Source organism: Scyliorhinus torazame, chromosome 1 (genome assembly GCF_047496885.1).
Source record: "Scyliorhinus torazame isolate Kashiwa2021f chromosome 1, sScyTor2.1, whole genome shotgun sequence".
NCBI lineage: Eukaryota > Metazoa > Chordata > Chondrichthyes > Carcharhiniformes > Scyliorhinidae > Scyliorhinus > Scyliorhinus torazame.
The window spans coordinates 403,780,171-403,924,349 of NC_092707.1; the positions used below are offsets into that span (position 1 = coordinate 403,780,171).

General features: G+C 48.3%; 1 protein-coding gene and 1 long non-coding RNA gene across 2 annotated transcripts; both read left to right on the top strand.

Moving 5' to 3' along the window:
* The first annotated feature begins 3,363 nt into the window (after positions 1–3,363).
* Positions 3,364–44,427, top strand: LOC140428062 (myc target protein 1 homolog). The gene is made up of 2 exons (XM_072514078.1): positions 3,364–3,557; positions 36,450–44,427. Exons 1-2 carry the CDS (start codon positions 3,494–3,496, stop codon positions 36,977–36,979), a joined length of 594 nt encoding a protein of 197 aa, XP_072370179.1. The 5' UTR covers positions 3,364–3,493; the 3' UTR covers positions 36,980–44,427.
* Positions 44,428–73,771: 29,344 nt separating this feature from the next.
* Positions 73,772–80,950, top strand: LOC140410442 (uncharacterized). The gene is made up of 3 exons (XR_011940653.1): positions 73,772–73,944; positions 79,670–79,805; positions 80,849–80,950. It is a non-coding gene; the product is annotated as an uncharacterized lncRNA (long non-coding RNA).
* The last annotated feature ends 63,229 nt before the right edge of the window (positions 80,951–144,179 follow it).

Sequence of the window (144,179 nt, forward strand, 5' to 3'; positions counted from 1 at the left end):
CATGTTGCATCGGGTCCGGCGCAGTGAAGGAAGCTTCCGCTCATGCGCGGGTTCGCGCCGCTCGCAGCGCAGACCCGCGGTGCCCGTTTGACACCAGTATCGGCAGCTGGAGCGGCATGGGTCGCTCCAGTGCCGTGCTGGCCCCCTGTGCGGCAGGGAATCGCTATACTTCGCGGTCCGATGACGTCTTCGTAAAACTCTCCGGTTTCTACGACGGCGTCAACACTCTGCCGTCAGAAGGGAGAATCCCGCCCATGATGTTTAATGTCTCACCTGAAAGGTGGCACCTCAGACAATGGTGTAGACTCTGGTTGTTTAAGTATGTCTAAGCTCTAAGTGACTTCATTGTCTTCAGTGCGTCCTCTCATGACTGAAGATGTGGGGTTGGTGCGAATGTCCACGGAACTGGCAGTTCGAGATTTCGACTATCTTTTGCTTCCTGATAACACTCCCAGCTTTAGAAACATAGAAAATAGGAGCAAGAGGAGGCCATGCCGCCCAGTTGCTCAGCCATTTCTTTGTCCCCCATTATAAATTCTTCTGTTTCTGACTGTAAGGGACCTACATTTGCCTTCATCAATCTTTTTCTCTTCACTTACCTACAGAACCTTTTACAGTCAGTTTTAATGTTCCCTGCAAGCTTACTCTCGTCCGCTATTTTCCCCTTCTTAATCAATCCCTTGGTCTTTCTTTGCTGAATTCTAAACTGCTCCAATCCTCAGACCTGTTGTTTTTCTTGGCCAATTTGTAATCTTCGTCCTTGGATTGAATACTATCCCTAATTTTTTAAAAAAAATCTTTATTGTCACATGTAGACTGACACTAACACTGCAATGAAGTTACTGTGAAAAGCCCCTAGTCGCCACATTCTGGCACCTGTTCGGGTACTCAGAGGGAGAATTCAGAATGTCCAAATTACCTAACAGCATGGGCGGGATTCCCCGACCCCCCCGCCGGGCGCAGACAGTGACCCAAGCCGGGAATCGAACCTGGGACCCTGGTGCAGTGAAGCCACAGTGCAACCACGATGCTACCGTGCCGCCTATATTTCCCTTGTAAGCCATTGAATGGCCACCTTTCCCATTTTACTTTTGTGTCAGACAGGAATGAACAATTGTTACAGTTCCTCCATACGCTCCTTGAATGTTTGCCATTGCCAACCAACATCATCCCTTTAAGTAACATTCCTCAATCGATCATAGCCAATTCACGCTTCATATGATTCTTTATTGGTTTCCTTTATAAAGATTGAGGACCCTAGACTCAGAGTCAACTATGTCACTCTCCCTCTTTATGAAGAATTCTATCATATTATGGTCGCTCATCCCCACGAGATCTCGTACAGTCAGATTGCCAATGATTCTGTTCTCATTACACTGTACCCTAGTCTAGGATGGCCTGTTCTCTAGTTGGTTCCTCAACATAGTGGTCCAGAAAACTTTCCCACATACACTCCAGGAATTCCTCCTCTCTGGTATTCATTTCATTTCATTTCATTGTGACTAATTTTATTTGACCAATCTATATGCAGATTAAAATCACCCATAATGACAGATGTTTCTTTATTGCACGCGTCTCAAATTTCCTGTTTAATGCCAATCCCAACATCAGTTTGCGGGGTCTATATACAACGCCCACTAACGCTTTTTGTCCCTTGGTGTTTCTCAGTTCGACCCACACAGATTCCACATCGTCGGAGCTAATACCCTTCCCCATTAATTTCCTCTTTAATCAGCATTCAACTCCACCCCCTTTTTCTTTTTGTCTGTCCTTAAATACTGAATACTCCTGGATGTTCAATTCCTATCTGTGGTCACCCTGCAGCTATGTCTCCATAATCCTGATTATATCATACCCGTTTACATCTTTTTACGCGATTAGTTCATCCACTTATTGCGAATATTCCATGCATTAAGATGCAAAGCTGTTAGGCTGGTCTTTTTAACAATACTAGTCCCATTCCCAACATTTTTCTCTGTGACCCTGTTTGAATCTGGCCCTTGGTTTCTCTCCCTGTCACTTTTCTTATTTCCCTTTCTGTCTTATGTTTTTGTCCTTGATTCCCTCTCCTCCAACTCCTTGCATAGGTTCCCATCCAGCTGTCATTTTAGTTCAAACCCTCCCCAGCCACTCGAAAATAATCCCCCTGGGACATAATAATAATAATCACTTATTGTCACAAGTAGGCTTCAATGAAGTTACTGTGAAAAGCCCCTCGTCGCCACATTCCGGCGCCTGTTCGGGGAGGCCGGTACGGGAATTGAACAGACGCTGCTGGCATTGTTCTGCATTGCAAGCCAGCTGTTTAGCCCACTATGCTAAACCAGCCCCTATCAATCCCGCTCCTGCCCAGATTTAACCCATCTAGTTTGTACAGGTCCCACCACCCTCTGAACCGGTCCCAATGCCCCAGGAATCTGAAACCCTCCCCCTCACAGCCACATATTCATCCAATATATCTTGCTATTTTTACTCTGACTAGCACATGGCACTGGTAGTAACCCTGAGATCACTACCTTTGAGGTCCAACTTCTCAACTTTCTTCCTAACTCCCTTTAATTTTAAGAGGCCCTCACCAGAGGAAATAGACTCTCTGTAGCTAATCTATCAAAACCTTCGATCATTTTAAGCACCTATCATCCATCAACGTACAAAACGCAAGGGTACACACAAAAAAGTATCCAAATTTTCACAGAATCCCGCAAGAAGCTAGCCCTTCGGCCCATCGCACCCATGCCAGCCCTTTAACCGAGCTATCCAATTAGTATTATCCTCCAGTTTATTCCCGTTAACCATGCAGCCTTGGCATCATCCCGGTGATCGAGAAATAATCTGCCCGCTGGATTCAAAATATTCCAAAGCTCAAACGCAGAGGGTTTCAATTATTCATTTAAAAAGAGCAGCAATTTAAATTTTTTACTTATTCCAGTTCTGCTATTCTGTGCCGAAAATGCTGCTCCTGTCCCCAAAGCTGCCCTGTGCCATAGGTAAAGGTCATTTTCCAGTACCTCACCCAAGTGGTGACCTGGCTGTTAATCGTCTCAGTCTAAAGCAGAATAATCATGGACATTTACTGTAGCCACACAAAGAAAGTAGGTGCCCCAAAGTTTATTTTCTCAACAGTGAGCAGAGAAAGAAACTCAACTGAAGTCTCTTTACCAGCACCCCCCCCCCCCCCCCCCCCCCACCACCCCGTTTCCCTTGTTTCGACAAGTTCGTTCATTTCTATTCGAGGAAATGATAGTGAGGAAATGGCCACATTCTCCCAGGGCGTTGGCTCATACTGATAAGGGGGGCAGTTACTAATTTGAGTACAAAAGGAGGAAGGCCAGCCACGGCAGAGTTTCCACCCCAACAAACAGCTCCAGTTTTCTCTTTGAGAAAAAGGAAAATTTATTCCTCCTCGCTGCGAGGGGGCTTCTCACCATCTCCTCTTCCTTTGAACTGGGTGAGCTGAGAGCTCAGACTGTCCAGAGCCATCCCTTCTGCTGGAATGATCATGGGCAGCAACACAGCAAATGCTACAGTGACTCACACGTTACCTGACAATTTCTTTGGTAAGTTACACACAAACCCGGGTTGAAATAAGATGTAAAAAAATTGCGCTTTCTTTTGAAAGGTTTTGATTGAAGTATTTGAGCTGAATTCAAGGCCTCTCAGCTAATTCTTACTCCCCCCCACCCCCCCTTATTCACACTTTCCCCCATCGCTCATTCAGTTGCAGTATCTCCTCCCAGTCTACGTCTTACTTTCCTCCACTTTCGTATTTTCTCTCATTCTTTCATTCATTCCCTCTCTTTCTCTCTGTTTCTCGCACACTCTTTTACAACTTTCTCTGCCATTTAATTGCGTTCCATTGTATTCTCTAGGGCACTCTGACCCTCTCATTTTTCATTCAATCTCCTGTGTTTGCTTGGTATAGAGTGGCACGGTGGCACAGTGGTTAGCACTGCTGCCTCACACCACCAGGGACCCGGGTTTAATTCCGGCCTTGGGTCACAGTCTGTGTGGAGTTTGCACTTTCTCCCCGTGTGTGCGTGGGTTTCCTCCGGGTGCTCTGGATTCCTGCCACAGACCAAAGATGTGCAGGTTAGGTGGATTGGCCGCGTTGTGCTTTCGGAAGGTTGGTGAAGACTCGATGAGCCGAATGACCTCTTTCTGCACTGTAGGAATTCTATGTGATTCACTTCCATTATCGCAATTTCATTCTTGGTCACCTTGCCTCTTTCTCTTCCCCTGTCTCTCACACTCATTTATTCATTCACTCTACATCTTCCTTTCTTTCTTTCTGCTTCTACTCATTGTTGTTTGCCTGTCTCTCACTCGCATTCTCTGCTGCAGACAGAAAATTGAGAGATGGCATTTCAGGTGTTGTGGGCTGTAACCATCCGAAAGATCTGAAATGATCTCTTCCAGTTCTGAATATTCTGATGTTATAATAGTCCCTGACATGTTTCTATGCCATGATATCTTTCAGTCACCCCTTTTCCATTAGTTTGGCTCTTTCACACACTCTCTCTCTCTCTCTCTCACACACACACTCTCACACACACTCTCTCAATCACACTCTCTCACGCATTCTCTCTCTCTCACACTCTCTCTCTCACACACTCTCATCCATACACACAATCACACACTCTCTCTCACACATTCTCTCTCACGCTCTCTCTCACTCTCCTTCATACACACTCACTCTCTCTCACTCTCTCTTTCACACTCTCCTTCATACACACTCTCTCTCACACTCTCTCATGCACTCTCATTCTCTCACACTCTTTCTCTCTCACACTTTCTCGCACACTCTCTCACACACACTCTCTCTCACACACACTCTCACATTCTCTCTCACATGCACTCTCTCACACACACATACTCTCACACACACACTCTCTCTCACACACTCTCACACACACTCTCACATTCTTCTTCATACACACTCTCTCACAAACTCTCACACACACTCTCTCTCTCACTCTCTCACACACTCGCTCTCACATTCTCTCTCACATTCTCCTTCATACACACTCTCTCTCACACACACACATAAACTCTCTCTCTCTCACTCTCTCACACGCTCACACTCTCTCTCACATTCTCTCTCTCACACACTCTCTCTCACGCTCTTACACTCTCTCACTCTGTTTCACACACTCTCTCACACACATTCTCTCTCACACTCTCTCTCTCACACTCTCACTCACTTTCACACACTCTCTTACACTCTCTCACTCTCTGTTTCACACACTCTCTCACATATTCTCTCTCTCACACACACACACACTCACACACTCTCTCTCACACACACACTCTCTCTCTCACTTCTCTCTCATACACACACACTCTCGCACACACACTCTCTCATGCACACACTCTCACATTCTCCTTCATACACACCCACTCACACACTCTCTTTCACACACTCTCTCTCCCTCACTCTCTCACACACTCTCTCTCACACTCTCTCTCACATTCTCTCTCACACTCTCTCTCACACTCTCTCTCTCTCTCACACCCTCACACTCTCTTTCACACTCTCTCACATTCTCTCTCTCACATTCTCCTTCACACACACTCACTCTCACACTCTCTCTCATTCTCTCACACTCTCACATGCTCTTTCACACTCTCTCTCACAATCTCTCTCTCACACACTCTCTCTCTCACTCTCTCTCACTCACTCTCACAAACTCTCTTCCACTCTCTCACTCTCTGTTTCACACACTCTCACTCACACATTCTCTCTCTCACACACCTTCCTTCACACTCGCTCTCACTCACTGTCACACACTCTCTCGCTCACACACACCCTGTCTCACACACACCCTCTCACACACCGTCTCTCACACACACACTCTCTCACACACACCATCTCTCACACACACCCTCTCTCATACACACCCTCTCTCACACACACCCTCTCTCACACACCCCCTCTCTCACACACACCCTCTCTCACACACCGTCTCTCTTACACACCCTCTCTCACACACACCCTCTCTCACACACCTTCTCTCACACACACTCTCTCTCACACACCCTCTCTCACACACACCCTCTCTCACACACACCCTCTCTCACACACACCACCTCTCACACACACCATCTCTCTTACACACCCTCTCTCACACACACCATGTCTCACGCACACCCTCTTTCACACACACCCTCTCTCACACACTCACCCTCTCTCACACACCTCCTCTCTCACACACCATCTCTCACACACACCACCTCTCTTACACACCCTCTCCCACACACCATGTCTCACACACACACACTTACACACACCCTCTCACACACACCATCTCTCACACACACCATCTCACACACACCATCTCTCACACACACCAAGTCTCACACACACCCTCTTTCACACACACCCTCTCTGACACACACACCCTCTCTCTCACACACCCTCTCTCACACACACCCTCTCTCACACACACCATCTCACACACACCATCTCTCACACACACCCTCTCACACACACCATCTCTCACACACACCATGTCTCACACACACCCTCTTTCACACACACCCTCTCTCACACACACACCCTCTCTCGCACACACCCTCTCTCACACACACCCTCTCTCACACACACCATCTCTCTTACGCACCGTCTCTCACACACACCATGTCTCACACACACCCTCTTTCACACACATCCTCTCTCACACACACCCTCTATCTCACACACCCTCTCTCACACACCCTCTCTCACACGCACCCTCTCTCACACACGCCCTCTCTCACACACACCCTCTCTCACACACACCCTGTCTCACACACACCCTCTCTCACACACACGCTCTCTCACACACACCCTCTCTCACACACCCTCTCTCACACACCCTCTCTCACACACACCCTCTCTCACACACACCCTCTCTCACACACACCCTGTCTCACACACACCCTCTCTCACACACACCCTCTCTCACACACACCCTCTCTCACACACACCCTCTCTCACACACACCCTGTCTCACACACACCCTCTCTCACACACACCCTCTCTCACACACACCCTCTCTCACACACCCTCTCTCACACACCCTCTCTCACACACACCCTCTCTCACACACACCCTCTCTCACACACACCCTCTCTCACACACACGCTCTCTCACACACACCCTCTCTCACACACACCCTCTCTCACACACACCCTATCTCACACACACCCTGTCTCACACACACCCTCTCTCACACACACGCTCTCTCACACACACCCTCTCTCACACACACCCTCTCTCACACACACCCTCTCTCACACACCCTCTTTCACACACCCTCTGTCACACACACCATCTCTCTTACACACCCTGTCTTACACACACCCTCTCTGACAACCACCCTCTCTCTCATGTACCACCTCTCTCATGCACACTCTCTCATGCACCTTCTCTCTCACACCTTCTCTCTCACACTCTCTCTTACACACACCCTCTCTCTCACACCATCTCACACATACCATTTCTCTCACACACACCCTCTCTTACCCACTCTCACACACACCCTCTCTCACTCACACACACCCTCTTTCTTACATGCTCTCTCTCACACCCTCTCTCACACACACCCTCTCTCACTCACACACACCCTCTTTCTTACATGCTCTCTCTCACACCCTCTCTCTCACACACACCCTCTTACACACCCTCTCTCTCATGCACCCTGTCTCTCTCACACGCCCTCTCTCACACTCACACTCTCTCTCTTACACACACTCTCTTACATCCTCTCTCTCACACACACCCTCTCTCTCTCACACACACACCCTCTCTCTCTCTCACACACACCCTTTCTCACACACACACACACTTTCTCATGATATACAGACACACACATAATGATAGACAGACAAGCAGCTAATGGACACAGAGAACAGGCCATGCCCAATAAGCAGGCAGGACACTCAGGGGTGGGACCTGACTATAAAAGACATGAGGCCTCTTTCCACTGCTGAACATCTAGAGAGTCAATCAAGGGTGTTGTTACAATCTCACACTACATCTCTCTTACACACACTCTCTCTCTCACACACACACCGTCTCTCACACACACACCTTATCTCTCTCATGCACACCTTCTCTCTCTCATGCACACCCTCTCGCTCTCACACACACTCCCTCTCTCTCACACACACCGGGCGGGATACTCCGAAATGGAGGCAGTGTGTTCGCGCGATCGTGAACACCACCGAGGTTCACGACGGCGTGAAACGGCCCCTATCCCGACCGATTCAGGGCCCGATAATGGGCTAGGAGTGGCGCCGCATCATTTACGCGTGCCAGGCCTTGGCACAGCGTAAAGGCGGCGTCGCATACATGACGGGGCGAGCGCCGCATAATTGACGTCACCCGCGCATGCGTGGTTGCCGTCCTCTCCGAGTCCACCCCGCAAGAAGATGTCAGACGGATCTTGCGGGGCTGCGGAAGAAAGGAGGTCCCCCTTCAGAGAGGACGGCCCAACAATCGGTGGGCACCGATCGCGGGCCACACCCCATTTCAGGCCTCCCCTGGTGCAGGATCCCGCCCCCCCACCCCCCCCACAGGCCGCCCCCCCAGCGTTCCCACGCTGTTCCCGCCGGCAGCGACCAGGTGTGGACGGCGCCGGGGGAACCCGCCGTTTTGGGTTGGCCGCTCGGCCCATCCGGGTCTGAGAACAGCAGGGGTGCCGGAGAATCGTCGTTTTGGGTGTCTCGGGCGATTCTCTGGCCTGCGCCGCGTGGAACTCAACGGGGCCGTTCTCGCCGCTTGGGAGCATCGTGGGAGGGCGTCGGACCCAGGCGATTCGCCCAACCTGCGCGGGAGCGGAGAATCGCGCCCACCGTCTCTCACACACACACCTTCTCTCTCTCATGCACACCCTCTATCTCTCACACACACTCTCTCTCTCTAACACACACCCTCTCTCTCACATACCCTCTCTCTCTCACACACACACTCTCTCACACACACGCACCCTCTCTCACACACATCCTCTCCCTCTCACACACTCTCACCCTTACACACATACTCTCTCTCGCTCACACTCTGAGTGGTTTGACTACTGATCATTACCATCTTGTGTGATATAGTGCCAACATCCACATGTCGTTGTGCAGAACAAGTCTTTGCAAGAACATTTTATGTTTATTGCTGTTGTATCCAAATTAGGTTTGGAATCAAAACATAACTGCCTTTTAAAATCAAAAACTTATGATGCAGTTTTGACACTTCATTGAATGTCCACTTACAGATTCAGACTTGTTTGACTGTTGGTTTTGATCTGACGTCTAACCCGACTCGACAGCTGGGATTCCGATTTGAAACAATGGCCAGAATTTTACCAGGTGGCAGAGGCCCAGGAACCCCAGCTGCAGAAGTCTGGGGCCACCACAGGGCCCAAAACCCTCAGCTGATTTAACAGTTGTCAGGCTGCTCATAGGCTCGGCTTGAGTTTCCTGCCCCCATCTGAGAGGAACTCCCACCGGCAAGATATGCCAGACAATTAGGTGGCTCATAGCTCTCCAGACAGACCTAGCACTGCCACCAGGATCTGTGGCTGCTGCCGGAACTGCAGACAATCCACCATGAGGCGCAGTACTTGAAGGCAGGTACTGAGGTGAGTGGAGGGAGTTTCACCAGGGTCAGACAGGTAGGCCCCAGCAAGAGGGGTGAGGGACCGCCTTCCGGGGGCTGGGGGGTGCAAACAAATTGACCGAGTGCATTCCTCTCCACCACTCACACTGTCGCCCATTCCCAACTCCGACCAAAGAAGACAGTGACTTTTTCAGGCGGCTATCAAAGTGCAAGCAGGAGACAGTTGCGCATTTCATGGGCGGTTTGTGGCAATTTGATTTCCTGGAGGTATATGTAATAATTTAATTTTGAAATCCAAATCACAGAGATCTTAAAAGGCTTTGTTCATTTCTCCATAATTCCATAAAGGTCCACAAAAGTGGACCGGCAGGCATGAAGGTGATTTGAAGTGTGTCTACTTCAATGCGAGGAGCATCAGGAATTATGGATGGGATTCTCCCCTACCTGACGGGGCTGGGGGTCCCGGCGGGAAGGAGTGGCGTGAACCACTCCGCCGTCGGAACGACCCAAAGGTGCAGATTTCACCGCACCTTTAGGGGCCAAGCCCTCACCTTGAACATAGAACATAGAACATTACAGCGCAGTACAGGCCCTTCGGCCCTCAATGTTGAGCCGACCTATGAAACCACTCTAAAGCCCATCTACACTATTCCCTTATCGTCCATATGTCTATCCAATGACCATTTGAATGCCCTTAGTGTTGGCGAGTCCACTACTGTTGCAGGCAGGGCATTCCACGCTCTTACTACTCTCTGAGTAAAGAACCTACCTCTGACATCTGTCCTATATCTATCTCCCCTCAATTTAAAGCCATGTCCCCTCGTGCTGGACATCACCATCTGAGGGAAAAGGCTCTCACTATCCACCCGATCCAATCCTCTGATCATCTTGTATGCCTCAATTAAGTCACCTCTTAACCTTCTTCTCTCTAATGAAAACAGTCTCAAGTCCCTCAGCCTTTCCTCATAAGATCTTCCCTCCATACCAGGCAACATTCTGGTAAATCTCCTCTGCACCCTTTCCAATGCTTCCACATCCTTCCTATAATGCGGTGACCAGAATTGGATGCAATACTCCAAATGCGGCCGCACCAGAGTTTTGTACAGCTGCAACATGACCTCATGGCTCTGAAACTCAATCCCTCTACCAATAAAAGCTAACACACCGTACGCCTTCTTAACAACCCTCTCAACCTGGGTGGCAACTTTCAGGGATCTATGTACATGGACACCGAGATCTCTCTGCTCATTCATACTACCAAGAATCTTACCATTAGCCCAGTACGCTGTGTTTCTGTTACTCCTTCCAAAATGAATCACCTCACACTTTTCTGCATTAAGCTCCATTTGCCACCTCTCAGCCCAGCGCTGCAGCTTATCTATGTCCCTCTGTAACTTGTAACATCCTTCCGCACTGTCCACAACTCCACCGACTTCAGTGTCATCTGCAAATTTACTCACCCATCCTTCTACGCCCTCCTCTAGGTCATTTATAAAAATAACAAACAGCAGTGGCTCCAAAACAGGTCCTTGTGGTACACCACTAGTGACTGGACTCCAGTCTGAACATTTCCCATCAACCACCACCCTTTGTCTTCTTCCAGCTCGCCAATTTCTGATCCAAACTGCGAAATCACCCTGAATCCCATGCCTCCATATTTTCTGCAGTAGCCTACTGTGGGGAACCTTATCAAACGCTTTACTGAAATCCATATACACCACATCAACTGCTTTACCCACATCCACCTGGTTGGTCACCTTCTCAAAGAACTCAATAAGGTTTGTGAGGCACGACCTACCCTTCACAAAACCGTGTTGACTATCTCTAATCAAATTATTCCTTTCCAGATGATTATACATCCTATCTCTTATAAACATTTCCAAGATTTTGCCCACAACAGAAGTAAGGCTCACTGGTCTATAGTTACCGGGGTTGTCTCTACTCCTCTTCTTGAACAAGGGGACAACATTTGCTATCCTCCAGTCTTCTTGCACTATTCCAGTAGACAAAGATGACTTAATGATCAAAGCCAAAGGCTCAGCAATCTCCTCCCTAGCTTCCCAGAGAATCCTAGGATAAATCCCATCCGGCCCAGGGGACTATCTCTAATCAAATTATTCCTTTCCAGATGATTATACATCCTATCTCTTATAAACATTTCCAAGATTTTGCCCACAACAGAAGTAAGGCTCACTGGTCTATAGTTACCGGGGTTGTCTCTACTCCTCTTCTTGAACAAGGGGACAACATTTGCTATCCTCCAGTCTTCTTGCACTATTCCAGTAGACAAAGATGACTTAATGATCAAAGCCAAAGGCTCAGCAATCTCCTCCCTAGCTTCCCAGAGAATCCTAGGATAAATCCCATCCGGCCCAGGGGACTTATCTATTTTCACACTTTCCAGAATGGCTAACATCTCCTCCTTATGAACCTCAAGCCCTACTAGTCTAGTAGCCTGAATCTCAATATTCTCCTCAACAACATTGTCTTTTTCCTGTGTGAATACTGACAAAAAATATTAATTTAGCACCTCTCCTATCTCCTCGGACTCCACGCACAACTTCCCACTACTGTCCTTGACTGGCCCTACTCTTACCCTAGTCATTCGTTTATTCCTGACATATCTATAGAAAGCCTTAGGGTTATCATTGATCCTACCTGCCAAAGACTTCTCATGTCCCCTCCTGGCTCTTCTTAGCTCTCTATTTCGGTCCTTCCTAGCTAACTTGTAACTCTCGAGCGCCCTAACTGAACCTTCATGTCTTATCTTTACATAAGCCTCCTTCTTCCACTTGACAAGTGCCCCCTGCCGGAGTGGTTGGCACGCCGCCGACCGGCGGGAAAGGCCTTTGGCGCCACGCCAGCCGGTGCCGAAAGGACTTCGCCGGTCGGCGGAAGTCCGCGCATGTACGGGAGCGTCAGCGGCTACTGACAACATCCCCGTGCATGCGCAGGGGGGGGGGGTCTCATATGCGTCGGCCATGGTGAAGACTGTGGCCGAGGTGGAGGGAAAAGAGTGCCCCCATGGCTCAGGCCCGCCGGCGGATCGGTGGGCCCCGATCGTGGGCCATGCCACCGGGGGGGGGCACCCCCCGGGGCCAGATCACCCCACGCCCCCTCCCAGGACCCTGGAGCCCGCCCGCGCCGCCTGGTCCCGCCGGGAAGAGACGTGGATTAATTCTCGCCGACGGGCCAGGCATTCCAGCAGCGGGACTTCGGCCCATTGCGGGCTGGAGAATCGCCGGGGGGGGGGGGGCCTGGCGACCGGCGCGGCGTGATTCCTGCCCCCGCCGAATATCCGGTGCTAGAGAATTCGGCAACCAGCGGGGGCGGGATTCACGCCAGCCCCCGGTGATTCTCTGTCCCGGCGGGGGGGTCGGAGAATCCCGCCCCAGGTTGGTGAGCTTGAAGCATGGATTGGTACCTGGGACTACGATGTTGTGGCCATTACGGAGACATGGATAGAACAGGGGCAGGAATGGTTGTTGGAGGTTCCGGGGTTTAGATGTTTCAGTAAGATTAGGGAAGGTGGTAAAAGAGGTGGAGGAGTAGCATTGTTAATCAAGGATAGTATTATGACTGCAGAAAGGCAGTTTGAGAAGGATCTGTCCACTGAGGTAGTGTGCGTTGAAGTTAGAAATAGGAAAGGAGCGGTCACTTTGTTAGGAGTTTTCTATAGGCCCCCAAACAGTAATAGAGATGTGGAGGAAAAGATTGCAATGCAGATTTTGGATAGGTGCGGTAGTCACAGGGTAGTTGTCATAGGTGACTTTAACATTCCAAATATTGATTGGAACCACTATAATTCGAATTGTTTGGATGGGGCTGTTTTTATCCAGTATGTGCAAGAGGCTTTCCTCACACAATATGTAGATAGACCGACAAGAGGCGGGGCCACATTGGATTTGGTACTGGGTAATGAACCGGGCCAAGTGTTAGATTTGGTTGTGGAAGAGCACTTTGGAGATAGTGACCACAATTCGGTGACTTTCACTATAGCAATGGAGAGGGGTAGGAACATACGGCATGGCAAGGTTTATAACTGGGGGAAAGGTAGTTACAATGCGATTGGGCAAGAAGTGGGGAGCATAAGATGGAAAGAGGAACTGTCAGGGATAGGCACAATTGAGATGTGGAGCTTGTTCAAGGAGCAAATACTGCATGTCCTTGATATGTATGTCCCTGTCAGGCAGGGAGGAAGTGGTCGAGTGAGGAAACCATGGTTTACAAAAGAGGTTGAATATCTTGTCAAGAGGAAGAAGGGGACTTATGTAAGGATGAGAAAACAAGGTCCCAGCCAAGTTCCGCACACATGAGTGCTGCCTCAACCGGGACCTGGGATTCATGTCGCATCACATTCATCCCCCACCATCTGGCCTGCGAAATCCTGCCAACTGTCCTGGCTTGACACAATTCACACCTCTTTAACCTGGGGTTACCCCTATTTCTGGATCTGTAAACACTTAATTAACTGCAAATGCTCGCATTCTAAGCATTGTCTTGCATCTTTGAGTTTGTCTATATATATGTTTCTGGAATCTACGTCTTCATTCACCTGAGGAAGGAACAGCGCTCCAAAAGCTAGTGTTTGAAACAAACCTGTTGGACTTTAACCTGGTGTTGTAAGACTTCTTACTGTTAGAGATTAGTACTGAGGGAGTTCTGCCTCACATAGAATGGAATCATAGAATCCATACACTGCAGAAGGAGGCCATTCAGCCCATCCAGTCTGCACAACCCTCCGAAAGAGCACCCTACCTAGACCCACTCCCCTGGCCTATCCCACAACTGTGCCTAACCTGTACATCCCTGGAGATTAAGGGACAATTTTATCATGGCCAATTCACCTAACCTGCACATCTTTGGACTTCTGAAATGAGGTATTCGTCCTGGGTACCTGCTGTCGGTTCAAGTGGATGAAAAAGACCTTCTCAAAAATCAATTTCGGGGATATCTGCTGTGTATCTTGACCAATGCTTCTCTTTGAGCAAACAAAAGTGATCCAGCTCTTTATCTGTCCAGTTGTGGCCCAGTATTTATCCAGCAGCCAATGTCATCAAAACAAATAGTCTCTCCATTGTCACTTTGCTGTTGGTGGGATCTTACTGTGTACAAGCTGTCTGCCAATTTTCCTGCATTACTATAGTGACAAGCATTGGAGAAATGCTGAATTGTGAAGCATGTGTTTGTTTTCCTTTTGCAATGAGGGTCAGTATAGATGCTGAATGGGATTGCCAGTGTTCTGAACAGAGGTAATGTGTCTGTCTTGCCATTGCAGAAACATCTTATGGTTCAAAGTAGGCAACACGCCCATATATATATAAAATGTGAATGCAGCAATATCAGCCAAGCTGTAAAGTGTAGCAGTGTCACAGGGAGCAAGTTGGAGGGTTCAAGGCTTGGTGGAGAGGCTGCACAAGAGCTTTGTATCAACAGGAAACAGGGTGTATACAGCAATTTGTTCATCAGTTGCAGAGAAAATTGTTCCATTCTCCGCACTCTCTCGAGCATTATATTACACGCGGGGTTGGTGGGTCACACAGCCCTGTGTTGGAAATTAGCTCAGGAAATAGGTTTACTGGCTCTGTCACACAAGCTTGCTAAATGCTGGCTTCCTTGTCAACTACCTGGCTCAGTAGATAGCGTACTTGCATTCACGTCTGAAGGATGTGGATTTACTTACTGTTAATCCAATTGTGACAGGAATCCAGGTCCACCCTCTGCTCATGGAATGCATCACTCCCGGAGGTGCCATTCTATAGGTCAGAGGTTAAATTGAGGCCCTCTCTTTTTAATCAAGTATTTGTTAACAGTCCCACGGTTTGAAAAAGATCAGGAAGATTGCCCGCAGTGTGTCCTGGCCAACAAGTATTCCTCCCTTAAGCAACATTGGCAGAAGCCAGTCGACCTCAGAGCATTGTTGTTTATCAGGTCTTGCTGCTGACAAAATGGCCACCGGGTTTCTCTCCATAACAATAGTAATTAATTCCACATGAAACTTTTTGACCCGGATTAATTTTAAAAAAACTTGGCAGCCAAAACTAATACCACCCAAGAAGTTACAAAAAAGAATGAAATAGGATACAATACAGTGCCTCTCAATTTCAGTCTGCAGGGCACAGCGCAGGCTGAACATGGGAGAACGAAGGCAAGAGGCCCCAAACTGGCCCAGGAAACGCTCACTGAGCCTGAATGCATAGAGCCAAGACGATGCGACCATCAATTCACGCGAAACAGAGAGTAGATGGAAACTGTGGCTTTAATCGACTAGAACAGTGCCTGCCTGCGACTGCTCTGCGAGTGAGAGCCGCCATCAGGGCTGCTGCTCTTTATACCTCCCCTCAAGGGGCGGAGCCAGGGGCGTAGCCCACAAGGGCACCAACATGATACATTCCATGTAATATCGTACAATGGTCCATAGGTGGAGCCCACATGGGCAACAGCATGATACACTGAAATACATGGTGAATGGTTAATACAATACGTTCACCACATTCACCCCCTGTTGAAGTCCGGCGGGGGTGAAGGTTTCAGGTTCAGCCTGTCCGGCGCCCTGATCGTGCGCTGTGATCGCCGAAGCTCTGGTATCGCAGCTGGCCCAGGTGTCGAACTCATCCGTGCGGGCATGGGTAGTGAAGTCGTTCGTGTGGGTACAGACATGGACTCTGGGAGCGTGTCTTCTGGAGCTTCGTTCCTGTGGGTCGGTGAAAGGGGAGGGGGGGCAGAAGGGGGTGCGGGTGCCATGTAGTGGCGGGGGCGCTGGTCGGCGTAGGTTGGGTGGGGTAAGTTGGGGTAGCGGTGGTAGTGGAACCTGCGGGTGCCAGGTCCCGGAGGGAAACCGTATCCTGTCGGCCGCCGGGGTGTTCGATGTATGCGTACTGGGGGTTGGTGTGAAAGAGCTGGACTCTCTCGTCCAGGGGGTCGGACTTATGGCTCCTGACTTGTTTGCGGAGGAGGACGGGCCCCGGTGTCTTCAGCCAGGATGGAAGCGAGACCCCGGAGGTGGATTTCCTGGGGAAAACAAACAGGCGGTCATGAGGGGTCTCTTTGTGGCCATGCAAAGGTGGGACCTAATGGAGTGGAACGCGTCAGGGAGGACTCCTGCCAGAAGGAAACTGGGAGATTCCTAGACCGTAGTTCGGGTCCTAGAACTCCATTTTCCATGACGTAGCCGAGGATGGTTGGTCTGGTTGTGCGGATAACACATTTCTCCTTGTTATAAGTGAGGTTGAGGGTTTGGGCGGTTTGGAGAAATCTCTGGAGGTTGGCGTCGTGGTCCTGCTGGTCGTGGCCGCAGATGGTGATGTTATCCAAGTACGGAAATGTGGCCCGCAGCCCGTACTGGTCCACCATTCGGTCCATCATTCTTTGGAAGACCGAGACCCCGTTTGTGACGCCGAAGGGGACCTGGAGAAAGTGGAAGAGGCGGCCGTCTGCCTCAAAGGCCGTGTAGTGGTGGCCCTCTGGGCGGATTGGGAGCTGGTGGTATGCGGACTTCAGATCCACCATGGGGAACACCCGGCAGTGTGCGATCTGGTTAACCATGTCTGCGGTCCGGGGAAGGGGGTATGCATCGAGGTGCATGTACCGGTTTATGGTCTGGCTGTAGTCTACAACCATCCGGTTCTTTTTCCCGGTCCTGACGACCACGACCTGAGCTCTCCAGGGGCTATTGCTGGCCTCGATGATGCCCTCCCGCAAGAGTCGCTGGACCTTGGACCTGATAAAAGTCCTGTCCTGGATGCTGTACCGCCTGCTTCTGGTGGCGACTGGTTACAGTCGGCGGTGAGATTTGCGAAGAGCGGGGGTGGGTCGACCTTCAGGGTCGCGAGGCTACATACGGTGAGTGGGGGTAGGGGCCCACCGAACTTCAGGGTTAGGCTCCTAAGGTTGCACTGGGAAGTCCAGTCCCAACAGGAGAGGAGTGCAGAGGTCGGGGAGTACATATAGTTTAAAATCGGCATACTCAGCGCCCTGTATTGCAAGGGTTGCGGCAGTGTACCCCCGGATCTGCACTGAGTGCGATCCAGAAGCGAGGGTGATGGTTTGACGTGCAGGGAAGATTGGGAGCAAGCAGCACCTTACCATGTCTGGGTGAATGAAGCTCTCCGTGTTCCCGGAGTCAACCAGGCAAGGCGTTTCGTATCCATTGACCCAGACGGTCATCATGGAGCTCCGGAGGTGTTTTGGTCGCGGCTGGTCGAGGGTGACCGTGCCGAGTTGCAGTTAGCCAGCGTGGTCGGAGGTGCTGGAGTGATCCCAAGATGGCTGCCCCCATCGGTCGCACGTGTCGGGCGGCGTTGCAGATGGCGGCCAAGATGGCGGCCGCCGTCGGTCGCACATGTTGGACGGCAAGGAAGATGGCATCCAAGATGAGTCGCACGTGGCGGGCCGTGTGGGAGACGATGGCCAAGATGGCGGCCCCCGTGAGTCGCACATGTTGTGCGGGATGGAAGATGGCTGGCCCCACGGACAACACGTGGCAGGTGACGCGTCCGGGGGGGGCGGAGCCGGCAGGCACGCAGCCCCACTGCGGGGTCTGCGGGCCTGTGAGTCTGAGAGTCGGGCCTGTGAATTTGAGGATTTGGACATGGCCAGGCAAACTTTAGCGAAGTGTCCCTTTTTGCCGTAGTCGCTGCAGTTCGTGTTCCGGGCTGGGCATCGCTGCCTGGGGTGCTAATGCTGACCGCAGAATTAGCAGGGTAGCCCCCGTGTTGGGCGGGCAGCCGCGCGGCACAGGCCTGGGGTACTCTCTGGTCGGGAGTCCACGAGATGGTCACGTGATCAGACGGGAACGCGTTGAGGCTTTGGAACGCTACTTCTAGGGAGGAGGCTCGCTTTACCGTCTCTTCCAGGTCGAGGGCAACTTTCTCGAGTAGGCGCTGTCTCACGCAGTTGGACCTGACTCCAGCCACATAGGCGTCCCGGACGGCGAGGTCTATATGTTGAAAGGCCGTAACGGCCTGGTCGTTGCAACTTTGTGCGAGAACTTTGAGGTCGCATAGGTACTCCTCCAGCGATTCCCCGGAGCGTTGGCGGCGAGTGGTGAGGAGATGCCGCGCGTACAACTCGTTCACTGGCCTTACGTACAGGCGCTTCTGCATCGCGAGGGCGTCTGCATAAGTGGAGGCTTCCTCCAGTTGTACAGAGATTCGATGGCTCACCCGGGCGTGGAGGAGGCTCAGCTTCTGATCGTCGGAGACGGAAGGCGAGGAGGAGGCGGCGAGGTAGGCCTCGAAACATCGTAGCCAGTGCAAAAAAATCCGTTTGGCCTGTGGGTCGAGTTCCAGTCGGTCAGGTTTGAGGGCCGATTCCATTGTGGTGGTCGATTAAATTGATGCGACCGTCAACTCACGTGAGACAGAGAGTTGAAGTGAACAGTGGCTTTAATCGACTAGAACAGTGCCGGCCTGCGACTGCTCTGTTGGTGAGAGCCGCCTACAGGGCTGCTGCTCTTTGTACCTCCCCTCAAGGGGCGGAGCCAGGGGCGGAGCCCACATGGGCAACAGCGTGATACAGTGAAATACATGGTGAATGGTTAATACAATACATTCACCACACAAGACAAACCTGATATTGGGCCACACTTGGTGGAAATGGTGAGGTTCAGGTGACTGCAGAGGCATCCCAAAATTTGAGGTCTGGCGACTTCTGACCACCAACCTTTGGGTTCATTGTGCACCCTAGTCCTTTCCCTCACTTTCTCACTGCCCCTCCCACCCCCCCACCTTGTCGCTCCCCATTCTCTCCCCTCACTCCCTATCCTCCCAATGCCTCCCAATCATTACCCCATTTTTCCCAATCGCTCTCCCAGAACCTACCTGCTCTCAAAGCCAAGTCTGTAAAGATGGGGAGGGAAGCAACAGGACTGTAACTAATCCTGACATTATTATCATAGGGATGCCTGGCAACTTCAAATCAATGCTTCACTTGGACAGAAATTTCAAATCATTCAAAATAAAAGTGAAAATAGTGGAAAAGAGAGTTTGGAATGGTGATTGTGGCATTAATACAAAAACCTGTAGCAATTACCTCCATCTTTCCTCAGTGAAAAATGAAGCCAGTGTCAAGCTGTTCTTGTTGGTCTGTCTCTCCCATAGTCATTGTGAAGATAGCTGCCTCCAACTAAAGGAAGACCTTACATTCATATAACGCCTTTCACATCCTCAAGAAATCCCAAAGTGCTTTGCAACCACTGAATTACCTTAAAAGATAGTCACTGTGACTTTATTTATTTACTTTTTATTCATTTATGGGATGTGGCCATTTCTGGCTAGGCCAGCATCTATTGACCATCCCGATTTGCCCTTGAGAAGGTGGTGGTGAGCTGCCCTCTTGAACCACTGCAGTCCATGTGGTGTAGGCACACCCACTGTGCTGTTAGGGAGGGAGTGCCAGGATTTGGCCCCAGCGACAGTGAAGAAACGGTGATATATTTTCACGTCAGGGTGGTGAGTGACTTGGAGGGGAACCTCCAGGTGGTGGGGTTCCCAGGAATCTGCTGCTCTTGTCCTTCTAGATGGTGGTGGTCGTGGGTTTGGAAGGTGCTGCTTATGGAACCTCGGTGAGTTACTGCAATGCATCTTGTAGATGGTACACACGGCTGACATTGTTTGTCGGTGGTGGAGGGTTTGAATGTTTGTGGAAGTTGTGCCAATCAAGCGGGCAGCTTTGTCCTGGATGGTGTTGAGGGGCAGCATGGTAGCACAGTAGTTAGCACAGTTGTTTGACAGCTCCAGGTTCCAGGTTCGATTCCCAGCTTGGATCACTGTCTGTGCGGAGTCTGCACGTCCTCCCCGTGTCTGTGTGGGTTTCCTCCGGCTGCTCCGGTTTCCTCCCACAGTCCAAAGATGTGCAGGTTAGGTGGATTGGCCATGCTCAATTGTCCTTAGTGTCCAAAAAGGTGGGGTTACTGGGTTACGGGGATAGAGTGGAGGCGGGGGCTTAAATAGAGTGCTCTTTGCAAGGGCCGGTGCAGACTCGATGGGCCGAATGGCCCCCTTCTGCACTGTAAATTCTATGATTCTATGAGCTCCTTGAGTGATGTTGGAGCTGCACTCAGCCAGGCAAGTGGAGAGTGTTCCATTACACTCCTGACTAGTGCCTTGTAGATGGTGCACAGGCTTTGTGGGGGGGGGGGGGGGGGGGGGGGTCAGGAGGTGAGTCACTTGTCGCAGGATTCAGGCTGCAAAATAACTCAATACATATTGACCTCTCCTGAAAGGTTAGAATCTTGGAGATCACTCCCTAACAGCTTTCCCCTCTGCACACAACCCCGTTACAAAGGTCAGTTTCCGTTTTGGCCTTTGCCTCCCTGGTGGGCAGGAGATGAATTTTGCTGGGATGGAGGGACTCGAAGCCTCCAAAGTCAGGAGTGTGAGTCAGTGACATGGCAGGGTTTCTCAGGCTAGAGAAGATTAAGTTCACCTTAAGGGGTTCAATTCAGGATTCGTTTGGAGGTGGCAGTCGTTCATCGACTTCTTCAAGGAAAACTGACCGTCAGCAGAAGAGTGGGAGGGGTGGGGGGGGCAGTGTAGCACAATCAATCACTCACGAGGTGAGATGAGATGAAGTCAATCGATGGCTTTCTTACGCAGACTTGTTCCCCAGCAGCTCGGTTACAGAATGCGGCTGCTGGGAGAACCCGGGTTCTTATACTCCGCCTTACTGGGTGGAGCCAGTAGGCGGCAGATCCACTCAGGACCCAGTATCTGTCCACCAATAGCCTCTTGGCATCACTGGGTACCGTACTACCCCTAATACATACCACCACATGGGGGAGGCATGGCAGTGAAGAATACGGGTAGGGAATCTAATATATGGGTAGTCAGGAGGTAGTGCGGGGAGAAGTTGGGTATGTCACTGTGAGGTTGTTGAGTTTGTCGGTCCGCTCGGTTGGTTAGAGTGTTAAACTGTTAAAATTACAAATGCTTCAATAAAATGTTTTCTAAAGAAAACCAAAGGTCAGTTTCAAACCAATCGACTTAAAAAAGAGGCCACCCCACACCGATAGCATGTTCTCAGCAGGCTAAACAAGCTGAGAGTGGGAGTCAAGATTGGATGGGGAGGTGGTGGTTTAGCCATTCATCATATTTTACCAAAAACATACTGTTCTGGGGGCCCTATTGCATGTATTTGTGAGTGTATCTGTGCAGGTGAACGTGTGTAAGTCACTATGTGTGTATGTGAACCCAATAGTCTCCTCAATGTTTTGTCCAGGAAGTTAAGGGAAGTAAACTCTCACTGCAAGTTTCCAAAACTGATCTTAAAGCAATCGTCCTGATCTGTTATAAAAAAAAAATACTGGACATCCAAATTAGAAATAAAAAATACCGGAAAACCTCAGCTGGTCTGGCCTAATTTGTGGTCAGCGAAACAGAGTAAACGTATTGAGTCTATACGTCCGGTGTTCCTTCACTCAGTCTGCAAGCATGACCCTGGACTTCCTGTCGCTTACCATTTCATTTCACCATCTTGCTCTCTTGCCCACATTTCAGTCCCTGGCCTGCTGCAATGTTCCAGTGAAGCCCAATGTAAACTGGGAGAACATCTTCTGTTGAGGCACTTTACAGCCATCTGGACTTAATATGAGTTCAACAACTTCAGACCATGAACTCTGACCTCCATTTTGATACTTTTCTTTCTCGGAGGGCCACTGTAACTGGTTGTTGTGTTTTGCTTTCATAGAGTGCTGATCCTTAGTCTGCTATTAAACATTCTGCTATTTAACTTTTATGCCACTATTAGCACTTCCTTTGGTCTTTAACACCATCATTTACACTCCCTTTGTCTTGTGCCCATGGCACTTTTGTCAAATCTCTCCTTGCTCCCACCTATCACTGACCTTCTACTTTGCTCCATCCCCTGCTAAATTTAAACCCGATCATGGGCGTCATTCTCCGACCCCCCGCCGGGTCGGAGAATGGCCGTTGGCCGCCGTGAATCCCGCCCCCGCCCCCGCCGAAGTCTCCGCTCCCGGAGATTGGGCGGGGGCGGGAATCCGGCCGCGCCGGTTGGCGGGACCCCCCCGCTGGATTCTCCGGCCCGGATGGGCCGAAGTCCCGCCCAGGAATTGCCTGTCCCGCCGGCGTAAATCAAACCTGGTATTTACCGGCGGGACCAGGCGGCGTGGGCGGGCTCCGAGGTCCTGGGGGGGGGGGCGCGGGGCGATCTGACCCCGGGGGGTGCCCCCACGGTGGCCTGGCCCGCGATCGGGGCCCACCGATCCGCGGGCGGGCCTGTGCCGTGGGGGCACTCTTTCCCTTCCGCCTCTGCCACGGCCTCCACCATGGCGGAGGCGGAAGTGACTCTCCCCACTGCGCATGCGCGGGAAACTGACAGCAGCCGCTGACGCTCCCGCGCATGCGCTGGGAAACTGACAGCGGCCGCTGACGCTCCCGCGCATGCGCCGCATTTCCGCGCCAGCTGGCGGGGCAACAAACGCCATTTCCGCCAGCTGGCGGGGCGGAAATCCCTCCGGCGTCGGCCTAGCCCCTCAATGTTGGGGCTAGGCCGCCAAAGATGCGGAGACTTCCGCACCTTTTTGCCGGCGCGATGCCCGTCTGATTTGCGCCAGCTTTGGCGCCAGTCGGCGGGCATCCCGCCGTTGGGGGAGAATTTCGCCCTATATCTCTACCCCTCTTCAGCTCTGAAGAGGAATCATATGGCCTCGAAACATTAACTCTGTTTCTCTCTCCACAGATGCTGCCAGACCTGCTGAGTTTATCCAGCATTTCCTATTTTCAGTTCTTATACATTTAGTTAGTGCTTCACTCAGAGTCAGTTCAGGGTCAAGAGCTTGGTGTTTCTGGATTACTTTTTTCTCAACCTTTTTGAGTGTCTTCATTCTCAACGTCCCGAATGTTGTGTTCTGCTTCTTCATGTAGCATAAGCTGCTTCTTGATGTATACTCTGACAAAGAAAGGTTCAGACTTGGAGATAGGTTTAACACATTTATTGAACAGTTCACAATTCTCCTACTTGGGTTCGACTCTCCTGCTGATCTTGCTACACTAACTCAGTCTAACTAACCAGTCTGCTCCAATCCATGCGGTGGGTGTGATGCTTCCTGATCTGCCCCTGTCTCTCTGAGTGTCACCTATGGAAAGAGGAAGAACATGTGTGCCCTGTCCTTTTATATGGGTAGCCCCCTTGTGGTAGTGTCACCTCTGGTTGTATCTTGACTGCCCATTGGTCGTGTCATATCTAACTGACCTATTGGTTGAATGTCTGTGTGTCATGATGTCTCTGGTGCTCCCTCTAGTGTTTATTTAGTCTTAGTGTATTTGCATTAACCCCTTGTGTATTTACAGTGATACATTTCACCATAGCGAAGGAAAGCAACAACATTATAATCAGCTTTAACCTTTTCAAACAGAGATCCAGACCCAACTCAAAACAGTTTCAAGGAGATTGGAATTCATCTTGTAGTTGGGGTGAGGGTGGTGATTATTAAGATTTCACTTTGAGCTGATGGGATTTCAGAATCAGGGTCCACAGACATAAACCCATGTTGCAACCTTGTTCCTGTCAAAGACAAATCTGATCGTTGCCCTTCAGAGCCTTAGCCCCAACCCAGAAAAGTGGCCTAATGTTCCTGTGTTGATACTTCCCTTTCCAGATAGAAACCCTTCTGAGTGGGATGGCTAATTTAGTGTCAGCAACTGCAAAGGCCTCAATCCCAAGTTCGAGACTTGCTGGACCCAAACATACTTCAGAAAGAACCAGTGTAGAGGACTGGATCGAATTAAGAATATGACAACACAACGAACAGGAGCAGGAGTGGGCCATTCAGCCCCTTCGTGTCTTCTCCACCATTCAATAAGATCATGAATGACCTTCCACCTCAACTTAATTTCCGCCCCCCCCTATCCTCATGACCCTCAAATGATTCCTGAACATTGACCAAGCAACAAAATAGGAAGGACCATTCAGGTCAGGATGGTGTGTGACTTGAAGATGGTGGTATGCCCACAGTACTCTGGTGTGGGAGGTGTCCCAGCAGGCGGTGCAATGGTACTGACCTCGGTAGAGTTGTTGCTGTGCATCTTGTTGATTCTGTAGCCATAGTGCACTGGCGGTGTACATAAGAGGCATGGGGCTGGATATCACAGCCCCCCCCCCCCCCGCCGCTGTCAGGATTTTCCAGTCCCACCGAAGTTAATGGACGTTTGATCTGCTCTCTGTATTTTACAGCCCAGTCCCCACCACGATGGAGGTCATAAAATTCCACCCGTTCAATCCAGTGAGAGGTCGACAAACAAACACAGGCCATGAATGGCATTGAGTTTATTACGTGTTATCGTAGCTGCTCCCATCCAAATGAGTGGTGAGCGTTCCGTCAGTCACTGCTTTAAAGGAAATTGGATAAGTACCAGAAAGGGAAAAATGTTTACAATGCTACAGAGAAAGTTCGGGGAGGGTGAGGTTAGCTAAACTGCTCTTCCAGAAAGCAGCATGAGATCGATGGACCGAACGGCTTTCTCTGCCAGAACCATGATCACACTGCTGACTTGAATCAGGTGGATCATGGAGAGGCTTTGAGACATCAGGATGTTGAACCATGACAGCTGAAGACGATACCTCTCAGCCCCTGAAGCCTAAATTACAGACATTGATGACTTCAGCCTTTTCCTGTGTTAGTCACGTTGATTTGTGTTGATAGTGAATTTATCAACAAGTCCTTGGCTGTCTCAGGAATTTCCTGACATCTGGTGCATGTACATGGCTGCAGGAAGATGAAATAATGAAACAATGCCACAGTCCAAACATACCAACCATGCTTGCCAGATTGAAGAAACAATTACTGAACAGAACTTTGTTGCTCACTAATTTAATATTAAAAAAAATGTTTTTCAATGTCCTGGTTTGCAGAAGGCACGGTGAAGAAAATCCACCGTGTAAGACACCGCCAAAATGGTAAGAGTCCAGGCGAGCAGATTGTGTTAATTGTGGCTCAGTGAGAACTGCTGTCTCACAGTCATCACCCCAGCCCAACTCCGGCATCATCACAGTCATCGTGTGTCTGAGCCCCAGTCCAAATACTTCAACACAAAATCTAGGCTCACAGGCCAGTGGAGTGCTCCATTATTGGAGATTTGTTTTTAGTTAAACTGAGACTCCATCTGCCGCCTCAGGAAAATGTAAAAGATTTCAGACCACTCATCAATTTGTGATTGATAAGTGTTCTCCAAGTGTGTAATTAGGAATCTAGATGTGGCCAATTGCATTTCCCTTTTTTTAAAGGAATCATCGAATCCCTACCGTGCAGAGGAAGGGCATTCGGCCCACCAATCTGCACTGACCCTCTGAAATAGCACTCCACTCAACTTTCCCGACCCTATTTCTGTAGCCCCGTAACCCCTATACCTAACTTATGCATCCCTGGGCACTAAGGGGCAATTTTAGCATGGCCAATCCACCGCTTGCACATCTTTTGACTGCGGGAGGAAGACGGAGCACCCGGAGAAAACCCACGCAGACACGATGAGAGCGTGCAGACTCCGCACAGACAGTGACCCAAGCCGGGAATTGAACGGGACCTTGGCGCAGTGAGGCAGCAATGCTAAACACTGTGCCACCGTGCTGCCCATTTCTGATTATTTAATTAGCAATAGACACTGCTCTAAGTTCTTCACATGGTTGTGAACCTTTAACATTTGTGTTTATTTGTGATGAAATTGTTAATGAACTGTGAATGTGAGTGTTTTTTGATCAATGTGTCTGCTTCACTTCCATTGACCAGTGAGCAAAAATACACAGGCAAAGTACCTTTCCTTTGCTGCAGAGAGTTGCACAGGCTGGGTCATTAAGTATGTTCAAGGCTGAAATAGACAGATTTTTAATCAGTAAGGGAATCAAGGGTTATGGGGATAAGGCGTGAAAGTGGACCTAAGGATTATTACATCAGATTAGTCATGATCTCATTGAATGGCGGAACAGACTCGATGGGCCAAATGGCGCTAGTTCTGCTCCCACGTCCTCTGGTCATATTTACCCACATTGTGTACGTGAGGTGTTCTCTACGAAAACCAAATCAGCATAGTTGTACCTCTGGCTAGTCCAAAATCTTTCACCAGTGATGAAAATGCAGCCATTCTCACTCTTAATCTATTCTCCCTTCTCCACCTGTCTCTGTGGGCTGGATTCTCCGATCCCTGACGCCGAAATCGTGCTCGGCGACGGGATGGAGAATTTGTTTTGATGCCAAAATCAGGGGAGGCGCTGTTTTTCAGATACTCCACCCCCTGAAAAGCGGCGTACGAGTACGCCGCATGCCGTATCCACAGCCTCAGGCCATTGCCTGAGGCCCGACCCGCGATGCTCCGTCCCTGAGCAACCGAGTTCTCAACGTGGGACATGTGTGCTCACACTGTTCGGCGACCCCGCGTGGCGGCTGCAGACCCAGTCCAGCGCTGCCACAGTCGGAGAAGGGCCGATCCATGGGAGCACTGTGGGGGGCGGTCTGGGGCGGGGCACGCGAGCCAGCCGAAGGGGGGGGCACCATTTTAGCGGTCCGGGGCCGGGGGCTGCATCCGCCATGAAGCACAGCATGGCCGCTGCAGTCCGCTGGCGTACGCATGCACAGCCACGGACCCGGCAATGCTCTGGGCCGTATCGGCAGCGGCAGCTGGGAGCTCTATTCTGCCTGGCTGCTCATCCCCCCCCCTCCCTCCCCAGAGCAGGGAATCGGTGGTCATTTTGCACCAGTTTTCCTGGCGTAAAACACCACCGTTTTCACGCCGGCGTGGGGACTTAGTCTCCCAAACGGAGAATCCAGCCCTGTGTATCTGACAATGGCTGTCTTTATTCTGAGGTTTATCATCCAGCAGTCCCACTGATCCACCAGTAGAGGCAGTGCCACCTGGTTTATAAGATGCATCAAATTAGATCAAAAGAAAATAAAGGATAAAAGCAAAGAGAATTTGAATGTATCATAGCCAAGCTTCCCCGAATGGAGGAACCTGATTTTTTTTCAAGCTTGGTTTCACGGTCAGGGAAAAAGTGACACTGGGTTTCTCTCTCATACGTTTGAAACTCTGACCATTCTCAGGGATTCGTTAAGTTCAGGAGGGCCATAGAAATGATAGAGGATGAATGGTCAATGGAACATGATTTACAAATATTTTTTCCATGGCAAGTGGTCACCACGGGCAAGATCAGGATGATGTGTGCCTTGAAAGGAAACTTGGAGATAATAGTGTTTAGATTTGTCATTATTGTTGCTCTAGGACAGAGATCACAGGAGTCTGAATATTATTGCTCTCTCCCAAAGTTGATCTACAGTAACACTCCAGGATAATGACCATCTAAAGAAAGGTCATCCACCTGAAAGTTTCATCCTTTTTCTTTCTCCACAGACCTGACTTGCGGTAGCTAAGGATGATAGGAAAGATGTTAGCACGATGATACTGTCACTGGACCAGTAATTCAGAGGCCTTGCTAACATTCTTGGGGCAGGATCAAAGTCACGGCAGCTGTTGGAACTTAGGTCTAATTAATAAATCTGGAATTAAAACCTCAGTGATGACGACGATGAAACTATCTTCGATAGAAAAACCCACCGGCTCACTGATGTCCTTTAGGGAAGGAAATTTGCCGTCCTTCCCCGGTCTGACCTATATGTGACTCCAGACCCACAGCAAAGTGGTTGACTCTTAATGGCCTAGCAAGCCACTCAGTTCAATGAAGGGTAACTGGGATGGGTCATGAATTAAGGATGACCAATTTCCACTTAGAATTTTTATGCTGGCTTCGCCAGGAATTTTGCCAAGAATTTTTTAAAAAGATATAGTCGAGGGGCATTGAGTTGAGCTGCAACAATGATCTAAAGCAATGAGAGGACAGGTTGGAGGGGCTGAACGGCCTACTCCTAACTTGAGTGTTTGCAGCATTTTGTTTATCTTTCGGAGTTCCAGCAGCCATGGTGGAACTCACCTCAGGTAGGATGCCTACTTTCCCTCTCATAGGCTGGGATGTCCCAGTCCCGTCAATGGTAGGCATCGTCAGGCAGGCTGGATGGGAAAATTTGGAGAGTCCATTGAAACGTCAGTGGCTGCTCTCCAAATTTCTCATGGAATCCATAGAAAATCGCCACAGTGCAGAAGAAGACTATTCAGCCCATCATGTCTGCTAACCCTCCGAAAGAGCACTCTATTTCGGCTCACTCACCTACCCTACAGAAACATAGGAACAGGAGTAGACCATTCAGCGCTTCGAGCCTACTCCGCAATTCAACAAGATCTGTGGCCCAGCTCCATATACCTGCCTTTGACCCATAACCCTTAATATCTTTGCTTAACAAAAATCTATCGATATCAGATTTAAAATTAATAACTGACCTAGCTTCAACTGCTGCTTGTGGGGGAGTCCCAAACCTCTTCTATCCTTTGAATGAAGAAGTTATTCCTAACATCTCTCCTGAATGGTATAGTTCTATTATTTAGACTGTGCCCCCAGTTCAAGACTCTCCAACCAGCGAAAACAGTTTGGGCGGGATTCTCCGCCCCCCCCCCCCCCCCCCCCCCCCCCCGCGCCGGGGCGGAGTATCCCCGGGGGGCGGCGCTAATCCCACCCTGCCATCCCGACTCCGGCTGCCATATTCTCCGGCGGCGTTTTTCGGGCGCGGGCGTGATTCCCGCCACGCCGGTCAGGGGCCATTGGCAGCAGCCCCCCGGCAATTCTCCGGGCCCCGATGGGCCGAGCGGCCATCCGTTTTTAGCCCGTCCCGCTGACGAGAATCACTCAATTCATGTACCGGTGGGACCTGGCAGGTAAGTCGGTGGGGGCGGGCCTCGGGGGGGGCCCCCACGGTGGCCTGGTCCATGATCAGGGCGTACCAATCAGCAGGCGGGCCTGTTCCATGGGGGCACTTCTTCCTTCCGCGCTGGCCCCTGTAGGGCTCCACCATGGCCGGCGCAGAGAGTGCATGCGGCAAAATACGCCGGCCGGTCTGCACATGCGCGGAACCACACCGGCGGTTCCGCGCATGCGCAAGATCATACCGGCCCTTTGGCGCAGGCGCGAACTCACACGGTCCCTTTACCGCCGGCTGGAGGGGCGCCAACCCTCCAGAGTCCACCGAGCCCCCGAAAGTGCGGAGAATTCTGCACTTTCGGGGGCTGTTGATGCCGGAATGGTTGGCGCTGGTTCTCCCGTCTGTCATGATATTCAAACACACACATCATGATGGACACACTAACAGGCAAATCAGAGTACACAACACCACAACCAATCACAGACAAGAACACCAACCACATAAAAAGCACGAGCACGACACCTGGAGGTCAGTAGGTCTGGGGAGAAGGAAACAAGAAAGAGCTGTTGAAACACCACAAGCAGGGAGCCCCCCACGTGCAGAGTGCAAAGACCAAGTTGTAAATAGTGAGTTTAAATAAAGAAGCGTTGTACCATATGCAACTGTGTTGGCTCTTCTGTGTGTCAGAACACCCAACACCACATGGTACAGGAGTGGATCGATACCTGCCTACCAACCTGCCATTCTGGACATGGACCACACCGGCAAACCGCGGCCGATGCAAGTCACGGGGAACCTAGGCACCAACTGGAAGCTCTACAGGCAGCGATTTGACCTGTACATCCGTGCCACCGAAAAACAGAATGTCTCGGATGATTCGAAGATTGCAATGCTCCTCTTCTACGCAGGCCCCCACCCAAACGATGTCTTTAATTCACTGGTGTTCGAGGAAGGCGAAAACCAGGCCAAATATGACACGGTCATCCTCAAAATGGACCAGCACTTTCAAACTGAAGTAAACGAAACTTTCGAAAGATACATCTTTCAGCAACGCCTGCAAGGTAAGGAGGAGCTTTTTCAACCCTTTTTGACGCACCTCCGGATTCTAGCGCAGTCCTGCAGTTACGGCACCACCACAGAGTCCATGATCAGGGACCAGATTGTTTTTGGCGTTGCCTCTAGTGGCCTACGCCAGCAGCTTCTTAAAATAAAGAGCCTCACCTTAGCGTCTGCTGTGGAAGCCTGTGTCCTCCATGAAAATGCTGCCTGCCGTTTTGCCCGATTTCAGGCGTCCGAGTTGGCACGGAGGGGGTCCCCAGCCGTCGAATCGGCAAGCCAGGCCGCCCACGACGTTGAACGCATCCAGGCCGTCGATTTCTTCCCGCCCCACGGCCCGGACGACAGCGGCCGCTTCCCGCGCTTTTCGCGGTCTCCCGCGCAGGTGCGCGCCAAGAATAACGGCCACAACGAGGGACGCACTGCGCAGGCGCGCCCACCGCAAGATCGCACTGCGCATGCGCAGTGGCGCAACGAACGTCGTGACGTCATGACGTGCAGCAAGTGTGGAGGTCTACACTTAAAAGGGCAATGTCCTGCAAAATACCGACAGTGCAACAGATGTGCCATGATAGGCCACTACGCAGCCCGCTGTCGTGCGGCTCAACCCATGGATCCGGCGCATCCTCGACAACTTCGCACACGAGTCAGGACCGTCCAGCCCACGCATCACGACTTCCAGTTAAGTGATGCAGATGACCAGGATGACTTCCGAGTTGCCGTCATTGATGTCAACAAGGTCAATGCCATCAATCCAGACGATGAGTGGTGTGCCACCCTGACGGTCAACCGATCGCGCGTTGCCTTCCGTCTGGACACCGGCGCATCCGCCAACCTGATTGCTTACTCTGCAGTCCAGGCCATGAAGGTCAAACCACCCATCACACCATCCCGGCTTAAGATGGTTGACTATAACGGGAACGTTATCCCGTCCGTAGGATCTTGCCAGCTACAGGTGACTCACAAGAGGTACACGGCCACACTCCCCTTCGAAGTTGTGGGCTCATCAAAGGACTCGTTACTGGGCGCACAAGCGTGTAAGGTCCTTCACCTGGTACAGCGCATCATGTCTCTCTCTCCAGATGAGATATCCGACTTCCCGGATGCTGAGTTCCACGCGAATCTCCATTCCCTCCTCGCTCACAACCAGGAGGTTTTTGAAGGCATGGGGACATTGCCACACACGTACAAGATTCGACTCAGACCGGACGCCATCCCTGTCGTTCACGCACCTCGCAGGGTTCCTGCGCCTCTCAAAGACCGCCTCAAGGCACAACTGCAGATTCTTCAGGACCAAGGGGTCCTATCCAAGGTCACGGAGCCCACGCCATGGGTCAGCTCCATGGTCTGTGTAAAGAAGCCCTCTGGCGAGCTCCGTATATGTATAGATCCAAAAGATCTGAACAACAACATCATGCGGGAACACTATCCCATCCCGAAACGAGAAGACCTCACCAGCGAGATGGCGCGAGCCAACATATTCACTAAATTGGATGCGTCCAAAGGATTCTGGCAGATCAAACTGGACCCGGCCAGCCGAAGACTATGCACATTCAACACCCCTTTTGGCAGATTCTGCTACAACCGGATGCCATTCGGCATCATTTCGGCATCTGAAGTATTCCACCGCATTATGGAGCAGATGATGGAAGGCATCGAAGGGGTACGTGTATATGTGGACGATATCATCATTTGGTCCACCACTCCGCAGGAACACATGCATCGTCTTCGACGTGTCTTCACCCGCATACGGCAAAATGGCCTGCGTCTCAACCGTGCGAAGTGTGCTTTCGGCCAGACGGAGCTGAAATTCCTCGGGGACCACATCTCAAGGTCCGGGGTCCGTCCCGATGCAGACAAGGTTAGCGCCATCACAGCCATGCCACGACCGGCTGACAAGAAGGCTGTCTTAAGATTCCTGGGCATGGTCAACTTCCTTGGGAAGTTCATTCCCAACCTGGCTTCTCATACAACAAACATGCGCCATCTCGTAAAAAAATCGACGGAATTCAACTGGCACCAGTCGCATCAGCGGGAATGGGAGGAGCTCAAGCACAAACTGGTCACGGCACCAGTGCTGGCCTTCTTTGACACGACTCGCCCTACAAAGATCTCAACAGACGCCAGCCAATCTGGTATTGGAGCGGTACTCCTGCAAAAAGACAGCACGTCATCATGGGCCCCGGTTGCGTATGCCTCACGAGCCATGACCCCTACCGAACAGCGCTACGCGCAAATCGAAAAAGAATGCCTGGGCTTGTTAACTGGACTGGACAAGTTCCACGACTACGTGTATGGCCTGCCACGATTCACGGTCGAAACTGACCACCGCCCCCTGGTCAACATCATTAACAAAGACCTGAACGACATGACTCCTCGCCTCCAGCGCATCTTACTTAAACTCAGGAGGTACGATTTTGAACTGATCTACACTCCGGGGAAGGAACTCATAGTGGCGGACACTCTTTCCCGAGCAGTGAGCACACCACCAGATGCGGAGGGGTTCGTGCGTCAAATTGAGGCACACGTGACTCTGACAGCAGCAAATATGCCAGCTGATGATCCTTGTCTGGCCCACATACGCGCAGAGATGGCGACTTACCCTCTGCTGCAGCGAGTGATGCGCCACATGACGGAAGGGTGGCTAAAAGGGCAGTGCCCCCAGTTTTATAATGTGCGAGATGATCTCACCAATATAGACGGGGTCCTTATGAAATCGCATAGGATCGTCATTCCACACAGTGTGCGCCAGATGATTCTTCGTCAACTACACGAAGGCCACTTGGGCGTCGAAAAATGCAGACGAAGGGCCCGGGAGGCGGTATATTGGCCGGGTATTAATGAAGACATAGCCAACATGGTGCTCAACTGCACAACCTGTCAGAGGTTTCAGCCAGCGCAACCTCCGGAAACACTTCTACCACACGAGATGGTGACGTCCCCCTGGGCGAAGGTGGGTGTTGACCTATTTCACGCGCTCGGCAGAGATTACATTGTTATTATAGACTACTTCTCAAACTACCCGGAAGTCATGCCTCTCCATGATCTGACGTCGTCCGCAGTCATTGGGGCCTGCAAGGAAACGTTTGCTCGCCACGGCATTCCAAGGACTGTCATGTCAGACAATGGACCTTGTTTTGCCAGCCGTGAATGGTCGTCCTTTGCCGCGGCATATGGTTTCACTCATGTGACATCCAGCCCTCTGCATCCACAATCGAACGGGAAGGCTGAAAAGGGTGTCCACATCGCAAAGCGGCTCCTGTGCAAGGCGGCTGATGACGGATCGGACTTTAACCTTGCCTTGCTGGCCTATCGATCGGCCCCGTTATCCACGGGCCTCTCGCCAGCGCAGCTACTAATGGGTCGCTCCCTCAGGACGACGGTACCTTCCGTCCTGGCACCGACAACAGACCATGAGGCGGTTCTTCGGAACATGCAACTGCAGCGTGATCGCCAGAAAGGTCGGTACGACACACGAGCGACGGACCTGCCCCCCCTGTCCTCCGGAGACAAAGTACGCGTCCATCAACCGTATGGTGGCTGGTCAGCACCGGCCGAAGTCCTCCGACAAGTGGCTCCCCGCTCGTTCCTGGTTCGCATGCCGGATGGTTCCGTGCGTCGCCGCAATCGGCGCGCCCTTCGCCGACTTCCACGCTCACAGCCACACAACACGCCAGATCCTCAACAGGCTTCCGAGGATGACTTTGTGGAGCTGCCGCACATCACGCCCTTTCCATCGCCACCCATGGCCATGCCTGCACAGCAGCCGGTGGTTCTTGATCCACCCTTAAGGCGGTCAACCCGAATTCGTCGCAAACCCATTAGAATGGACTTATAATACAGTTCATATGTTTAATAAGTTGGACAATTTTACAAGATAACCTGTTGTTGCTTATCGTTCCAGATGTCGTCTGACTGGACAACTGTTCAAATTTTTTTTCTTCTTCTCTCGTTCGCATTTCTGTTATGTTATGGTACAACTGGATTCATGTGACGCACTCGACATCGCCCCATGTACATAGTTCCGTCATAGACACATGCTGCACACGACACACACACACTCTTAGATGCACTCACGTCACGATCATATTTATTACCACGTAGGCACATATCTTTGTAAAAAGGGGGGATGTCATGATATTCAAACACACATCATGATGGACACACTAACAGGCAAATCAGAGTACACAACACCACAACCAATCACAGACAAGAACACCAACCACATAAAAAGCACGAGCACGACACCTGGAGGTCAGTAGGTCTGGGGAGAAGGAAACAAGAAAGAGCTGTTGAAACACCACAAGCAGGGAGCCCCCCACGTGCAGAGTGCAAAGACCAAGTTGTAAATAGTGAGTTTAAATAAAGAAGCGTTGTACCATATGCAACTGTGTTGGCTCTTCTGTGTGTCAGAACACCCAACACCACACCGTCGGCATGGGGACTTAGTCCCTTTATCTTTATCTACCCTGCCATTTCCTGTTACTTTCTTGAAGACTTCGATCAGATCACCCCTTCACCTTTTAAATTCTAGAGAAATCAGGCCTAATGTGTATAATTTCTCCTCGTAACTTAACCCCTGAAGACTCCAACAATTTCCCCACCACTGTTGGGCTAACTGGCCTACTGTTCCAATCCTGTGACGACTCCTGAGTCTAGAGTTTGTGCATCTATAATGTGCTCCTCTACTTACTTTCACACCCTTGGACAGAAATCATCTGATCCTTTGGGTTTGTCACTCTTTAGTTCCAGTAATTTCCTAATTATTGATATTTTACTTACATTAATTTTATTTCGTCCCTATCCCCGGTCTACTATTAATGTCCTCAGGACTTCTGTGGTAGCTATCCTCCTTTTCTACTGTTCTGGTAACCCCACCTAACCTGCTCATCTTCGGACACTAATGGGCAATTTAGGGGCTGTTTAGCACAGGGCTAAATCGCTGGCTTTGAAAGCAGACCCAGGCAGGCCAGCAGCACGGTTCAATTCCCGTACCAGCCTCCCCGAACAGGTGCTGGAATGTGGCGACTAGGGGCTTTTCACAGTAACTTCATTTGAAGCCTACTTGTGACAATAAGCGATTTTCATTTCATTTCATTTCATTTTCACCTTCAATCACTTGAAGTCCAGTGACTCACATTTAGTGGGTAACAGTGACTCCTCTGAGTCAGAAATCGGTTCAGATTTCACCCCAGAGGCTTGAGCACCAAATCCAGGCTGACACGGTCAGTGCTGGAGGAGTGCTGCACAGGCAGAGGTGCCAGTTTTGGGGTGAGACATTGAATTGCATCCCTGGTAAATTGGTTGCTGCATTTTCGACACTACAACAGTGGAATTTAATGCCCCACCGGAGTGGAGCCCGGAGGCAGGGGAAATGTGTGCTCAGGCGAGAGGGTAATGGGCTGGTGATCCCATTGCCTTCCTGCCTCCCCCTGATTAAATCCAGGGTGGCAAGGCTTGCATGCGACCTCCCTGCCTGTCAGGTTTTTCTGTGACCTTCTGAGATGAGGAGGTTGGTCCTTTGTTCTGTATCCAATTGAGGAAGAGGTGAGCCGCAAAAAGCCACCTCTTCCCTTGCTGGTGAATCCCCTCCTCCCCCCCCAGGCGGAATACCCCCCCCCCCCCCCCTTGGGAGTCCCATCCGGCCCCACTTACCTCAAACAGAGCCGTTCTTCTGGGAAGGCCCCAGTTGCAGTACCAGCAGTGGCCACCACTCCTGCTGATGCTGTTGTTCAACAAAGTTGTCAGTCTCCGATTGGCTGGCGGTTCTCGGGGGGGGGGGGGGGGTAGGATTTCCACCCTACTGGGGCTTTATAGAGTGAGAGGCCTGATACTGTCTGGATAAGCACCTTGGAACAGTGTCAGCCCTCCTGTTCAAACCCACCCTGGACTCCCACCGGTTCTCCCCATCAAGACCCACATCGGTTCTACTGAATTCCGCCCTATACCTCACAACTACTTCAGTGTCTGTGGGATGTCAAGAGTTCATGAACGTTGCTGTGGGATTGTCTTTCTTACTCATGGTGTTTTCTTTTTTTTCTGGTTTAGCAGGTGTTATCCTGTCCTTCTCCTTGTCTGTTGGGGTTGGCATCCTAATCGGTGCATTCATCTGGATCCTCTTCACCTGCCTGGCCCGCAGGAAGCAGGCCAGTGCTTCCATATCACCGGCCACCAACCACCGCAACCGATCCTCGTCACACAACATCATGCTCACCCGCACCGGTTTCTACCGCAGCAACAGCTATGACAGACACGGCGACAGCAACCTTGCCTTGGCCAGCACATTGGCCTTCCAGCGGCAGGCCTCCCAGGACCAAGCTGACACCTATGGGAGGAAATCTACTTTCAGAGCCTCCACCTTCCATCCTTTCGCAGAAGCACCCTTGGTAGATGGGCTGGACGGGATGCAATCATCGTCCGGCCTGCTTGGCACTGACACCTCGTCCACACTCAACTGCAGCCTGGGCTACCAGGAGCAACACTGGTCAGAGAGCCGGCACTATGACTGTCACTCATCTCAGACCCCGCCTCCTGCTTACGAGTTTGTGATGGAACCCAGCAAAGAGGCGCTCGCATGATGCCCTGCTGGCCCAAATGCTTAGGAGCAGCACCAGAATCAATGGGTTCACAGTACTTGTAACTTAATACTTAAACTTTGGATAGGATGGGTGGAACTTTCACTGGCTGTGGAAAAACACACAAAACACGATAGAGGTGTTCACATGGAGTGTCTGGACAAGAGTAGCCATGATGTGGTGATATCGGCATTGGATTGGGGTGGGCACAGTAAGAAGTCTTACAAGGCCAGGTTAAAGTCCAACAGGTTTGTTTTGAATCACTAGCTTTCGGAGCGCAGTTCTTTCATCAGTTGGACTTTAGCCTGGTGTAAGACTTCTTACTGTGTACAAGAGGAGATGGAGAGAAAATGTGTCCATTGGCGGAATAGTCAAGATAAAAGGACCTAGATTTAAGGTGATTAACAAAAACAGCCTCATGAGGAAAACCTTTCATTTAAATAAAAAGAGCGATTAGGATCTGGAATTTACAGCCGGAAAGGATGGCTGAGGCTTTCAAAATTTCAGCTATTAAAAAGGAATTGGATAGGCATTTGCAGACAAAATTTCCCAGAGCTTTGAGGAAAGAGCGAAGAATTGGGACAAATGGAGTTGCTGTAACTGAGAGCCCGCATGGACTCAATGGGCTGAATGGCCTCATTCTGTACTGTGAACATTCTCTGATTCTATAACAAGTGTCTTCAAATCAGGTGATTCTAATCTTTGCAGTTACAAGAAAGACTTGCAGCACCTGAGTCTGTCCCGAAGCACGTTGCACCTGAGATGACAGACAGAGAGACAGCTCCTCTGACGGTGCAGCACTCCCTCAGCACCAATGTTTTCTCCAATCTCTCTTTCTTGCCTGCAGCTTCTTTGTTGCTCTGTGAGGAACATTTCTGATTGCTGCACCCAGGTGGCTGAGAACAAGCATTACTCAGCAATGCACTGGACACCATTATACATACAGGACATCCGAAAGAAATCTATTGACTCTCAGTGGATGATGCAAAGATTAAATACACTTGAAACCGGGTCGAAATCCAGCTGAAATTTACTGAAGAAGGTCGCCCTCTGCTGGTAGTTAGATTCAAACTGAGACAGGCCTTTCTGGCATTCTATGTATGAGCATTCAGCCCACACTGCTTATACTTCAGCTCTATGGACAGGATGACTAGTGTAGAAACATGTTTGGCTGCTGTAGTGATGGGCATCCTTCTAAGCTGCAGTTAAAGCAGTTGTTGGGTGGTGTAGAGAAGGCGCACTCTCCATAATTAGATGGTGGTCGCCGGGTTTCCTCTGGGTGCTCCAGTTTCCTCCCACAGTCCAAAGATGTGCAGGTTAGGTGGATTGTCCATGCTAAATTGCCCTTTAGTGTCCAAAACGTTAGGTGGGGTTACTGGGTTGCGGGGATATGGTGGAGGCGTGGGCTTAGTATCATGCTCCTTCCAAGGACCAGTGCAGACTTGATGGGCCAAATGGCCTCCTTCTGCACTGTAAATTCTATGATTCTATAATTCAAGATCAATTTGGATGGCTCTACCAAGGAGCTAGCATAGGCACAATGTACCGAACAGCCTCCTTCTGTGCCTTCATCACTCAATAATCTACCTGACCTGGCCATATTCAATAGAAGGAGCATTTGAATAGCATCTAATCCATGATACCCCCTCCCTGTGTTTGTTCAGCAGTGAAGTTAGGAGGAAGCTTTACCCTGCATATAATCCATGTTGTAACCCTAACCTCAGCCTCATTAGTAATGCCTTGCAAAGAAACAATAAGGTATTGACGATGGAGTTTCACTCTGTATCCAATCCATACGGACTGTGAATGGATAATGCTCATTGCTGACACTTTGTGGAAAAAGTTTCTGCTCTCAGCGTGAACACTCAAAAACCACCCAAAATCTGGAGATAACCAGAGAATATTAGACGTCTGTCAAGCCAGTGATAATAATCATCAAGTTTTGAAGCTCATGAGGAATGTCCCTGACACTCAGGAAACAGGATGTATTATTTCTGTTCATTAACTGCCATTGACGCGACCACTTAAAGTCTGAGAATGTGTCACTGTCCATTAGATTGGCTAATTTCTGCCTTTCTGACTAATCAAAACTGCTAAAATGAATGGAGGGGGTACAGAGGCGCGGAGTGATGCAAAAATCATCACATTGTACAAAAACACAGGTGAGCGACCAGATGTGGGCACTTCACTCCTTAGTGTCATGGCAAAGGCCTTTGCCAGGCTCGTACTTAAAAAACGTCATCTACTTGCAGACTGACTGTCCCCAGAAGTACAGTAAAGTTTCCATGTTGGCAGATCCATTGTGGACACGGTATTCTCCAGCTTTGAAAGAAGTGTAGGAAACAGGCTATACCTCTTTACCATGCTTTCATAGATCTCACTAAGGCATTCAACGCAGTCAGAAGATCTGGTCCCTACAGGATGTTGGATGCAGTTACCACCTTTGGCTTGTTCACATAAAGAGTACAACGAACATCAAGCTGACCCTTAGGACCAAGTTGATGGTTTAAAAGGCCTGTAACCTTGTTGTTAGGCTGTGAAACATGGGCAATTTACTTTTGAGAAAAGGAGCTCAACAATTTCCATTTTTGCTGAGGGTAGTTCATTTTGAACCCTAATCCTAATGTATCCAGGTGGGAGAAACATCAGGGGTAGAGCCCTCGTGATCTTTGGCACTAATCCAACACAGGGGGCAAATGGCTTCAGCTCCTGTGGGCTGCTGTGCACTACCACGATGATTTGTGGCTACAGCGGCTTGCCAACAGATGCCAATGCCGACAACACAACCCACAATGAGATTTGATAGCTTCACATGTGGCATTTGTGATAAAACCTGCCTCTCAAGTATTGGCCTCTTTGACCATCAGCAAAGGTGTAGCATATAACAGTACCCCAACTGAAATTGATTTTTTGCAGCTTTTCCATCATCTTTGGTGGATGGAAGGATACTAGAATGGATAGAGGATTATTATAATGCTGTCCTCTAAATCAGTAACTTATCAGGTAAACACTTTATCCCTTCACAGGATCCTGTCTTAAAGAAAAACAAAATAACCCTGTAGGGTTTTTCACCATCTCAGATCCTTCCAAAGTGCTTTCACTGACAATGAATTACTTCTGAATTCATTACTTTTTAATTTGCATTATCATTTTTTATTACTTTTTGAATCACGTTTTTGTGCACAAACCTTTTCAAAATCATCAATTTCCCACAAACAGCAATGTGATAACTAGCAGACCACCGCTTTGTGTGTGTGTGTGTGCAATGTTGCTTGTAAGAGAAATGATGGTCCAGGAACCTTGAAATAGTGAACAAAGAACAAAGAAAATTACAGCACCGGAACAGGCCCTTTGGCCCTCCGAGCCTGCACCGACCATGCTACCCGTCTGAACTCAAACCCCTTACCCTTCCGGGGACCATATCCCTCAATTCCCATCCTATTCATGTATTTGTCAAGACGCCCCTATTAATCACTATCATATCTGCTTCCATACCTTCCCCGGCAGTAAATTCCAGTCTCCCGCCACGCTCTGTGTAAAAAAAACCTGCCTCGTACATCTCCTTTAAACCTTGTCCAGCGCACCTTAAACCTATGCTCCCTGGTAATTGACTCTTCCACCCTGGGAAAAAGCTTTTACTATCCACTCTGCCCATGCCCCTCATAATCTTGTAGACTTTTAATAGGCCACCCCTCAACCTCCGTTGTTCCAGTGTGAATAAACCAAGTTTTTCCAACCTCTCCTCATAGCTACTGTCCTCTGTACCAGGCAACACCCTGGTAAATCTTTTCTGTATCTTTCCAAAACCTCCACATCCTTCTGATAGTGTGGCAATCAAAATTGAACACGATGGGCGGGATTCTCCGACCCCCCGCCGGGTCAGAGAATCCCCGGGGGGGGGGGGGCGGCGTGAATCCCGCCCCGCCCCTCCGACGCCGGCGCCGTATTCTCCGGTGTCGGTTTACGGGCTGGGATCACGCCGCGCCTGTCGGGGGCCGTTGGCAGCGTCACCCCTGGCAATTCTCCGGGCCCCAATGGGCCGAGTGGCCGTCAGTTTCTGGCCAGTCCCGCCGGCATGAAATGGACATGGTCCATCCCAGCGGGACCTGGCTGGTAGGCCAGCTGGTGCGGTCCTCGGGAGGGCGCGGAGAGATCAGGCCCCGGGGGGGGGGGGGGGCACAGTGGTCTGGCCCACAATCGGGGCCCACCGATCTGCGGGTGGGCCTGTGCCGTGGGGGCACTCCTTCCTTCCGCGCCAGCCTCCGCCATGGCCGGCGCGGAGAAGACACCCCCCCCGTGCATATGCTAGAATACGCCGGCCAATCTGCACATGCGCGGAACCACACCGGCGGTTCTGCACATGCGCTAACTGCCGCCGGCCCTTCAGCGCCCGTTGGCACGGCGCCAACCCCTCCGGCACCGGCCTAGCCCCCAGAAGCGAGGGCGATTCGCAACTTCCGGTCGGCCCGACGCCGGAGTGGTTCGCGCCGCTTTTTACGCCGGCGTCGGGCTATCGTGGGGATTCGGGAGAATCCCACTCTGTATTCCAAGTGCAGCCTAACTAAGGTTCTATAAAGCTGCAACATGACTTGGCAATTTTTAAACTCAATGCCCAGTCCAATGAAGGCAAGCATGCTGTATGCCCTCTTGACTATCTTCTCCACATGCGTCACCACTTTCAGTGACCTGTATACCTGCACACCCAGATCCCTCTGCCTATCAATACTCTTAAAGGTTCTGCCATTTACTGTATATTTCCCATCTCTATTCGACCTTCCAAAATGCATTACCTCACAGTTGTCTGGATTAACCTCTATCTACCATTTCTCTGCCCAAGTCTCCAACCGAGCTATATCCTGTTGTATCCTTGGACGGTGCTCATCGCTATTCGCAATTCCACCAAACTTTGCGTCGTCCGCAAACTTACCAATCAAACTAGTTACCTTTTCGTCCAAATCATTTATATATATTACAAGCAGAAAAGGTCCCAGAACTGAACCCTGAGGAACACCACTAGTCACAGCCCTCCATTCAGAAACGCACCACCCACTGCTACACTCTGTCTTTTATGACTGAGCCAGTTCTGTATTAATCTTGCCAGCTCGCCTCTGATCCCGTGCGACATCACCTTCTGTACCAGTCTGCTCTGAAGGACCTTGTCAAAGGCCTTACAGAAGTCCATGTAGACAACATTCACTGCCCTACCTGCATCAATCACCTTCGTCACTTCCTCAAAAACTTGATCAAGTTAGTGAGACAGAACCTCCCCTTTCTTTGTTTCAAGACTCCAAATACCTCCTCCTTTTTGATTTCAACATGACCTAAACTATCTACACACCCTTCCCCAGACTCATCGTGCATTAAGTCCCTGGGCCGGATTCAACGTTTCTGAGACTAAGTGCGGAGGAACAGTGGCGTTTTACGACAAAAACATCAGCAATGACCCCTCACTGATCCTGCGACCGGTGAGGGGCTAGCAGCCACGCCGAATTAAGCTCCCACGATGAAAACGGCTGGCGAATGGCTGGGTCCGTGGCCACGCATGCGCACGGCAACGACCTGCAGCGGTCGCGCTGTAAAACATGGCGCAAGCCCTCTTGGACCCCCCCCCCTCCTCCTCTGCCCATGCCAGCAGCATGGCTCCCGCCCGCCTGGTGGCACTGGATGCAGTCCGCAGCCACCACGCTGGGCTCCCGCCCGCCTGGCAGCACTGGATGCAGTCCGCAGCCACCACGCTGGGCTCCCGCCCGCCTGGCAACACTGGATGCAGTCCGCAGCCACAACGCTGGGCTCCCGCCCGCCTGGCAACACTGGATGCAGTCCGCAGCCACCACACTGGGCTCCCGCCCGCCTGGCAGCACTGGATGCAGTCCGCAGCCACCACACTGGGCTCCCGCATGGCTGGTGGCACTGGATGCAGTCCGCAGCCGCCACGCTGGGCTCCCACATGGCTGGTGGCACTGGATGCAGTCCGCAGCCACCACACTGGGCTCCCGCATGGCTGGTGGCACTGGATGCAGTCCGCAGCCGCCACGCTGGGCTCCCGCATGGCTGGTGGCACTGGATGCAGTCCGCAGCCGCCACGCTGGGCTCCCGCATGGCTGACGGCACTGGATGCAGTCCGCAGCTGCCACGCTGGGCTCCCGCCCGCCTGGCAGCACTGGATGCAGTCCGCAGCCGCCACGCTGGGCTCCCGCATTGCTGGTGGCACTGGATGCAGTCCGCAGCCGCCACGCTGGGCTCCCGCCCGCCTGGCAGCACTGGATGCAGTCCGCAGCCGCCACGCTGGGCTCCCGCATGGCTGGTGGCACTGGATGCAGTCCGCAGCCGCCACGCTGGGCTCCCGCATGGCTGACGGCACTGGATGCAGTCCGCAGCCGCCACGCTGGGCTCCCGCATGGCTGGTGGCACTGGATGCAGTCCGCAGCCGCCACGCTGGGCTCCCGCATGGCTGACGGCACTGGATGCAGTCCACAGCCGCCACGCTGGGCTCCCGCCCGCCTGGCAGCACTGGATGCAGCCCGCAGCGGCCACGCTGGGCTCCCGCATGGCTGGCGGCACTGGATGCAGTCCGCAGTCGCCACGCTGGGCTCCCGCCCGCCTGGTGGCACTGGATGCAGTCCGCAGCCGCCACGCTGGGTTCCCGCACGGCTGGCGGCACTGGATGCAGTCCGCAGTCGCCATGCTGAGTTCCCGCATTGCTGGCGGCACTGGATGCAGTCCGCAGTCGCCACGCTGGGCTCCCGCATGGCTGAGACCACACGTCAACAGTGGGGAACTCGGCCCATCAGGGACTGAGCATCAGGGGAGGGCCTTCATGCGATGTGCTAACTCCGTTCCAACAGCTTGCGGCGCGATGCGATGATGCCATTTCGAGGGGACGGAGGACACAAAACCTGCGTCAAATAAGCGCCGCCCTGATTTCACCGTCAGAAGAGATTCTCCGCCCGATCGCCGATTATGAAATCGAGTCTTGGGTCAGTAAATCCCGCTCCTTGGGCGAAATTCTCCGGTATCGGCGCAATGTCCGCCGACCGGCGCCAAAAACGGCACATATCAGTCGGGCATCGGGCTGCTCCAAAGGTGCGGAATCCTCCGCATCTTGGGGGGCCTAGCCCTAACCTTGAGGGACTAGGCCCGCGCCGGACTGATTTCCGCCCTGCCAGTTGGCGGAAGTGCCCCACCAGCTGGCGCAGAAATGATATTGCCGGGCGGTGTATGCGCGGGAGCGTTGGCGGCCACTCACGGCATCCCCGCGCATGCGCTGTGGAGGGAGTCTCTTCCGCCTCCGCCATGGTGGAGACCATGGTGAAGGCGGAAGGAAAAGAGTGCCCCCACGGCACAGGCCCGCCGCGAATCGGTGGACCCCGATCGCGGGCCAGGCCACCGTGGGGGCACCCCCCCGGGGCCAGATCGCCCCGTGCCCCCCCCCAGGACCCCGGAGCCTGCCCGCGCCGCCTTGTCCCGCCGGTAAGGTAGGTGGTTTAATCCACGCCGGCGGGACAGGCATTCTAGCAGCGGGACTTCGGCCCATCCGGGCCGGAGAATCGCGGGGGGGGGGGGGGGCCCGCCAACCGACCTGGCGGGGGGTCGGAGAATCTCACCCCTTGTCTTTGGTGAATACTGACGCAAAGTACTCATTTAATACCTCGCCCATTTTCTCTGGCTCCACGCATAGCTTCCCTCACCTGTCCTTGAGTGGACCATATATATATGTATAAAAAGCCTTGGGATTTTCCTTGATCTTGCTGACCAATGACTTTTCGTGACCACTTTTGGCCTTCCTGACTCCTTGCTTAGGTTTCTTTCTACTTTCCTTGTATTCCACACTTACCACTTTGTGTGTTCCCATCCCCCCAACTTGTCAAATGCTTCCTTTTTCTTTTTGACTAAGCTCACAATATCTTTTGTTATCCAAGGTTCCAGAAATTTGCCATACTTATCCTTAAGCCCTACAGGAACGTGCCGGTCCTGAATTCCTATCAACTTGCACTTGAAAGCCTCCCACATACCAGATGTTGATTTGCCCTCAAACATCTGCCCCAATTTACATTCTTCAGTTCCTGCCTAATATTGTTGTAATTAGCCTTCCCCAATTTAGTACCTTCACCTGAGGGCTACACTTATCTTTATCCATCAGTACCTTAAATCTTAATTAATTGTGGTCACTGTTCCCGAAATGCTCCCATCCTGAAATGTCAACCACCTGGCCAAGCTCATTCCCCAATACCAGGACCAGTCTGCCCTTCCCCAGTTTGGACTAACTACATACTGTTTCAAGAAGCCTACCTGAATGCTCCTTACAAACTCTGCCCCATCCACGCCCCGAGCACTAAGTGAGTCTCAGTCAATGTGGGGGAAGTTAAAATCACCCACCACAACAACAAAGGGTTACTTTCACACCTCATGAAAATCTGCCTACATATCTGTTCCTCTATCTCCCGCTGGCTGTTGGGAGGCCTGTAGTAAACCCCCAACATTGTGACTACACCCTTTCTATTCCTGAGCTCTACCCATATTGCCTCTTTTATGAGTCCTCTGAGGTGTCCTCTTGTAGTACAGCTGTGATATTCTCCTTATCCAGTAGTGCAACTCCCCCACCCCTTTTACATCCCTCTCTATCCCGCCTGAAACATCTGTATCCTGGAACGTGAAGCTGCCAATCCTGTCCTTCCTCAACTACACCTCTGTAATGGCAACAACATCCTAGTTCCAAGTACTAATCGAAGCTCTAAGTTCATCTGTATTTCTCACATTGAAACAAATGCACTTCAGTAGACCAGACCCTCTTTGATCAGCAACCATACCCTGCCTGCTCTTCCTCTGAGTCTTACTGGCCCTACTCTCTAGTTCCCCTTCAATTAATTCACCTTTGTTTTGGTTCCCACCCCCCTGCCAAACTAGTTTAAATGGGCGGCACGGTAGAACAATGGTTAGCACTGTGGCTTCACAGCGCCAGGGTCCCAGGTTCGATTCCCGTCTTGGGTCACAGTCTGTGCGGAGTCTGCACGTTCTCTCCATGTCTGCGTGGGTTTCCTCCAGGTGCTCCGGTTTCCTCCCACAAGTCCTGATAGACGCGCTGTTAGGTGAATTGGACATTCTGAATTCTCCCTCCCTGTACTCGAACAGGCGACTAGGGGCTTTTCATAGTAACTTCATTGCAGTGTTAATGTAAGCCAACTTGTGGCAATGAAGATGATTATTATTATAAAGATTATTATTATAAATCCACCCGCGTGACACTAGCAAACCTCTCAGCCAGAATATTTATGCATCTCCAGTTTAGATACAGTTCGTCTTTCTTGTACAGGTCCCATCTGCCCCGGAAGAGATTCCAATGGTCCAGGTATCTGAAATCCCTTCTCCTACACCAGCTGTTTAGTCACAAGTTGAGCTATACTATCTTCCTATTTCTAGCCTCACTTGCACGTGGCACAGGGAGCAATCCTGAGATTACAACCCCAGAGGTTCTGCTTTTTAACTTTGTACCTAACTTCCTAAACTGCTGCTGCAGGACCTCATCACTCTTCCTGCCTATGTCGTTAGTATCAATATGTCCCACGACCTCTGGCTGTTCACTCTCTCCCTTCAGAATGCTTCCTGCCCGTTCAGAGACATCCTGGACCCTGGCAACAGGGAGGCAGCATACCATCCTGGAGTCTCTTTCACGTCCACAAACGCATTGATCTGTGCCTCTTACTGTAGAGTCCCATATAACTATTGATCTTGTGCTCTTTGTTCCTTCCTGCTTAACAGCAGAGGCAGCCGTGATGCCACTGTTCTGGCTGCTGCTATTGTTATCCTCTGATAGGCCATCCTCCCAACAGTATCCAAAACGGTCTTCTTGTTAGAGAGGGGGATGACCACAGGGGATTCCTGCACTGACTGCCTGCCCCTTCTCGCGGTCACCCATATATCTGCCTGCACCTTTGGTGTCCCAACATCATTAAAACTCCTGTCTATGACGCTTTCCGCCACCTTCATTGTCCGAAGTGCATCCAACTGCTGTTCCAACCTATCCATGCAGTCTGTGAGGAGTTGCAATTGGGTGTACTTCCTACAGATGTTGTCATCCGAGACGCAGGAAGCGTCATGGATCTCCCACATCTCACAAGTGCAGGACTTAACCCCACTGACCGACATTTCTATCACCAATTAAATTATTTAAGAAACTTAATGAAACTCTTACCTTCACTTACCGCTGCAGATACACGAGGTAGGTCTTTATATCACTTAGCTTCCCAGGATGCTCTCTGGATCTCGCCCCGCAGATTAACAGTTACAAAGCAAACAAAAAGAAAGAAAACAAAACAAACAGAAAAAGCACCTCCTCCCACTCAGCTCTGAATTACCACACTGCTCCAAATTACCAACTTTCAATCCCCACTCTGGCTGCCTCACTCAGGCTGTGTTCCACTTCATGTGCGCTAGTGGCAATGGGATCTTTTACCCCCACCCAACATGGCAGCTGGGGCTGCGGGTTAATGCCTCATCCAAAAAAAAGCATCACCGACAGAGCAGAACTCCTCTAGTAATGCACCAAGACTGATTACAGAGAAGTCATTCTGGTAAAATCTCCCTGGTCCCATTTCCTTGAGGAAGTCCTGTAGTAAGTTTCACCTCAGATCTTATGCTTTCCAGAAAGAATTCACCACTGTTTTGCAAGAGATTGTGGTTGAGGACATCTTGGAATTATGATTCGCGTGAGAACAAAGACAGATATTACTGTAAATACTTCAATTTTAGGTGAAAGTCCAGTGAATCCTCACTCAGAAATCACTATATGCAACATTTTCATTTGTATCAAACTCTTGTTTATTATTGTCAAACAAGCATTAGCGTGCTTATTTTAACAGGTTTAAATAAACAATCAATTTTGGTAAAATAGCAGATAAATGGAAAGCCATACAAAATGTATTCAGTATTTGTGTGATAATATTGTGCACTATAATATCAACCAGGTGCAAGTATATTCTGCTGTGTATTCACTGAATCCTCACAATGAAAGATAGGAGATAACTGTATCCTTGTTCCTCTTACTTGTTACCATGTTTTGTTTTGAATACCCTGGGAAGAATTGAATGATGTCATCATGAGAATACCGTTATCACTGTAATATTAGCCATAAACTGCAAAATACAAATATTTAATGCATCCTTGCTTGAAAGTAGTTCTCCTTAAACATATTTTGGTTCAACGGAATTGCACTTTGAAGCATTGCATTTTCCTTTGCCAGCGTTTGAAGCAACACTTCTTTATGTTCCATTTGTTTTCATCATTAAAATGGAAACAAACTTTCCTGCTATTGTTAATCCTCCTTCAATTGACTTTATATTTGTATTTTCTGCACAGAAACATTGCTCTCCTTTCCAGGATTTAAGTAGTCTCTGGATTGGGCAGCTAGGTTGTTCATCTTCTGCCATTTCCAAATTTAGAGGCTTCCAACCAATTGTTTTTATTTATTCAAAAATATACTTTGTTCATAAAACCTCTGAAGCAAAAACATTACAAATACATTTAAAATTGTCATAATGGTAAAGTACGATAACAAATACCTTTCCTCCAGAGATCCAGATTCACTCTTGAGGTGCTTTGATTCAATAATGAGGACATGATATTAATTTTAATATTTTCATTCCAATTATTTTCAAACTATTTACATTGGTCATGTTGCACCCTGTGGTACTTCAATACAGTTATTTACATTTAGTGTTAATCACCCAGACGGAATTGCTGGCAGATGCACAAAGGGAGGGGTTCTGTTTGCCCTACATGCACTGTGCATTCCCCTCTTGTGCAGGGCATAACACATTTAACTAAACACAGAGAACTTGGACAAAAACTGATGAGAAACAAACCAGATTGGGAGGTAACCTCGGTGTGGGTTCAGATGCCTGCAGAGAATAGGAAAGGAATATAAATCATCGTGTGAATCACAGACTTCATCGGCCCGTCGAGTCTGCACCGACGCATGATAGAACCTGACCTGCCTAACTCATCCCATTGCCCAGCACTTGGCCCATAGCCTTGAATGTTATGACGTGCCAATTGAGGGCGGCACGTGGCACAGCGGTTAGCACTGCTGCCTATGGCGCTGAGGACCCGGGTTCGTATCCTGGCCCTAGGTCACTGTCTGTGTGGAAATGGCACCTTCTCCCTGTGTCTGCTTGGGTTTCACCCCCACAACCCAAAGATGTGCAGGTTAGGTGGATTGGCCGTGCTAAATTGCCCCTTAATTAGTAAAAAAAAAATTGGGTACTCAAAATTTTTTTTAAAATTATGATGTGCTAAGTGATCATCCAGGTACTTTTTAAAGGATGTAAGGAAACCTGCCTTCATCATCCTCCCTCCTCCCCCCAACCCCCCGCACGACGTGCATTCCAGACCGTCACCACTCTCTGGGTAAAAAAGGTTTTCCTCAAATCCCTCCTTAATCTCCCATGCCTCACTTTGAACTTGTGTCCCATCGTATTTGACCTTTCAACTAAGGGGAACAGCTGCTCCCTCTCCACCCTGTCCATGCCCCTCATAATCTTGCACACCTTGATCAAGTCGCCCCTCAGTCTTATCTGCTCCGGCGAAAACAATCCAAGCTTATCCAACCTCTCTTCATGACTTAGATTTTCCATCCCATCCTGGTGAACATCCTTTGCATCCCCTCCAGTGCAATCACATCCTCACTATAATGTGGCGACCAGAATTTCACCCAGTACTCTAGCTGTGGCCTCATCAAAGTTCTACCCAACTCCGACATGGCATCCCTGCTTTCGTAATCTATGCCTCGATTGATAAAGGCAAGTGTCCCATATGCCTTTTTCACCACCCAAGTAACCGGGCCTTCTGCCTTCAGAGATCTATGGACAAACACTCCAAGGTCCCTTTGTTCCTCGGAACTTCCCAGTGTCAGGCCATTCATTGAATACTTCCTTGTCAAATTACTACTTCCACAGTGTAAAATGCACACTTTCAGGGTTAAATTCCCTCTTCCACTTTTCTGCCCATTTGATCATCCTGTCGATATCTTCCTACAACTCAAGACACTCAACCTCATTGTTTACCACCCGGCCAATCTCTGTGTCATCCACAAACTTACTGATCCTACCCCCCACATAGTCATCGATGTCATTTATATAAATAACAAACAATAGGGGACCCAGCACAGATTCCTGTAGTACGCCACTGGTCACTGGCTTCCAGACACCAAAGCAGCCGTCTGTCATCACCTTCTGTGCTACAGCTAAGCCATTTTGAATCCACCTCATCAAGTTACCCTGTATCCCATGTGCATTTGCCTTCTTTATAAGCCTCCCATGTGGGATATTGTCAAAGGCTTTGCTGAAATCCATGTAAACTACATCAACTGCACTACCCTCATCGACACACCTAGTCACATGCTTGAAAAAAAATCAATCAAAGTTTTTAGGCATGATCTCCCTCTGACAAAGTCATGCTGACTATTCCTGATCAAACCTTGCCTCTCTAAGTGGAGATAGATTCTCTCCTTCAGAATTTTTCCCCATAGTTTCCCTACTGCTGACATGGGACTCACTGATCTGTAATTCCCTGGCTTACCTCTACAACCTTTCTTAAATAGTGGGACCACATTAGCTGTTCTCCAGTACTCTGGCACCTCTCCAGTGATCAGAGAGAAATAAAAAATTTGGGTCAGAGCCCCTGCAATCTCCGTTCTTGTCCCTGTACCTTCCTGGGACACAATTCATCCAGACCTGGAGACTTGCCCACTTTAAGCCTGCGAACGCCTCCAATACCTTAACACTTCCAATGGCAATATGCTCAAGAACCTCATAATCTCTGCCCCTGAGTTCCATATCTACCTTCTCATTCCCTTGGGTGAAGACAAATGTGCAGTATTTGTCCAACTCCCTGCCAATGTCCTCTGCCTCTATCCGTGGCGAATTTCCCCTTTGGTCCCCGATGGGCCTACACTTTCCCTGGTTATCCTCTTCCCATTGATTTACATGTAGAAAATCTTGAGATTTTCCCTATTTTTACCAACCAGAACTTTCTGATATCCACTCTTTGCTCTCCTCCTCACATTCCGATATCCACTCTGTACTTTCTGTAATCCCTTCATGCCTCCATTGATTTGCTCCCCTTTGTTCTTGCTCGGAGCCTCTCTTTTCCTTCTCATCATATCCAGGATGTCTCTGGTCATCCATGGTTCTCTTTTTTACTCCTTCCTATTACCCTAGAGGGAACATGTTGGGGCTGCACCCACCCCACTTCCTGTTTGAACACCCCCCCACTGCTCTCCTGTAGATTTCCCCACAAGACTGAACCAAGGGGAAGAAAAGCAAAGGAAAAAACGGTAGGGAGTGAAATGCAGGGGACCACACTCACCAGGGAAAACACTGTAAGGAAAGAATAAAGGAAAAGGAAGGGAAACTGTGATGTAGCTATGTAAATTGTCAAACCCAATGTTGTGCAAAAAGTTCTCGTTTCACTTCTTATATATTCTCTTGTTTAACTCCCACTGTTTGTTCATATTTACATTTGTTTTGTATACCAAAACTCAATAAAAAAACACTTAAAAAGAGATTTCCCCACAACTTACTCTTTCCAGTCTAGTTGGCCAGACCCTACCTTATTTTACGAAAACCAACTCTGCCCCAACCCAAAACCTTTTTTTTGCAACTTGTCTATTTCATTGTCCTGAACAATAATAATCACTTATTGTCACAAATAGGCTTCAATGAAGTTACTGTGAAAAGCCCCTAGTCGCCACAGTCCAGCACCTGTTTGGGGAGGCCGGCACGGGAATTGAACCCGCGCTGCTGGTATTGTTCTGCATCACAAGCCAGCTGTTTAGCCCACTGTGCTAAACTAGCCCTGAAGTTAACACATTTAAATTGTAACATGTTGTGATTGCTATCACCAAAATGCTCCTCCACCAACACATAAATGCTCCCCCACCAACACATCAACCACCTGTCTGGCTTCATTCCCCAGAATTAGGTCCAGCCTCTTGTTGGACCCTCTACATATTGAGCAAACAGATTCTCCTGTATACATTTTCAGAACTCCTCTCCATCTAAGCCCTTAACATGATGACTATCCCATTTAATGTTGGAAAAGTTGAAAACACCCAAAATAATTATACTATTATTATTTTTACACGCCTCTGCGAATTGCGCACATATTTGCTCTTCAATTTCCCGCTGACTATCTGGGGGTCTATAATAAACACCTCATAATGTGGCTGTCCCTTTTTTACTCCTAAGCTCTTCCCACAAAGCTTCATTTTATGCCCCTTCCAAGATATCATCCCTCCTTACGCAGTAACTGACTCCTTAACTAATAATGCAATGCCTCCTCCTCTTTTACTCCCTGCACTGTCTTGCCTGAAGATTCTATATCCAGGGATGTTGAGCTGACAATCCTGCCCCTCCCTCAACCATGTCTCCATCGTGGCTACTCTATCACAATTCCATCTGTCAATCTTTGCCCTTAACTCATCTGTTTTACCCGTAATACCTCTGATAGGGTTAAGGAAAATCCCAAGGCTTTTTACACTTACATAAAAAGCAAGAGGGTAGCCAGGGAAAGGGTTGGCCCACTGAAGGATAGGCAAGGGAATCTATGTGTGGAGCCAGAGGAAATGGGCGAGGTACTAAATGAATACTTTGCATCAGTATTCACCAAAGAGAAGGAATTGGTAGATGTTGAGTCTGGAGAAGGGGGTGTAGATAGCCTGGGTCACATTGTGATCCAAAAAGACGAGGTGTTGGGTGTCTTAAAAAATATTAAGGTAGATAAGTCCCCAGGGCCGGATGGGATCTACCCCAGAATACTGAAGGAGGCTGGAGAGGAAATTGCTGAGGCCTTGACAGAAATCTTTGGATCCTCGCTGTCTTCAGGGGATGTCCCGGAGGACTGGAGAATAGCCAATGTTGTTCCTCTGTTTAAGAAGGGTGGCAGGGATAATCCCGGGAACTACAGGCCGGTGAGCCTTACTTCAGTGGTAGGGAAATTACTGGAGAGAATTCTTCGAGACAGGATCTACTCCCATTTGGAAGCAAATGGACGTATTAGTGAGAGGCAGCACGGTTTTGTGAAGGGGAGGTCGTGTCTCACTAACTTGATAGAGTTTTTCGAGGAGGTCACTAAGATGATTGATGCAGGTAGGGCAGTAGATGTTGTCTATATGGACTTCAGTAAGGCCTTTGACAAGGTCCCTCATGGTAGACTAGTACAAAAGGTGAAGTCACACGGGATCAGGGGTGAACTGGCAAGGTGGATACAGAACTGGCTAGGCCATAGAAGGCAGAGGGTAGCAATGGAGGGATGCTTTTCTAATTGGAGGGCTGTGACCAGTGGTGTTCCACAGGGATCAGTGCTGGGACCTTTGCTCTTTGTAGTATATATAAATGATTTGGAGGAAAATGTAACTGGTCTGATTAGTAAGTTTGCAGACGACACAAAGGTTGGTGGAATTGCGGATAGCGATGAGGACTGTCTGAAGATACAGCAGGATTTAGATTGTCTGGAGACTTGGGCGGAGAGATGGCAGATGGAGTTTAACCTGGACAAATGTGAGGTAATGCATTTTGGAAGGGCTAATGCAGGTAGGGAATATACAGTGAATGGTAGAACCCTCAAGAGTATTGAAAGTCAAAGAGATCTAGGAGTACAGGTCCACAGATCACTGAAAGGGGCTGCACAGGTGGAGAAGGTAGTCAAGAAGGCATACGGCATGCTTGCCTTCATTGGCCGGGGCATTGAGTATAAGAATTGGCAAGTCATGTTGCAGCTGTATAGAACCTTAGTTAGGCCACACTTGGAGTATAGTGTTCAATTCTGGTCGCCACACTACCAGAAGGATGTGGAGGCTTTAGAGAGGGTGCAGAAGAGATTTACCAGAATGTTGCCTGGTATGGAGGGCATAAGCTATGAGGAGCGATTGAATAAACTCGGTTTGTTCTCACTGGAACGAAGGAGGTTGAGGGGCGACCTGATAGAGGTATACAAAATTATGAGGGGCATAGACAGAGTGGATAGTCAGAGGCTTTTCCCCAGGGTAGAGGGGTCAATTACTAGGGGGCATAGGTTTAAGGTGAGAGGGGCAAAGTTTAGAGTAGATGTACGAGGCAAGTTTTTTACGCAGAGGGTAGTGGGTGCCTGGAACTCACTACCGGAGGAGGTAGTGGAGGCAGGGACGATAGGGACATTTAAGGGGCATCTTGACAAATATATGAATAGAATGGGAATAGAAGGATACGGACCCAGGAAGTGTAGAAGATTGTAGTTTAGTCGGGCAGTCTGGTCGGCACGGGCTTGGAGGGCGGAAGGGCCTGTTCCTGTGCTGTACATTTCTTTGTTCTTTGTTGTTCTTTGATATTAAAGTAGAGGCCATCCAGCTTTGTCTGACTCCCTTGAAATGAAAAATGAAATGAAAATCACTTATTGTCACACGTAGGCTTCAAATGACCTTACTGTGAAAAGCCCCTAGTCGCCACTGCCACTGCAACTTACTACCACTGTATTCCCTCTGACTTGATTGCTTTTCTGTGCTATGCTGTGCCCCTATTGTGCTAACAGTCTGCGTCCCCTCCCCCTGCCAAATTATTTTAAACTCCTCCCAACAGCACTAGAAAACCTACCAGCAAGGATGATAGTCCCGCTCTGGTTCAGTTGTAGACCATCCCACTTGGACAGATCCCACCTTTCCCAGAAATGGTCCCAGTGGTCCAGAAATCTAAAACTCTCCCTCCTGCACCAACTCTGAAGCCACGCTTTCATCTGTGCGATTCTCCTATTCCTGTACTCACTAGCACGTGGCACTGGGAGTAACACAGAGATTACAACTCTAGAGGTCCTGCTTTAGTATACTGCCTAACTACCTGAATTCCTGATGCAAGACCTCATCCCTCTTTCTACCTATGTCATTAGTACCAGCATGAACCATGACCTCGGCCTTATCACCCTCCCCCTTCAGGATGCCCTGCAGCAATTCAGTGACATGAGTAAATATTCTGGATGATCCTTTTACAGTGCAGCATGTTGGCTGAACCAATAGGAAGTTTGGTTGAACTCTGTAGACAATTCCATAATTCCACATTCCAGTCGGGAAGCTGCATTGGCAGACTATGTGGATCAGAAAATCGTATTTAGATTTATTGTCACATGCACCGAGGTACAGTCAAAAGTTTTGTTCTCCGTGCAGTCCAGGCAAGTCATTCCATACATGAAAAACATAGAACATGCAATAAATACACAATGTAAATACATACACACAGACACCGGGTGAAGCATACGGAGTGTTGTACTATTGAGCGGAAAAGATACGTAGAGAATATCCTTGTGTCCAACCGGGCAGCACGATAGCACAGTAGTTAGCACTGTTGCTTCACAGGTCCAGGATCCCAGGTTCAATTCCCGGCTTGGGTCATTTTCTGTGTGGAGTTTGCACGTTCTCCCCGTGTCTGCGAAGGTTTCCTCGGGTGCTCGGGTTTCCTCACACAAGTCCTGCAAGGCATGCTGTTAGGTAAGTTAGAAATTCTGAATTCTCCCTCCGTGCACCCAAACAGGTGACTGGGGGCTTTTCACAGCAACTTCATTGCAGTGTCAATGCAAGCCTACTTGTGACAATAAAGATTTTAAAAAACCTAAAAATAAAAATTATAGGGCCCACCCGCAATGCTCCGCCTCTGATGGGCTGAGTTCCAGGTGGTGCGGGCCACGTGTGGTCTCAGCTGCCGTGAGTCTGGTGTGGCGGCTGCGGAGGGAGAGAGAGGGCTTGCGGACAGTGTCCAGCACCGCCATAATCCGCCGAGGGCCGTGCCACTGACTGGGGGGCTTCTGCCAGGGCTGGGGGGAGTAGTGGGGGTGGCCAGGAGGTGAATTGTGGGGCCGGGGTGGATGGGTACACGGTCCAGCGCAACCAGCACGGTCAGCGAAGAAATTGCTATATGCGTGTCAGAATTGATACAAGAAATAATAAAAGGCTTCTCAAGCATTATAACAGCTCGGGTCAAGGTAGAAACCAGCAGGCAAGGGGTTAAAATGTTTAACCTTAAAGAAAGCCACATACACTCAGGATAATTCAATCATCCTAAAGGCCATTAGAATAAGGATGGGGACCCACCTAACAGAAAGCATGGCTCCAGCCTGTCTGTACGGGATTCATTGTCCAGCCCAGTGCAAGGGATTGAAACACATTAACACCCCATCCAGAAATTCATGGGTATAGGAACAGAATCCAGGAGATTGTAAAGAAGCATTGTATTAGCTCATCGTTTTCCCATTAAAGAGACCAGGAAATATGTATGCTGATCAGCTTGTATTGTTCCGACCGAATTGACATCAATTGCCAATTTGTAAATCTGAAAGAACCTTAAATATATATGCATGTAATTCTGACTATGAGCAGAACAGATTCTTGTGAGCTGGAAACAGCAGCAGCTCCTGTTTCTCCTGTGTGCACACAGCAATTCCGAATAAACACAACTTTTACAACTCCACGCGGTCAAGAACAGACTCTGAGCTTTACTTCCCTCCAATACTTGGCGTACTCGAGGCAGGATATCAGCACAGGACTACCGGCGACTATGTGGCTCCAAATCGGGTGAGTGTCTTTTATCTACCACCCATAGTTAGGGAGCGATTTCACGTTAGTCATTGGCTGGCCTTAAGTTGCGATTCCAAACAACGAAACGGGGGAAGAGTCTGACCGCGTGAGGTGGAGTAAAAATCGTTGGGGGAAACCGGGGTGTGGGATCGGGTAGTTAAGTTAAGGAAAACTTGTTAAGAAACTTGCTTTGGAGATTGAACTGCCCGGAAATAAGTAAAAACCCGTAGGACGAAATACCACAGGACAAAGAGTTAGAAGGATCTCACCTTGTGTGAGAAAGGAGTAGCCGTAGGAGTAACCGCGAGAGGGCAGAGCTGCGGAGGATGAACCCCTCAGGAGTGGTGTGTGTGTGTGTGAGAGTGAACGGCAGAGAATGCCGGATCCGCTAAAACAGGCAGCAAGAGCAAGATAGATGGTGACCCGAGGGATCGATCGTATAGATGATTGTAACCCACAATAGTAAGTTAATTGCAAAGATGAGGGAGAAAGGATAAAACCCAGATGCACCCACGGCTGAGCAGAAGGCCTGGTGGGCAGGCCAAACCAAGAATAAATATGAGAAGGGGGTAATAATTGCGACTGGGATTTTAAGGAACCTAGGGAGTCAAGAATTGCAGGAGGCAAGAGTAGCAGCTGTAAGACGTGCTCAGGAAGGGGACAGGAAGAAAACACAGGGCAGGTTTGTGGGGCCTGTGACCCCCACCGCACCACGTGTCATGGAGGAGAGTGACTACGGGGATGATTGGGACAGTTTTGAGGAGGGAATGTACGAGGTTTATGCATTCTCCCCTCCTTATGAGGAAAAGGATGAACCATTGCCTGTAGCCCCATTGCGTGTAGTGAGGAAAACAGTGGATGGGCAAATCACTGAGCAGCATATCCAAACACCTTTCACAGATGGGGAAAAGCAAATGATCCTGAATGAACTGCCCTCTCTAAAACGACAAGACGATAACGGTCCTTTTTGGGATAAACTGGACGAATTACGGGAGGTTCATGGGTTAACCAACAATGATATCCATTTTTTGTTAAGGGCAAAGATTCCCGCACCAGTATGGGCAAGCATGGGCAGCACGGTAGCATAGTGGTTAGCACAATGGCTTCACAGCTCCAGGGTCCCAGGTTCGATCCCCGGCTTGGGTCACTGTCTGTGCGGAGTCTGCACGTTCTCCCCGTGTCTACGTGGGTTTCCTCCGGGTGCTCCGGTTTCCTCCCACAGTCCAAAGATGTGCAGGGGTAGGTGGATTGGCCGTGCTAAATTGCCCTTAGTGTCTGAAGAAATAAGGCAAGGTGGGGTTACGGGGATAGGAGGAAGTGTGGGGATAGGGTGGGGGTGTGGGCTTAGGTGGGGTGCTCTTTCCAAAGGCTGGTGCAGACTCGATGGGCCGAATGGCCTCCTTCTGCACTGTAAATTCTGTGAAACCATATAGGGATAGCACATGGGTCACGCAGAGGGGTGGGGGAAACAAGGACGCCCGCTTTGCAACCTTTAGAACGGCAGTGCGAACTGCCCGAGGGAACGGGAGCCCAAATTGGACGTTGTTCACATTACTTAAACAGGGACCAAAGGAAAGGGTTGAGGATTATGCAGAGAAGAAATTTGAGGCGTTTTAGCATCATTCAGGGACAGTAGCCCCCAGCAGAGATGATGAAATCTTTTTTTAAATGTTAACGGATGGAATGGGTCCCCACCTGACTAGGATCGTAGATATGGGACTTCCGATAGGGAACGACTTTAATCAGGTTTTAGCATGGGCTATGAAGGCAGAGGCTAATTTAGAAAAGGGCTCCAGGCTGAGCTCTATCGGAACATTAGAAGGAGGAAGGCAGTGCTACACATGCGAAAAGGAAGGGCATTTCGCAAGGGAGTGTAGAAGCAAGAAAGAACCTAAGCAGGGACTCCTGAGGTGTGTGAATTGCAGGAGAACAGGAACAGGAAAATTGCTGGGCAAAGGGAGGGGACAAGGAAGGTCAGGGACCCAAAGCCATAAAGGACAGTGGAGGGTCGAGTGCCCCAGGATCGGTAATACAGGTTTCAGCCGAGGATCTGACAAAAATGTGCAGCGCCCTAAAACAATTAAAAAAGATAATGGAGGGATAGATTGGGAGATATGTCTTTTGAGTTTAAAAAAAAAGAGCTAAATTAACATTTCAGAAATGGTTTGAATTATCGTCTGACTGCTAATGTAAAAGAAATTGTGAAATTATTGGTTTTAAGGAATATAAGGTTAAGGAGCAGGATAAGCTGTAAAGCAATTGTTCGAGTGGGAGTGTGGTGATTCGGGGGTAATGGAATTAGCCCCTGTGGCTTCAGAAGGGTTTAAACTTACTTAATATTTTTGTGAGAGAATTGACCTTTGCTTCGAGTTTTACTCACAGTTTTGAAGAAGAATGGAGACCACTGTCCGTTACATTAAGTTTTCTTTGCAAATTCAAATTTTTATTGTTCAGTTTGTTGAGATGAATGAAAGTATAATGCTTTGAATTCCTTTCGTTTGAGTGGAGATCTCGGGGGATGAATGAGTGTGTGTGTGTTTAATAAGAATTTGTGAATTTCCTTTGGTGTTTCTAGTTTTTTAAATGTTGTATTTTGCAAAATGAAGTTTCACATCAGTTGGGAGTTATAAATGAGATTTAAGTTGTGATTTAAAAGGGGGATTAAGTCAGATTTAATAAAATTTTAAAGTTCTTTAGAAAACCAATAATAATGATCAACATTGTGGAAGTTTCTTGGAACACAATTCTCGGGAAGTAAATCAAAATCAAAATCAAACTGTACAAATTGGAATTTGTAAATGATTCGATTGAACTCGGCATAGTCTTGGGTGCTTTTAGCTCAAAATAAAGAACAAAGGAATCTAAATTGAAATGCAAAGACTAGGTATTTGAAACGACTACACGATGACATCAATAAGTTCCATCCCCCCATCAGACTCACCATGGTCTACTCTCCAAAATCGGTTGCATCCTTGGACACACTCATCTCCATCAAGGACGGTCAGCTCAGCACTTCGCTTTACCGCAAACCCACGGATAACCTCATGATGCTCCACTTCTCCAACTTCCACCCTAAACACATTAAAGGAGCCGTCCACTATGGACAAGCCCTCCGTCTACACAGGATCTGCTCAGACAAGGAGGAGTGTAACAGACATCTACAGACGGTGAAAGATGCACTCGTATGAACGGGATATGGCGCTCGACTCATCGATCGACAGTTCCAACGCGCCACAGCAAAAAACCGCACCGACCTCCTCAGAAGGCAAACATGGGACACAACCGACAGAGTACCCATCGTCGTCCAGTACTTCCCTGGACCGGAGAAACCACAACATCTTCTTTGCAGCCTTCAACATGTCATCAATGAAGACGAACATCTTTCCAAGGTCATCCCCACACCCCCACTACTTGCCTTCAAACAACCGCGCAAACTCAAAAAAAACATTGATTGCAGCAAACTGCCTAGCCTTCAGAACAGCGACCATGGCACCACACAACCCTGTCATGGCAATCTCTGCAAGACGTGCCAGATCATCGACATGGGTACCACCATTACATGTGAGAACACCACCCTCCAGGTATGCGGTACATACTCGTGCGACTCGGCCAATGTTATCAACCTCATACGCTGTAGGAAAGGATGTCCTGAAGCGTGGTACATTGGCGAGACCATGCAGACCCGTTGTTCAGCACTCCTTGGTGCAGCTCTGGGAATGTCCATCTGGATTCTGTGCTCCAGTCTCAGAGAGAGCCACTTGAACCCAGAACCTTCCCACTTTGTTTCAAAAGCTGTTTTTAAGGCAAGTGAGGCCAAAACCCACTTGCACATGATTGGCTGAAATACAAACTCATGGATTGGGGAGGTGTGGGGTAAAATCTTTAGCTGGGCCCGTCCATCAGGAAATGATGGATAGTGTTTGATGCCCTGCTCAATTTTATTCTATATTGTATTCACGGACTTGCAAATCCAGCTGTGTTTTAAATGGGAAACCCATTTCATTGCATCAGTTGGTCTCAAGGCAAGACTAAAATAACCCTCCCTTAAAATAGAAATGAAAAATGACCCCCCCTCAAACAGAAATGCATTGCAATGAAAAATGAAATGAAAATCGCTTATTGTCACAAGTAGGTTTCAAATGAAGTTACTGTGAAAAGCCCCTAGTCGCCACATTGCGGCGCCTGTTCAGGGAGGCTGGTACAGGAATTGAACCCGCGCTGCTGGCCTGCCTTGGTCTGCTTTAAAAGCCAGCTATTTAGCCCTGTGCTAAACCAGCAATGAAACACTCAGAAATCTGACTCATGTACAAGTATCTAAACGAAAAAAGGGGAAATAAAACCATTAATTTTACTTCTTGATAACTTGGTTTCACTCCAAGTGACTTTGATAGATTTGATTGGGAGCAGATAATGGAGTAATGATAATCTCACTGGACCAGTAATCCAAAGGCCCAGTTAATACTAAGTGGACATGTGTTCAACTCCTACTGGTTGAATTGAAGTTGTATTACTAATTCTGGGACTGAAAGATAATCTCATCGTCAGCACGGCTGAGACCATCATCGATTGTTGTAAAAACCCATGTTTTTCCGAGCTCCTTTCAGGAAGGAAATCTGCCGTCTCCACCTGGTCTGGCCAACATGTGGCTCCATCCCCACAGCAATAAGGTTGACTCTGAACTGCCCTCTGAAATGGCCAAGCAAGCCCCTCAGTTCAAGGGCAATTAGGGAATGGTCAACAAATGCTGGCCTTGTCAGAGATACTTACATCTGAAAAATAAGTCCAACTGATGATCTCCACCTCTGTTATTGCACATAATAAATCAACAGAGAGCAGGGAAGAGAATCCTTAGCATCCGTTTTAATGGGAATATATTTGTAAATATTTATTTATGGGATGTGGGAGTCGCTGGTTAGGTCAAATTTATTGCACATTCCTAGTTACCCTTCAGAAGGTGGTGGTGAGCTTCCTCTTGAACCGTTGCAGTCATAGAATTAAAGAATCTACACTGCAGAAGGAGGCCAATTGGCCCATCGAGTCTGCACTAGCCCTTGGAAAGAGCACCCTACTTAAGCCCATGCCTCTTTCGTATCCCTGAAACCCAGTAACCCCACCTAACCTTTTGGACACTAAGGGCAATTTAGCATGGCCAATCCACATAACCTGCACATCTTTGGACTATGAGAGGAAACCGGAGCACCCGGAGGAAACCCACACAGACACTGGGAGAATGTGCAGACTCCACACAGACAGTAACCCGAGGCTGGAATTGAACCTGGATCCCTGGAGCTGTGAGGCAGCATTGCTAACCACTGTGCCACCATGCCGTCCTCAAAGTGTGGGTACACGCACTGTGTTGTTAAGGAGGGAGTTCCAGGATGTTGCCCCAGTGACAGTGGAGGAACGGTGTTATATTTCCAACTCAGGGGGGTGAGCGACGTGGAGGGAATTCTCCAGGTGGTGGGGTTCCCAGGTATCTGCTTCTCTTGTCCTTCTAGATGATAATGGTCATGGGTTTGGAACGTTCTGGCTAAGGAACCTTGGTGATTTCCTGCAGTGCATCTGAGGGTACACAAGACTGCCACTGTTCTTCGGTGGGGGTGGGTTTGAATGTTTCTGGAAGAGGAGCAATCAAATGGGCTGCATTGTCCTGGATGATGTTGAGCTTTATGAGTGTTGTCAGAGCAGCACTCATCCAAGCAAGTGAAGAGTGTTCCATTATACTCCTGACTTGTGCCTTGTAGATGGTGGACAGCCTTTGGAGGGTCATGAGGTGAATCCGCAGGATTCCTAGCCTTTGCTCTGCCCTGGTAGCCACAGTATAAATGTGGCTAATCCAGTTCAGTTTCTGATCAATGGTAAACCTCAGGATGCTGCTTGTGGGGGAATCAGCGATGGTAATGCCAGTGAATGTCAAGGGGCGGTGGTTAGATTCACTCTTGTAGGAGATGGCCATTGCCTGCCACTTGTGTGGCACAGATGTAACTTGCCACTTGTCAGCCTAAGCTTGGATATTGTCCAGGTCTTGCTGCATTTGGACATGGACTGCTTCATTATTATTGTGAAGAAAATATCAGCATTGTAAAACATGGTGCAATTTAGCATGACCAATCCACCTAACCTGCACATCTTTGTACTGTGGGAGGAAACCGGAGCACCCGGAGGAAACCCATGCAGACACGGGGAGAATGTGCAAATTCCGCACAGTGACTCAAGCCGGGAATCAAACCCAGGTTCCTGGCGCTGTGAAGCAACAGTGCTAACTACAGTCCTGCCGTGCCACAGAGATGAAGAGAGGAACTTGTGTGGTGTGTCGATGCAGAGGCTGGGAAAGGCTTTAAATTAATATTTTATCTCCGGATTTACAAAGGAAATCGATGATGCAGATATAGTTGTCCAGGAGAACTGAGAGATACTGGATGGGATAATCATAAAGAGAGAGGATGTACTCGAACGATTGAAATCCTTGAAAGTTTCTCAGTCGCTAGGGCCAGATGGATTGTTTCTGAGACAATGTGGGAGGTCAGGGTGGCGATAGCAGATGCTATCAGGAGGATTTTACAATCCTGATTCGATGCAGGTAGGTACTGGAGAAATGCAAACATGGTACCATTGTTTCAAAAGGAATCGAAGGAATTGCTGAACAATTATACACCAGTTAGTCTTACATCAGTGGTGGGCAAAGGGTGACATAGTTGCTGGTTAGTAATCCAGAGACCCAGGCTAATTAATGATCTGAGGTCACGGTTTCAAATTCCACCAGGATAACTGATCAAAGTTAAATTTGATTAATAAAATCTGGAATTAAAATCTGGCTGAGAAACTATAAAATTATCATTGATTATCAGACAAACCCAGTGCCATTTAAGCAAGGAAATCTGCCTTCTGTGCCTGATCTGGCCTACTCAGAAGGTGGTGGTGAGTTGCCGCCTGGAACCGCTGCGGTCCCCAAGATGTAGGTACACCCAGGGCGCTATTAGGGCTCTCCCAAAGTGATTTGCATTAAAATGCAACAGTAGCATTATTCAACTAGTTTTACAAGCTCTTGATTCCTCTGCTATTGGTCCACATTTAGTTACGGTACGTGGTCTCACCACCGGTAAGCTGTTGACGTATTTTTTCACCGCCATCTTCTCCGTAACCAGCTTTATTTTTCGGTGAAGAGAGCGTCAGACTGACGTTTGACTGGAATGCGTTGATTCAAGGCACTGTTGGATACCACAAATAGCATCTTCAGTTTAACGTAGCCAGGCCATGCAGAGTTAAAGGTTCAAAACCCCCACATTGAATCCTACCCCACCCTGATAACAGATTATATACATTCTCCTCTCAAATCTCAATTGGTAAGAAACCACCAATATGTTCCAATTCTTCCAAGCTAGCTAACCATACTAACAGGAAGTGATTGAAGATTCCTACGTCACCACCCCTAGTCACAGAAAACAGGAGGAGACCATTTGGCCCATTATATAAATATCAGCTCTTTGGAAGAGTCATCAAGTTAGTCCCACCCCATCCCCATACCCCTGTAACTATTCCCCTCATCCCCCACCATTTTGAAAGTAGCTATTGCAACCGGGCGTGTTGCACCCAGGCAGAGCTGGGACCAATACCCTAGCGGGGACTTTTGCTTGTTCTGTTGGGGAGTATTTAAACTAGTGTAACAGGTGGATGGGATCCCAGGAGTAGGATCTCATAGGTCAAACTCAGATCAGGAAAATGGAGGTAGAACTTTAGCTCGTGAAGGCGGGATCAGGGTAATGAACCTGATGATCAATCAGGATCATAATGAATGGCGGAGCGGTGCTCAAAGTGCCGAATAGCCACCTTGCGCTTCTATTTTCTATGTTTCTATGATGCCGAAGATGTAATGATAGACTTGGAATTACCAGGGAAGCAAAGTTTTAAAGTATCCAGCAAGGGAAAATGGTTGGGTTAAACTGTTGATACTTCAATGTGAGGACTATGGCAAACAAGGCAGACGAGTTAAAAGCAAAGGTAGCTGCAGGATGTCATTGTTATTGCAGAAACCTGGCTAAAAGAGAGGCAAAATTAATTGGCAGCTCAATACCACTGGGTACAGAGTTTTCAGGTAGGACATGGGGGCAGATAGAAAAGGAGGTGGAGTAGTATTAATGGTCAAGGAATCAATTCCAGTTGTAAGAAGGGATGATATACTGAACGAATCAATAAACAAGCTTTATAGTTTGAACTTAGGAAAATAAAAGGGCTGTCATGCTTCTGAGGGTATACTATGGGCTCCCAAATTGTGAAAGGGAGATAGAACAGCAAATATGTATGTAGGCACATTTCTGCCTGTAAGAACAAGAGGACAATAAGAGTGGAAGACTATGATTATCCCAATATAAACTCGGAATCAAACAATATAAGGGGACCTGAGGGAGAAAAATTCACGCCGCATCCAGAAAACTTTTTTCACCCAAGTAGTGATAAACCCAACGAGCAGAGATGCAGTTTTAGATCTAGTCTTGTGGAACAAAGAAGAGCAAGAGGGTGACGGGAGTGTTGGTGACCATATTGGGGACAGTGATCACAATTCAGTTGGAGTCAGTATTACCATGGAAAGGGACAGAGATAAAGCAAGCAGGAGTAAAGATTTTGAACTGCGGGAAGGAAAATCTTGTGGAAATGAGGAGAAGGGACTTGGATGAGGTGGACTGGCCAACATTGCTAGAGGAAAAATCTGTGGAAAACCAGTGGGAAGCATTAAAAGGAGAGATCCTAAATGTATCAAGTGGACCTGTGCCCTCCAAAAATAAGAGTGGTACTGCCAAATTTAGACCCTCCTGGTTGACTGCAGGAATACAGGGGAAAATCAAACAGAAAAAGAAAGTGTGCAAAAGGCAAAAAGAACGAATACAGAAAGTGCAGGGACAAAACCAGAAAGGAAATAAGGAAATCAAAGAGAGGACATGAAAAAATATTATCAAGTCAAATTAAAGAAAACCGAAGCATGTTTTCCCAATATATTAATGGTAAAAGAGTGTTTGAGGAAAAATGGGACCTATCATAATAATAATCTTTATTAGAGTCACAAGTAGGCTTACAGTAACACTGCAATGAAGTTACTCTGAAAAGCCCCTAGTCACCACACTCTGGCGCCTGTTTGAGTACACTGAGGGAAAATTCAGCATGTCAAGCATATATTTCGGTACTTGTTGGAGGAAACCGGAGCACCAGGAGGAAACTCTTGCAGACACAGGGAGAATGTGCAGACTCCGCACAGACAGTGACTCATACTGTGACTCAAATCCAGATCCCTGGCGCTGTGAAGCAACAGTGCTAACCACTGTGCCACCATGCCGCAGAGATGAAGAGAACTTGTGTGTCGATGGAAAAGTTTTAATTTAATATTTTGACTCCATTTTCACAAAAGAAATGGGTGATGCAGATATTGTAGTCCAGGACGACTGTGAAATACTGCATGGGATAATCATCAATAGAGAGGAAGTAATCAAACAATTGAACTCCTTGAAAGTTGATAAGTTGCCAGGGACAGATGGATTGTTTCTGAGGCTAATTAAGGAGGTAGGGAGGAGATAGCAGATGCTCTTGGGAGGATTTTACACTCCTGGCTGGACACAGGTGAGGTGCTGGAGAAATGCAAACATGGTACCATTGTTTTAAAAGGAATCAAAGGAAATGCCAAAACATATACGCCAGTCAGTCTCACATCAGTGGCGGGCAAAGGGTGACATAGTTGCTGGCTATTAATCCAGAGACCCAGGCTAATTAATAATCTGAGAACACAGTTTTAAATTCCACCAGGGTAACTGATCAAAGTTAAATTTGATTAATAAAATCTGGAATTAAAAGCTGGCTGAGAAACTATAAAATTATCATTGATTATCAGACACACCGGGTGCCATTTAAGCACTCCGAGCCTGATCTGGCCGACTCAGAAGATGGCCATGAGCTGCCTTCTTGAACCGCTGCAGTCCCCGAGGTGTAAGTACACCCACAGCGCTGTTAGTGTTCTCCCAAAGTGATTTTCATTGAAACACAATAGTAGCAGCATTAAACTAGTCTTATGAGCTCTTGATTCCTTTGCCATTGGTCCACATTTAGTTACGGTACCTGGTTTTGCCAGTCTTTAAACTGTCCAAATATTTTCTCAGCGCCATCATCTTACATATCCGGCTCCAGTGGTCGGTGAAGATAGCATCAGCCTGTCGTTTCATTGGATTGTTTTCATTCGGGGCACTGCTGGTCATCAAAAATAGCATCTTCAGTCTAACTTAGCCAGGCCATGCAGAATTAAAGATTCAAAACCCCCACTGAAACCTTCCCCAACCTGGAGACAGATTATATACTTTGCATCTCTCAAATCTCAAATGCTGTACGAAACCACCAATATGTTCCAAAGGAACACTCTTCCAAGCCAGCCAACCATACTAACAGGAAGTGTATTGAAGATTCCTACGTCACCCCGCTGGTCACAGAACACAGTAGGAGACCATTTGGCCGATTGTATTAATGCTAGCTCTTTGGAAGAGCCATCAAGTTAGTCCCACTCCATCCCCATACCCCTGTAACTCTTCCCCTCATCTCTCACCATTTTGAAAGTAGCTGTTGGGCAACATGGTAGCATAGTGGTTAGCACTGTGGCTTCACATACCAGGGTCTCAGGTTGGAATCCCGGCTCGGTCACTGTCTGTGCGGAGTCTGCATGTTCTCACTGTGTCTGCGTGGGTTTCCTCCGGGTGCTCCGGTTTCCTCCCTCCCACTAGTCCCAAAAAACGTGCTGTTGGGTAATTTGGACATTCTGAATTCTCCCACTGTGTACCCGAACAGGCGCCGGAATGTGGCGACTAGGGGATTTTCACAGTAACTTCCCTGCAATGTTAATGTAAGCCTACTTGTGACAATGAAGATTATTATTATTGCAACCGGGCGGGTTGCACCCAGGTAGAGTTGGGACAAATATCCTAGCGGGGATTTTTGCTAGTTCTGTTGGGGAGTATTTAAACTAGTGCAGCAGGGAGATGGGATCCCAGGAGTAGGATCTGATAGGTCAAACTCAGTTACTTATCTGCCTGCCTCCCACTCACCACTCCCCCCCGTACCCTTTAGTTCCCATGTCAATCAAGACTCTATCTAAATCAGCCTTAAAACATATCCAATGACCTTGCCTCCCCCAGACTCTGGGGAGGAGAATTCCAGTCTCATGACCCCCCACAAATTTTTTTTGTTTTAAATGGGAGTCTCCTTAGTTTTAAATTGTTCTAATCTCCCCCACAAGAGGAAATATCCTCTCAGCATTCACCCTGTCAAATCCCCTCAGCATCTTCTCTGTTTCATGACTAGGGGTCACGAGTTCAAGGTGGGAGGGGAAAAGTTTAAGGGAGATTTGTGTGGAAAGTTCTTTACGCATAGGGTGGTGGGTGCCTGGAACGCATTGCCAGCGGAGGTGCTAGAGGCGGGCACGATAGCGTCATTTAAGATGTATCTAGACAGATACATGAATGGGTAGGGAGCAGAGGGATACAGATCCTTAGAAAATAGGCGACAGTTTTAGATAGAGGATCTGGATCGGCGCAGGCTTGGAGGGCCGAAGGGCCTGTTCCTGTGCTGTAATTTTTCTTTGTTCTTTGTTTCAAATACATCATCTCCTGGTAACGTTCCCTTTTAACATGGTGACCAAAAACATTTCTTTATTTACTATCCTGAGTAACTGCATTATAAAACACATTAAACCTCTGCAATGGAAAAACTGGAAGGCTTCGTCTCTGCACTGGCTGTCCTGCAGTATAGTATGAGAAAAAATACACAATGTAAAAACATAGGATTCACCAAATGGCCTAATTCGGCTCCTATGTCTTACGGTCTTGCCCACTTTGGTGGTAAAAGTGGGAAGGCAGATCATTATCTGAATGGTCATAAATTAGGAGAAGGGAATGTGCTTTGAGACCTGGGTGTCCTTGTGCACCAGTCGCTGAAGGTAAGCATGTGGATTCAGCAGGCAATAAGGAAGGCAAATGGTATGTTGGCCTTCATAGTGAGAGGATTCAAATACAGGAACAGGGATGTCTAGCTGCAATTACGCAGGGCCTTGCTGAGGCCACAACTTTTTTATGGATTTTCATAAGACCATAAGACAAAGGAGCATAATTAGGCCACTCGGACCATCGAGTGTGCTCCGCCATTCAATCATCGCTGATATTTTTCTCACCCCCATTCTCCTGCCTTCTCCCCATAATCCCTGATTCCCTTATCGATCAAAAACCTATCTATCTCTGTTTTTAAGATACTCAGTGATTTGGCCTCCACAGCCTTCAGCGGCAAAGAGTTGCACAGATTCACCACCCTTTGGTGTCTGTTTTAAAGGATCGTCCCTTTAGTCTGAGATTGTGTCCTCTGCTTCTATTTTTTCCTACGGGTGGAAACAGTCTCTCCACATCCACTCTATCCAGCCACGCAGTATCCTGTAAGTTTCAATAAGATCCCCTTCATCCTTCTAAATTCCAACGAATAGAGACCCAGAATCCTCAACCGTCCCTCATATGATAAGCTCTCCATTCCAAGAATCATTCTTGTGAACCTCCTCTGGACCCTTTCCAGGGCCAGCACATCCTGCCTTAGATACGGGGCCCAAAACTGCTCACAATATTCCAAATGGGGTCTGACCAGAGCCTTATATAGCCTCAGAAGTACATCCCTGGTCTTGTATTCTAGCCCTCTTGACATGAATGTTAACATTGCATTTGCCTTCCTAACTGCCGACTGAACCTGCACGTTAACCTTAAGAGAATTGTGAACAAGGACTCCTAAGTCCCTTTGTGCTTCTGATTTCCAAAGTATCTTCCCATTTAGAAAATAGTCTATGCCTCCATTCCTCCTTCCAAAGTGCATAACCTCACACTTTTCCACATTGTATTCCATCTGCCACTTCTTAGCCCACTCTCCGAGCCAGTCCAAGACCTTCTGCAGCCCCCCTGCTTCCTCAATACTACCTGTCCCTCTACAGATTTTTGTATCATCTGCAAACTTAGCAAACTCAGGCACACCACTAGCTGCCGTCCTGAAAAAGACCCCTTTATCCCCACTCTCTGCCTCTGCCAGTCAGCCAATCCGCTATCCATGCCAGGATCTTACCCTTAACACCATGGGCTCTTAACTTATTTAACAGTCTCCTATGTGGCACCTTGTCAAAGGCCTTCTGGAAATCTAAATAAATCACGCCCACTGGTTCTCCTTTGTCTAACTTTCTTGTTAATTCCTCAAAGAACTCTGACAGATTTGTCAGATTAGACCTCCGCTTGACGAAGTCGTGCTGACTCAGTCCTATTTTATCATGCACTTCCAAGTACTCCACGATCTCATCTTTAAAAACTGACTCTAAAATCTTACTAATGACCGAAGTCAGGCTAACCGACCCATAATTTCCCGTCTTCTGCCTCCCTCCTTCTTAAACAGGGGTGTTAAATTAGCCACTTTCCATTCCTCGGGGACCCTTCCTGCCTCCAGTGATTCCTGAAATACCAACACCAATGCCTCCACAATCTCCTCAGCTATCTCTTTTAGAACCCTGGGGTGTAGTCCATCCAGTCCAGGTGACTTATCCACCTTCAGACCTTTCAGTTTCCCCAGAACCTTCTCCTTAGTAATGGTCACTGCACTCACCCCTGGTTCTCCTGGAGTTCTGGCATCCCACTGGTGTCTTCCACCATGAAGATTGATGCAAAGTAACTATTCAGTTCAATTTGCCATTTCTTTGCTTCCTATTATAACTTTTCCAGCCACATTTTCCAGTGGTCCGAAGTCTATTTTTGCCTCTCTCTTACCTTTTATATATTGAAAATACTCTTCCTATCTTCCTTTATATTATGAGCTGGTTTGCACTCATACTTTATCTTCTCCCCCCTTATTGCTTTTTTAGTTGTCCTCTGCTCACTTTTAAAGGCTTCCCAATCCTCTGGTATCTCACTAATACTCACCACTTTGTATGATTTGTTCTTAGCTTTTATGCTGTCCTTGACTTCTTTCATCAGCCATGGTTGCCTTGTCCTTCACTTAGCATGTTTCTTCCTCCTTGAAATGAATTTATGTTGTGCCTCCCAAATAACCCCCCAAAACTCCTGCCATTGCTGTTCCACTGTCGTCCCTGCTAGGCTCCTTTTCCAATCAACTCTGACCAGCTCCTCCCTCATGTCTTTGTAGTTACCCTTATTTAATTTTAATACCGTTACATCTGATTGCAGCTTCTCCCTCTCAAACTGCAGGGTAAATTCTATGATATTGTGGTCACTGCTCCCTAAGGGTTCCTTCACCTTAAGTTCCCTAATCAAGTCTGCCTCATTACACATCACCAAATCCAGAATTGCCTGTTCCCTAGTAGGCTCTGTCACAAGCTGCTCCAAAAAACCATCTCTTAGACATTCCACAAATTCATTTTCTTGGGATCCACTACCAACCTGATTTTCCCAGTCCACCTGCATATTGAAGTCCCCCATGATTATTGTAAGATTGCCTTTTTTACATGCCTTTTCTATCTCCTGATTTCTTTTCTGCCCCACCTCCTGACTGCTGCTTGGGGGCCTGTACATGACTCCCATCAGGGTCTTTTTAACTTTGCAATTCCGATGCCTTCTGATCCTATATCGCTCCTTGCTATCGATTTAACTTCATTCCTTACTAACAATGCAACCCCGCCCCCTTTGCCCATCTGCCTGTCCTTTCGATAGGACACATATTCTTGTATATTTAGATCCCAGCCCTGATCCCCTTGCAGCCACGTCTCTGTGATGCCGACAACATTGTACCGGACAATTTCAATGGACGCAACAAGCTCATTTACCTTGTTCCGTATACTGCGCGCATTTGGGTACAAGACCCTCAGTCCTGCATTGACCACCTCCCTTTTCACACTTGTCACCTTTTTGCTCTGACTGAGGTTGATGTTGTTCTCTTATTTTGGTTCTCTATTTCCCCTTTAGTTATTACACCTTCTAAGCTCACAATCTGGTTCCCACGCCCCTGCCATATTAGCAAACTTCCCAGCCAGGATATCAGTGCCCTTCCAGTTTCGATGTAACCCGTCCTTCTTGTACAGGTCCCACCTGCTCCGGAAAAGATCCCAATGGTCCAAAAATCTGAAACCCTCCCTCCTAGACCACCAGTTTAGCCATGTGTTTAGCTGCACTATCCTCCTATTTCTAGCCTCACTGGCACGTGGCACAGGGAGTAATCCTGAGATTACAACCCGAGAGGTCCTGCTTTTTAGCTTACTGCCTAACTCCCTGAACTCCTTCTGCAGGACCTCATCACTCTTTCTGCCTATGTGGTTAGTGCATATGAGTACTACGATCTGTGTCTGTTCAACCTCCCCCTTCAGGATGTCCTGTGTTCATTCAGAGACATCCTTAACCCTGGCACTAGGGAGGCAATATACCATCCTGGAGAGGATTCAAATACAGCAGCAAAGATGCAGATTCGATGGACCGAATGGCCTCGCTCTGCATTGTAATTGGAATCTGTAAACTCCACAAAAACTGTGACGCAGGGCGAGGATCGAATCGTCAGCGCCATGAGATGGCAGTGCTAACCACTGCACCACCGGGGCACCCCCATACCTGGAATATTGTGTGCAGTTTTGGTCTCCTTATCTGAGGAAGGATTTTCTTGACATGGAAGGAATGCAGCAAAGGTTTACCAGATTGTCCCTGGGAAGGCAGTACTCATGTATGAGGAGCGGCTGAGTTGGTGAGGATATGGGCTGGTTTAGCACAGTGGGCTAAACAGCTGACATGTAATGCAGAACAAGGCCAAAGTACCAGCATCCCCGAACAGGTGCCGGAATGTGGCGACGAGGGGCTTTTCACAGTAACTTCATTGAAGCCTACTTGGGACAATAAGCGATAATTATTATTATTTAAAGAAAATTGAAATTTAAAGAACGAGGGGACGGTGGGGTGGGGAGGGGGGGGGGCGGATTTCATGGAAACCTATAAAATTTTAACAGGATGAGACAGGGTAGATTCAGGAAGGATGTTCCCAATGGTGGGTGTGTCCAGAACCAGGGATCACAGTCTGAGGATACAGGGTAAGCAATTTAGGACTGAGATGAGGAGAAATTTCTTTACCCAGAGAATGTAGAGCTTGTGGAATTCTGTGCCGCAGAAAGCAATTGAGGCCAAAATATGATAGGCTTTCAAGAAGTAGTTAGATGGAGCACTTGGGGCTGAAGGGATCAAAGGATATGGGGGGAAAGTGGGAAGAGTTTACTGAACATAGAACATACAGTGCAGAAGGAGGCCACTCGGCCCATCGAGACTGCACCGATCCACTTAAGCCCTCACTTCCACCCATCCCCATAGGCGACCCCCGTAACTGACCCATTTAAACTCTCACTTCCATCCTATCCCCGTAACCCAATGAGCCCTCCTCACCTTTTTGGTCACTAAGGGCAATTTATCATGGCCAATCCACCTAACCTGCATGTCTTTGGACGATCAGCCATCATCATAATGAATGGCGGAGCAGGGCCGAAGGGCCGAATGGCTTACTCCTGCTCCTATTTTCTATGTTTAAAATAAGGGTCTTCCATTGAGGAGGGGATGAGAATTTTTCTCTCTCTTAGAAGACCGTTAGTTTGTGGATTTGCTCTTCCCCAGACAACAGTGGAGGCTGGTCATCGAATATATTCAAGGCTGAATAAGACAGGTATTTTATTGACAAGGGAGCCAAGGGGTTAGACAGGAAAACCGAGTTACTGGCACACTCAGATCAGCCATGAACGTGTTGAAGAGCGAGTCAGGTACAAGAGGCTCGATGGACTACTTCGCCTCTTATCTCCATTTTTCCATGGGATGTGGGTGTCACTGGCAAGGCGAGCATTTGTTGTCTGTCCCTAATTGCCCTTCAGCTGAGTGGCTTACTAAGCAATTTAATATTTCTGTGGATCTCGAGTCAGATGTAGGACAGGTAAGGACGGCAGATTCACTTCCCAAAAGGCATCAGTGAACAAAATGGGTTTTTACAACAATCCCCAATAGATTCATGCTCATCATTGGGCCCTTTAATTCCAGATTTTTATTTAATTCAAACTCCATACCAGCAGTGGTGGGTTCAAACCCGGGTCCTCCGCCCATTAACCTGGATCTCTAGATTACTGGTTTCTTGACGATATCACTACACCACTATGGTCTAATGTAGATTTGAATACTAGATCAGTTGAATAAGCTGCACTGTATTTTTCAGGTGAATGATGTTTGGATGCTGCTGGTCATCATGATGATGGGAGTCACTCACCTCAAGGAGCTTTTGTTCATGTCACTGTCGGTTTTTACTGATGACTGTAACTGATCCTTGATGGGCCCATTCTCCAACGCAACAGCACTTCCCAGTCCAGGAGGTAAAGGTAAACAGTATCAATCTAATCATAGTCAGATTCTACAGAGCCATCAACAACATAATTTCAACTGGAAGTAGAGTATAGCCATGTAGAACTCAAACCAGTCAAACCCACACTATCCTCACACACACACTATCCATATAACCTCAAAGGGCAAAGTACAAATTATATTAATCCAAATTATAAGATGTATCACACAACACAAAGCTAAATGAACTGATCTTAAAGGGTGTGTGTACACAATGAAGAACACTTGTTCTCTGTCGCTATGTGCAGCCACCTCGTTTATGCACCAGTGAGTTTGTCAGGATTGGATTGGATTGATTTATTGGCATGTGTACCGAGGCACAGTGAAACGTGTCGTTCTGCGTTCAGCTGAGACAGATCATTCCGTACATGAAAAGAAAATACATAATCGAGTAAACATAAATAACTTAATGTAAATTCATTGGCACAGGCATCGGGTGATACACACAGGAGTGTAGTACTACTCAGTCGAGACGTTGTGTGAAGAGATCAGATCAGTCCAGAAGCCCATCAGTTCATAAGAGGGTAATTTAGGAGTCTGGTAACAGTGCAGAATAAGTTATTATTTAATATGTTAGTGTGTGTTCTCAGACTTTTGTATCTCCTGCCCGATGGAAGAAGTTGGAAGAGTGAGTAAGCCGGGTGGGAGGGTCTTTGATTGACAAGAGTAAATCTGTATCAGCATACCTACAATAATAATAATAATAATAATAGCTTATTGTCACAAGTAGGCTTCAATTAAGTTACTGTGAAAAGCCCCTAGTCGCCACCTTCTGGCGCCTGTTCGATGAGGCTGGAACAGGAATTGAACCCGCGCTGCTGGCATTGTTCTGTATTACAAGCCAGCTGTTTAGCCCACTGTGCTAAACCAACCGCTCTCACCCCACCCAGCTCATATCATAGAATCATAGAATCCTACAGTGCAGAGACGGGTCCTCTCCTCCTGCTACAGTAAAGGAGTTGATAAACGTTACGATCCAGCTTTTTACATGGATAACATGATAGAGATGTTAAGAACTCGGATAACCCACCACACGGTGGGGAGACCACCTCACATTTGTTCCTCATTCCACACGCTTGGCAAATTAATTCCAGTTCACACAGGAATTGGCTGTGTAATCTAGTGAGTTTTGGTTCAGACAGAATGGTGTAGAGTTTATAACAAACAACAGGCTTTCTGTTCCAACTGGTCAATGTTTGTGCCCCTTCTCCCAGCCCGGTCCCCATGTCATTCTGCTCCAGGCTCCCTCCTACACGTTTTCCAAGACCGTCCATGCTCTTCACCTCAACCACTGCATGGGACAGCTCTCTCCCTCAACCTGTGCACATTCAGTATTAACATTCTCATTGTGCCTAATGCGGTGGCTTAAAATTCAACCCCAATCATTTCAAATTGTGATCTCCTCCTCCCCCCAGCTTCCACATTCCACCGGCTCTTGTTAAACAACAAAGTTGAACTGGCCTCAGTTTCCTGAGGAAGTCTATGGACCATATTTGTGTGTCACCAATGCAAAGTGCCAGTGTGTTTAATAGATTGCTGATAAACCCCCATGCACAATGTTGTTTTGTGTGTTGGTGTTATGACAGCTGAAACTGCATTACAAATGTGTATATATTGGTTTGGGACTTCTCATGTCATGTCCTGATTGGGTAAGAAGGGGGTGTCCTGTTCCCACAATATTGCACAGTCTCCAGGGAAAGGGTTGGAGGGGCTTACCTCAAAGTTGATTTGTTTTCAAGCACCGATCCTGGCGAATAGAGGACATTAAGTAGAATGAAAAGCGTCACGAAATGGGAGCTGAACCCAATCACCATCGTGTGCGATCCTGAAATCCAAGATAGGAACGCATTACTCAATAAATCCATTCACAACAGTCTTTAACTGGTCCCTCACTCTGCTGAAGGGTTCCAGATCTGGATTCACACCCAATACCAAGAAGGAAACTGCAGGATCTTTGAGGCGGGAAAATATTCCACACTGTAATCTTTCCTGCAAACCGGTTTAATGTCAAAACTCGACCAGAACGCCAACTATGAGAAATTCTAACTTATTATCTAGAATCATAGAATCTCTGCAGAGCAGAAGAAGGCCATTCGGTCCATCACATCTGCACCAACCCTCTGAAAGAGCACCCAACAGAGGCCCACACCTATCCCCATAACCCAGTAACCCCACCTAGCCTTTTGGATACTAGTTCAGCAAGGGCAACCCACCTAAGCTGCACACCTTTGGACTGTGGGGGGGAAAGCAGAGCACCCAGAATAAACCCAAGCAAACACTGGGAGAAAGTGCAAACTCCGCACAGTCACCCGAGGCTGGAATTGAACCCGGGTCCCTGGAACTGTGAGGCAGCAGTGCTAACCACTGTGCCACCATGTTTTAAGAAAGCTATTAATAACATTGTCGTATCGCATGGACCGACATGAGAAAATGCACTATTTAACACCATGCGTTTTGCATCCTCCCAGAACAGGTTCAATAAAAAATAATTGATTTGAAAACCTTACCAGATGGGTGTGTGAAGCTTGACGTTGAGTTGGCGTGAGCCGCTGTCCTTGGTGCTGAAGTGGAGAACCGCTCTGAGGATCTGAATCTCAAACCTCTCCCTCTCCCCCTTTCTGTCCGCCTGACTCTGAGTGTATTCGTATCTCTCACTGTCTCTTTTAGGGAATTCCAGATCCGTTGGTTCTCCCCAAACCCCTCGGCTGGAACTCTGACGCTCACTCAGAAACTTCTGCTGTTATACTCCAGGACCAGTCGCTCATCAACATAGAGCCAGGTTTCAGTTCCAAAAAAGGACATAAATACATGCACAAAGACGTCAGCGGCATTGCCTGGGGATTGGAAGCGAGTGGTCAGAAGCGGTTTAACTATTAGTTGAAGGAGGTGCCTGCAGCGTGTGGCCAACATTACAGCCAAATCTCACTGCTGCTTCCCTCACCAGGAAATACAATGACCAATCTTCATCTCCACACGCCTTTCAAGCCACTGCATTCATCACAACTCTCACTCACTCACAGAATAGAAAACTCAGCTCACCCCCTGGCTCCTTTACTAATTCTCTGCAATCTGTGTATGTTGGTTGCCCACTCCTGTTACTGAAAACAGCTTCTCAACTCTCATAAAAACAAATCCTCCGGAATCTGAAGGACGCTATTAAAGTTCATCTTAATCTCTGATTTAAGAAGAACAATCCGAGATTCTCTAGTGTCTTCACCTCATGTAAATCCTCCATCCCTTTTATGAATGCATTTACAGATGAGTAAATCACCTGCACAACAGTTTCATTTAATTACAGGTAAAGTACTCAAATAAAATAATCCCAGTAACAGAACATGACCCAGCCTATTTAATTTGTGCATATTTAGAGTTGATAATTTTATCTCTTCCCCCTCCTTCATTTTAAAAGTATTCTATGCAGAAGAGATGACCTCGGCCATTTATTGTCTGTCTCCGATTGGGTGGAATGTATCAAGGATTCTTTAACTAAGAATATTTTGTACCATTATATGGAGACAATGCTGATTAAAGGGATAACTAACCTCGATTAAAAACTGCTCCGGTGTAATTTGGTTAGATGGTTAGTCAATGGTCTAAAGTATTCAATTTCTGTGTTTAGTAAAGACAGGTCGACATCTTGTGTGGGTTACCCAATGTAATCTAATAGAGAGATTCACCAAGTTACCTGTGTAATAATGGATATGGAGAGTGCAAAACAGACTAGAATCTACCCAAAGAGTTGAAAGGGTTTGTATCCAATATAATTAATGCTTAAGTTGTGAGTTCCAGGCTGCAATCCAGTGGGGATTCCAGTTCTTTAAAGTAAAAAATACTTAGAATTGGGATTTGACAGGTGCAAGAAATCTGAAGCGGCATTCTCTGTTTCTGCGGTTAAGTGTTGATGCCAACGCAGAATTTGTGGACTTTCATGACTCAAAATCTGGTGCCAAATCCGGACCAATTCCGCTCTATTAAAGGGCTAGCACCGGTGCTATGTGGAAGACAATACATTCCAATGAAAAATGGTGCGGGATTCGCCAGGTCAATGATTGACACTCGCGTGTTCAAGCTGCAGCCGCACATACACATTACACTCCCCACACACACCATCCCAGCCAACAAGGTGGCACTAGTTGTGCTGGAGCGTGCCCATGCAGCTGATTGGTTGGTTGGGGCCAGAGGGCATCCAGGGGGATGCCCTGGGAAGACAATCTTACGACCCGTAACACAAGGTTCACAGAGGGCAGTTAGCGGTTGCACAGCTGCATGGCTGCCTTGCCGGCTGCAGCAATGGTGTTCCATGCCCGTCCATCCCGACCACACAGCCCAGCTCCTGGATGCCCCCGCTACTCCCTTCAGTCCTGGCAGAAACCTCTCAGCCAGCAGCACAACTGTCAGCACACAATGGCAATGTTGGGCACTTGCTATATCCCCTCTCTCTCCCTCAGCAACCAGCACGCCGGTTTCACAATTTTTACAAGTGAACCACGCCATCGGGACCTTGACCCATCGGAGGCGTAGAATCCCGTAGGCCCCGGAGAATACCAGGTCAGGCCCGATAATGATTTGCAAATGGTGTCTACGTACGTGCGTTCTGGAATGCATTGATGCCGTGAACATTATTATTTGGCGTCAAATCAGCACCTGTCGTGATTTTGGTGTGAGAACCTATTCTCCGCCCAATTACATTTTAAGATTTCAGTGTCGGCAAACAGAGAATCCTGCCCAAGATATTGCTCACCATCCTTTATTAATAGAGGAAGGATTATATGACATGAAGCTGTTCAAGGAGTTCAGAGAATTTGTGTGTAGAATAATTCACACGATGGCTTCACAGAGCTCGGGTCCCAGGTTCGATACCCGCTTGCGTCACTGTCTGTGCGGAGTCTACATGTTCTCCCATCGTCTGCGTGGGTTTCCTCCGGGTGCTCCGGTTTCCCCCCACAGTCCAAAGATGTGCAGGTTAGGTGGATTGGCCATGATAAATTGCCCTTAGGTTAGATGAGGTTGCAGGGTTACGGGGATAGGGTGGAGGTATGGGATTGGGTAAGGTGCTCTTTCCAAGAGCCAATGCAGACTCGATGGACCGAATTGCCTCCTTATGCATTGTAAATTCCATGATTCTATTCTATAAGAGCGAGTTCTAGGTTGGAATTGAACTGAGGGATTCAGATGAATTGAAGGTCGAATAACAGATCCCTCTGAACATGCTGAAAATGAATCAAATGTTTTAATGGACTCTGTGTCGCATACTTTGGATTCCCGAGATTGATTTGTCGCTTGTTGTAATTCAATAAAAATACTCAATTCTTTGATGATTGGGTGTGTGACTTGCATGAGCTGACAGACAAAAAGCACACTTGAACAATAGACACCAGGGAATGAATAGGTAGTATCAATCTGATAAGGAATTCTAATAAATTTACAATCTGCTACAGTTAATATGAGAGGTCTGGGTCAATAATAACAAGTCACCTTGATTCCCAATCGCAATAACAACTTTGATAGATCACATACTCCATGTGGACGTGAATTCAGGGCACTCACCTGAGAGTTTGTGATATAACCACTGCCATTTCATACGACATGCCTTTTGCTCTTTTATCAACATATTCACCAACAAAAGATTCGCTTTGTATGTAGTGTTTCTTTTATACCTAATGTTAACAATTGAATACAACAAGATGTTCCCCTTTTTCTTAGGAATTGGCTTCAGATTTCGCTTATGCGAGAGACGCAGACAGAAGCTGCCTTGTAGTGCCATGTTTACTTGAGTTACCCGAGGTCATCAAGCCGAAATTGACCTAAATACTGATGATCGGCATTGAATAATGTCCAGGTAATAAATATACTTTTAACAATAGGTCTTTAATTTGATGATTTTCCCCCACTGGGGGCATATTTGACATACTTGGAAATAAACGCGAGGTCATCTTTCGATAACCTTTTAGTATTTAATGTCAATGAACAAAGTAAAGTACAGCACAGGAACAGGCCCTTCGGCCTTCCAAGCCTGCGCTGACCATGCTACCCCTCTACTCTAAAAAAAACTTCAATGACATTGAAAGAAGGACACCTAGAAAAACATCATCGGGAAATGTCAACATTTGGCACAGAGATTAAATGTTAGTCACATATTTGTTTATGTTTATTAAGTCCCAATCATGTACTAATTCTTCTAGTTATTTACAATGTCAGTTCAACTTGTTCTGGACCATTATTGTTTTAATGGGTGGATAATACTCAGATCTTATTGAGAGTTTTGCACACCTGGGATTGAGTCATTTCTGGAATCCAATCGAGGAATTCAGATGACATCTAATAAAATGTGGATTTTTGAGAAACTATTTCCAGATTACAATCTGACGGTAATTCTTCTCTTTAGAATATTAGATACCCAGCGTGATTTTAAAAAACAACTTTCAGGATGGAGGTGTGGCTGGCAGTTATTACCAATCCCTAATTGCCCTTTAGAAGGGTGGCGATGAGCTTTCTTCTTGAAGCACTCCAGTCCTCATGATGAAGGTGCTTCCACTGTGCTGTTAGGCAGGAAGTCTCGGGGTTTCTGACCCATCTAATCTAAACTTCATAACAGACTGAATTTAACCTCCGGGAATTTGCAATGGTTGCCTGATCCATTTTCTGACAATAATTGCTACATGGGAGGGGTACAGCTGACTCCAATGTGAATGGTTTACATAGAGAATAATGGTCACCTGACATTGGCTTAGCTCGAATCTAATTGAAAGGGTTCAAGTTCTATTTATATAGAATTGGTACCTGTGAATGAGTTACAGCCATTATAATAGTTTAAAATATTGCAATAAAAAGATTTGGAATAAAACCGGCAACATTTCCAGCATTTTTCTGTTTTTATTTCAGATTTCCAGCATCTGCAGTATTTTTACTTTTGTAAAGATTGTGATCGCTGGTTGGAACCATTAAGGGAATAATCGGAAATGAATAAACCTTTGACTTTTGAAATGCTGAATGCAGTTATTCATTGAAGAGATTGCAATGAGTGCTGATGACAACAATGTATCACACCACATCTGAGTGTGACTTGGCCCCTACATCCATTTAAGATATTAAATAATAATAATCTTAGTTCACAAGTGGGCTTGCATTAACACTGCAATTAAATTATTGTGGAAGTCGCCACATTCCGGCGCCTGTTCGGGTACACTGAGGGAGAATTCAGAATTTCCATTTCACCTAACAAGCATGTGATTCAGAAGGGCAGCACGATGGCACAGTGGTTAGCACTGCTGCCTCACGGCGCCAAGGTCCCAGGTTCGATCCCAGCTGTGGGTCACTGTCCGTTTGGAGTTTGCACATTTTACCCATATTTGCGTGGGTTTCACCCCCACAAACTAAATGATGTGCAGGCTAGGTGGATTGGCCACGCTAAATTGCCCCTTAATTGGAAAAAATGAATTGGATTCTCTAAATTAATTTGAAAAAAGCATGTCTTTTGTGCAGACCCCACACAGACAGTGACCGAAGCTGCAATCAAACCCGGCTCCCTGGCGCTGTGAAGCAACAGTGCTAACCACTGTGCTATCATTTGTGGGATGTGGTGCTGTAGTTGCAACATCACTGGATTAGTAACCCAGAAGCCCAGGCTCTGGCGATATGGGTTCAAAGCTACAGAAGCTGGTGGAATTTAAATCCAATTAATAACTTGAAAGTCTCCCCATGAAACTTACGAATTGTCTTTAAAACCCATCTGGTTGCCTTTTAGGGAAGAAAATCTGTCAGTAATGTATCCAGGACAAATTTTGTAATACTTTAGAATTATCTGCAAAATAGATAGGTGCTTTGCATGATACAACGTTCCTTTGGATTTACCATTATAATTCAATTATTTTAGTTATACATCAGGTTGGATGAGGTAGCCCAACACCCTCCAACTGAATGTCGCCCCTTCCAATAGTCTTTGAATAAACACCTTTGCAATCAGACATTTCGTCTTAATTTGCCCTTAACCTCATCCCTTTCAATCAGTGCTTGGCGAAATGTGTAAAGGAATCCCTGAACCCCTGCTATAGACACCCAGAACATATGCCACAGATCAAATATGTCCCAGAGGATAATTAATGGAATATTCCTGTTTGTGGGACAATTCTTTTGCGGCTGTACTCGTCTGCATTGTGACAGTGACTGCACTTTGTGGACAGGAATGAACTTGGGATGTGTTGAGGTCATAATTCCTTCCGAATGGCAATTGCACATTTAGATAATGATATTGTGATAATTTACCAGCTTCTGTAACTGGTGGGGACAGTAACATTTTTGTCTTGCACATTTTCTTTAAGTGCCAGCTTTGGACCTCCTGAATCAGCAGATGTTTTCTTTGCCCAAGTTCCAATCCAGATTTGAGTACATATTCTGGATTGAAACTCCAGTGCAATCCTGAGAAGATGCTGTACTGTTCACATCAAAACCTGCTGGACCCCATCAGTTGAAAGTAAAAGGTGACCATTAATGAGTTTCTCGAGGGGGAAATGTCAGGGAGTGCAGGAGAAAGGACAATGACTAAAGGTGATGTCGAAAACACCAATAATCTGCTCAATTTTCACACTCTCTTGCTTGAACACATTAATAGTCACACATACTTTAATGTACTCTTAATTACAAAACACATCCATGTTATACACACACATTCACACACCACAGATATACCGTTCCTATGCACACCATGACTTGCAGCCGACTACAAAATCTTGTTCACACATTTCACACAATTATTCGCTCACATCTAGATTGACTCACGGAGATCTCTGACAGGTCCCACATTCATTCAGAAATATATTTATCTTTCTCATGTCTTTTTCCAACTCCATTATTAGCTGTCTGCTAGTTTAGCTCAGTTCAAGGCATCAGATCATCTCATCCTTTCAACTACCATTGCAAATATAGCAGCAAGGACCACGGGATAAAGTTGTGTAAGATTCTGGCATTTGGATGTGACAATGCTGTATTTTAATAGTTATAGAATCACAGAATAGTTACAGCATAGGCGGAGGCCATTCAGCCCTCTAAGTCTGTGCTTGCCCTCTGCAAGAGCAACTCACCAAGTGTCCCCACTTCATTTCCTTCCCCCTTATGCTTCCCCCATTTGGGCTTTCTCATTGCCCCCCCCCCACTCCCCCCCCCTCACCCCCCGCAGCAGCAGAGTGGAAATTTGGGCAGAGTGGGAAAGGTGTTCTTTGCTGTTTCTCCTTGCTCTGTGACTTTTAAATCTTCAGGGGTCTTGCCCAGCTGTGGCTGAGGCTACAAGGGAGAGAGCTGATTGGTAAAAAGCGGGCAAAGTTGTTGAGTCTTCACATCTTTCATTACTTAAAGTTTTAAAATAGGTTTTGTGGTTTAGAATCTGTCAGGGCTATAATTGGTAGTAACAAGCACAAGGAAAGCGGGTAATTATAGGCCAGTGAGCTTAACTTCGGTAGTAGGGAAGATGCTGGAATCTATCATCAAGGAAGAAATAGCAAGGTACCTAGATGGAAATTGTCCCATTGGGCAGACGCAGCATGGGTTCATAAAGGGCAGGTCGTGCCGAACTAATTTAGTGGAATTTTGTGAGGACATTACCAGTGCGGTAGATAACGGGGAGCCAATGGATGTGGTATATCTGGATTTCCAGAAAGCCTTTGACAAGGTGCCACACAAAAGGTTGCTGCATAAGATAACGATGCATGGCATTAAGGGTAAATTAGTAGCATGGATAGAGGATTGGTTAATTAATAGAAAGCAAAGAGTGGGGATTAGTGGATGTTTCTCTGGTTGGCAATCAGTAGCTAGTGTTGTCCCTCAGGGATCAGTGTTGGGCCCACAATTGTTCACAATTTACACAGATGATTTGGAGTTGGGGACCAAGGGCAATGTGTCCAAGTTTGCAGACGACACTAAGATGAGTGGTAAAGCAAAAAGTGCAGAGGATACTGGAAGTCTGTAGAGGGATTTGGATAGGTTAAGTGAATGGGCTAGGGTCTGGCAGATGGAATACAATGTTGACAAATGTGAGGTTATCCATTTTAGTAGGAATAACAGCAAAAGGAATTATTATTTAAATGATAAAATATTTAAAAATGCTGCTGTGCAGAGAGATCTGGGTGTGCTAGTGCATGAGTTGCAAAAAGTTGGTTTAGCGGTGCGACCGGTGATGAAGAAGGCAAATGGAATTTTGTGCTTCATTGCTAGAGGGATGGAGTTTAAGACTAGGGAGATTATGCTGCAATTGTATAAGGTGTTAGTGAGGCCACACCTGGAGTATTGTGTTCAGTTTTGGTCTCCTTACTTGGGAAAGGACGTACTGGCACTGGAGGGTGTGCAGAGGAGATTCACTAGGTTAGTCCCAGAGTTGAAGGGGTTGGATTACTCAGTAATCACTCACTAGCGTCAGTATTCACTCAGGAAAAAGATAATGTTGTGGAGGAGAATGCTGAGCCCCAGGCTAATAGAATATATGGCATTGAGGTACGTAGGGAAGAGGTGTTGGCAATTCTGGACAGGCTGAAAATAGATAAGTCCCCGGGACCTGATGGGATTTATCCTAGGATTCTCTGGGAGGCCAGGGAAGAGATTGCTGGACCTTTGGCTTTGATTTTTATGTCATCATTGGCTACAGGAATAGTGCCAGAGGACTGGAGGACAGCAAATGTGGTCCCTTTGTTCAAAAAGGGGAGCAGAGACAACCTCGGCAACTATAGACCGGTGAGCCTCACGTCTGTAGTGGGTAAAGTCTTGGAGGGGATTATAAGAGACAAGATTTATAATCATCTAGATAGGAATAATATGATCAGGGATAGTCAGCATGGCTTTGTGAAGGGTAGGTCATGCCTCACAAACCTTATTGAGTTCTTTGAGAAGGTGACTGAACAGGTAGACGAGGGTAGAGCAGTTGATGTGGTGTATATGGATTTCAGCAAAGCGTTTGATAAGGTTCCCCACGGTAGGCTATTGCAAAAAATACGGAGGCTGGGGATTGAGGGTGATTTAGAGATGTGGATCAGAAATTGGCTAGCTGAAAGAAGACAGAGGGTGGTGGTTGATGGGAAATGTTCAGAATGGAGTACAGTCACAAGTGGAGTACCACAAGGATCTGTTCTGGGGCCGTTGCTGTTTGTCATTTTTATCAATGACCTAGAGGAAGGCGCAGAAGGGTGGGTGAGTATATTTGCAGACGATACTAAAGTCGGTGGTGTTGTCGATAGTGTGGAAGGATGTAGCAGGTTACAGAGGGATATAGATAAGCTGCAGAGCTGGGCTGAGAGGTGGCAAATGGAGTTTAATGTAGAGAAGTGTGAGGTGATTCACTTTGGAAGGAATAACAGGAATGCGGAATATTTGGCTAATGGTAAAGTTCTTGAAAGTGTGGATGAGCAGAGGGATCTAGGTGTCCATGTACATAGATCCCTGAAAGTTGCCACCCAGGTGATAGGGTTGTGAAGAAGGCCTATGGAGTGTTGGCCTTTATTGGTAGAGGGATTGAGTTCCGGAGTCGGGAGGTCATGTTGCAGCTGTACAGAACTCTGGTACGGCCGCATTTGGAGTATTGCGTACAGTACTGGTCACCGCATTATAGGAAGGACGTGGAGGCTTTGGAGCGGGTGCAGAGGAGATTTACCAGGATGTTGCCTGGTATGGAGGGAAAATCTTATGAGGAAAGGCTGATGGACTTGAGGTTGTTTTCGTTGGAGAGAAGAAGGTTAAGAGGAGACTTAATAGAGGCATACAAAATGATCAGGGGGTTGGATAGGGTGGACAGTGAGAACCTTCTCCCGCGGATGGATATGGCTGGCACGAGGGGACATAACTTTAAACTGAGGGGTAATAGATATAGGACAGAGGTCAGAGGTAGGTTCTTTACGCAAAGAGTAGTGAGGCTGTGGAATGCACTACCTGCTACAGTAGTGAACTCGCCAACATTGAGGGCATTTAAAAGTTTATTGGATAAACATATGGATGATAATGGCATAGTGTAGGTTAGATGGCTTTTGTTTCGGTGCAACATCGTGGGCCGAAGGGCCTGTACTGCGCTGTATTGTTCTATGTTCTATGTTCTATGTTCTATTACGAGGAGAGGTTGAGTAGACTGGGACTATAGTCATTGGAATTTAGAAGGATGAGGGGGGATCTTATAGAAACGTATGAAAATGAAATGAAATGAAAATCGCTTATTGCACAAGTAGGCTTCAATGAAGTTACTGTGAAAAGCCCCTAGTCGCCACATTCCGGCGCCTGTTCGGGGAGGCTGGTACGGGAATTGAACCGTGCTGCTGGCCTGCTTGGTCTGCTTTAAAAGCCAGCGATTGAATGGACATTGCGCGAGAATCGCCAGGCAGGAATATTCCCTTCCAGTCGGGAACACTTCAGCAGTCAAGGGCATTCAGCCTCTGATCTTCGGTTAAGCGTTCTCCAAGGCGGCCTTCAGGACACGCGGCAATGCAGAATCGCCGGCAGAAACTGATAAATTCCGCACACATGAGTAAGGCCTCAACCGGGACCTTGGATTCATGCCGTATCACATTCACCCCCCACCATCTGGCCTCGGCTTGCAAAATCCTACCAACTGTCCTGGCTTGATACAATTCACACCTCTTTATCCTGTGATTATCACTCTCTCCAATCGCTCTGCCTGGAACTGTAAGGACTTAATTACCTGCAAAGACTCACATTCATAGTATCGTCTTGCGTCATTGACTTTGACTAGGTACGTGTTTCTCGAACCCAACTCTTCATTCACCTGAGGAAGGAGCAGTGCTCCGAAAGCTCGTGATTTGAAACAAACCTGTTGGACTTTAACCTGGTGTTGTAAGACATCTTACTGTGCCCACCCCAGTCCAGCACCGGCATCTCCACATCCCAAATACTGATGATCGGCATTGAATAATGTTCAGGTAATAAATATACTTTGATCAATAGGTCTTTCATTTTACACTTTTCCCCTACTGGGGGGATGTTTGACATACTTGGAATTAAAGGTGAGATCTTCTTTCTGTAACTTATTTGTATTTAATGTCAATGGACAAAGGAAAGTACAGCACAGGAACAGGCCCTTCGGCCTTCCAATCCTGAGCTGACCATACTATCCCTCTACTCTAAAAAAAACTTCAATATCATTGGAAGAAGGATACCAAGAAAAATATCATGGGGAAATGTCAACATTTGTTTGTGATGTTGGCACAGAGATTAAATGTTAGTCACATATTTGTTTATGTTTATTAAGTCCCAACAATGTACTAATGAATCTAGTTATTTACAGTGTCAGTTCAACTTGTTCTGGACCATTATTGTTTTAAACAGGTGGATAATACTCAGATCCTATTGAGAATTTTGCACACCTGGGATTGAGTCATTTCTGGAATCTAATTGCAGAATTCCGATGACGTCTAATAAAATGTGGATTTTTGAGAATTTATTTCCAGACGACAATCTAACAGTAATTCTTCTCTTTAGAATATTAGATACCCAGTGTGATTTAAAAAAATCAACTTTCAGGATGGAGATGTGTCTGGCAGTTATTACCAATCCCTAATTGCCCTTTAGAAGGGTGGCGATGAGCTTTCTTCTTGAAGCACTACAGTCCTCATGATGAAGGTGCTTCCACTGTGCTGTTCGACAGGAAGTCTCAGGGTTTCTGACCAATCTAATCTAAACTTCAAAACAGACTGAATTTAACCTCCGGGAATTTGCAATGGTTGCCTGATCCATTTTCTGACAATAATTGCTACATAGAATTTACAGAGCAGAAGGAGACCATTCGGCCCATCGAGACTGCACCGGCTCTTGGAAAGAGCACCCTTCCCAAGGTCAACACCTCTACCCGATCCCCATAACCCAGTAACCCCACCCAACACTAAGGGCAATTTTGGACACTAAGGGCAATTTATCGTGGCCAATCCACCTAACCTGCACATCTTTGGACTGTGGGAGGAAACTGGAGCACCCGGAGGAAACCCACATTCACACGGGGAAGATGTGCAGACTCCGCACAGACAGTGACCCATGCCGGAATCGAACTTGGGACCCTGGAGCTGTGAAGCAATTGTGCTATCCACAGTGCTAACGTGCTGCCCCTACATGGGAGGGGTACAGCTGACTCCAATGTGAATGGTTTACATAGAGAATAATTTAGCTCGAATCTAATCAAAAAGGTTCAAGTTCTATTTATATAGAATTGGTGCCTGTGTCTGAGTTACAGCCATTATAATGGTTTAAAATATTGCAATACAAATATTTGGAATAAAACTAGCAACAGCCAGACTTGCTGAGTATTTGTAGCATTTTTCTGTTTTTATTTCAGATTTCCAGCATCTGCAGTATTTTTGCTTTTGTAAAGATCGTAATCACCGGTTGGAACCATTAAGGGAATAATCGGAAATAAGTAACCCTTTGACTTGTGAAATGCTGAATGCAGTTATTCATTGAAGAGATTGCAATGAGTGCTGATGACAGTATCACACCAGATCCGAGTGTGACTTGACCCCTACATCAGTTAAGATACATATTAAATAATAATAATCTTAACTAGTGTCACAAGTGGATTTTTGAGAATTTATTTCCAGACTACAATCTAAAAGAAATTCTTCTCTTTAGAATAAGACTGCAATTAAATTACTGTGACAATGCCCAAGTCGCCACATTCTGGTGCCTGTTCTGGTACATTGAGGGAGAATTCAGAATTTCCAATTCACCTAACAAGCATGTGTTTCAGAAGGGCAGCACAGTGACACAGTGGTTAGCACTGCTGCCTCACAGCGCCGAGGTCCCAGGTTTGACCCGGCTCTGGGTCACTGTCCGTGTGGAGTTTGCACATTATCTCCGTGTTTGCATGGTGTTATGGGCCAGGGTTTAGAAAGCTCCAAAGTGTATCATGGAGTTCACCTGACCTACAACTGGTTATAGATTTTGGTTATGATGAGCATAAGGGCCTACCTTTCAGGTGTTATTCAGCACTTTTAATTGAAAACAAAGTTTATTCCACGAATTTAGTTAACATTTGTATAAACACACAGTAAGAATTTTTATCAACTACAAACATAAATACCCCACACTGCTACAGATCTCCACCCATATAACCCTTAATAACTTCCCTTTCAACTTTTTCAATTTGATAACAACATCCAATAAACCAGACAAACCCTTTTACCAAAACAGTAGGTTTGAATTATTTCTGGAAAACAGGTATCACTTTTAAATTATCAATTGGATCTGGACACCTTTTAACATGCAGAGAGAGAGAGACAAGAGAAATCTTCTTTGTCTGAATTCACCTTCCAACTGTGTAAACCAAAAGTAAAACTTAGAGCCACAGCCAGCTCCTTGCTTAAAACAAAAGTAAAAGCCAGTACCACAGCTCAGCTCTGCCCACACAATGACACCACTAAGCCATTTGATAAGACAAGCATTTCACTCCCATGACACCTCCCCCCAAGAAAAAAAAAACCATCAACTTCAAAGATGGTTACATTTTTCACTTTTTCACTTTTCTTTAAGAAAAGTTGACAGTAAATATACTATTTTTAAAACAAAACAGAAGGCGCAAACATCTATAATAACATTGTCCATTTTAGTTCTACTTCCTGCAACTGGAATCCCTCTTGACTGATGGTCTCTTTGGACAAGAAGGTGTCTGCATGATCCATCCATTTCTTTATGCCTCGGCATATATCATTAAGGTTGGGAGAGCACGGTGGCACAGTGGTTAGCATTGCTGCCTCACGCGCCGAGATCCCAGGTTCGATCCCAGCTCTGGGTCACTGTCCGTGTGGAGTTTGCACATTCTCCCCATGTTTGTGTAGGTTTCACCCCCACAACCTCAATATGTGCAGGGTAGGTGGATCGGCCACTCTAAATTGCCCCTTAATTGAAAAAAATGAATTTGGTACTCTAAATTTATATTTAAACAAATATTTCTTTAAGGTCAGCTACTTTAGTTCAATCCGATCACAGAGCCTCTTGTAATTCTCCAGCACAGGAGCATTGGTTAACACAGCCTTTAGGTCTTCATATGCCGGTAGACACTTCGCTGTCCACTGAAACCTGCTGTGCTTCTTCAGCAAGTCCATCAATGGAGCAACCACGCTGCTAAAATTCCGCACACATTTTCGGTAAAATCTCCTCATGCCAAGAAATCACATTGTTTCGCTTCATGTCGCGGGTATTGGAAACTTCCCAATAACTTTTGTTTTCACATATGGTGGGATCATGCAACCCTGTCCAATTATATGTTCAAGGAACGTAACTTAGGCTTTTCCAAATTCACTTTTGGCTAGGTTTACCACCAAACCCGCCTCCTGAAGTTGATCGAATAACTCCATCACAAATGTTCTTTCCATGTCTGACTAAAATTATCAGATCATTGATATATACCGCACAATTGGGTAACCCTGAAATGACTTTGTTAATTAACCGCTGAAATGTGGCTGGGGCATTTTTCGTGTGAAATGACATAACTTTGAATTGGTATATACCATCTGGAGTCACAAAAGCTGAAATCTCCTTCGCCCTTTCGGATAAAGGTATCTGCCAGTAACCTTTAGGTAAATCCAGTTTGGAAATAAAAGCTGATTGTCCCACCTTCTCAATGCAATCCTCCAAACGTGGGATCGGATAAGAGTCTGGTTTTGTCACTGGATTAACCTTTCTATAGTCCACACACAATTCTTGGGTACTGTCCCGTTTTGGTACCATCACGATGGGTGAGCTCCTTTGGCTGCAACCCACTTCAATTACGTCGTCAATGATGCCGTTTTTAAGCATACTTTCAATTTCTTTGTTAACCTGTGCCAATCTTAAAGGGTTAAGTCTGTATGGATGTTGTTTAATTGGAACAGCATTCCCCACATCTACATCATGTATAGCCATTTTAGTACTTCCCTACTTATCTCCACAAACTTGCCCATGTGATATTAATAACTCCTTCAGGTCAGTTTGTTTTTCCTCGGGGAGGTAATTCAACAATTTATCCCAATTTTTTAGAGCATCCACATTATCCAATTTTATTTGAGCAATGGCAAATTCAGAGTCACCTGGATTTGGTTCTTCACTTTGAGTTGGAGTCACCAAAACCTCCTCCTTTTGCTCTCCTTCCCTGTCAAAGTACCTTTTAAGCATATTCACATGACACACTCGGTGAGTTTTCCTTCTGTTTGGCGTTCTTAACACATAATTCACCTCACTTAATTTCCTTTAAATCTGATAATGTCCACAAAACCTTGCTTTTGCAGGTTCACCGACCACTGGTAACAAACTGAAACTTTATCTCCACTGGCAAAACTACAAACTTTCGCTTGCTTGTCCGCTACCCTTTTCATCACATGCTGTGTAACTTTTAAATGTTGTCCAGCCAATTCACCTGCTCTATTTAATCGTTCCCTAAAACCTGACATGTAATCCACTAATGTAATTTCAGACTGCTCACCCACCAATTTCTCCTGAATCAATTCAAGTGGTCCTCTTACCCCATGACCAAAGATTAGTTCAAAAGGAATGATTTTGGTTGACTCATAAGGTGCATCCCTAATTGCAAACAGTACAAATGGAATTCCTTTATCCCAATCCTCTGGATAATCTTGACAATACGCCCTCAACATTGTCTTCCAATGTCTGAAGCCACCTTTCTAACGCTCCCTGCGATTCTGGATGGTACGCAGATGATTTAAATTGTTTTATTCCTAAACTATCCATAACTTCTTTGAATAACTTTGAAGTAAAATTCGATCCTTGATCCGATTGAATTTCTGTGGGTAGTCCATATCTATTAAAGAATTTAAGTAACTCCTCCACAATCTTTTTAGCTGTAATATTGCAAACTGGAATGGCCTCTGGAATCCTAGTAGACACATCCATTATAGTCAAAAGATATCGATTCACACATTTCGTTTTAGGAAGCGGTCCCTTGTAAAAGCTTTCTCAAATTCTGGAATGGGTATTAAGGGCGCTGGTTTTATCACTGCTTGAGGTTTCCCTATCTCTTGACATGCGTGACATGACCGACAAAATTTAACAACATCTTTATGTAATCCAGGCCAATAAAAATGTTTTTATACTTTAGCTTGAGTTTTCCTTACTCCCAAATGTCCTCCGACTGGTACTTCCCGTGCAACTCACAATATCTACTTTCTCTACCCTTCCAGCAATACTACTTGATAAACTTCTGTCCACTTTTCATCTGCCTGCACATGTAAAGAACTCCATTTTCTCATTAAGCATCATTTTTAAGGTCGTAACATTCTGGTATACACTTAGATTCCGCTTTTTCTGCTTTCTGATAGAAAAGTTTTATTTCTATATCTTTCTGTTGTAACTCCGCCAATTTTCCTGAACTAAAAATATCCACCTCATCCTCCACCTGTTCTTGTTCTTTTCCAACTATCTGATCAAAAATCGTTTTTGATAATTGAACTTCAACTTTATCTTCACTCTTTGATTTCTCCTCTTGTCTTAACCTGTGACTTTGTAACGTTGTTACTACGCAATCTGGAAATATCCCAGGATATTTGTCCTTCAACACTTCAGTTGTTTGATTTTCCATTGGCTTATCAACCACAGTAGGCATCACTCCCACCTGCGATCCAGCTATATCATTACCCAAAATAAACTGTATTCCTGGACTAGGTGGTTTCTCTATTACTCCTACTGCCACTTCACCACTCTTCACTGGACTTTCCAACTTTACCTTATATAATGAACACTACTCTTCTAGCCCTGAAATCCACATATTACCACCTTTTCTGACAATATTCCTCCCAAACTACATAACTCCTCATCTCTTACCATCTCTTACCATCAAAGATTGACTAGCTCCCGTATCTCTTGAAATTGTGACTTCTTTACCTACTCCTCCTGGTACACATTAGTAAACTTTACCCACACAAGTAAATTCTTTAAAGAGATCTGGCACCTTCTGATCAAACACCTCTTGATCAGGCTGTACATAATTTCTCTAAGAGCTTTATACGTTTGGTCTATTTTCAAAGCCCTTTTCCATCTATCAAAATTATTCAGTTTGATCCTTTCAAACTCCATGTATGTTTGACTAGGTGCTTTCCTTAAATTTCTAAACCTTTGTCTGTCGGCTTCAGGCACTAGTTCATATGCAGCTAAGACACATTTTTTCACCTCCTCATATATCCCAGATACCTCCTCTGATAGTGCTGCAAAAACTTCACTAGCTCTCCCTACCAACTTTGTTTGAATCAGTAATAGCCACATGTCCTGTGGCCATTTCATTTGTTTAGCTACCGTCTCAAATAAAATGAAAAAGGCTTTGACATCCCTCTCATCAAACCTTGGCAATGCTTGGACGTATTTAAATAGATCCCCACCAAGCCTTCGACTATGACGCACATGCTCACAATCCTCATCATTATTCTCAGACTGTACGTTTCCCTTTACAGCCGCCAATTGTAACTGACTGTCATGTTTCATGGCCATTTTCTGAAGTTCAAAATCGCTCTGTTTTTCTTTTTTTCCTGCTCTGTACCTCCCTTTCTCTTTCTTTTTGTTCTGCTAGGGTTATTCTTTCTGTTTCCCTTTCCTCGCTCTCCTTTTCTTTTTTTTTCTGCTCGGGCTATTCTTTCTTTTCCCCTCATTTCGTATTCAAGCTGCTTTAATTTCTTTTCATGCTCAAACTGCTTGATCTGTAAGTGAATACTTGCCATTTCCAATGATTCTGACTGTGTCTCAGGCAATTTTAAATGCTCAGCTACCTCTGCAATTCCGTATGTTGTCAGGTTATGTTAACTGCAATGTTAACATAAGGAGGATGTAAAAGGGGAGGCGGAGTTGCGCTACTTGTTCAGGAGAGTATCACAGCTATACAGCGAGAGGACACCTCAGAGGGCAGTGAGGCTATATGGGTAGAGATCAGGAATAAGAAGGGTGCAGTCACAATGTTGGGGGTATACTACAGGCCTCCCAACAGCCAGCGGGAGATAGAGGAGCAGATAGGTAGACAGATTTTGGAAAAGAGTAAAAACAACAGGGTTGTGGTGATGGGAGACTTCAACTTCCCCAATATTGACTGGGACTCACTTAGTGCCAGGGGCTTAGACGGGGCAGAGTTTGTAAGGAGCATCCAGGAGGGCTTCTTAAAACAATATGTAAACAGTCCAACTAGGGAAGGGGCGGTACTGGACCTGGTATTGGGGAATGAGCCCGGCCAGGTGGTAGATGTTTCAGTAGGGGAGCATTTCGGTAACAGTGACCACAATTCAGTAAGTTTTAAAGTACTGATGGACAAGGATAAGAGTGGTCCGAGGATGAATGTGCTAAATTGGGGGAAGGCTAATTATAACAATATTAGGCGGGAACTGAAGAACATAGATTGGGGGCGGATGTTTGAGGGCAAATCAACATCTGACATGTGGGAGGCTTTCAAGTGTCAGTTGAAAGGAATACAGGACAGGCATGTTCCTGTGAGGAAGAAAGATAAATACGGCAATTTTCGGGAACCTTGGATGACGAGTGATATTGTAGGCCTCGTCAAAAAGAAAAAGGAGGCATTTGTCAGGGCTAAAAGGCTGGGAACAGACGAAGCCTGTGTGGCATATAAGGAAAGTAGGAAGGAACTTAAGCAAGGAGTCAGGAGGGCTAGAAGGGGTCATGAAAAGTCATTGGCAAATAGGGTTAAGGAAAATCCCAAGGCTTTTTACACTTACATAAAAAGCAAGAGGGTAGCCAGGGAAAGGGTTGGCCCACTGAAGGATAGGCAAGGGAATCTATGTGTGGAGCCAGAGGAAATGGGCGAGGTACTAAATGAATACTTTGCATCAGTATTCACCAAAGAGAAGGAATTGGTAGATGTTGAGTCTGGAGAAGGGGGTGTAGATAGCCTGGGTCACATTGTGATCCAAAAAGATGAGGTGTTGGGTGTCTTAAAAAATATTAAGGTAGATAAGTCCCCAGGGCCGGATGGGATCTACCCCAGAATACTGAAGGAGGCTGGAGAGGAAATTGCTGAGGCCTTGACAGAAATCTTTGGATCCTCGCTGTCTTCAGGGGATGTCCCGGAGGACTGGAGAATAGCCAATGTTGTTCCTCTGTTTAAGAAGGGTGGCAGGGATAATCCCGGGAACTACAGGCCGGTGAGCCTTACTTCAGTGGTAGGGAAATTACTGGAGAGAATTCTTCGAGACAGGATCTACTCCCATTTGGAAGCAAATGGACGTATTAGTGAGAGGCAGCACGGTTTTGTGAAGGGGAGGTCGTGTCTCACTAACTTGATAGAGTTTTTCGAGGAGGTCACTAAGATGATTGATGCAGGTAGGGCAGTAGATGTTGTCTATATGGACTTTAGTAAGGCCTTTGACAAGGTCCCTCATGGTAGACTAGTACAAAAGGTGAAGTCACACGGGATCAGGGGTGAACTGGCAAGGTGGATACAGAACTGGCTAGGCCATAGAAGGCAGAGGGTAGCAATGGAGGGATGCTTTTCTAATTGGAGGGCTGTGACCAGTGGTGTTCCACAGGGATCAGTGCTGGGACCTTTGCTCTTTGTGGTATATATAAATGATTTGGAGGAAAATGTAACTGGTCTGATTAGTAAGTTTGCAGACGACACAAAGGTTGGTGGAATTGCGGATAGCGATGAGGACTGTCTGAGGATACAGCAGGGCATTTAGATTGTCTGGAGACTTGGGCGGAGAGATGGCAGATGGAGTTTAACCTGGACAAATGTGAGGTAATGCATTTTGGAAGGGCTAATGCAGGTAGGGAATATACAGTGAATGGTAGAACCCTCAAGAGTATTGAAAGTCAAAGAGATCTAGGAGTACAGGTCCACAGATCACTGAAAGGGGCTACACAGGTGGAGAAGGTAGTCAAGAAGGCATAAGGCATGCTTGCCTTCATTGGCCGGGGCATTGAGTATAAGAATTGGCAAGTCATGTTGCAGCTGTATAGAACCTTAGTTCGGCCACACTTGGAGTATAGTGTTCAATTCTGGTCGCCACACTACCAGAAGGATGTGGAGGCTTTAGAGAGGGTGCAGAAGAGATTTACAAGAATGTTGCCTGGTATGGAGGGCATAAGCTATGAGGAGCGATTTAATAAACTCGGTTTGTTCTCACTGGAACGAAGGAGGTTGAGGGGCGACCTGATAGAGGTATACAAAATTATGAGGGGCATAGACAGAGTGGATAGTCAGAGGCTTTTCCCCAGGGTAGAGGGGTCAATTACTAGGGGGCATAGGTTTAAGGTGAGAGGGGCAAAGTTTAGAGTAGATGTACGAGGCAAGTTTTTTACGCAGAGGGTAGTGGGTGCCTGGAACTCACTACCGGAGGAGGTAGTGGAGGCAGGGACGATAGGGACATTTAAGGGGCATCTTGACAAATATATGAATAGGATGGGAATAGAAGGATACGGACCCAGGAAGTGTAGAAGATTGTAGTTTAGTCGGGCAGTATGGTCGGCACGGGCTTGGAGGGCCGAAGGGCCTGTTCCTGTGCTGTACATTTCTTTGTTCTTTGTTCTTTGTTATTGCCAAATCCAAAAGTCTTTTTTTAGTCTCTGTTTGTAAGGTACTGCGTGTGACCTTTTCCACCCCCAAAAACCTCTGAGCCTCTGAAAGAGCCATTGCCCACAGCACACCCCATACTTAAACTGGAATACCGCACCTGAAATGCAAACACAAATATGCTCACCCCTCACTGTCTTTGGGTTCACTAACCAGCCCAATCATGAAAGACAGATTTTTATCCTGGAGAAATCCCCAATTTGTATTGGACCAGTGTTTATAAAACTCCAAAGTATATCATGGAGCATTTTTATCAACTACAACGATTAATAATCCACACAGCTACAGTTCTCTATATAGAAAACCCTTAATAACTTCCCTTACAACTGTTTCAATTTGAAACCAACATCCAATAAACCAGACAAACCCTTTTACCAAAACAGTACATTTGAATTCTATCCAGAAAACAGTCATCACTTTTAAATTATCAAGTGATCTGGACACCTTTTAACAGGCAGAGAGAGAGAGACAAGATAAACCTTCTTTGCCTGAATCCAGCTTCCAACTGTGTAAACCAAAAGTAAAACTTCGAGCCACAGCCAGCTCCCAGCTCAAAACAAAAGTAAAAGCCAGTGCAACAGCCCAGCTCCGCCCACACAATGACATCACTGAAGCCATTCTATAAGGCAAACATTTCTTAAACGGACACTCCCATGACAGTGGGTTTCACCCCCACAACACAAAAGATGTGCAGGGTAGGTGGATTGGCCACGCTAAAATGTCTCCTTAATTGGAAAAAATTAATTGGGTACTCTAAATTAATTTTAAAAAAGCATGCCTTTTGGGACTTAAGGGAGGAAACCGGAGCATCCAGAGGAAATCCACGCAGACACAGGGAGAACGTGCAGACTCCACACAGACAGTGACCCAAGCTGGAATCAAACCCGGCTCCTTGGTGCTGTGAAGCAACAGTGCTAACCACTATGCTGCCATTTGTGGGGATGTGGTGGTGTAGTTGTAAAATCACTGGATTAGTAACCCAGAAGCCCAGGCTCTGGTGATATGGGTTCAAAGCTACAGCAGCTGGTGGAATTTAATTCAATTAAGAAATTGAAAGTTTCCCCATAAAACTTACCAATTATTGTAAAAACCCATCTGGTTGCCTATTAGGGAAGTAAGTCTGTCCAGTAAAATCTGTCAGTAATGTATCTAGGGAAAATCTTGTGATAGTAAAGAATTATCCGCAAAATAGATAGATATTTTGTATGACACAACATTCCTTTGGATTTACCATTATAATTCAATTCTTTTGGGGGGCTTCCGGTGATGGCAGGCAGGAGGCAGTCAAAGGTATTGAAAGTGCTGGTGGAGAAGGCGATTGCCCTGGTGAGGACGGTGGTATCGAGCGCAGCGGCGGTGGTGCCGGGGAGCACGGTGGGACGCTGAAGGAAGTGGAAGGGGCATTATTGCAGCACAGTGATTAACTCACCTCGATGGCGAAGGAGTTGCAGAGGGTGATAGAGATCAACAAGGGTCTTGAGCGAAAATGGAAGACCTGGAAAACAGATCCAGGCGGCAGAATCTGAGGACCGTGGGTCTGCCCGAAGGGGTGGAAGGCCCGAGACCGGCGGAGTATTTTGCCACAATGTTGGCGGAGCTATTGTGGGAGGGGGACGATCCCTCTCGATACAAACTGGATTGGGCTCATTGGTCGTGGAGGCCTATACCAAAGGCAAATGAGACGCCAAGAGTAGTGACCGTTTGTTTCCGTAGGTACAGCGTGCTGGGCAAAGCAGAAGCGGGTGGTGCAGTGGGTTGGAGCTGGTATACGCATATACCAGGACTTTATGGTGGAGCTGGTGAGGATGCGGGAGACTTTCGGCCGGGTGACAAAGGCACTGTACAACTGCAAGGTGCAGTGCAGCATAGTGTATCCAGCTAAGTTGAGGGTGACCTACAAATCCAAGGACTTTTATTTGGGGACGGCGGAAGTGGCGGAGGGGTTTGCGAAGGCAGAAGGACTGTGGCAGAATTGAGAATTGGGACTGAGAGCGGGTTGTGTACCGATGTAGCCACATGTAACTTTATTTTTTCACTGTGTGTTGGTGTATGTACTAAATGAGTCGATGCTGTATATTTGGACAAAGGAAGAGTTGGGACTTTCATTTGCAATGACGGTTCTTTGGGGCTTGGGTGTGTATGTTGGGGTTGTGTATTAAAGGGGATGTCTTTGTTTCCCTGGAACCGGGCAGGGGGGGAAGGAGACCCGGGCGGGGGGCTCCACGCTGGCTGGTTTATGCCGGCCTGTGACCGGGAGTGAGGTGGGGGGAGGGGCTGCGGCCATCGGAGCCTGGTAGAACAGGTTTCGACGAGTCTCGTTGGGGTGAAGGGGGAAGGAACCGAGGTTGGGGGGAGGAGTTTAAAAGAGGAAGTGGAGGGGAGGTGTCTGGGAGGGGGGTCTATAATTCATGGGTGTCATTCTCAGTACTCTTTCGGGGATTAGAAGGCTTTGAATATTAGGGGGGGGCGTTGTGGGGATGGACTATATATGTTAATCGTGACCATGGACGATTCCTGATTCCTTTTTCTTTTTCTTTTTTTTTCTTGGGAGGTTTCATTTTATTTGATGTTTATATTATCAGGCGGGCTGTTGTTTGGGGGTTGGTGGGAAGATGGGATCGTTGTTGTTCACAAGGGGATTGACATTGTATTTGCTACCGTTTACTGTTTGTTGGTGGGGTGTAAATTTTGAAGAAAATGTGAAAAAGGAGAATAAAAATATTTTTTTAAAAAATAATTCAATTGTTTTTATCATACATCAGGTTAGACGAGGTAGCCCAACACCCTCCAACTGAATGTCACCCCTTCTAATAGTATTTGAATAAATACCTTGGCAGCCAGACATTTTGACTTGATTTGCCCTTAATCTCATCCCTTTCAATCAGTGCTCAGCAAAATGTGTAAAGGAATCCCTGAACCACTGCTATAGACAACCAGAACATGTGCCATAGTTCAAATATGTCCCAGGGGATAGTTAATGTAATATTTCTGTTTGTGGGTTTTGTAAGTGCCACGAAGAATCCAACACGAGTTTAAGGATACAAGGTAATAACATTTATTTACAATAACATATATATATAACAGCAGCAGCAACTTCCCTTGCTGCACACTCCTTCCTGCTGGTTCCAAACTGGCCAGCTTTATTTATACATGGAGTTTACTAATGGTTTCTCCGGCCCCCTCATTGGGGAAGCTCATACTCCCACAGGATTGTGGGATTGTCATTAGTCCCCAGCCAATGGTAAGCAGGCAGGTTATAACATCCCTCCCCCCCAAAGTCCAAGGAATCCACCGAAGACCCTGGCGAAGGAGGGCGTCGGACTCGTTTTGTCGCAGGCCGGACACCATTTGCACGCGGCGCTGGATCAGGCGACGTGTAACGAGCCGGAGACCGGCGCTTCCGTGATGAACGGCGTAACGGTTGTACATCCACGGCCCGTGGACCCGAGGATGCCACCTCTGATGCGTCCTGTGTCTCCATCTCAGAGTCAGTGTCTGCTGCCTCCGTCATGTCAGCGTCTCTATCTCCATTCGGTTCTGTAACGACCTGCGCAGGCTTCGAGTGAGGCACCAGAGGAAGATTGTGAGGACTACCTTCCATTGTCTCTGGTCTTTGCGGCTGTAGAAATGAGCTCCGGGGGCGGGGAATCTTTGGAGGGGATAGTCCTCTGGACCGAACGTGGTCGACAAGTTTGCGCTGGAGACGACCCTGGGCTTGCACCTGGTAAGATATTGGGCCCGTTTGGCGAAAGATTATGCCAGGAATCCACTGGGCACCACCAGCAAAATTCTGAACGAACACTGGGTCACCGGGCGCAAACTGCCAAATCGGCCGTTGCCGAGAAAATCCCTGTCCCTGCCGTTCTTGTGTGTGACGTACTTTTGCGCCAATGTCCGGGAAAACCATACTAAGGCGGGTGCGAAGTCTCCGGCCCATTAGGAGTTCTGCGGGAGCTACCCCAGTCACCGCATGGGGGGTGGTCCTATACGTAAACAAAAAGCGAGCCAGTCTCGTGTCCATTGATCCGGAAGATTGCTTCTTTAGGCCTCTTTTGAATGTCTGCACTGCGCTCTCTGCCAACCCATTTGAAGCCAGGTGGTAAGGGGCAGTGCGGATATGGCATATGCCATTCATCTTTATGAACCTCGCAAACTCCTCAAAATAGAGTGCCGTTATCCGTGACCAGCACCTCGGGGAGGCCATGCGTACTAAAAGACAAACGCATCTTTTCAATTGTTGCGCAGGACGTTGTCCCCTGCATCTTATGCACCTCTAGCCATTTAGACTGGGCGTCGATTAGTAGAAGGAACATGGATCCTTGAAAAGGGCCTGCGAAATCTGCACGCAAGTGTGCCCAAGGCCACCCTGGCCATTCCCAGTGATGTAGGGGCAGCGGAAGCTTCTGATGCTCCTGGCAAATGGAGCAGTTTTGGGCTACCTTCTCAATGTGGATGTCGAAGCCTGGCCACCAGACATAACTCCGGGCCAACATTTTCATTTTGGTCACACCTGGATGCCCATTGTGCAAGTCTCTTAGTATCAGCTCCTGGCCTTTTTCCGGGACAATCACACGCGTCCCCCACAAGAGGATGCCGTCTTCCATGCTGAATTCTGACAGCTTGGAGGAAAATGCCCGCATCTCGCCTGGGAGCTGTCTATGCTGCCCACCATACAGGACTATGTGCCGAACCTTTGACAGGACTGGCTCCGTCTGGGTCCACTCACGGATCTGTGATGCCGTGACAGGCAAAGTGTCCATAAAATTTAGGGTTGCAACCACCTCACCGGTTGTGGGGGTCGACATGGGGCTGGTCGATAAAGGCAATTGGCTCAGTGCGTCGGCATTTGCTATCTGCGTTCCTGGTTTGTGCTCCAGAGAATACTCGTTTTCAGCGAGCAACAACGCCCAGCGCTGGATCCGTGCGGAAGCAATGGGCGGTATTGGCTTATCCTCTCGGAAAAGTCCCAACAGAGGCTTATGATCAGTCATGATAGTGAAATGGCGGCTTTACACATACTGGTGGAAGCGTTTCACCGCAAAAACCACTGCCAGGCCCTCCTTCTCGATCTGCGCGTACTTTTTCTCCGCTGCAGTCAATGTGCGGGAGGCGAAAGCTATCGGTCGTTCGGCCCCGTTCTCCATCTTGTGGGACAGGACGGCCCCAATACCATCCGGGGATGCATCATATGTGACGAGCAAAGGCTTTCCAGGATCATAGTGGGTTAGTAACCCAGACAACGACAATTGTTGCTTTACATGCCGGAAAGCGGTTTCTTGCGGCTGACCCCAAACCCAGGTGTGATTTTTCTTTAGCAGAAGGTGCAAAGGGGCCAGCGTAGTTGCCAGATTGGGGAGGAACTTCCCGTAATAGTTTACGAGACCGAGAAAAGAACGAAGATGCGAAGTGTCAGTCGGGGCGGTGGCCTGTTGAATTGCACGCACCTTCTCTGCGACGGTGTGCAAACCTTCGCGGTCCACCCGATAACCTAGGTAGACTACTTCCTTTGCCTGAAATACGCACTTTGTGCGACGTAAACTGCCTCCAGCCTCCGAAAAGCGTCTAAGGACAGCCTCCAGATTTTCCAAATGTTCCTGCTCTGACGTCCCTGTAATCAAAACGTCATCGAAGTAGACAGCACGCGTGATAAACCTCTCAAAATGCCCTCCATAACACGTTGAAAAATAGCGCAGGCAAAGGATACTCCAAGGGGCAACCGTGTATATTCATACAGGCCCCGGTGTGTATTAATTGTTACATGTGGTCGGGAGGCAAGGTCCAGCTCCAACTGTAGGTAGGCATGACTCATATCTAATTTTGTGAAGGAGAGTCCGCCTGCAAGCTTCGCGTAGAGAACCTCTATGCGAGGCATTGGATATCGGTCGAGTCGGGAAGCCGTATTCACTGTAAGTTTATAGTCGCCACACAAGCGAACTGTGGCATCTGGCTTCATTACAGGTACAATTGGTGCTGCCCAGTCAGCAAAATGGACGGGCCTGATAATACCCAAACTCTCCAAACGAGTGAGCTCCCCTTCTACCTTCTTGAGCAAGGCGCAAGGCACCGTGCGCGCCCGGAAATAGCACGGCGTGGCTCCTGGTTTGACTTGGATACGGGCTACTTTTATTTTCCCCAAACCAGGCTGGAATATATCTGGGTATCGTCCTAGCACCTCAGTCAGCCCTCCAGAAACTGTTTGGAGGATGTGCTGCCATTGCAACCGCAAATGACGCAACCAGTCCCTACCCAACAGGCTGGGCCCCTGGCCGCGCACCACGATAAGTGGGAAACGCCCCTCCTGGCATCCATAAACAACAGGTGTCATTGTAGTTCCTGCAATGTCCAGTGGTTCCCCCGTGTAGGTGGCCAACCTGGCCTGTGAGTCGGTTAATCTAAGGCTCTGTATACCCTGCTTGATGCGACCGAATGTCCTCTGGGCGATCACGGAGACCGCTGCGCCAGTGTCCAACTCCATCTCAAGCGGGTGACCATTGACCCGTACTGTCACCTTGATGGGGGCCACACGGGGAGCTGCCACACAATGCAGCTGCAGGCAGTCGTCCTCCGTCTCCACGTCCTCAGGAGTAGTCACCGCAGGTTCATCCACATGGAAGGTACGGCCCCTGGGCTAGTCCCAGTTTCGGTCGGACCGACGGCACCTCTGGCGCCCCCAGGACCGGCGTCCGCGACGGGGTCAGCGCCTACAAGTCTGACACGGACATGGCTCTTCAACCATTGGCTCTGGAGAAGGCTCCCTTCGGGGAGGAACGTCCGGCGGCCACTGGCGTCGGCCCGGATGTCGCCTCGCCCAAGGTACCGCAGGAGTGCGGGGGGACGTTTTCAGATGGAAGGGGTTGCGCCCCAAGGCATGCACTTCCATTCCCTGTAGCTCCTGCACTCCTCGTTCTGCGCTCTCTCGGGACAATACTATTTGAATGGCCTGTTGAAAAGTCAATGTTGGCTCAGCTAACAACTTTCTCTGGGTGGCCGCATTGTTAATACCGCAAACCAAACGGTTGCGTAACATTTCTGACAAGGTCTCACCATAGTCACAGTACTCCGCAATCCTGCGTAGCCTGGATAGAAAGTCGGCAAGGGATTCTCCAGGGGTCCTCTCAGCGGTATTAAACCGGTAACGCTGAACTATCGTGGATGGGGTTGGGTTAAAATGTTGCCCCACTATATTCACAAGTTCATCAAATGTTTTGGTGTCCAGCGCAGCTGGGTACGTAAGGCTCCTAATCACCCCAAACGTATGCAGGCCGCAGGCGGTGAGCAATATGACCACCTGGCGCTCGTTTTCGGTGATATTGTTTGCCCGGCAATAGTAACGCATCCGTTGTGTGTACTGGTTCCAGCTTTCCAGCGCAGCATCGAAAACATCCAAACATCCGTACAGAGGCATGGTATAATAGAAAACAACTCCCAACCTGTATCCAACAAAAATCCAGGGAGGTGGCTTCAGCAGTGTAGACAGCTATTCACTTTAACCCTCGTCGCCAGTTTTGTAAGGGCCACGAAGAATCCAGCACGAGTTTAAGGATACAAAGTAATAACATTTATTTACAATAACATATATATATAACAGCAGCAGCAACTTCCCTTGCTGGTTCCAAACTGGCCAGCTTTATTTATACATGGAGTTTACTAATGGTTTCTCCGCCCCCCTCATTGGGGAAGCTCATACTCCCACAGGATTGTGGGATTGTCATTAGTCCCCAGCCAATGGTATGCAGGCAGGTTATAACAGTGGGACAATTATTTTGCTGCTGTACCCCTCTGCATTCCTGTGCACTTTGTGGACAGTGATGAACCTGGGATGTCTTGAGGTCATCATTCCTTTCAAATTGTTGCATTGGGCTTCCTAAGGCAGAGGCACCTCCAAGAAAGATTATATAAATCACATGTATTTTTAAAAGCACAATATACTGTAGACCAAAAAATATAAACATGACTAGCAGTGAAATGTTTCTAAGGCATCATGGGACTTAGCTAACTAACTTGGCCACGTTCCTTGTCATGACTGTCTCACACAGACACATACAGAAAAGGCACATTCAGCAGAATTTCCCCTTGGCAGCAGCCCCCGGGCAGATGCTCATGTGAGATGTTGACAATAGTACCATCCTGTAACAAAATTAAGATAAGGGGAGACATGTACGCATAAGAACCAAGGACAGTCGATAAGGGCGTCTGGAAGACATCACGAGACCCTGAGTAACCCCTAGTTGTCCATGAGATGATCACGCCGTTCCCAGCTGCCTCATAACCAATTTCATTGATTTTAAAAATCAATGTATAATCGTTATGATTGGATTCTGGCCAGCTGAGGTGGGCCAATTAACTATTTGCAATTGTACAAATGATGATAATTTTCTTTGTTCAGTGGAGAGGTATCTGGATTTCCCAGTATCCACTCCCTGTCGGTGTAATACTGTTTGATGTTTGGAGCAGACCCGAGAAGGACGAGTGATTCTTTTGGATTCATTCCCACTAATAGGCCTAAGTTTGTGGCCTGGGTGAAATTGTTATACAAGGGATCCGACAGCCTGTATGCGGATAAATGAAATGAATTCAGGGCATCTTCCACTGATTTGGAGAACGAGGCAGGGACGCCACATGTCCCCTCTTCTGTTCACACTGGCAATTGAACCCTTGGCCATTGAGCTGAGGAGTTCAGACTTATTGAAGGGGATAGTGAGGGGGGATAGATTTGGGGCTGCAGTAGCGCAGGACAGGGCACGACTTTGCAAACTTAATTTCACGAGCCTGGAGGGAAGGGTGGTGGAGATTTGGGGCGAGGGCATCGTCTCCCCTTGTCGCTGGCAGGTCAGGTGCAGGCAGTCGAAATGACCATTCTGCCACGGTTCCTGTTTCTGTTCCAGTGTCTGCCAGTCTTTTGGAAAAAGTAATTCTTTCGAGCTGTGGACAGGCTGGTCTTGTCATTTGTGTGAGCAGGAAAGGCAACCAGGATAAGGAAGGCAGTGCTCCAAAGGGGGCAACAGTCGTGGGGTTTGGCCCTTCTGAACTTGTTGCTCTATTCCTGGGCGGCGAATGCGGAGAACGTGCGGGGCTGGAGTAGAGATAGAGACTTTGTGGGTGTGATAGAGGCAGGTTCTTGTAAAGGGTCAGGGTTGTGGGTGAAGTACTCGTGTTGTGCTGTGGTGGGAGCCACACTAACGATTTGGGGGCAATTCCGACAACACTTCAAGTCGAGGGCAGGTTCGAGGCCAATAAGAAGGAATCATGGGTTTGAGCCAGGGAGGAGGCACATGAGTTTCCGGGCATGGGAGGAGAAAGGGATGAAAGAGATGACGGTTCTATTTTTAGAGGGGCGGTTCGCAAGCTTGCAGGAGTTGGGGGTGAAGTTTGGTTCCAGCATGAGGAGGGATTCAGGTAGATGCAGTTTTCACGCTTTTTTTTAAATATAACTTTTTATTAACAGACGATAAACTAAGCAGGAAAAAACATCTCTTTACATCAGAAATATACAACAACAACAAAACCCCCCCAGCTCAACTGTACAACGGAGTGGCCTGGTCTGGATCCTTGCTCGAGACGAAGACCCCATCTGACCTCGAGACTAACAAAATGCCCGAAATCGCTTTGTAAAGAACGGAACAACAAATACAACTTAAAAACAGCGGCTTTGGCTGTGATAATAGGGACAAGCTCCCCTCCACCCCACGCCCCGCCTTGGCACAGACACACCATCCCAAAACTCAAATTCATTCCACCCAATGACTCGGGTCCGAAGAGAGAGAGAGTCCAGAATCTTGTTCTGTTCATAGCCGCTTCAGAAATCATCAATGTAGATGATACTGGAGTCGAATAGGTCCTGTAACATTCCAGCTCTGCCTTGTCGACTGAGGGGTGCGGGCAGACTGATTTCGCTGTTTGTATCTGACCGTTCACTCGTGGCGTCTGATATCATTTCTCCTCCCTCAGACTCCTCTCCATCTTCCTCCATCAGACTGAGGAGCTGTTGTTTCTTGACTCTCTTTCGCAGTTGATTCTTCTGCAGTCGGTTCTTCTGAATCCTCTGACTCTGTTGCTTATTCTGACGTTGCGACTCTAGCCAGGAGTTTTCACGCTTTTTAAAAGCACAAACGAACCACGCTGTTGAGAACTTGGCCCATCAGAGATGGAGAATCGCGGAGGCCCCGGAGAATAACGGGTTGGGCCCGCTAATGATGTGCAAATGGTATATACTGTATGTGCATTCCGGAACGCATTGACGCCACTGTCGAGGTGCTGGAGCATTGCAATTTGGCGCCAAATCTACGCATGCTGCAATTTTAGCCACTCCCCAGCCAGCCCCCCCCCCCCCACGCCTACCTACCCCCCTTGTCGGCAGTAAATGCACAGCCTGCCGCCCTGTCCTGTGTGTTCACACTGAGACGTGGCCTTGCCAGAGAGGTGGATCTGGAGGGATTTTTTTGCCCACCATCGCCACTCCATGGGACGGCTCCGGGCTGACACACAGCGCCCCCTCCTCCCTGATAGTTCCAATAGGGCCTTGGGGTTGACCTTGGGATGAACGGGCAGCTGGTTCGCGTCCCAGCTTCCCCTGTATCCTCTGGCTCTGCCAGCCCTGGCGGTTCCCCAATGTCTGCACCATAGCTTTGATGTCCACGGCCATGCTCCTCAGTGACTGGGATACCGGACCATGCTCTGCAGCGCTTTGGCACTGCCCACCTGCGATTGGGCCAAACTCAGCAGTGCCTTGGCCATGTCCATCGGTACTCTCATTTGACTTGTCCTCTGGGTGGAGCCTGGTGGTTCCTCACCTCTGCATCGTCTGTCAGACTCAGTATTGGTGACCACCCTGTCCCCGGCCACAGTGGACACCTCCAAGGCCCGCTCCTCGAAGGAGGTGAGGATTCTGATGTCCGGCACCCCACTGCCAGTCTGAGCCCTCTCCTGCCCATTGTGGGAGAGCTTTGCCTGTGGATACCCAGAGAGGGCTTTGTTAGCCACACACATGGTTTACAGTGGTGTGGGAGGGGTGTGTGTGTGAAGTATTATTGGGGGTTGGTGAGGCTGAAGGGGGAGGGAGTGGAGGAAGGGTTGGGGAAGTTGAAGGAGGCGGGGAGTGGGCACCCTGTGGGGGGGTGGGAAGAGGTCTTGGGACGGTTGGGGGCATTGGTGTCTATTATCTTCTGCTGCCCGGTGTAGGTCGTTGACCTGCTTCCTGCACTGAAGACCAGCCCTCCTGGTCAGACTCCCCGAGCTGACTGCTGCTGCCACCTCGTCCCAGGCAGCACTGGCTGCCTTGTGGATACCTTCTGGGACCCTCGGGGGAACAGGACATCCCTCCCGGCCTCCACCACATCCAGGAGCCTCCCCAGGTCAGCATCCCTGAATCTTGGGGCTGGTCTCCTAGGCACCATTGTTGTGAGCTGGCTGGGGTTGGCTGAGAAAGTGCAGCTTAAGTGCTGCTCAGACCTGATGGCGGGGGGAGGTGGCGAGTACGGTCCCGGTGAATCAGCTGGTGAGGGCGGTCCCGGTGAATCAGCTGGCGAGCGCGGTCCCGGTGAATCAGCTGGCGTGCGCGGTCCCGGTGAACCAGCTGGCGAGCACGGTCCCGGTGAATCAGCTGCCATGCGCGGTCCAGGTGAATCAGCTGGCGAGCGTGGTCCCGGTAAATCTGCTGCCGAGCGTGGTCCCGGTGAATCAGCTGGCGAGCGCGGTCCCGGTGAATCAGCTAACGAGCGCGGTCCCGGTAAATCTGCTGCCGAGCGTGGTCCCGGTGAATCAGCTGGCGAGTGCAGTCCCAGTGAATCAGCTGGCAAGCGCGGTCCCGGTGAATCAGCTGCCGTGCGCAGCCCTGGTGAATCAGCTGGTGAGCGCGGTCACGGTGAATCAGCTGCCGTGCCTGTTCCCAGTGAATCAGCTGGTGTGCGCAGTCCCGGTGAATCAGCTGGTGAGCGCGTTCCCGGTGAATCAGCTGGCGTGCACGGTCCTGGTGAATCAGCTGGCGTGTGCGGTCCCGGTGAATAAGCTGGCGTGCACAGTCCCGGTGAATCAGCTGGTGAGTGCGGTCCCGGTGAATCAGCTGGCGAGCGCGGTCCCGGTGAATCAGCTGGCGAGCGCCGTCCCAGTGAATCAGCTGGCCAGCGCGGTCCCAGTGAATCAGCTGGCGAGCGCGGTCCCAATGAATCAGTTGGCGAGCGCGGTCCCAGTGAATCAGCTGGTGAGCGCGGCACGGTGAATCAGCTGCTGTGCGCAGTCCCGGTGAATCAGCTGGCGTGCGCGGTCCCGGTGAATCAGCTGGCGTGCGCTGTCCCGGTGAATCAGCTGGCGTGCGCGGTCCCGGTGAATCAGCTGGCGTGCGCAGTCCCGGTGAATCAGCTGGCGTGCGCTGTCCCGGTGAATCAGCTGGTGAGCGCGTTCCCGGTGAATCAGCTGGTGTACGCGGTCCCGGTGAATCAGCTGGCATGTGCGGTCCCGGTGAATCAGTTGGCGTGCGCAGTCCAGGTGAATCAGCTGCCTAGCACGGTCCAGGTGAATCAGCTGCCGTGCGCTGTCTCGGCGAATCAGCTGGTGAGCGCGTTCCCGGTGAATCAGCTGGCGTACGCGGTCCCGGTGAATCAGCTGGCGTGCGCAGTCCAGGTGAATCAGCTGGCGTGCACAGTCCCATGAATCAGCTGGCATGCGCGGTTCAGGTGAATCAGCTGGCGAGCGTGGTCCCGGTAAATCTGCTGCCGAGCGTGGTCCCGGTGAATCAGCTGGCGAGCGCGGTCCCGGTGAATCAGCTGGCGAGCGCGGTCCCGGTAAATCTGCTGCCGAGCGTGGTCCCGGTGAATCAGCTGGCGAGTGCAGTCCCGGTGAATCAGCTGGCAAACGCGGTCCCGGTGAATCAGCTGCCGTGCGCAGCCCTGGTGAATCAGCTGGTGAGCGCGGTCACGGTGAATCAGCTGCCGTGCCTGTTTCCAGTGAATCAGCTGGTGTGCGCAGTCACGGTGAATCAGCTGGCGTGCGCAGTCCCGGTGAATCAGCTGGTGAGCACGTTCCCGGTGAATCAGCTGGCGTGCACGGTCCTGGTGAATAAGCTGGGGTGCACAGTCCCGGTGAATCAGCTGGCGAGTGCGGTCCCGGTGAATCAGCTGGCGAGCGCGGTCCCGGTGAATCAGCTGGTGTGCGCAGTCACGGTGAATCAGCTGGCGTGCGCAGTCCCGGTGAATCAGCTGGTGAGCACGTTCCCGGTGAATCAGCTGGCGTGCACGGTCCTGGTGAATAAGCTGGGGTGCACAGTCCCGGTGAATCAGCTGGCGAGTGCGGTCCCGGTGAATCAGCTGGCGAGCGCGGTCCCGGTGAATCAGCTGGAGAGCGCGGTCCCAGTGAATCAGCTGGCCAGCGCGGTCCCAGTGAATCAGCTGGCGAGCGCGGTCCCGTTGAATCAGCTGGCGTGCGCTGTCCCGGTGAATCAGCTGGTGAGCGCGTTCCCGGTGAATCAGCTGGCGTACGCAGTCCCGGTGAATCAGCTGCTGTGCGAAGTCCCGGTGAATCAGCTGGCGTGCGCGGTCCCGGTGAATCAGCTGGCGTGCGCAGTCCCGTTGAATCAGCTGGCGTGCGCTGTCCCGGTGAATCAGCTGGTGAGCGCGTTCCCGGTGAATCAGCTGGCGTACGCAGTCCCGGTGAATCAGCTGGCATGTGCGGTCCCGGTGAATCAGTTGGCGTGCGCAGTCCAGGTGAATCAGCTGCCTAGCACGGTCCAGGTGAATCAGCTGCCGTGCGCTGTCCCGGTGAATCAGCTGGTGAGCGCGTTCCCGGTGAATCAGCTGGCGTACGCGGTCCCGGTGAATCAGCTGGCGTGTGCAGTCCAGGTGAATCAGCTGGCGTGCACAGTCCCGTGAATCAGCTGGCATGCGCGGTCCCGGTGAATCAGCTGGCGTGCGCAGTCCAGGTGATTCAGCTGGCATGCGCGGTCCCGGTGAATCAGCTGCCGTGCGCGGTCCCGGTGAATCAGCTGGCATGTGCGGTCCCAGTGAATCAGTTGGCGTGCGCAGTCCAGGTGAATCAGCTGCCTAGCACGGTCCAGGTGAATCAGCTGCCGTGCGCTGTCCCGGTGAATCAGCTGGTGAGCGCGTTCCCGGTGAATCAGCTGGCGTACGCGGTCCCGGTGAATCAGCTGGCGTGCGCAGTCCAGGTGAATCAGCTGGCGTGCACGGTCCCGTGAATCAGCTGGCATGCGCGGTCCCGGTGAATCAGCTGGCGTGCGCAGTGCAGGTGATTCAGCTGGCATGCGCGGTCCCGGTGAATCAGCTGCCGTGCGCGGTCCCGGTGAATCAGCTAGCGAGCGCGGTCCCGATGAATCAGCTGGCATGCGCGGTCCCGGTGAATCAGCTGGCGTGCGCAGTCCAGGTGATTCAGCTGGCATGCGCGGTCCCGGTGAATCAGCTGCCGTGCGCGGTCCCGGTGAATCAGCTGGCGAGCGCGGTCCCGATGAATCAGCTGGCATGCGCGGTCCCGGTGAATCAGCTGTCGTGCGCGGTCCTGGTGAATCAGCTGTCGTGCGCGGTCCCGGTGAATCAGCTGGCGTGCGCAGTCCCGGTGAATGAGCTGGTGCACACGGTCCCGGTGAATCAGCTGGCGTGTGCGGTCCCGGTGAATCAGCTGGTGAGCGCGGTCCCGGTGAATCAGCTGGCGAGCGTGGCCTCAGTGAATCAGCTGGTGAGCGCGTTAATGGTGAATCAGCTGGCGTACTCGGTCCCAGTGAATCAGCTGGCGTGCGCAGTCCAGGTGAATCAGCTGGCGTGCGCAGTCCCGGTGAATCAGCTGGCGCACACGGTCCCGGTGAATCAGCTGGCGTGTGCGGTCCCGGTGAATCAGCTGGCGAGCGCGGTCCCAGTGAATCAGCTGGCGAGCGCGGTTCCGGTGAATCAGCTGGCAAGCCGGCATTTAGACTGAAAACCCCGTCAGGCCTTGTTAAGTGGGCTAATTAATGTTGAATAGCGTTGCCGGCCTTACTGGGGTGAGTGCCGTGAAGCCCACGGCAATTCCCGCTCGTGACAACACTTAGAAATATTTCTGGAGAATCCTGCCGATAGTGTTCAATTCTGGTCGCCACACTATCAGAAGAATGTGGAGGCTTTAGAGAAGGTACAGAAGAGGTTTACCAGAATGTTGCCCGGTATGGAGTCAATTAGCTCTGAGGACAGAGGTTGGATAAATTTGGTTTGTTCTCACTGGAACAATGGATGTTGAGGGGGAACCTGATAAAAGTCTACAAAATTATGATGGGCACGGACAGGATGGATAATCAGAAGCTTTATCCCAGGGTGGAATGTTAGACGTTTTAGTTGCTGTGATATGAAGAGTCTAAAGTTCTGTTCCTTTTTCACAAACACCCATTTATTTCATTCCAACAGCCTTTGCACAAAACTCTCACTATACATACCTGACAAAGGCCACCTGAAGCCCCTTTACATATCAGTGTCAATTAATGGATACTTAATATAAATGAGACAACTAATTGCAATGTCTCTTAACCCATTACTTAACAGTCTCCCCTTCGTAGGAGAAAAAAAATAATTAGGTGAAAACAAAATTTCAAGAAACTCAAAAACACACACATGATCCCCCCCCCCCCCCACCTTTTTTTTGTTTGGACGAGAAAGAAAAAAAAAACAGTCACAGAAACAAGCGCCCTTCATTAACAATATCCAAAAGTTTCTGTGAACTCGCCCCTCTTTTCGTAAAACAGTCTGACAGTTGATAGCTCCTGTCGACCCATTTAATTTTTGTTATTTCCCCCTGTCCAACATCTGCTTCAAACTTGCGATGTCTATCCATAACCTCTTTTCATTGACACTTTTTGTAGAGTGCACATTTTCCCACAGGGATTTATTGTCAATGTGACAGTCAATAGGTATATTACCCAAATCCCCTAATCCCAAAATTTCTGTCAATATCACACTTATATAAAAGGCCATATCCGCCGCCTCTACAAGGCTTAACATCTCAGCAGCCAAAGTGCTTTTTACCACTCTCCTTATTTTATTTGTTTCCCACACAAGCGGGCAACATTTACCATTGTTCCCCAAATGGAAAATTATAAAACCTCCTGCGCTTGAAACCCCATGACATAAATTTGCGCAGGACGCATCACTATAAACGATGAGTTTCAAGTGCCTAATGTCACCTAAAACTGGGAACTTCAAAACACACTCCTGCATTTTTAGTTTGGCCAAATGCTTTATTTGCTCTTATTATGTCTTCCACTTTGGGATCATTTATTTTTGTACTCAACTCTAAGACATCAAAACTCACGTCCGGTCTAGTCTGTTTACCTAGCCAGATCAGTTGCCCAATTAAACTTTGCAGTTGCTCTCTTTCTATCTTTGAAACCATTGCGACTTTTTGTGAAACTCGGCCACAACTAATTGCTATTGGGCTGATGCTTTCCAAATAAGATTGCTGACGTGAAGTTGCCCCTAACGTAGTCTGTTCAATTTCCAGTCCAATATATTTAAATGCACCGGAAGCTTGACTTCCAACCCTGAATTCTTTCCTCAAAGCAGAGATTACAATAGCTTCAAAATCACTAGTCCCACCCCACAAAAAATCATCGACATGCATCATAAAAATGCCAGTAAGATTTCCTTTATAGTGCCAGTAAAACATTGCAGGATCTGCTTTCAACTGGCAACAGCCTAACTTTAACAAAACTGACCTCACCGAAAAATACCAGACTCCAGATGCATCATTTAATCCATATACACATTTGTTCAACTTCCAGAGTACCCCTTCTGTTAGCTGCTTCTTTAGGAGGACAGAGAAAAATGTGTCCCTGGAGCTGATGCCCCTGCAAAAAGGCAGCTTTTATATCTATAGATTTGCATTCCCATGCCTTTGTGTCTAATAGAGCCAAGAAGATCTTTAAAATAACCTTTCCTGCAGTAGGTGAATCTACCCTTAAATCCTGATCGTCTAAGTTTTCTTCAAATCCCCTTGCCACAAGCCTGGCCTTTGCCTTATAAGTTCCATCTGGAAGAACCTTTTCCATGCAAATCCATCTGTGGGAGAGAGCTCTTTGTCCCCTATCCGGTACTTCCATGTATACCCCAAATTCACTCCAACTATGCAATACTTGCTGTTTAGCTTCTTTGATAACTTTTTCATCTAATTTATTTGAAGCCACCAAAATCTCACGTGCATGTGGGATTCTACTCCTATTAGCATTCGTAGTCTTACTCATGTTCCGAGATCTTGATAAACTACGTCCCCTCTCCCGCCTGGTATCTCGTTCTGTACTGCTACTGCTTGATCTTTCCCTTCTGCTGTGGGATGTACTTTCAATAGTTCTCGACCTTTTCCTGCGGACCTGTTCACAATCTGATGTACTATCTGAGCTGGCACTGCGTTTCTGTGCCCTCCATTTTTTAACTTTGCTTTCCCAATCCATTGTCTTGACTCCTTCCCCTGAATGCTGTACATTCAACCAATATTTATACTTTTCAGTGGCCTTCCCTGCTCTACTAATAACAGTTGCATCCTTCCATTAGAACATAGAACATAGAACATAGAACAATACAGCGCAGTACAGGCCCTTCGGCCCACGATGTTGCACCGAAACAAAAGCCATCTAACCTACACTATGCCATTATCATCCATATGTTTATCCAATAAACTTTTAAATGCCCTCAATGTTGGCGAGTTCACTACTGTAGCAGGTAGGGCATTCCACGGCCTCACTACTCTTTGCGTAAAGAACCTACCTCTGACCTCTGTCCTATATCTATTACCCCTCAGTTTAAAGTTATGTCCCCTCGTGCCAGCCATATCCATCCGCGGGAGAAGGCTCTCACTGTCCACCCTATCCAACCCCCTGATCATTTTGTATGCCTCTATTAAGTCTCCTCTTAGCCTTCTTCTCTCCAACGAAAACAACCTCAAGTCCGTCAGCCTTTCCTCATAAGATTTTCCCTCCATACCAGGCAACATCCTGGTAAATCTCCTCTGCACCCACTCCAAAGCCTCCACGTCCTTCCTATAATGCGGTGACCAGAACTGTACGCAATACTCCAAATGCGGCCGGACCAGAGTTCTGTACAGCTGCAACATGACCTCTCGACTCCGGAACTCAATCCCTCTACCAATAAAGGCCAACACTCCATAGGCCTTCTTCACAACCCTATCAACCTGGGTGGCAACTTTCAGGGATCTATGTACATGGACACCTAGATCCCTCTGCTCAGCCACACTTTCAAGAACTTTACCATTAGCCAAATATTCCGCATTCCTGTTATTCCTTCCAAAGTGAATCACCTCACACTTCTCTACATTAAACTCCATTTGCCACCTCTCAGCCCAGCTCTGCAGCTTATCTATATTGTGTTAATGACAGTTGAAATGACATGCTTCGGAAAATTTTGGCATTCAGGGGAAGGAGTCAAGACAATGGATTGGGAAAGCAAAGTAAAAAAATGGAGGGCACAGAAACGCAGTGCCAGCTCAGATAGTACATCAGATTGTGAACAGGTCCGCAGGAAAAGGTCGAGAACTATTGAAAGTACATCCCACATTGACTAGACCCTTCAGGCAAGTATGTCACTTTTGTACCAACTTTTGGCAGTTGCCCTTTCGGAAAATTGGCCTGTTCTAATTCATCAGAAGTGTTGTGTTCCTCCACAGAAACCCTCTCTATATCAGTTAATTGGTCCTCATAGTTCTGTAACACATGCGTACCAGATGACTCTGGTTCCTCGTCATGTCTGTCTGCTCTGTCTAAATTTGAAAATTTGTAATCTGTACCCATTATCCTTGATGAATGTACCCTAACAGTTTGATTACCATGTTGCAAAATAATTGTTTTGCCATCTATGCCTATGATCTTCCCTGGGCCTTTCCATTCATTAGAATTGTCTGTCTTAGAGTATACCATGCCTCCTTGCTGAAAAACGGAATCTGATGGCCGTACGTTATGTCTCAAAGCTCTGCGAATTCTTTCAGAGACTTCTGCTTCCAAAAAAGCTTTTCTACTGCTATGTAATGCATTTAAATGTTCAGCAAAACCAGAGCTAATTGTAGTCTCCTCCCAAGCTGGAGGCTGGTCATCCAAAATGAACGGAATTTTAGGATTTCTACCAGACACTAATTGATAAGGACTATAGCCCCCAACCATCTGCAATGAATTCTTTGCATGTACTGCCCATGCTAAAGCTGAATTTAGCCTGCAATTTGGTCGATCTGCCAAAATTTTCCGAAGCATGTCATAGGTGACAGCATGATTTCTTTCACAGACACCATTACTAAATGGGCTTTCTGCCGCCATATTCATAACTCTGATATTCATGTTTTCACACATATCCCTAAACTCATCCCCCATTGTCCGTAACGAATTTTGCCGGTGGACCCATTCCTGTCCCTATCGATTTTTCCACGATTTGATCCAGAATTACTCTCTTTTCTTTACTTCGTACACTCGTTGATTGACTAAATCTGGTTGCAAAGTCTCCAAAATGCAAAATAAATATATGATTTGCTTTATCCCAGATCTTAAGATCCATGGCCACAATGTCGTTAAAATCCCTGGCCAAAGGTAGGGTTACTATCGGTCGTGCTGGTGTCCTTCTGTACTTCCTACAAACTTCACAGCGGTCACTAACCTGTTCTATCAATTTAGTATAGTAGCCATCCCTCACCCCTGCATCCTTTAATAAATTTTTCAGCCTCCGAGGAGACGGATGTGCAAATTGCCTATGCAGTTTTAATACCACAAGCTTTTTATCAGCTAAAGTCCCATTTTCAACTGTCATTAACACATCCTTAACCACGCTACTTGAAATATTATTTGTCAGTAATGGAATACAATAGTGTCCCGACTGTGTAAATTTTAAGTCCACCGTCTTTCCAAAATTTTTTGCCTTATCCTGTTCCATATCCAGTTTCATGTGTGCTTTCTTCATCGACGATTAGCTCAGAAGCAAAGGTATCTCACTTGATACAACATTCGTGCTAATGAAATGATTCACTCCGGCAATATTGCAAGGGATCACCACTGTTTTCAGCGACTTCAGAGTATTATCATCCCCAAACCTGAAACTTGTGGAACTTTCAAATTCCTTAACCTTGTTACGATTTTCAGCATTCAAAGAGTCCAGGTAACATTTTAACCAGTCAATTCCACACACAGTAGATGTGCACCCACTGTCCAATACAGCACAGTTGAAGGATTCTGCAACCAACACCTTCGTTACCGACGTAAAACTGCTTGTCAATAAGACAATGCCTTCTTCCTGGTCACTATCATTTTCCTCTTCTGACTCTTCCGTGTCATGTGTCGCTTCAAACACTCTATCATAACGAGTTGGACAGTTGAAAGCCTAATAGTATTGAGAATCACATCGAGGGCAGCACGGTAGCATTGTGGATAGCACAATTGCTTCACAGGTCCAGGGTCCCAGGTTCGATTCCGGCTTGGGTCACTGCCTGTGAGGAGTCTGCACATCCTCCCCGTGTCTGTGTGGGTTTCCTCCGGGTGCCCCGGTTTCCTCCCACAATCCAAAGACTGTGCGGGTTAGGTGGATTGGCCATGATAAATTGCCCGTAGTGTCCAAAATTGCCCTTAGTGTTGAGTGGGGTTACTGGGTTATGGGGATAGGGTGGAGGTGTGGTCCTTTGGTAGGGTGCTCTTTCCAAGAGCCAGTGCAGACTCGATGGGCCGAATGGCCTCCTTCTGCACTGTAAATTCTATGAATGAATATGAAAACATCGAATTATCATGCCCCGTGCATTTCTCGGGTTCATCGTCCTATTGTAGGTTCTAACTGGCTTTCTGTCTTCATAATTTCCTTGTCTCGGTCTCCTTCTGTAGTCTTTAGCCCTGTTCGTAGCCATACGATTTTGCCATCCTGTTTGTACTGTATCTTCCATCTTCTGCCTTATTGCAGGTGACCTATTTGGGTCATCAGAGCCATCGGAATCGAATGTTTCCCCAGAAACTTTTGGAAAGCTTTTGTCATCTGTTTGAATAAGGTATCCTAATCAGTAAACTGAACTCCTGTCAAAACCAGGGGCGAAATTCTCCCCAAACGGCGCGATGTCCGCCGACTGGCGCCCAAAACGGCGCCAATCAGACGGGCATCGCGCCACCCCAAAGGTGCGGAATGCTCCGCATCTTTGGGAGCCGAGTCCCAACATTGAGGGGCTAGGCCGGCGCCGGAGGGCTTTCCGCCCCGCCAGCTGGCGGAAACGGCCTTTGTTGCCCCGCCAGCTGGCGCGGAAATGACATATCGGGGTGGCGCATGCGCGGGAGCGTCAGCGGCCGCTGACAGTTTCCCGCGCATGCGCAGTGGAGGGAGCCTCTTCCGCCTCCGCCATGGTGGAGACCGTGGCGGAGGCAGAAGGGAAAGAGTGCCCCCACGGCACAGGCCCGCCCGCGGATCGGTGGGCCCCGATCGCGGGCCAGGCCACCGTGGGGTCACCCCCCGGGGCCAGCTCGGCCCGCGCCCCCCCAGGACCCCCGAGCCAGCCCACGCCGCCTTGGCCCGCCTGTAAATAGGTACTTTAATTTACGCCGGCGGGACAGGCAATTTACAGGCGGGACTTCGGCCCATCCGGGCCGGAGAATCGAGCGGGGGGGCCCGCCAACCGGCGCGGCGCGATTCCCGCCCCCGCTCAATCTCCGGTACCGGAGACTTCGGCAACCGGCGAGGGCGGGATTCACGGCAGCCCCCAGCGATTCTCCAACCCGGCGGTTGGTCGGAGAATGACGCCCCAGGAGCCTATCCAAGTAATTTAAAGGCCAACACAGACTGGAAATTCCAGGTTGTGTTTCAGTAGCCTTTTATATAGTCTGCCAAATTCCATTATATAGTCTTGCTAAATCGCTGGCTTTGAAAGCAGACCAAGGCAGGCCTGCAGCACGGTTCAATTCCCATACCAGCCTCCCCGAACAGGCGCCGGAATGTAGCGACTAGGGGCTTTTCACAGGAACTTCATTTGAAGCCTACTTGTGACAATAAGCGATTTTCATTTCATTTCATTTCATTACAATGGAGAAATCTTCTATTTTCCAGAACTTATCAAAATCTGACCATGCTTCATACGCACTTAACAAGTCATCTTTCTTATAAATCTTATCCATATATTGTAATAAAGTCTCCTTCTTCTGAGTCTAACTCTTCCAATTCCAGGTCAGAAAGCACTTTGTTTCGGATTTTACTGCCATATGGTAGAGAAAGAGCCAATGCCATACCTTGTTTTCTCTTTCCCAAAGCAGTTACCTTAGTCCACATAACTACTGCACTTCTCCATTGGTCGTACGATTCCCTTTCAGAAAATAACGGGGGAATAGTGTATAAGCAGGGAGAAAGCCCAAACAGGGGGGAAAAGTAAGGTGGAAGGAAGTTAATTGGGGACACTTGGTGAGTTTCTCTTGCAGAGGGCTAGCACAGCACAGATTGGTTGAATAGTCTCTGCCTGGGCTGTAACTATCCCGTAATTCGATAATCAGTAGAATACAGCTTTGTCACATCTCAATGATGGCCCAAAATCTTACACAACTCTATCCCTTGGTCCCTGTTGCTATATTTGTAATGGTCGTTGAAAAAAATTAGATGATCTGTTCACAGTGATATTTGTAAAAGGTTGGTTCTTGGTGTAGGACACCACGGAATGACCCTACTTCAATCCCAATAATGCATCAGGATTTTTATGTTATCCAAAAACTAACATCTCGCTCAGGAAACATGTCAACCCGAATTGTATGTTAATGTGTCTGGAATGGCCTTTAAATTGGGAAATACACATGCTTTGAACTGATGCTTTGAACTGAGCGAAACAAACAGACAGCTAATGATGGAGTTAGAAAAAGACATGAGAAAGAAAAGTATATGTCTGAATGAATATGGGACCTGTCAGAGATCTCCGTGAGTCAATCTAGATGTGAGCGAAAAATTGTGTGAAATGTGTGAACAAGATTTGTGTAGTTGGCTGCAAGTCATAGTGTGCATAGGAACGGTATATCTGTGGTGTGTGAATGTGTGTGTATAACAGCATATGAAGATGTTTTACATTTTAGAGTACATTAAAGTATGTGTGACTATTAATGTGTCCAAGAAAGAAAGTGTGGAAATTGAGCAGATTATTGGTGCTTTCACCATCACCTTAAGTCATTATCCTCTCTCCTGCACTCCCTGACATTTCCCCCTCTATAAACTCATTAATGGTCACCTTTTACTTTCAACTGATGGGCTCCTGTAGGTTTTGATGTGAACAGTACAGCATCTTCTCAGGATTGCACTGGAGTTTCAATCCAGAATATGTACTCAAATCTGGATTGGAACCTGGGCAAGGAAAACATCTGCTGATTCAGGAGGTCCAAGGCTGGCACTTAAAATAAATGTGCGAGACGAAAAGTATTACTGTCCCCACCAGTTAGAGAATATGGTAATCTAATACAATGGGCAAAATTCTCCGTATTCGGCGCAAAGTCCGCCGATCGGCGCAAAAAACGGCGCAAATCCGACTTGCGTCACGCCGCAAAAATCGTTGCGAAGTCTCCGGCCCGAAATGGGCTAGCAGCGATGTGACGGGATCCGCGCTTGCTCACGTGGTTCACGCCGTGCAGCGTCATACACGCCGCACGCCGTGACGGCTCATAAGGACGCGCTGCTCCCCCCCCACCCGACCGGAACACCCGACCGGAACACCCGACCGGATGGCCGGCCGCCGCTCAGCCCCGAGGTTCCAGTCACGGGATGTGGAGGCGCTCCTGGCCGCAGTGGAGCAGAGGAGGGAGGCCCTGTATCCCGGGCACGGCCGCAGAGTCGCCCCACGCCACAGCCGGCGTCTGTGAAGGGAGGTGGCAGAGGCCATCACCGCTGTGGCCCTGACACCACGGACAGGCACCCAGTGCCACTAGAAGGTGAACAACCTCGTCAGAGCAGGCAGGGTGAGCCTCACCCCCCCACCCGATATCCTTTTCCCCCCTCCCCCATATCCCCCATATCCCCCCTCCCAAATATCCCCATATCCTCCCTCCCCCATATCCCCCATATCCCCCCTCCACCATATCCCCCAAAACCCCCCTCCCCATATCCCCCATATCCCCCGTCCCCCATATCCCTCCTCCCCCATAACCCCCATATCCCCCCTCCCCCATATCCGCCATATCCCCCCTCCGCCATATCCCCCCTCCCCATATCCGCCATATCCCCCCTCCCCATATCCCCCTCCCCCATATCCCCCATATCCCCCCTCCCCACATCCCCCTCCCCATATCCCCCCTCCCCATATCCCCCCTCTCCCATATCCACCATATCCCCCCTCCCCCATATCCCCCATTTCCCCCTCCCCATATCCCCCCTCCCCATATCCCCCATATTGCCCTCCCCATATCCCCCTCCCCCATATCCCCCATACCCCCCTCCCCCATATCCCCCATATCCCCCCTCTCCCATATCCCCATATCCACCATATCCCCCTCCCCCATATCCCCCCTCCCCATATCCCCCATATCCCCAAGTGAATCCAGCCCTAACCTTAACCTCTGCAATACACGCGCAACCGATGGCGTGCATTCATATACCTGTTTAACACTGTTGCCTTTTACCCCTGCCACCCCCCCCGCCAGAGGAGAAATGCGCACACAACAACAGGGAGCATGTGAGGACTGGAGAAGGCCCCGCTGATGAGAGGCCACTGACCGAACACTAGGAAAGGGCCCTGAAACTGGCTGGCGGACCTGAGGACCGGGAGGTTGCTGATGCAGAGGTCGGGGGCATACTAGCAAGTGAGCCACCGACAGCCCGTCCCCATATCCCCCCTCCCTATCTCCCCCTCCCCCATATCACCTGATCACTGCCGGCGTGTCTAACCATGCATGCTTCATTGTGTATCGCAGGAGCAAACGTCGAGGCACCCATCCCCGCAGATGCAGACCGCCCGCAGGATGCCCCTCGGAGGCCATGGGAGACGGTGAGACCCGGACCCTCTGGCATGCGACGCCCGCAGGATGCCCCTCGGAGGCCACGGTAGACGGAGAGACCCGGACCCTCTGGCATGCGATGCCCGCAGGATGCCCTCACACACCACGGGAGACGGAGAGACCTGGACCCTCCAGCATGCGACGCCCGCAGGATGCCCCTCGCACACCACGGGAGACGGAGAGACCCGGACCCTCCGGCATGCGACGCCCGCAGGATGTCCCTTGGAGACCACGGGAGACGGAGAGACCTGGAGCAACAGGGAGACGACGCCCCCGTCACGTGCGGGTGCGACGACGCAGGCGTGTGTCACCCAGCGACGAGAGGGGCAGCCACAGGCCCCCGTCACAGCCGGGCCAGGACACCACTACCCAGGACACCACTACCCAGGACACCACTATCCAGGACACCCCTACCCGGGACAGCACTACCCAGGAAGACGAAATACCGGACAGTGACACAGAGTGGATGGGTGGAGACGAACCTCCCACCCCAAAGTGCCATGGACTCAGAGTGGGACGAAGAGCACGACACAACGCCACTGCTGTCACCAACACCCTCCACCATCGCAGAAACACTCACCTCGGTTGGGCACTTTAGTGATGAGGCGTCTGGTACACTCACTGGTGCGCACAACACAGCTGTCCCGGTACAGCAGGTGGAGGTAGGAGCAGCAGAGGGGCCGGGCGGTCGGAGGGCAGCCCAGCCCAAGCGAACATCTGCCGCCCAGATGGATCCCGGGTTCCTGGAGTTACCACACCCACCATTAGATCCGATGCAACCACCGACCCGGAGACGAGCGAAGAGGGTGACGGCTGGCTTGCGGCGGCTGCAGTCACAGGTGGAGGAGTCCACCCGCGTCCAGGAGCTGGGAGTGGTGCCGGTCATACGTGCCACCCAGGCCGACACCGCACGGGTGGCGTCCACGGTGGAGGCAATGGGTGCGACGGTGTCAGACATGGGGAACGGTTTGCGAGGCCTGGGGCTTTCCGTGCAGGCGGCGTCTGTGGCCCAGGACATGGCTGCCCTCTCACAGGAGGCCATGAGCCAGTTCCAGCGCCAGATGGCAGAGGCGCTCAACGCCATGGCCCAGTCTCTGCAGGCCATGGCCCAGTCTCTGCAGGCCATGGCCCAGTCTCAGCAGGCCATAGCCCAGTCTCAGCAGGCCATGGCCCAGTCTCAGCAGGCCATAGCCCAGTCTCTGCAGGTCATAGCCCAGTCTCAGCAGGCCATCGCTGAGGGCATCGGCGCCATTAGCCATGTGCGAGCCAGCGCCGCACAGTCACAGACAGGGTTTGCCAAACCCCTGGGCTCCATGGCTGCAAACCTGCAGACCCCTGTCGATACCAGCACGGGCCTCCAGGACTGGCAGCGCCAGGTGTCGGGGGGGCGTCGGATGGCCAGTCCGTTCGCATCCCCCACCCATGTAGAGGCCTGGGGGCCATCGGGCACCCCGAGGGAGGAAGAGGTGGTGTGGTCCATCCCGGGTCCCCCTGTAGGGGAGGTCCCGGAACACCGCGACACCTCGGACTCCCCCCCTTCCATCCCAGGTGCATCGGGTGGGCAACGGGCAGGACAGGCTGGCAGCTCGCCATCCCAGTCGCCCGGGCCGCAGCCTGGCCCATCTGGGCCAGGACGCCCCAGGAAACGGCCGCCAAAGGGATCCCGTGTCAGAGGGCAGGAATCACAGGAGTCCACCTCCAGTTCTGCTGTACCATCTGGGGAACCACGTAGACGTAGTCAAAGGCCCCGTAAGGCCAAACAATTAGACACTGAGTAAATTGGCACGGGTGCAGGCCACAGACGTGTTTTAGGGGCTCGGGCACGTGCATGAGCTCCTTTGGTTATTAAAGTCAATGTTACACCTACAGAAGCTGCCTTTGTGCTCTGTCCAAAGCGTGCGGGGGTGTCATGTACGTTGAGCGCAAGTGTGTGTGTGAGGGGTGGTCTTACCTCAGCCCCAGGTGAGTCTGCCCCTTCCCCCTGGGCCGCCATCAACATCCCCCCGGGCAGAGGACGGGATCGTGCGCTGCAGTGTCACAGCCGCAAGCAGGGATGGTCCGGGTGGATGGTGGTACTGTGGCCATGGGTCAGACATAGTCCAACGATGTGGAGCCAGGAGCTCATCGCAGGGCGGGTTGTCATCCTCCATGGCCTGCAATAGACACGCGTCCACCCGCAACTGTGTGAGCCCGGCCATTGTGCCGCAGGTGGATCGGCAATGGGGGGGGTGGTGTGCATGCGGGTGGGGTGGGTGGGGTTGGGGAGGGGGGTGAGGGTGCTGGGTGGGTGGATGGGTGGGGGGTGTGGGTGGTCGGCTGTTGCCATGGTGTGCGGTCTGTGGCCGTACTACCTGATTCCCACGCCCATCTAGTCAGTGAAGCGGGCGGCTATCAGCCTGTCCCGTGCCCGCTGGGCCAGCCGGTAACGGTGGACAGCCACCTGCCTGTGTCTAGCCCGTCTGCCCTGACCATTGCCCCCATCCCCCTCATCTGGGGAGGACTGCGCCTCTTCCTGCTGCTCCTCCACTCCGCCCTCCTCTGCCTGCGGCACATCGCCCCTCTGCTGGGCTATGTTGTGCAGGACGCAGCACACCACAATGATGCGGCCGACCCTATCTGACTGATACTGGAGGGCGCCCCCAGAGAGGTCCAGGCACCTGAAACGCATCTTCAGCACGCCAAAGCGCCTCTCTATCACTCCCCTTGTCGCTACATGGGCATCATTGTAGCGGTTCTCCACCTCATTGCGTGGCCTCCGTATAGGCGTCATCAGCCACGATCGCAATGGGTAGCCCCTGTTGCCCAGCAACCAGCCCCTCAGCCAGGGATGGCGTCCCTCGTACATGCCGGGGATGGATGACTGCGACAACACGTATGAGTCGTGTACACTGCCTGGGTAACGGGCGCAGACGTGCAGGATCATCATGCGGTGGTCGCAGACCACCTGTATGTTCATCGAATAGGTCCCCTTCCTATTGGTGAACACGGCCCTGTTATCTGCAGGTGGCCGCACGGCGACGTGCATCCCATCAATTGCGCCCTGGACCATGGGGAACCTGGCCACGGCAGAAAAGCCCACGGCCCGGGCATCTTGGCTGGCCCGGTCCACAGGGAAGCGGATGTAGCGGTGCGCCATGGCATATAGGGCATCTGTCACTGCCCGGAGGCACCGATGCACCGATGTCTGCGATATGACGGACAGGTCCCCACTCGGTGCCTGGAATGACCCCGTTGCATAAAAGTTCAGGGCCACCGTAACCTTGACGGACACGGGGAGAGGGTGTCCCCTGCCAGTGCCACACGGTGACAGGTGTGCCAGCAGGTGGCAGATGTGTGCCATGGTTTCCTGCCTCATCCGGAGTCTCCTCCTGCATTCCCGGTCCGTGAGGTCCTGGTATGACTGCCGGGGCCGGTACACACGGGGCGCCCTCGGGTGCCTCCGTTGCCGTGGGGCCGCGACGTCCTCCTCCACCTCCTCGTACTGCCGGTCAGGTGTCCCTCCAGCCTGGGCAGCTGCCGCCTGCCCCTCTGCGGCAGCCTGCGCCGCCTCTCTGGCACACTCCTCCTCCTCCTCCTCCTCCTCATCCAGGGCAACATAGACATGGGCGGCTGCTGCCACGGCGGCCAACATCGCTGGATGATCGGAAAACATGAAGGCCTGGTTGGGGGGGGGGGGTGGGTGGGAACGACGACATGTCACCATTGCCCATATCCCCTCCTCCCCCCAGCCAGGTGGCATGGACCGCATGGGTCCAACTGTTGGAGGCTGGCACCTGGCCAGGTGGACCAACTCACTTGCCCTCGCATCCCCCTCCCCGGCACGGACCCCCCATCCTCCTCTCCGGCACGGACCCCCCATCCCCCTCCCCGGCACGGACCCCATCATCCTACCCGGCACGGACCCCCCATCCCCATCCCGGCACTCCCCCGGAGCCCAGCCCACTCTAACCACCCCCCGCCCACCCCCCGCCGCACACACACACACACAAAGAACAAAACAAAGAACAAAGAAATGTACAGCACAGGAACAGGCCCTTCGGCCCTCCAAGCCCGTGCCGACCATACTGCCCGACTAAACTACAATCTTCTACACTTCCTGGGTCCGTATCCTTCTATTCCCATCCTATTCATATATTTGTCAAGATGCCCCTTAAATGTCCCTATCGTCCCTGCCTCCACTACCTCCTCCGGTAGTGAGTTCCAGGCACCCACTACCCTCTGCGTAAAAAACCTGCCTCGTACATCTACTCTAAACTTTGCCCCTCTCACCTTAAACCTATGCCCCCTAGTAATTGACCCCTCTACCCTGGGGAAAAGCCTCTGACTATCCACTCTGTCTATGCCCCTCATAATTTTGTATACCTCTATCAGGTCGCCCCTCAACCTCCTTCGTTCCAGTGAGAACAAACCGAGTTTATTCAATCGCTCCTCATAGCTTATGCCCTCCATACCAGGCAACATTCTGGTAAATCTCTTCTGCACCCTCTCTAAAGCCTCCACATCCTTCTGGTAGTGTGGCGACCAGAATTGAACACTATACTCCAAGTGTGGCCTAACTAAGGTTCTATACAGCTGCAACATGACTTGCCAATTCTTATACTCAATGCCCCGGCCAATGAAGGCAAGCATGCCGTATGCCTTCTTGACTACCTTCTCCACCTGTGTAGCCCCTTTCAGTGATCTGTGGACCTGTACTCCTAGATCTCTTTGACTTTCAATACTCTTGAGGGTTCTACCATTCACTGTATATTCCCTACCTGCATTAGCCCTTCCAAAATGCATTACCTCACATTTGTCCAGGTTAAACTCCATCTGCCATCTCTCCGCCCAAGTCTCCAGACAATCTAAATCCTGCTGTATCCTCAGACAGTCCTCATCGCTATCCGCAATTCCACCAACCTTTGTGTCGTCTGCAAACTTACTAATCAGACCAGTTACATTTTCCTCCAAATCATTTATATATACGACAAAGAGCAAAGGTCCCAGCACTGATCCCTGTGGAACACCACTGGTCACAGCCCTCCAATTAGAAAAGCATCCCTCCATTGCTACCCTCTGCCTTCTATGGCCTAGCCAGTTCTGTATCCACCTTGCCAGTTCACCCCTGATCCCGTGTGACTTCACCTTTTGTACTAGTCTACCATGAGGGACCTTGTCAAAGGCCTTACTGAAGTCCATATAGACAACATCTACTGCCCTACCTGCATCAATCATCTTAGTGACCTCCTCGAAAAACTCTATCAAGTTAGTGAGACACGACCTCCCCTTCACAAAACCGTGCTGCCTCTCACTAATACGTCCATTTGCTTCCAAATGGGAGTAGATCCTGTCTCGAAGAATTCTCTCCAGTAATTTCCCTACCACTGAAGTAAGGCTCACCGGCCTGTAGTTCCCGGGATTATCCCTGCCACCCTTCTTAAACAGAGGAACAACATTGGCTATTCTCCAGTCCTCCGGGACATCCCCTGAAGACAGCGAGGATCCAAAGATTTCTGTCAAGGCCTCAGCAATTTCCTCTCCAGCCTCCTTCAGTATTCTGGGGTAGATCCCATCCGGCCCTGGGGACTTATCTACCTTAATATTTTTTAAGACACCCAACACCTTGTCTTTTTGGATCACAATGTGACCCAGGCTATCTACACCCCCTTCTCCAGACTCAACATCTACCAATTCCTTCTCTTTGGTGAATACTGATGCAAAGTATTCATTTAGTACCTCGCCCATTTCCTCTGGCTCCACACATAGATTCCCTTGCCTATCCTTCAGTGGGCCAACCCTTTCCCTGGCTACCCTCTTGCTTTTTATGTAAGTGTAAAAAGCCTTGGGATTTTCCTTAACCCTATTTGCCAATGACTTTTCATGACCCCTTCTAGCCCTCCTGACTCCTTGCTTAAGTTCCTTCCTACTTTCCTTATATGCCACACAGGCTTCGTCTGTTCCCAGCCTTTTAGCCCTGACAAATGCCTCCTTTTTCTTTTTGACGAGGCCTACAATATCACTCGTCATCCAAGGTTCCCGAAAATTGCCGTATTTATCTTTCTTCCTCACAGGAACATGCCTGTCCTGTATTCCTTTCAACTGACACTTGAAAGCCTCCCACATGTCAGATGTTGATTTGCCCTCAAACATCCGCCCCCAATCTATGTTCTTCAGTTCCCGCCTAATATTGTTATAATTAGCCTTCCCCCAATTTAGCACATTCATCCTCGGACCACTCTTATCCTTGTCCACCAGTACTTTAAAACTTACTGAATTGTGGTCACTGTTACCGAAATGCTCCCCTACTGAAACATCTACCACCTGGCCGGGCTCATTCCCCAATACCAGGTCCAGTACCGCCCCTTCCCTCGTTGGACTGTTTACATATTGTTTTAAGAAGCCCTCCTGGATGCTCCTTACAAACTCTGCCCCGTCTAAGCCCCTGGCAATAAGTGAGTCCCAGTCAATATTGGGGAAGTTGAAGTCTCCCATCACCACAACCCTGTTGTTTTTACTCTTTTCCAAAATCTGTCTACCTATCTGCTCCTCTATCTCCCGCTGGCTGTTGGGAAGCCTGTAGTATACCCCCAACATTGTGACTGCACCCTTCTTATTCCTGATCTCTACCCATATAGCCTCACTGCCCTCTGAGGTGTCCTCTCGCTGTATACCTGTGATACTCTCCTGAACAAGTAGCGCAACTCCGCCTCCCCTTTTACATCCCCCTCTATCCCGCCTGAAACATCTAAATCCTGGAACGTTTAGCTGCCAATCCTGCCCTTCCCTCAACCAGGTCTCTGTAATGGCAACAACATCATAGTTCCAAGTAGTAATCCAAGCTCTAAGTTCATCTGCCTTACCCGTAATGCTCCTTGCATTAAAACATATGCACTTCAGGCCACCAGACCCGCTGTGTTCAGCAACTTCTCCCCGTCTGCTCTGCCTCAGAGCCACACTGTCCCTATTCCCTAGTTCTCCCTCAATGCTCTCACCTTCTGACCTATTGCTCCCGTGCCCACCCCCCTGCCATACTAGTTTAAACCCTCCCGTGTGACACTAGCAAACCTCGCGGCCAGGATATTTATGCCTCTCCGGTTTAGATGCAACCCGTCCATCTTATACAGGTCACACCTGCCCCGGAAGAGCTCCCAGTGGTCCAGATAACAGAAACCCTCCCTCCTACACCAGCTGTTTAGCCACGTGTTTGTCTGCTCTATCTTCCTATTTCTAGCCTCACTGGCACGTGGCACAGGGAGTAATCCCGAGATTAAAACCCTCGAGGTCCTGTCTTTTAACTTTCTGCCTAGCTCCCTGAACTCCTGCTGCAGGACCTCATGCCCCTTCCTGCCTATGTCGTTAGTACCAATATGTACAACGACCTCTGCCTGTTTGCCCTCCCCCTTCAGGATTCCCTCTACCCGTTCGGAGACATCCTGGACCCTGGCACCAGGGAGGCAACATACCATCCTGGAGTCTCTTTCACGTCCACAGAAGCGCCTATCTGTGCCCCTGACTATAGAGTCCCCTATAACTATTACTCTTCTGCGCTTTGACCCTCCCTTCTGAACATCAGAGCCAGCCGTGGTGCCACTGCTCTGGCTGCTGCTGTTTTCCCCTGATAGGCTATCCCCCCCGACAGTATCCAAAGGGGTATATCTGTTCGAGAGGGGGACAACCACAGGGGATTCCTGCACTGACTGCCTGCCCTTTCTGGTGGTCACCCATTTCTCTGCCTGCACCTTGGGTGTGACCACACTTACATAACTGCGATCTATGACGCTTTCCGCCACCTGCATGCTCCTAAGTGCATCCAATTGCTGCTCCAACCGAACCATGAGGTCTGTGAGGAGCTGCAGTTGGGTGCACTTTCTGCAGATGAAGCCATCCAGGACGCTGGAAGCCTCCCGGACCTGCCACATCTCACAGTCAACCCTAGACACATCTCTCCCCACACATTCAGACTGCGGCCACGCCATCGCCTGCCCAGCGGCCAACCCCCCAGGCCGTCATTCACCTACACGCTGGTCGGCGTGAACCTGGAGCACAGGTTGACGCCGATTAAAAGGAGGTTTGATTCACGTCGACGTGACCCGTCATCACGTCGACGGGACTTCGGCCCATCCGGACGGGAGAATATCGCAGGCCCAAAATCGGCTGCCTTGCGCACACCCGTGACATTCTCCGACGTCTGCGGCGCCATTAACGCCCCGCCGACCTTTCTCCCTTCGGAGAGTTCGGCAACCGGCGGGGGCGGGATTCACGGCGGCCGGCGGCCATTCTCCGACCCGCAGGGGGGTCGGAGAATGACGCCCAATATCTTTTTCACAATGTGTAATTGTCATAAGGAAGGAATTATGACCTCACGACATCCCAAGTTCATAGCTGCCCGCAAAGTGTGGTCACTATCAAACTGCAGAGGGGTACAGCAGCAAAGGAATTGTCCCACAAACAGAAATATTACATTAATTACCCTCTGGGACATATTTGAACTATGGCATATGTTCTGGTTGTCTATAGCAGTGGTTCAGGGATTCCTTTACACATTTTGCCAAGTACTAATTGAAAGGGATGAGATTAACGGCAAATCAAGTAAAAATGTCTGGTTGCAAAGGTGTTTATTTAAATACCATTCGAAGGGGCGACATTCAGTTGGTGGGTGTTGGGCGACCTCATTCAACCTGATGTCTGACTAAAATAATTGAATTATAGTGGTAAATCCAAATGAATGTTGTGTCACACAAAGCATCTATCTATTTAGCAGATATTTCTTCAGCATTACAAAATGTGTCCTGGATACTTGACGGCACGGTAGCAGAGTGGTCAGCACTGTTGCTTCACAACGCCAGGGAATGCCCAGTTTCCTCTCACAAGTCCCGAAAGACGTGCTTGTTTGGTAATTTGGAAATTTTGAATTCTCCCTCAGTGGACCCGAACAGGCGATGGAGTGTGGCGACTCGGAGATTTTCACAGTTACATCAATTCAGTGTTAATGTAAGCCTACTTGTGAACCGAATGCAGATTATTATGAATAAAGATTATTGACTGGACAGATTTTACTGGACAGACTTCCTTCTCTAAAAGACAACCAGATGGGTTTTTACAACAAATGATAAGTTTCATGGGGAGACTTTCAATTGATTAATTGGATTTAAATTCCACCAGCTGCTGTAGCTTTGAACCCATATCACCAGAGCCTGGGCTTCTGGGTTACTAATCCAGTGATGTTGCAACTACTACCACATCCCCATAAATGGTAGCAAAGCAGTTAGGACTGTTGCTTCACAGCACCAAGGAGCCGGGTTTGATTCCAGCTTGGGTCACTGGCTGCGCGGAGTCTGCACGCTCTCCCCGTGTCTGTGTGGGTTTCTTCTGAATGCCCCGATTTCCTTCCCCAATTCCTGAAAGACATGATTGTTAGGTGAATTGGACATTCTGAATTCTCCCTCTGTGTACCCGAACAGATGCCCGAGTGTGGCGACTAGGGGACTTTCACAGTAACTTAATTTCAGTGTTAATGTAAGACTCCTTGTGTTACTAATTAAGAATATTATGATTATTTAATATGTGTCTTATCTGGGTGCAGGGGCCAAGTCACAATCAATTCTGGTGTGATCCATTAATTATTATCATTCTCATTGCAATCTCTTCAACGAATAACTGAATTCAGCAATTCAATATTCAAAGGGTTATTCATATCCGATTTTTCCCTAATGGTTCCAACCGGCAATTACAATCTTTACAAGAACAAAAATAATGCAGATGCTGGAAATCTGAAATAAAAACAGAAAAATGCTGGAAATGCTCAGCAGGTCTGGCTGTTGCCGGTTTTATTCCAAATCTTTTTATTGCAATATTTTAAACTATTATAATGGCTGTAACTCATACACAGGTACCAATTCTATATAAATAGAACTTGAACCCTTACAATTAGATTCGAGCTAAGCCAATGTCAGGTGACCATTATTCTCTATGCAAACCATTCACATTGGAGTCAGCTGTACCCCTCCCATGTAGCAATTATTGTCAGAAAATGGATCAGGCAACCATTGCAAATTCCCGGAGGTTAAATTCAGTCTGTTTTGAAGTTTAGATTAGATGGGTCAGAAACCCCGAGACTTCCTGCCTAACAGCACAGTGGGAGCACCTTCATCATGAGGACTGTAATGCTTCAAGAAGAAAGCTCATCGCCACCCTTCTAAAGAGCAATTAGGGATTGGTAATAACTGCCAGCCACACCTCCCTCCTGAAAGTTGTTTTTTTAAATCACGCTGGGTATCTAATATTCTAAAGAGAAGAATTACCGTTAGATTGTAGTCTGGAAATAGTCTCTCGAAAGTCCGCAATTTTTGGATGTCATCTGAATTCCTCGATTAGATTCCAGAAATGACTCCCACCCAGGTGTCCAAAATTCACAATAAGATCTGAGTATTATCGACCCGTTTAAAACAATAATGGTCCAGAACAAGTTGAACTGACACTGTAAATAACTGGCAGGTACCTTTATCTGAAAGGGCATGGAAAGAACATTTGAAACATCTGATGGAGTTATTCGATCGACTTCAGGAGGCGGGTTTGGTGATAACCGAGCCAAACCCGCCTCCTGCAGTGGAATTTGGAAAAGCCCAAGCCACTTTCCTTGGCCATACAATCGGACAGGGTCGAATGGTCACCTGGGATGTGAAACCAACAGTTATTGAGGAGTTTCCAATACCCTCGAGACAAAGGGAAATAATGTGATTTCTTGGCATGAGTGGATTTGATCAATCATTTGTGCCAAATCTTTGTAGTGTGGTTGCTCCACTGATGGACTTGCTGAAGAAGCGTATAAAATGTCAGTGGACAGCAGAGTTTCAACAGACATTTGACTGCCTGAAAGTTGTGATAACCAATGCTTCTGTGTTGGAAAATTATAAGGGACTCTGTGATCAGATTGAACGAAAGTGTCAAGTGTCTGACTTTAAAGAGAAATGCCGAGGCGTAGAGAAATGGATGGATCATGGCAAGACCTTCCTGTTCAAAGAGACTGTCAATCGAGAAGGATTCCAGTTGGAGAAAGAAGAACAAAAATGGAATATTTTATTATTTTACCGTTTGCGTGTGTTGGCTTTTGAAACGAAAATGTATATTTACTGTGTGCATTTCTTAAAGGATAGTGAAAAGGTGAAAAATGAAACCATCTTGAAGTTGCTGGTCTCTTTTTTTTTCTTGGGGGGAGGTGTCATGTGAGAGTACCTTTAAGAAATGTGTGTTTATATATGGGTGTATATATAAAGATCTGTAGTGAGAGTACCTTTACGAAATGGGTGTTTATTATTGCAGTGATGTCAGAGAGTGGATGAAACTGGGCTGTCTGTCAGCTTTTTACTTTCGCTTTCGGCTTTTTGCTGCAGGATGGGTTTGGTTTCATCTTAGTTTTGGAGAAGCTGAAATCACAGCAAGATATGTATGAATTTCTGCAATTTATGAATATTAATTTGGGATTTTCAAAGTGGTAACTACTCTCAATAGTGAATTTAAACCTGACCTTTGTGTTAAAAGTGTCTTTTGTCTTCTGAATGCTGTTTGGGAATCTAGTAAGGACTACTTAGTGTTGTATTCTTTGGAGGTTGTATTTGAATTAATGGTTGCTACGATGTTCACTGTATGTTTTAAAAAGGTTAACTTGAGTTCATGGAATAAGCATTGTTTTGCTTTAAAATATACTTTTCCATTTCTGCTGTCCCACACCTGTTGAGTGGGCTGTGTGCTCCCCATACCACAATCTATTAAAAATTGTAGGCCAGGTGAACTCCATGATACACTTGGGGGTTCCCTAACCTCTGTCCCATAACAGTACAAACCCTTTCAACTCTTTGGGTAAATTCTAGTCTGTTTGGCACTCTCCATATCCATTATTACACAGGTAACTTGCTGAATCTCTCTATTAACTTACATCGGGTACCCACCCAAGATATTGACCTGTCTTTACTAAACACAGAAATTGAATACTTTAGACCATTGATGAACCATCTCGTTGTACCGTAGATAAATTACACCACAGCAGTTTTCAATCGAGGTTAGTTACCCTGTTAATCAGCTTTGTCCTTATTTGATGGAACAAAAAGTATAATTTGAAGGATAATGTCATCCTTGATAAGGTCATGGTGCATACATCAAATACATTCCACCCAATCGGGCACAGACAATAAATAGCCGAGGTCATCTCATCTGCATCAAATACTTTTCAAATGTAGTAAGAATTCTTACAACACCAGGTTAAAGTCCAACATGTTAGTTTCAAATCACTAGCTTTCGGAGCACTGCTTGTTTCTCAGGTGCAGAAATTGAGCTCTATGCTGAGGACTTCGGTTTCGTCTGGTTGACGGGTGTAGTTTGACAAGTTGACAATAGATTTCCCTGTATTGTTTTCTACTATGGTATTAGCGAGGCTTGGTTGCTGCTGGTGGTGATGCTGAGTTTCTCAAGCTTCCTGTTCTTGGTGCATATAGGTGGCGTAGTATCATTGTCTCATCTGTTTGGCGGTGTTGCACAGCTGGCCTGCTGCGTCCTGAGCACAAGTTGAGAACATGGACTCTATTTTGGTTTCTTGGTTATGGCATCTGCTGTAGAGCTGGTGTACGAGCTGGTTGAGGAATGTGAGAGTGGTGAGAGGATCCAGACCTTCAGAGCACCCTACGTGCTCTCATCCCACATAGCCCCCATATTGGAGATCTCTACTGCCTCCTGAAAATACACAAGGCCAACACGCCACCCCGTCCTATCGTTTCAGGCAATGGGACCCTGTGTGAGAACCTCTCTGGCTACATCGAGGGCAGCTTGAAACCCATCGTACAAGGAACGCCCAGCTTCTGTCGCGACACGACGGACTTCCTACAGAAACTCAGCACCCCATGGACCAGTTGAACCAGCAACATTCCTCATCACAATGGACGTCTCGGCACTCTACACCAGCATCCCCCATGACGATGGCATTGCTGCAACACCCTCAGTACTCAACACCGACAACTGCCAATGTTCAGATGCGATTCTGCAACTCATCCACTTCATTCTGGATCACAGTGTCTTCACCTTTGACAACAAGTTCTTCATCCAGACACATGGAACAGCCATGGGGACCAAATTCGCACCTCAATATGCCAACATCTTCATGCACAAGTTTGAACAAGACCTCCTCACCGCACAGGACCTTCAACCGACGTTGTACACCAGATACATTTTTCTCCTTTAGACCCACGGTGAAGAATCACTGAAATGACTACACGATGACATCAATAATTTCCATCTCACCATCAGACTAACCATGGACTACTGTCCAAAATCGGTTGCATTCTTGGACACACTCATCTCCATCAAGGACGGTCACCTCAGCACTTCGCTTTACTGCAAGCCCACGGATAACCTCACGATGCTTCACTTCTCCAGCTTCCTCTCCAAACACATTAAAAAAGCCATCATCTATGGACAAGCCCTCCATATACACAGGATCTGCTCAGACGAGGAGGAGCGCAACAGACATCTACAGGTGCTGAAAGATGCACATGTATGAACGGGATATGGTGTTCGACTCATCGATCGACAATTCCAATGTGCCACAGCAAAAAACCGATCCGACCTCCTCAGAAGACAAACACGGGACACAACCGACAGAGTACCCTTCGTCGTCCAGTATTTCCCAGGAGCAGAGAAACTATGACAGCTTCTTCGCAGCCTTCAACACGTCATCAATGAAGGCGAACATCTTGCCAAGGTCATCCCCGCACCTCTACTACTTGCCTTCAAACAATCGCGCAACCTCAAACAAACCATTATTTGTAGCACATTACCCAGCCTTCAGAACAGCGAACATGACACCACACAACCCTGCTGTGGCAATCTCTGCAAGACGTGCCAGATCATCGACAGGGGCACCATCATTGCACGTGAGAACACCAGCCACCAGGTATGCGGTACATACCCGTGCGGCTCGGCCAACCTTGTCTACCTCATACACTGGAGGAAAGGATGTCCCGAAGCGTGGTACATTGGCGAGACCATGTAGATGCTGCGACAATCGATGAATGGACATCGCGCGACAATCGCCAGGCAGGAATGTTCCCTTCCAGCCGGGGAACACTTCAGCAGTCAAGGGCATTCTGCCTCTGATCTCGGGGTAAGCGTTCTCCAAGGCGGCCTTCAGGACGCGCGACAACGCAGAATCGATAAACAGAAAATTATAGCCAAGTTCCGCACACATGAGTACGGCCTCAACTGGAACCTTGGATTCATGTCGCATTACATTCACCCCCACCATCTGGCCTAGGCTTGCGAAATCCTACCAACTGTCCTGGCTTGAGACAATTCACATCTCTTTAACTTGAGATTACCCCTCTCGCTGGCTCTATAAAGACTTAATTACCTGCAAATGCTCACATTCAAAGCATTGTCTTGCATCTTTGAATTTGTCTATATATATGTTCCTGGAATCTACCTCTTCATTCACCTGAGGAAGGAGCAGTGCTCCGAAAGCTAGTGATTTGAAACAAATCTGTTGGACTTTAACTTGGTGTTGAAAGATTTCTTACTGTGCCCACCCCAGTCTTTCGCCGGCATCTGCACATCATGTTTAAAATGAAGGAGGGGAAGAGATAAAATTATTCACTCTAGATATGCACAAATTCAACAGGCCGGGTCATGTTCCCTGACTGGAATTATTTTATTTGAGTACTTTTAAATGTAATTAAATGGAACCGTTGTGCAGGCGATTTACTCATGTGTAAATGCATTCATCGAAGGGATGGAGGATTTACATTCGGTGAAGACACTGGAGAAACTATGTGAGTGAGTGAGTGAGTTGTGATGAATGCAGTGGCTTGAAAGGCGTTTGGAAGCAGATTTAAAAATAATTGGAGCAACGATGGGACGCAACTTATATGTTTTGGAGCAAAGGAAATAATTGGATGTTCTGTTCAAATTATCTGTTCAAATGTCGGCAGAGGAACTGAGGGGCCGAATGGTCTTTTCTGAGTTAACAGATCTTGTGAAACGGTGGGGTTTTGAGTCTGTTAAAATCCACAAAAACACAGCTGAAACAAGCAGGGGGAAAGATTGGAGATGAAGATTGGTCATTGTATTTCCTGGTGAGGGAAGCAGCAGTGAGATTTGGCTGTAGTGTTGGCCACACGCTGCAGGCACCTCCTTCAACTAATAGTTAAACCGCTTGTGACCACTCGCTTCCAATGCCCAGGCAATGCCGCTGACGTCTTTGTGCATGTATTTATGTCCTTTTTTGGAACTGAAACCTGGCTCTCTGTTGATGAGCGACTGGTCCTGGAGTATAAAAGCAGAAGTTTCTGAGTGAGCGTCAGAGTTCCAGCCGAGGGGTTTGGGGAGAACCAACGGATCTGGAATTCCCTAAAAGAGACAGTGAGAGATACGAATACACTCAGAGTCAGGCGGACAGAGAGAGGGAGAGGGAGAGGTTTGAGATTCAGATCCTCAGAGCGGTTCTCCACTTCAGCACCAAGAACAGCGGCTCACGCCAACTCAACGTCAAGCTTCACACACCCATCTGGTAAGGTTTTCAAATCAATTATTTTTTATTGAACCTGTTCTGGGAGGATGCAAAACGCATGGTGTTAAATAGTGCATTTTCTCATGTAAGTCCGTGCTATATGACAATGTAATTAATAGCTTTCTTAAAACATGGTGGCACAGTGGTTAGCACAGCTGCCTCACAGTTCCAGGGACCCAGGTTCAATTCCGGTGACTGTGTGGAGTTTGCACTTTTTCCCAGTGTCTGCGTGGATTTACTCTGGCTGATCAGGTTTCCTCCCACAGTCCAAAGATGTGCCGCTTAGGTGGGTTGGCCTTGCTGAATTAGTGTCCAAAAGATCAGGTAGGGTTACTGGGTTATGGGGATCGGGTGTGGGAGTAGGTCGGGTGTTCTTTCCGAGGGTGGTGCAGACGTGATGGGCCGAATGGCCTTCTTCTGCTATGTCGAGATTCTCTGATTCAAGATAATAAGTTAGAATTTCTCATAGTTGGCGTCCTGGTCCATTTTTGACAGTAAACCGGTTTGTAGGAAAGATTACAGTATGGGATATTTCCCCGCCTCAAAGATCCTGCAGTTTCCTTCTTGGTATTGGGTGTGAATCCAGATATGAAACCCTTCAGCAGAGTGAGGGACCAGTTAAAGACTGTTGTGAATGGATTTATTGAGTAATGCGTTCCTATCGTGGATTTCAGGATCGCACATGATGGTGATCGGGTTCAGCTCCCATTTCGTGACGCTTTTCATTCTACTTAATATCTTCTATTCGCAAGGATCGGGATTCCCATTGCTTGGAACCTACCCATCTTTGAGGTAAGCACCTCCACCCCATTCCTTGGATACTGTGCAATATTTTGGGAACATGACACCCCTCCTTTACCCAATCAGGACATGACATGAGAAGTCCCAAACCAATATATACACATTTGTAATGCAGTTTCAGCTGTCATAACACCAACACACAAAACAACATTGTGCATGGGGGTTTATCAGCAATCTATTAAACACACTGGCACTTTGCATTGGTGACACACAAATATGGCACATAGACTTCCTCAGGAAACTGAGACCAGTTCAACCTCGTTATTTAACAAGAGCTGGTGGAATGTGGAAGTTGGGGGAGGAGATCACAATTTGAGATGATTGGGGTTGATTTTTAAGCCAACGCATTAGGCACAATCTTGGAATTGGATGGTCTTGGGAAAAGTGCAGGAGGGAGCCTGGAGCAGAATGACATGGGGACCGGGCTGGGAGAAGGGGCACAAACATTGACTAGTTGGAACAGAAAGCCTGTTGTTTGTTATAAACTCTACACCATTCTGTCTGAACCAAAACTCACTAGATTACACAGCCAATTCCTGTGTGAACTGGAATTAATTTGCCAAGCGTGTGGAATGAGGAATGAATGTGAGGTGGTCTCCCCACCGTGTGGTGGGTTATCCGAGTTCTTAACATCTCTATCATGTTATCCATGTAAAAAGCTGGATCGTAACGTTTATCAACTCCTTCACTGTAGCAGGAGGAGAGGACACGGCTCTGCACTGTAGGATTCTATGATATGGGCTGGGTGGGGTGATCCTATCTAGGTATACTGATACAGATTTACTCTTGCCAATCAAAGACCTCTCCTACCCGGCTTACTCTTCCAACTTCTTCCATTGGGCAGGAGATACAGAAGTCTGAGAACACACACTAAAAGATTCAAAAACAGATTCTTGCCCGCTGTTACCAGACTCCTGAACGACCCTCTTAAGGACTGATGGACTAATAGATTGCTCTGATCTCTTCACACATCGTCTCGACTGAGTAGTACTACACTCCTGTGTGTATCACCTGATGCCTGTGCCAATGAATTTACATTGAGTTATTTATGTTTACTCGATTATGTATTTTCTTTTCATGTACGGAATGATCTGTCTCAGCTGAACGCAGAACAATACGTTTCACTGTGCCTCGGTACACATGCCAATAAATCAATCCAATCCAATCCTGACAAACTCACTGCTGCATAAACGAGGTGGCTGCACATAGCGACAGAGAACAAGTGTCCTTCATTGTGTACACACACCCTTTAAGATCAGTTCATTTAGCTTTGTGTTGTGTGATACATCTTATAATTTGGATTAATATAATTTGTACTTTGCCCTTTGAGGTTATATGGATAGTGTGTGTGTGTGAGGATAGTGTGGGTTTGACTGGTTTGAGTTCTACATGGCTGTACTCTACTTCCAGTTGAAATTATGTTGTTGATGGCTCTGTAGAATCTGACTATGATTAGATTGACACTGTTTACGTTTACCTCCTAGACTGGGAAGTGCTGTTGTGTTGGAGAATGTGCCCGTCAAGAATCAGTTAAAGTTATCAGTAAAAACCGACAGTGACATGAACAAAAGCTCCTTGAGGTGAGTGACACCCATCACCTTGATGACCAGCAGCATCCAAACATCATTCACCTGAAAAATACAGTGCAGCTTATTCAACTGATCTAGTATTCAAATCTACATAAGACCACAGTTGTGTAGTGATATCGTCAAGAAACCAGTAATCTAGAGATCCAGGTTAATGGGCGGAGGACCTGGGTTTGATTTGATTTTTTGATATGATTTTGTTTATTGTCACGTGTACCGAGGTACAGTGAAAAGTATTTTTCTGCGAGCAGCTCAACAAATCATGAAGTACATGAAAAGAAAAGGAATTAAAAGAAAATACATAATAGGGCAACACAAGGTACACAATGTAGCAACATAAACACTGGCATCGGGTGAAGCATACAGGGGTGTAGTATTAATCAGGTCTGTCCATAAGAGGGTCGTTTGGAAGTCTGGTAACAGTGGGAAAGAATCTGTTTTTGAGTCTGTTCGTGCGAGTTCTCAGACTTTTGTATCTCCTGCCTGACGGTAGGAGTTGGAAGAGTGAGTAAGCCGGGTGGGATCGGCCTTTGGTGAACTCACTGGGTTTGAACCCACCACTGCTGGTATGAAATTTGAATTAAATAGAAACCTGGAATTAAAGGGCCCAATGATGAGCACGAAACCATTGGGGATTGTTGTAAAAACTCATTTTGTTCAATGATGCCTTTTGGGGGAGCGAATAGGCCGTCCTTACCTGTCCTACATCTGACTTGAGATCCACAGAAGCGTGATTGATTTTAAATTGCTCAGTAAGCCACTCAGCTGAAGGGCAATTAGGGACAATCAACAAATGCTGGCCTTGCCAGTGACACCCACATCCCATGGAAAAATGGAGATAGGAGGCGAAGTAGTCCATCGAGCCTCTTGCACCTGCCTCGCTCTTCAACACATTCATGGCTGATCTGAGTGTGCCAGTAACTCGGTTTTCCTGTCTAACCCCTTGGCTCCCTTGTCAATAGAATACCTGTCTTATTCAGCCTTGAATATATTCGATGATCAGCATCCACTGTTGGCTGGGTAAGAGCAAACTAATCCTCTCCTTAGAATGAAAAATCCGCACCCCCTCCTCAATAGAAGACCCCGATTTAAAACAGAGAAATTAGGAGCAGGAATAAGCCATTCGGCCCTTTGATCTTGCTCTGCCATTCATTATGATGATGGCTGATCATCCAACTCAGTAACCTCTTTCCACTTTCCCCCCAATATCCTTTGTTCCCTTCAGCCCCAAGTGCTCTATCTAACTGCTTCTTGAAAACCAACCATGTTTTGGCCTCAATTGCTTTCTGCGGCACAGAATTCCACAAGCTCTACATTCTCTGGGTAAAGAAATTTCTCCTCATCTCAGTCCTAAATTGCTTACCCTGTATCCTCAGACTGTGACTCCTGGTTCTGGACACACCCACCATTGGGATCATCCTTCCGGAATCTATCCTGTCTCGTCTTGTTAACATTTTATAGGAGTCCATGGGATCCGCCACCTCATTCTTTTAATTCCAGTGAATATAATCATCACCAACTCAATTGCTCCTCGTACATGAGTCCCGCCTTCCCGGGGACAGTCTGGTAAACTTTTGCTGCATTCCTTCCATATTAGGAACATCCTTTCTCAGATAAGGCGACCAAAACTGCACACAATATTCCAGGTGTGGGGACGGTCCGGTGGCGCAGTGGTTCGAACTGCCACCTAACGCCGCTGAGGACCCGGATTCCATCCTGGCCCAAGGTCACTGATTGTGTGGAGTTTGCGCACTCCACCTATGTCTGCATGGGATTCACCTCCACAACCCAAAATATTTGCGGGGCAGGTAGATCGGCCACGCTTAATAGCCCCCTCATTGTGTATACAACATTGTGTACGGGGGTTTATCAGCAATCTATTAAACACACTGGCACTTTGCATTGGTGACACACAAATATGGCCCATAGACCCATCAGGAAACTGAGGCCAGTTCAACTTTGTTGTTTAGCAAGATCTGCTGGAATGTGGAAGCTGGGGGGAGGAGGAGATCACAATTTGAGATGATTGGATTTGAATTTTAAGCCACCGCATTAGGCACAATGAGAATGTTAATACTGAATGTGCACAGGTTGAGGGAGAGAGCTGCCCCATGCAGTGGTTGAGGTGAAGAACATGGACGGTCTTGGAAAAAGTGCAGGAGGGAGCATGGAGCAGAATGACATGGGGACCGGGCTGGGAGAAGGGGCACAAACATTGACCAGTTGGAACAGAAAGCCTGTTGTTTGTTATAAACTCTACACCATTCTGTCTGAACCAAAACTCACTAGATTACACAGCCAATTCCTGTGTGAACGGGAATTAATTTGCCAAGCGTGTGGAATGAGGAATGAATGTGAGGTGGTCTCCCCACCGTGTGGTGGGTTATCTGAGTTCTTAACACCTCTGTAATGTTATCCATGTCAAAAGCTGGGTCGTAACGTTGATCAACTCCTTCACCGTAGCAGGAGGAGAGGACCCGGCTCTGCACTGTAGGATTCTATGATATGGGCTGGGTGGGGTGATCCTATATAGGTATACTGATATAGATTTACTCTTGCCAATCAAAGACCTCTCCTACCCGGCTTACTCTTCCAACTTCTTCCATCGGGCAGGAGATACAGAAGTCTGAGAACACACACTAAAAGATTCAAAAACAGATTCTTGCCCGCTGTTACCAGACTCCTGAACCACCCTCTTAAGGACTGATGGACTAATGGATTGCTCTGATCTCTTCACACATCGTCTCGACTGAGTAGTACTACACTCCTGTGTGTATCACCCGATGCCTGTGCCAATGAATTTACATTGAGTTATTTATGTTTACTCGATTATGTATTTTCTTTTCATGTACGGAATGATCTGTCTCAGCTGAACGCAGAACAATACGTTTCACTGTGCCTCGGTACACATGCCAATAAATCAATCCAATCCAATCCTGACAAACTCACTGCTGCATAAACGAGGTGGCTGCCCATAGCGACAGAGAACAATTGATCTTCATTGTGTACACACACCCTTTAAGATCAGTTCATTTAGCTTTGTGTTGTGTGATACATCTTATAATTTGGATTAATATAATTTGTACTTTGCCCTTTGAGGTTATATGGATAGTGTGTGTGTGTGAGGATAGTGTGGGTTTGACTGGTTTGAGTTCTACATGGCTGTACTCTACTTCCAGTTGAAATTATGTTGTTGATGGCTCTGTAGAATCTGACTATGATTAGATTGACACTGTTTACGTTTACCTCCTAGACTGGGAAGTGCTGTTGTGTTGCAGAATGTGCCCGTCAAGAATCAGTTAAAGTTATCAGTAAAAACCGACAGTGACATGAACAAAAGCCCCTTGAGGTGAGTGACACCCATCACCTTGATGACCAGCAGCATCCAAACATCATTCACCTGAAAAATACAGTGCAGCTCATTCAACTGGTCTAGTATTCAAATCTACATAAGACCACAGTGGTGTAGTGATATCGTCAAGAAACCAGTAATCTAGAGATCCAGGTTAATGGGCGGAGGACCTGGGTTTGATTTGATTTTTTGATTTGATTTTGTTTATTGTCACGTGTACCGACCTCAACAGATCAGTAAGTACATGAGAAGAAAAGGAATGAAAAGAAAATACACAATAGGACAACACAAGGTACTCAATGTAGCAACATAAACACTGGCATCGGGTGAAGCATACAGGGGTGTAGTATTAATCAGGTCTGTCCATAAGAGGGTCGTTTGGAAGTCTGGTAACAGTGGGAAAGAATCTGTTTTTGAGTCTGTTCGTGCGAGTTCTCAGACTTTTGTATCTCCTGCCTGACAGTAGGAGTTGGAAGAGTGAGTAAGCCGGGTGGGATCGGCCTTTGGTGAACTCACTGGGTTTGAACCCACCACTGCTGGTATGAAATTTGAATTAAATAGAAATCTGGAATTAAAGGGCCCAATGATGAGCACGAAACCATTGGGGATTGTTGTAAAAACTCATTTGGTTCACTGATGCCATTTGGGGAAGAGAATCTGCCGTCCTTACCTGTCCTACATCTGACTCGAGATCCACAGAAGCGTGATTGATTTTAAATTGCTTAGTAAGCCACTCAGCTGAAGGGCAATTAGGGACAGTCAACAAATGCTGGCATTGCCAGTGACACCCACATGCCATGAACGAATGAAAAAATGGAAATAGGAGAAGCAGGCCGTCGGGCCTCTTGTACCTGACTCGCTCTTCAACACGTTCATGGCTGATCTGAGTGTGCCATTAACTCGGTTTTCCTGTCTAATCCCTTGGCTCCCTTGTCAATAAAATACCTGTCCTATTCAGCCTTGAATATATTAGATGATCAGCATCCATTGTTGTCTGGGTAAGAGCAAACTAATCCTCTCCTCAGAGAGAGAAAAATCCTCACCCCCTCCTCAATAGAAGACCCTTATTTAAAACAGAGAAATTAGGAGCAGGAATAAGCCATTCGGCCCTTTGATCTTGCTCTGCCATTCATTATGATGATGGCTGATCATCCAACTCAGTAACCTCTTTCCACTTTCCCCCCATATCCTTTGTTCCTTTCAGCCCCAAGTGCTCTATCTAACTGCTTCTTGAAAACCAACCATGTTTTGGCCTCAATTGCTTTCTGCGGCACAGAATTCCACAAGCTCTACATTCTCTGGGTAAAGAAATTTCTCCTCATCTCAGTCCTAAATTGCTTACCCTGTATCCTCAGACTGTGATTCCTGGTTCTGGACACACCCACCATTGGGATCATCCTTCCGGAATCTATCCTGTCTCGTCTTGTTAACATTTTATAGGATTCCATGAGATCTCCCTCCCCTGCCCCCTCATTCTTTTAAT

What these genes read in the sequence shown, in the direction of transcription:
- LOC140428062 (XM_072514078.1), top strand. Translation starts at nt 3,494, where the DNA reads ATGATCATGGGCAGCAACACAGCAAATGCTACAGTGACTCACACGTTA. An exon ending in GTTACCTGACAATTTCTTTG is followed by an intron (nt 3,558 to 36,449) that starts GTAAGTTACACA and finishes TTTCTGGTTTAG; the next exon opens with CAGGTGTTATCCTGTCCTTC.